The following is a 144,179-nucleotide window of genomic DNA, read 5'->3' as shown; positions in this document are numbered from 1 at the left end:
ACAGTGGATGAATGGAAACGAGTGATTTGGAAATTACTCTAAACCCTGCGGCAAGCCAGTGGAAGGGTCTGGATTCGACGAAAGTCTGTAGAACGTTAACTGTCATCATGTGCAGCGCCAACAGTAAAGTACGGAGGAGGTGGCGTTACGGTATGAGTCCTTCTTCCGCGGTTACAGTGTGATCCACTTATTTCGATTAAGAAACACTAAATGCGGAAGGATACTAATACAGTCTACAACATTGTGTACTAACTACAGTAGAGCATGATTTCAGAAACGATCATTTTTTATATCGACTTGACTAAACACCCTATAATAAAGAATTATCCGTGGGACAATGGTTTATGGAAAATAACTTTCCTGAAATGGACTGGCTTAATCAGAGTCCTAACTTGAACCCAACTGAACACATTTGGGATAACTTGCGCATTGACTCCATTCCAGACCCCAGCTTCCAACATATCTACCTTCTCTGGTTTCCGCTCTTGAGAAAGAATGGGCCACTATTCCTCCATAGACATTCAGACATTTCACTGACAGTGTCCTCAGCAGAGTTCAAGACGTCGTGAAAGCGAAAGGTGGACACATAACGTATTAATGTCCAGTAATTGGTGTCCTGATTTTTTTCTCAGAACGTTTATTTATTTATGATTTTATGATTTTTCATTTTTACTCATGAAAGCCAGTAGTTCAAGAGGAACTCGCTGTGACGTTTTTGGAGAGAGAGTAGGAAGTATTTTTGAAGTTCGCCATTTCTTCTCTAAATTCTTTCTTCGTATATCTTTTTTGCTTTTCATTTGCGACCTTCATGTGTCCTCTTTTAGATCTTCCGTATTTTCGCCCGTACGTCTCTCTCTTCTTGCACCAATACAAGACGTTTTAGCTCTCTTTTTTTTTGTCTTCCCAAAAATGTGATGATGTACTTTCCAGTTCCATACTATCGTTTTTGCACTGTCTGACGTTTTTGCACCGCAACCAATATTCCATAACTGTACCTTTCACATGGTTCTCAAGTTTTACTCAATCATTGCACGGGCTATTTTCGTTGTAAAGAAATGAAGCAACAAAGACGGTTGGAGGTAATATATAGTCGACGACGAAGTCATTAGATGCGGAGTGCAATGTCGGATTGGTCAAGGGTGGGGAAGGAAATCTGCTGTATTCTTTCTTTACAAAGAATCTCTCTCGACATTCACCTTAAGCAATTTTGGTTAACAATACGAAACGTAAATTAATATGGCCAGAAGGGTATTTGCCGCCTGCTCCTTCTGAATGCGAATCCTGTGTCTCAGTCTTTGCGCCGTATGGGTCGTCACTCACGTCTTGGTGGCTGTCAAATGTAGTGTGTATACTCCTATTCTACTTCTGTATTTCTAATTGTTAAGTTTTAGGGGTACTCTTTCAGTGTCATCTCTTGACACATGTTCATTCCACTTCAAACTATTTTGGTTCGTTATTTCACTGAGAACGCATACGTGTAGTTTGTTTTTAGTGGCTGATAATCCTGTATGTACTCGTACAATCTTTTCCTCTTGTAAGAAATCCCTTTTGTTACCTGTGTATTCCACTTCCTTATTTATTCGTAAGGACTCAACATTAGCGTTCATATTTCGTATTGTGACAACCAAATTCTTATGGAATTTCATTACTGTCCCTGTCTTGTGCTTTGTTTTTAGAGGTTCTGATAATGGTTCCATAACAGAAATGAAATTAATTTTTTTTCACCACATTGCCTATGGTCCTTAGCTGTTGCACATGTCCTATACCGGAAAATTTTAGTTGATTTATTGTTTCATTTAACGGATAATCTTTGGTCCTTTTATTCAGGACTTCTAAAAGCAATTTTTTTGTTCCGGCGGTATTTTTTGATTATTATTTGCATTCTATCGTAAAGGTGCGAATATTTCAATAGCGACTGATTCCAGTGAGAAAGGCCATTCTGGTTTTCAAGACAAACTGCGGGCACGATTCTTGAAATTTTCTTGGCTTAAGGAGTTTCAGGATTGCAGCCGGATGACACCCATTCATCCATCTTCAGGTGAGTGTTTGCACTGGAGATCGCTAGTTCAAATCGCTAACTTCAAACAAAAAACTGGCCATGGAGACACATGCTCGAAGGCAGCTGCTACGTGAGTGACGTCTGTCGAGTTTCGCGCCCTCTATAATTCAGATGTTGAATTAATAATCTGAATTTTAGCTCCGCAGCCCTGATTTCGACAGAGAGCGCGTACGTAGTATCACTTTGCGCATGCACCTGCGTACAATTGAGGGAGCAATATTCGAAGAGGGCTCGAAACTCAAAAGAGGTCAGTCATGTACCGTCTGCCTTTGCGCACCATTTTTTTTGTAAAGTTAGCCATGTGAACTAACAATCTCCAATACAAAACACCCACCTGAAGATGGCTGAATGGTTATCAGTCGAAATATCGTAGCAATTCCGAAACGTCATGGAATAAACTGCGGGTAAATAGATATTTTAGCTAACTTTGGGGACGCTTGCTCTGCAGGGACCAGATCCAGCAGCACATCGGACGACCGCAGCCTCAGGCCGGGTCTCGACCGCAGACGCAGCGTCCTCAGACGCAGACGCAGCAGCCCGAGCAGCCGCAGGCGCAGACGCAGCCGCAGACGCAGACACAGCCGCAGACGCAGACGCAGCAGTCTGTGCAGACACAGACGCAGGAGCCTCAGCAGATACAACCTCAGAGACGCACTTTCCCCCAGGCAGCTTCCAGTCGACAGTAGCCTCTATTCTCACATATCATACACACTGCACATGTGATGTTACTAGACATCTGATACTCATAAACAGTTTTATAATAAAACTGTAAAATTGTTTACTTGCTTCCTCTAAGGTGCCAAAATATGTAATCACATTTTATTTTTTTACTAAAATAGCGATTCATTTCTCTTTAAGACTGACAGTAAAACAGTTTTGTGATTTCAGTAAAACAGTTTTGTGATTTACTTTGTGTTATTTTTATTTGTATGCAGATTATAAACAAAACAATGAAAATACTTTAACAAGACACGTACAAATTATTTCCATTAACGGCGGAACACTCTTAGGACAGATTTAGCAGATATGTGTAGCTACATTGGTATTTCTTAGAGTTCCCTACCCCAATCAGCAAAATCGGAACTCCAGAATGAGATTTTCACTCTGCAGCGTAGTGTGCTCTTATATGAAACTTCCTAGAAGATTAAAACTGTGTGCCGGACCGAGACTCGAACTCGGGACCTTTGCCTTGCCAGCGAAAGGCAAAGGTCCCGAGTTCGAGTCTCGGTCCGGCACACAGTTTTAATCTGTCAGGAAGTTTCAAAATCGGAACTCTCTTATGAACACTTCGTTGTCCATCTGATTAATACCCCTTTTTCTCAGGAATGGGTCAAAATATCTTGCTCAAATTCATGTCAAGTTACACCCTAGGCGGTGTAAAAAATTTAATTTTTGAGTAAATGACACCAAAAGATAGTGCCATTTACGTAACATATTTCAATATTCACAAACGCACTTATCAAAATCTGGAGATGAACTAACTGTATACACAATTAAGTCTGTGCGAAATTCTCAGAGCGCCAGACGTTGTTCGGTTTTCCTTAATTTTATTTTTACAATAACATCACGAATACTTCTAAGCCCTTTTATGGCGGTCTGAACCGCCTGTCAACTCCAATTGTAGCTCTTGCCATACAAAAGCACCTATCTATTACATATCGAATAAGAAAGAATGGCAGTTATAAGAGTCGAGGGACATGAAAGGAAAGCAGTAGCTGGGAAGGGAGTGAGACAGGGTTGTAGCCTCTCCCCGATGTTATTCAATCTGTATATTAAGCAAGCAGTGAAGGAAACAAAAGAAAAATTCGGAGTAGGTATTATAATCCATGGAGAAGAAATAAAAACATTGAGGTTCGCCGATGACATTGTAATTGTGTCAGAGATAGCAAAGGACTTGGAAGAGCAGTTGAACGGAATGGAAAGTGTCTTGAAAGGAGGGTATAAGATGAACATCAACAAAAGCAAAACGAGGATAATGGAATGTAGTCGAACTAAGTCGGGTGATGCTGAAGGAATTAGATTAGGAATTGAGACACTTACAGTAGTGAAGGAGTTTTGCTACTTGGGGAGCAAAATAACTGATGATGGTCGAAGTAGAGATGATATAAAATGTAGACTGGCAATGGCAAGAAAAGCGTTTCTGAAGAAGAGAAATTTGTTAACATCGAGTATAGATTTAAGTGTCAGGAAGTCGTTTCTGAAAGTATTTGCTTTCGAAAAGCGGTGCTACAGAAGAGTGCTGAAGATTAGATGGGTAGATCATATAACTACTGAGAAGGTACTGAATAGGGTTGGGGAGAAGAGAAGTTTGTGGCACAACTTAACTAGAAGAAGGTATCGGTTGGTAGGACATGTTCTGAGGCATCAAGGGATCGCCAATTTAATATTGGAGGGCAGCGTGGAGGGTAAAAGTCGTAGAGGGAGACCAAGAGATGAATACACTAAACAGATACAGAAGGATGTAGGTTGCAGTAGGTACTGGGAGATGAAGATGATTGCAGAAGATAGAATAGCATGGAGAGCTGCATCAAACTAGTCTCAGGACTGAAGACCACAACAACAACAAGAAATCGACTTTACCCTCTTCAGAGCCAAAAACAGATTTACACTATGTGGTCGAAAGCCGATGGCTGTCAAATATCATTCGTTCCATAGGTGCCAGACATGCAACTTATTGTGTGTGCCACTTACTGTTGTTACTAGTATTGTGTTTAATCTCCGGGATTTCACTAAGTTCAGGCATGATGAAGTCGGAATTGCAATGCGGTTGATCTCAGACACCACTGGGGATCAGAATGTAGCATTAAGCAGGCCATTTCAGAAATTCTACATGACTTTCTTCAACTTTCAATGTAAAGATAGTTGATTTGCGGTAGAACATTGACATCTTCATACAGGAATAATCTGATTCTAAAGGTTTTTCATAGTATGAGAACGGAAGCTGGGGTCGCATTTTTGACAATGTATTTATAAATACAGAATATCCTCAACACCATTGATCAAAAGTACCGATTGAAGCCCGAACGGGGAGACATGGCTGCAAGTTCTCTCTATTAACTGACTTGGATGACTATTCCTACGTACGCTATGCTTTAGAGTATGGCGGACACTGTCAATTACTTTCTTAGGCCAAGTAGAGCAATGACTGGAGTGAGTGCCTTTCTGGCGCTTCCGGTTGACAATAACGTCCTTCGCGAAGGGCGAGGACACATGTAAAATGTCTCTGATACAGCACTCAAACTTAAAGGTCTCTACAATTACACCTGGTTCAAATTACTGCAGTTTCTTGCACTGACCATATTTTGACAGAAATTACATCTATGATATTGATGAAATACAGCGGTGAAAATATGGAAAAAACAAAACCGTGCCTAATGCGGTGTAAGAAAGCCTCTGGCGTATAAAAGTTTCCAGCTCTCTCTGAATGCATAAATAAGGCTCCTGCATGGTTTCAAGATAATCTTATACCACTATTACCTGCGAAATAGTGACGAGATCAGGCACCGCCGATTTCGGTGGATAGCGATCACGGTTCCTTCTGTCCAAAGTAGACCACAAAAGGTAGATAATACTGAGATCTTGTTACTGTGGAGGCCAGGGGAGGGGCAACAATATACCCTTGAGTTCAAAAAGCTAGTCCTGAACGACGCGAGATGAGTGAACGAGGGCAATGTCGTCTTGCAACACAACAACACCTTTAGGGAACAAACATTCTGGATGGGATAGACCTGATCATCAAAAATGGTCACTTACTTCTTGGCTGTAATGCGACCCTGCAGAGTAACCATGGGGCCCGTGGAATACTACGATATGGAAGCCAAAAAAAATCAACGAACACCGCTATGTTTCAGTCTTGGGACGGCAACTGGGTGAGAAGTTGGAAACAGTGTGAAACAAGACTCATGTGACCAAATGACTTTCTTCAGTTGCTCCACAGTCCAGGTTTCATGACTTCGGAACAACGTTTTCTAATTACGGGCATTTGCATCACTGATGAATGGTTTTGGAATTCCAGCTCGCCCTGCAATCCCCTAATTGTGGATGGTGATGACGAGTTTCGTGAGTTTGACATTCAGTTCTGCAGCGATTTTTCCAGTTGTCGTCCTCTTATTTTTTCGCCACAACCTTCTCCAATGACCGTCTGTCACTGTTACTCAACACACACTTTCATCCGTTTTCTGACTTAGTGGATGATGTTTTCCCTCTTTCTCTGTACAGTATATAAATCTTCGAGAGTTTGCCCCTTGAAAGTATCCACTGTACTAGCACCAAGCATTTGCCCACGTTCGAATTTACTTATCTCCGACGTAACGCACTCACAACTACAGACAACACTGTTCTGATCTCGACTGACACTTTCAACGTATTGAGGACACTGCAAAAGGGTCATTCTTGGTCAAATACAACAGCTCAAACTGCAGTCTTAGTTCGCATCTACATTTATGTTCAGGCATTCTTTCCTCGCGGTGTTTTCCTGCCGGTGTGGCGGAGCGGTTCTAGGCGCTTCTGTCTGGAGCCGCGCGACCGCTACGATCGCAGGTTCGAATCCTGCCTCGGGCATGGTTGTGTGTGATCCTCTTAGGTTAGTTAGGTTTAAGTAGTTCTAAGTTATAGGGGATTGATGGCCTCAGATGTTAAGTCCCATAGTGTTCAGAGCCATTTGAACCATTTGAACCTCGCGGTGTTGCCGGCCGGAGTGGCCGTGTGGTTCTAGGCGCAACAGTCTGTAGCCGAGCGACCGCTACGGTCGCAGGTTCGAATCCTGCCTCGGGCATAGATGTCTGTGATGTCCTTAGGTTAGTTAGGTTTAAGTAGTTCTAAGTTCTAGGCGACTGATGACCTCAGAAGTTAAGTCGCATGGTGCTCAGAGCCATTTGAACCTCGCGGTGTTTCCATATTTTTGTCCAACCTCTGTATGTTTGCATTTATATACAAATCAAGTGAATAACCCTTTTTTCATACCTCACTCTCTAATGGCCTCTTTGTCAACGGGACGTTGAGTCCTTTCTTTCTTCTTTTCGTCACATCGACTGTGTCCAGGACGGTGTCCCAAGACTTTTGGCCACTAGTTTCCATGCTGCCAATCTCGCGCTAGAGAGAGGGTTGGGGTTGGGTTGTTTGGGGAAGGAGACCAGACAGCGAGGTCATCGATCTCATCGGATTAGGGAAGGATGCTGAAGGAAGTCGGCCGTGCCCTTTCAAAGGATCCATCCCGGCATTTGCGTGGAGCGATTTAGGGAAATCACGGAAAACCTAAATCAGGATGGCCGGACGCGGGATTGAACCGTCGTCCTCCCGAATGCGAGTGAAGTATGCACTAGAGAGAACAAGGTTCAATATTTTAGTTTCCTTGTAGTGCTCTCACGACTATGAACAAGTACCTGTTCAAGCTACACCAAGAGAATCGTACTGAAGGATAGAGTTAGTCATGACTGATTTCCTAAAGTAGCGTGCTCTTAAAAGTTAGTGGACTTTTCGAATGATTTAAAACTTGGACGTCGCTATCGACGTTTGTAGCTAATTTTCAAATATACCTATACAGGGTGTTTCAGTAAATGTGTGCAAAAATGTAACAAGACATAGAGAATGCTCCCTTGTACATTTTGAGGTAGAGAACCTGGGATCGGAGAAGTCAGCTTAAGGAGAGGTGGAAGTAAACTTGTCTACCGCTTTGCCTAGCATTACTGTTTTCCATATTATTTACAAGTAACATGCGTACAAGTTTGTACGTTCTGTGCTATTTATTTACATGTACATTATTTACTTCCTGCAAGGAAATGAGGAGGACAAGCCTGATTACAAAGAAGTCATGCTGCAGCTTTTGTTTACTTTACTTGTCCATAAGGTGGCTCTGTTATATCGTGTTTATATTGTTCCAAGATAGAACGTGCTATGAATCAACGGCATACCCACTCATTACTAAGTGGTATTCAGGGACGTAGAGTACAGTACGATGGAGTCGTAACGGTACAGTTTCACAGAACTCACTGACGCGCACCTTGTGAATGGGGAAGTACGTTGCAATGATCTCGTTGCTGAAAGACTGTAGATTTCCTAACAGGTATCATCAGCCACGAAAGGTGTTTATTTCTTTCGATCCACGAATGCGGGAGACCGGTTAATTGGAAAGAAGAAGTGAGGAACGTAGCAACATGAGGACCACTTGCACACCCGATTTTGCAGTGGAGGTCCTGGAACATGTTGCAGCGGATCCCACAGCAAGTATTCGTCATATTGCTCGTGAAAGTGGCGCTGCACATACTAGTGTGTGGCGAGTACTCCACGAACAACAATTACACCCGTATCACCCACGAGTCCATGCAATGCTTGTGACTTTGCACCAAGGGTCGCATTATGTGTGGTTGATCCAACAACAGATTGATCGACCAGATTTCCTCCAAATCATGCTGTTTACTGACAAGGCCTTATTTGATCGTGGTGATATTTCGAACAGCAGGAATAGCCATGTGTGGGATGAGAAAACGCTCAAGCTGTAGTAGAGTCAAACCATCAAGTACGTTTTGCTGTGAATATCTGGGCCGGCATTGTGGGTGACAGCCTCAATGGGTCATATTTTCTGCCTGGCCGTCTGAGTGGCCACTTGTACTTGAGGTTCGTGCAAAGAGTTGTATCTGGGTTGTTGGAGAACGTACCCTTGGCTGTTCGTGAGAGGATGTGGATACGGTGCACTTCAGTGTGGATGTCTGCAGCCATCTCAATGCTGCATTTCCTGGCCGCTAGGTTGGAAGGGGAGGTCATATTCCACGGCCTGCGAGGGCACCTGACCTGAATCTCCTTGATTATTTCCTATGGAGATATCTAAGGTCACTTGTGGATACTGAGCCGGCCGTTGTGGCCGAGCGGTTCTAGGCGCTACAGTCTGGAGCCGCGCGACCGCTACGGTCGCAGCTTCGAATCCTGCCTCGGGCATGGATGTGTGTGATGTCCTTAGGTTAGTTAGGTTTAAGTAGTTCTAAGTTCTAGGGGACTGATGACAACAGTAGTTAAGTCCCATAGTGCTCAGAGCCATTTCAATTTTTTGTGGATACGGAAATGGAATTGTTGGCAGAATTGTAGCTGCCTGTGATGTGAATCGAACCACATCAGGGATATTTGTCAGGGTGAATCGAAATCTTGTTCACCGATGTCATTCTTTATTGAGGTTGATGGCCATCAGTTTCAGAACATTTTGTGAGATACAGCTCAGATGGTACGTTCACTGTGTCAGTGGTGGTATTTGCAGTTAACTGTGATTAATGTAAGTAAAACAGTACACAGTATTATGATTTTATTCCTATTATCTACTTAAGATTGCTTCTTCACCCCAGGCCTCGCGAGATTAGCCGAGCGGTCTAGGGCGCTACAGTCATGGACTGTGCGGCTGGTCCCGTCGGAGGTTCGAGTCCTCCCTCGGGCATGGGTGTGTGTGTTTGTCCTTAGGATAATTTAGGTTAAGTAGTGTGTAAGTTTAGCGACTGATGACCTTAGCAGTTAAGTCCCATAAGATTTCACGCACATTTGAACATTCCACCCCAGATTCCCTACCTCAAAATGTTCAGTGGAGCATTCTCTATGTCCTGTTAAATTTTTGCACGCTCTTACGAAAGCACCCTGTAGATGAATTACGTTTTACGACTGTATGCCTTCCCCGTCTACATACAGCTCCAGCACAGTCACCTCCTGCTTCTGTAACACCGAGACTGCAGCTATGATTAAATGTTTGATTCAGTATTAGGTCCAATATAGAGGGAATAGGTGGATGCTATGATACCAATTAATGCGACATAGTTCAAACAAAATTCTCACTGTATTCGCATGAAGTCCCTTCTCACGCCTGAATTGTTCACATGCTGCTTTTACATATGAATCTTAGTCAGTTTCATGTCTGCTGATCGTCTATTTGCGAGCACAATTAGTATGTTACTGGTTTCGTCCACGTGGCGCGGCAGATGTACCTGGATGTGAGTTTATATCACGCACGATTTGGCTTAACTTCTGCATTGAACGCACCGTCGCCATCGTTACGCAACACACACGAGTAAATCCACCATCAAAAGTTAATTTTAACACCAAGTTCAACCTTTTTGGCATTGCAATGCGCTCCATGGCTTTGACCAGCGAGACAGCCAATTACAGTCTCTCACAGTGAAGCCCCACTCATCTTTACGCGCTAACCACCACAGCTTGAGCTCCAAAATAAATGTAACGCTAACAGCGCTAACACGACTGTCAATACCAACGATAAAATATATAGCTTGCAATATTTAGCGTACATTCATATACAGTTAGAATGAAATCTATATAAGCAGTTAAATGACTTGGCTACTTCATTCTTCATAGTGCATTCTTGCCAGAAAATTTCATGAATCACTTTGAAAAATCCACTGACTTTTAAAGGTAGGCTCCTTTAGAAACTCATTGGTGCCTAATTACGTCTTGTAGTTCGAGTCTCCCAGTTGTATCTCGCATAGATAAGTTGTGAGAGCATTAAAAGAAGCCTTAATGCAAGTATTATATACTTCTTCAAATATACAGATTATGTATTGTCTATTTGGATTAAAGTGACAAGACATTTAAACACATTGTTTGATCAGTTCAACAGTCAACAACGAAACATTGTTTTACACTATATGTTATGGCCTATTGTACAGCACATACAAATAAAAACATCAACCATGTGGACTGCGAGTAGTACCACTTTTCTTCAGGATACAGTTACTATAAGAAATAACTCTATCAAGCAACTGTATAGTCTAAATGGGTTACATAAAATATACCACTTAGCAAGTAACCAGTTAGTGAGTTACCAGAGGAAATGTCACCAGACTGATAACTCCGTCAATGGTACGTAATGGATCCCTAACACTGAGGCGTAGTCCAAGGCATGAGGGAAGAATTCGTCACATAGGTGCAGGTCGGTTCTGGTCAGGAGCTACTCCAAATGAGAGACCGCATAGTGATCAGCACAATTGCCCGGCGTAGCTCTTGACGATGACTAGCTTTTCGGAGTCCGTGCGCTGACATAATTACTGCCAAGGTGGAGGTATACAGAGCGGACTAATTTCAGACAAGTGACTTACGATAGTCTCGCACTGACTGTGCCTCCTGTCGTCGGTTGGAACAGCGCCATATGGCGAGATTAGCGCCTACAGCGCCTCTAGCTAACAACCTGGAATCTGTTGTGGTCATGACTGGCCTTCAAGCGCCAGTGCATGAAGTGGACGACGCCTGAGGCTAAGTCATTCATAGGACGCAGATGTGCATGCAGTAACTCTACGGTCGAAGGGCTGGTGTGAATATTAAAGCTATCTTGCTCGTAGTCGAAGGTACGACATCTCCTTTCCCCTTGAGAAAAGAGACAGTGAAGCCATCGAGTCACTGCTGTAGAGACTGTACTTCCTTCCCATGGGTAGACAAAGACGGCAGCATCCATCCAATGCCAGAAAGTGCAGCGGTGTCCGCGTGGGTGCTGTGCTTACCCCGGTAGAGGTAGCGTGTCCGTTTATTGCTAGGGAGCCTTAGGCGGCTGTAGCCCAGACCCTGGAATCGGTGTTCGAGGATGAGAGGCGTCGTGGTGTTCCTTTCGCGACGGCGAACGTCAAATTGGGCGAGAATTTGCACGACTGAATAAGAAAAAGATTAGGAATAGGACGTCATGGAAGAGCTAATGGTATAAAGCCAGAGAATGTGCAATAATGAAGGCACACAGAAGCAAAGGGCAGAGCACTGGAGGAGTACATTGAGTGAAAAACCATTGGAAGATCCGACACAGAGGAACACAGGAGGAAAAGAGTGGAGCACTGGAATGATTGGTTCATTTAGCACCCACTGCTAGTGTGTGTGTGTGGGGGGGGGGGGGGGGGGGGCATGGCCAAGAAGAAGGCGGACTGTCAGAAAAAGTGGTCCGCTGAGCATTTGTTACTGCACCGAACATTAAAGGACGTATCTCTGAAAGAATTGGTCCATTGAGAGGTCACCACCGCAGCTGACATAGGAAAACAGAATAAAAAAGGGAAGTAGGCCTTGGGTAAGGGATGATGAATGGAGGTTCAAATGGTTGAAATGGCTCTGAGCACTATAGAACTTAGTATCTGAGGTCATCAGTCCCCTAGAACTTAGAACTACTTAAACCTAACTAACCTAAGGACACCACACACATCCATGCCCGAGGCAGAATTCGAACCTGCGACCGTAGCGGTCGCGCAGTTCCAGACTGAAGAGCCAAGAACCGCTCGGCCACACCGGCCCGCTGATGAATGGAGGGCCTTGTAGAAAGCTGAGAAGGCTACTGCAGCCTGGGAGGCCAGCAGGAAGAAGGCAGTATTCCAGAGGAATCCATTGAGAGTGAAACTGCCACAGGCCTGTGGAGGCGGCGACCTGGAGGGTGGTGACCTTCTGAGTCCAAAAGATTGTTGAGACTTGTAGCCCTGGAGACTGCTGACTCTGGAGGCCATCCTCGTCACCGCCCTGGTGTGGCAGACAAGGCTTTGGGAGGTGGTCGAATCTCTATCTGCATCGAGAATCTGTTATGGAGTGGGATTCAATACATACAGATAAAACAGGAGTCAAGAACATTAGAAGTAACAACATGTTTATTCAGAATGCAATTAGGATAAGAGAAAACGCTATCAATCAACTGTATAGTCTAAGACATACCTCTTAGCAGGTAACCACCTACGGAGTTACTAGAGGACTTGGTAAGGAATTACTCGGAATGAGAAACGGCAAAGCGGTCGATGCCGTTGCCTGGTGTAACTCCCACCAATGACTGGTTTCTCTTAGGCCGTGCGCTGGTCTGAGTACTGCTGAAGTGGAGGTATACAGTGCAGACTATTTTCAGGCACGTGACTTGTGGAGAGAAATAATCTCGCACTGGCTGCGTTGTCACTAGACGGCGAGAGTAGCGCCTGCAGTGGTGGCGTGCTGAGTTCCCGGCGATAAAAAGCCAAATTGTTGTGCTAGCTTGCTCTCCGGAAACTGCTGTGGTGGTAGTTGGCCTGCAGACACCACTGTAGTAAGTGGACGACGACTGAGGCTAGATCATCCGCGGGACGTGGGTGTGCATGCAGCTGTTGTACAGTCGGAATGTCAGTGTGTACCCTGTGCTATGAATGCTGTTAAGAAATTAATAAACCTAACTCACATTGAAGTCAGTATAAATAGGCATTGTTTCAAAATATTCTAAAAAACTGCTTGAGACATAGTAGTACTTTATTGTCCTCCGCAATCAATGCTTAATAAACCTATTGCTTTAAACTACATAATGAATCATCTCTCATCTGTTTCCACACAATAAAGAGAGCTGAACACCACAAGATTTGTTGAATCATCTCTCATCTGTTTCCACACAATAAAGACAGCTGAACACCACAAGATTTGTTGAATCATCTCTCATCTGTTTCCACACAATAGAGAGAGCTGAACACCACAAGATTTGTTATCTCCAGAAACGGATATAACTCTGTACTAATTGACTGCATTAGAAATAACAGGCAGAAACTGAAGGTTGTCTTCCTATAGTGTACACCATCTGTAGTTATGTCCATTGGTTGTATGAAGTGATGCACTATCCAATACTTAGGACAAATTTCCCATTATATGACGAAAACGAGGACACACAACATTTATAAAACACTTGCAGTATATGTTTCCATTTTTTCACTATTCGTTTATTTGAGTGTATCTGTAGGATTTTTTCCTTTTTTAATGCAGGTGCCTTTGTGATGTTACTCTGTATCCTGATCGTCAGGCAACCAAATGATCCTGAGCATAGGATTATTGATCCGGAGCTACGAATGTTCGAATGTGTGTGAAATCTTATGGGACTTAACTGCTAAGGTCATCAGTCCCTAAGCTTACACACTACTTAACCTAAATTATCCTAACGACAAACACACACACCCTTGCCCGGGGGAGGACTTGAACCTCCGCCGGGACCAACCGCACAGTCCATGACTGCTGAGCCTTAGACCGGCCCGGAGCTACCTTAAAATATTAGATCTCATTTTCCTGAGTTTAATGAGTATCCACACCTGTGCGTGATTTGGAATTGTTTCACCGATACTGAATTTATCGAAGATTTACTATGTTATTGCCATCAGCCAACTACATAGTTCTCAATCCAAAATCATCCATGGCTACGTTAAAACGTGGGATCTCCTTCTACTGAGTTTAATATGTGCCCATAAACATGTGTAATTCTGAAATATTCCGCGTTTTCTGAATTTATCGAAGATAGACTACAGTTTGACAATCAAGCAACCACATGATCTGATTATGGACATTACCGTAGTGCAACATGAATAGTCCCTTCTACTTATTCCAGAGAATCTAAGAGGGTAACGTATATTTGTGGAAACTTCTTTCCAGGTTTAATGGTTTTTGTCTTTGGGCCCTTGTAGGAGTTGGTCATTGACTCCTCTATTCCATCTGAACTTAACCCCCCGCCCAATACTCACCAGTGCATTTAGGATTCTAGGTTTTGGTATTTACACATTTAGATGAGATCCTGTACGCAGAAATATATAAGTGATTCGAACGTGCAGCACCCCTTCTGGTTCGTACTTGATCCTCCGATCCCCACATAGTGGACTGTATTTGATTATTTCACATTATATATTTCGGTTTCTTAGATGAATCTTGTTCATGACGGATCGTTTCCAGTGGAACGTGTTACACGACTTTCACAATTCTTAGTGCGGAGTTGTACCCGGTAAGAATATTAATTTTGATTCATACGAATAAGCCAATTGCATGATCAGTAGATTTTAAGATGACTAATTATAGCCCAACAGTTTATAATCGCCTTCCCATCTAGTCACTCCCAACCCCCCCCCCCCCTCCCAACAATAATAAAATGAAAAAAAGATTTTTAGAAGGAAACTGGCCTCTGTGTAAATTAAATTACTGAAATCACAGAAAGGACTCAACTGCTCGCGACGTTATGTTCCCGATCTCCTCTATGAACACAGAGTAATCAGTAAGTCGTTGTAATCTATTGCACATCAGAAGTAAATCTGCCATAAATTTTTGTTAAAATAATTACTGAGTGTATTAGGTAATTCATATGATTCACACAGAAAGGCGAACATGAAGCACGCGAGCAAGACCTGTCCTCTCGAGACGGTTGTAAATCAAAATAAATTCAAAGAGCTCAGAGTCAGCTTCCACAATTTTATATGTAATTTGTGTAACATAACTGTTCATCAGTGAGTTATCGTCTTGGAGATTGAAGGTTGGTTGTTGTCTGACGTTGAACTTGTGAGCCGGAAATCGATTCACAAGATAAATAAATTCTGTATAATATTCACAGTTTACGATTACATTGGTAGACACTAAAAATGGTTAAATAACTAAGTAGAAACAAAAATATAGCTCTTTGGAGTGAGAGGGAGTGCAAGAGTTGGTCACAAGGTTCATCAGAAAGTGAGAAATAAATACGAAAATTCACAGCTGATGGTGTGTCCGAGCTTAGAATATGATATGAGTCTCATTTTTGCAGCTACTGATTGCACTGATGTACGCCTAATTGACCCTTTTTTGATATAGCTGATTTAGTATCGTTGCCATCTCTCCTGTCCTGAATCCTGAATCCCTCTTAGACCACTAAAACTAAAGCAGCGTGTTCTGTGATCTTCACGGTGCTTTATTTACAGTCCTGTTTTACCAAATCGCCCATTCCTTGAACTCCCAGGATGTTTCTTATCCACCGTCCCCTTCTTTTAGTTACGATGAGGTGACAAAAGTCATGGAATAGCGATATGTACATATACAGATGCGGTAGTATCGCGTACACAAGGTATAAAAAGGCAATGTATTGGCAGCGCTGCCATTTGTATTCAGATGATTCACGTAAAAAAAGTGATTAAGGCCGCACGACGGAGAATTCAATATTCCGAGATCCACAGTGTCAAGAGTGTGTTGAGAATACCAAATTGCAGGCATTATCTCTCACCACCGATATCGCAGTCACCGACGGCCTTCACTTAACGATCGAGAGCCGCGGCGTTAGTGTAGAGTTGTTAGTGCTAACAGACATGCAGCATTACGTGAAATAGCCGAAGAAAGCAATGCGGAACGTACGACGAACGTATCCGTTAGGACAGCGCGGCGAAATTTGGCGTCAGTGTGCGGTGGCAGCAGACGACCAACGCGATTGCCTTCGCTAACAGCACAACATCACCTGCAGCGCCTCTCCTGGGCTCGTGACCGTACCGATTTGACAATAGACGATTGGAAAATCATGGTCAGGTCAGATGAGTCCCGATTTCAATTACTAAAAGCTGATGGTAGGGTTCGAGTGTGGCGCAAATCCCAAGAAGCCATATACCCAAGTTGTCAACAAGGCACTGTGCAAGCTGGTGGTGACTCCATAATGGTGTGTGCTGTGTTTACATCGAATGGACTTGGTCCTCTGGTCCATCGGATACTTGGCTACCATTTATACCCATTCATGGACTTCATGTTCCTAAACAACGATGGAATTTTTATGGATTGCAATGCGCCAAGTCATGGGACCACAATAGTTCGTGATTGGTTTGAAGAACATTCTGGACAATTCGAGCGAATAATTTTGGCCACCCAGATCGCCTGATATGAATCCTATCGAACATTTATCGGACATAATCGAGACCTCAGTTCGTGCACAAAATGCGGCACTGGCAATACTTTGTCAGTTATGGACGGCTATAGAGACAGTGTGGCTCAGTATTTCTACAGGAGACTTCCAGGGACTTGCTGAGTCCATGTCATGTCACGTTGCTGCACTACACCGGGAAAAAGGAAGACCGACCCGATAGTGGAAGGTATCACATGACTTTTGTCATCTCAGTGCAAGTTGCGTCATAGATTTCTTTTATCCCCAAAATTCAATTCCGTATCCCCTTATTACTTACACTCTCTACACATTCAGCATTCTTCGGTAGTACCACATTCAAAAGGTGCTGTTCGCTTCATGTCTGAACCTTATATTGTCCACTTTTAGCTTCCATACAGGACTAAACTCCAGAAAAATACCTTCAAAAATACTTCCTAACTCTTAAATTTATATTCGATGTTAACAGATCTCTATTTTTGAAAAACATTTTTTTCTTAGTATTGCCAGTCTACATTTTCGATCCTTTCTACTTCGACCATCCTCTGTAATTTTGGTGACCAAACAACACACGTTATCTACCACTTTCAGTGTCCCATTTACTAATCTAAATTCCTCAGCATCGTTTGACTTAATTTGATTAGTTCCATTATCTTTGTTCTACTTTTGTTGATATTAATGTTATCATCTCGTTCCAAGACTCTATACAGTCCGTTAAACTGATATTCCGAGCCGTTTGCAATCTCTGACAGCATTGCAATGTCACTGATAAACATCAAAATTTTTATTTATTCTAGCTTAACTTTAATTCCTTTTCTACATTTTTCCTGTTTCTTTCACAGCTAACTCTGTAGAGGTTAAATAACGTTGGAGATATGCTACAACCCTCTGGACGCGGTGGTATAGTGGGTAAAGAACTGGACTCAGGCCATTGAGATCCTGTGTGGGTTCAATCCCGGATACCGCGGGAGATTTATCTTCATTTCAGTTCCTCCAGATGCCCCAAGATCCACTCAGCTTGCTATTAAATTAGTACCAGGTATCTGGCACCTAGTTCGCCACCTACCGCCTCCTAGTGCCGTGGTGAAGAAAGGCTGTACTTTACCTACAATCAGGCCAACAGCCCATTCACAGGCTTGCGCCACCTTTACCTTACGGGCTACCATCCTGTCTCATTTCCTTCTCATCTACTGCTCCCATTCCTTATCTTTTGTCTCATGATTGCGCTCTAGTTCCCGTAAAAGTTGTAGATGACGTTCAGTTCTTTTTATTTTATTCCTGCTACCTTCATAATTTCAAAGAGTGTGTTGAAGTTAACATTATCAGACTTGTAATTTCTTAGACTTTCCCGGCGATTAGATGACATCTCGTGGAAATCGGGTTTTCTGCCGGATATCAGCGTCTTCCAAACACGATATTTCAGAGCGGGCGCGAACGGAATAGAGAACACATAGAGCGGCAGGATAGCGCGACTAGCGGGCGCGGACCGACTAGGGAACGGCAAACAGAACACCAGGCACCGGGCAGGCATAAATAAGCGACCCGGTCCAGCAAGTTAATCATCCCAGAACAATTCGGATTCCGCGAAGAACACAGCACCATCCACCAGGTGACCAGACTCGTCGAGCACATATGTCAGGCCAGAAACATTAGACACAGTACTGGAGCAGTCCTGCTTGACATTGAAAAAGCATTCGATAAGGTATGGCATCAAGGCCTAATCTACAAGCTCCACCAGTACAACTGCCCCAACCACATCATCCACATTATTGCTTCTTTTCTCCGCAACAGAGCATTCTATGTCCATGTACCAGGAGCGGCAAGTAACACTAGATCCATAGAGGCTGGAGTCCCGCAAGGCTCAGTGCTGGGGCCCATCCTCTACTCAATATACACAAATGATATCCCCAAACAGCTGGGAGGACACTTGTCACTATTTGCAGACGACACTGCAGTCTACCGCAGCAGTTCAAACCTGCAATATATAGTCACAAAAATAGAGCAACACCTACAATCCATCCAGAAATGGGCTAACCAATGGAAAATAACAATAAACCCAAGCAATACTATTCACATTCAAAAGAATACCTCCTAACCTACATATACGCTTCAGAAATAACAATCTTCCATGGTCAGACACAATAAAGTATCTAGGCATCAAGCTAGACAAGAGGTTGACATTTAGAGACCATGTTACACACATTTGTAACAAGGCTGCAGGAGCAATATTCAGACTGTACCCAATCATCAAAGGAAACAGAATAAATATGCGCGCCAAAAAGAAAATCTTCAAAACCATCATAGAACCAGCCATCACTTACGGCTCTGAAATCTGGTCAATGGCCGCAGACACCAACATAACAAAAGTACAAAGGGTGCAGAACAAATACTTCAGAATTGCTGCTGATGCTAGCCGGTACCAGACAAACCGAGACATATACACAAATCATAACATACTCAAAATCCCGGAAATCATCCAAAGAAAATCCATAAAGTTTTTCCACCAAACCACGGATTCGAACCACCCACTCATCAGAAATCTGGGACAAAATCCACCCGACCCAAGAACGAGATTTCCCATCACGACAAACACCAGAAACTACAACATACCATGATAAACAGTATACAAAACAAAAATAAAATAAAATAAAAACACCATAACACTCACATAAACAACAAACATCTACACACACTCAAGACCCTATCATCCCATCATTTTGTTACCCAACATAATCAGACAGAAGGCAGGGATCAAGACAGATCCGGTCCTTCGAGCACAGGGGTTAAATACCCATCAGACCAGCTCTCTCTCTCTCAAGTAGCCAGTCTCAGGGAACACCTGATGAAGACGTCAAGTAATGACGTCGAAATATCGTGTTTGGAAGACGCTGATATCCGGCAGAAAACCCGATTTCCACGAGATGTCATCAAATCGCCGGGAAAGTCTAAGAAATTACATCACAAGACTCTACGGGGAGGAAATGTGCTGCAATATGAAGAAACTGGACAAGCTGCGACAACGCAAAGAGAGGATGGTGGGCTCACTCAGCTTCCTCCTCAGGTGCAGAGATGGAGATGTGGTGCCTGTATTTGCCAAAATCAAACATCATATTACGTCTAGGGCGGCCAACAGGATCAAGCACCGAGCCAGCATCGCTCTGGTGAGAGAAAGAGTCCGTGACATCCGCCATAAACTTGATGTCACGTCCAGGGAGCTGTTACATCTACATCTGTACATGGCTGCCAAACTAGCGCAAGAGGATTGGGACAGAATTGATGGAGTGTCTTGGGCACTAGCAGCATGCATTAAGAACAATGCTACAGCCCGACAATTGGCTAAATTTGAACGCCTGAACAGCAGAGTGCAACAAAATCATGACACTCGCAAGGTTTTAAATTTGAGTGACAGAACACTGGATGAAGCTACGCTGAAGGTTCTTGGCAGGGGCCTAAATTTCGCTGTCACTCCTATAGATCTACCGGTAGCCAATTTCATCAGCGCTGTGGAACAAGTCGTCAACACACTACCCTCAAGTACGGCTGAAGAGATTCGGAGAGAGACGTGCAGAGCCCTTACCAGAGCCAGGCCGCCTAAGTCTAACATCTCAAGAGACGAGAGGATGGTCCTCAGGAGATTACGAGAAGATGACGACATAGTGGTGTTACTAGCAGACAAAGGGAACTCCACAGTCATACTGCAGAAAGGTGACTATGACCTGAATATCCGGCGACTTCTGGAGGACCCGGCTTACAAACCACTAGAACAGGACCCAACTGACAGGGTTGACAGAAAAACCAAGTCTCTGCTGAAGGAAACTGGCTGGCCTGAGAAAGTTATCAAACAACTGAAATCCAAGGCACCAGTCCCACCCAGACTCTATGGACTACCTAAAATCCACAAAGAGGGTGCACCACTACGACCCATTGTGAGCAATATTGGGGCAGCCACCTACCCAGCTGCTACATATCTCAAGAAAATGTTGGCACCATATGTGGGGAAGTGTGCACACCACATTCGCAACTCACAAGACTTTGTGGAACGTCTTAAAAACCTACGTTTCTCAGATGCAGATTTAATGGTCAGTTTTGACGTGGTGTCCCTGTTCACCAGAGTGCCCCTTAAGGACACGCTTGACTTAATCAGTGAGAAGTTTTATGGAGCTGTGCCGGATCTGTTTAAGCATACTCTAACATCGACTTACTTCCTTTGTGGAGGTCAATTCTATGAACAGACTGAAGGCGTGGCGATGGGTAGCCCCTTGTCACCAGTAGTGGCCAACCTGTTTATGGACAAGTTTGAGGACGAGGCTCTTACAACTGCCATTTACCAGCCAACATGCTTCCTGAGATACGTTGATGACACATTTGTCATTTGGCCACACGGTCGCGAAAAACTGGAAGACTTCCTGGACCACCTGAACTCAAGGCATCCGAATATTAAATTCACCATGGAGCTAGAAAAGGATGGTCAGCTGCCGTTTCTGGATGTCCTAGTGAAGAAGAAGGCGGATGTCACCTTCAGCCACAGTGTGTACCGAAAGCCAACACACACAGATCTATACCTACATGCCGACAGCTGCCACCACCCAGCACAAAAGACCGGGGTGCTTAGAACACTCGTACACCGAGCCCTGACACTGTCTGACACTGACAGCCTGGCAGGGGAACTTGAACATCTTCAAAAAGTGTTTGCTAACAACGGATTCTCATCCAGCGACATCCGCAGAGCTCTACATCCCACCAGACGTCAGGATACACCGGAGAACGAGCAAGAAGAAGAAATCAAGAAACTGGCATTCTTACCGTATGCCGGGCCTGTCTCTGCCAAGATCAGCAGAATACTAATTAAACATAACATCAAGAGTGTCTTCTGCCCACCTAGCAAAATCAGGGCTTTACTTGGAACAGTCAAAGATGACCTGGTCTTAAGGAAGCCTGGCATTTACAATATTCCTTGTGAATGCGGTATGTCCTACATTGGCCAAACGACTAGAACGGTGGAAATCAGATGTAAGGAACACCAGCGACATACCAGGCTAAGGCAGGCCACAAAATCAGCAGTAGCAGAACGCTGCCTAGAATTGGAACATACCATGGATTATGAGAACACCAAGGTCATGGTCCAGACCCCCAGGTTCTGGGATAGTGTCGTCACTGAATCTATAGAGATAAAGATGGCACAAAACTTGATTAACCGGGAAGCAGGATACCAGCTAAGCACTGCATGGAACCCGGCATTTGAACTGCTGAAGCAATGCCGGAGAAAATATGTTTCCAACACCAACAACGAGCCTCAGACATCCGCACACTGCGGGCATGAACCAAGAAGGGAACACCAGGAAGCCTCAGCCGCAGTCGGAGACGGCCAGAGCGGGAGTGGACGGAATAGGGAACGTCCAGAGCGGCATTGGCGCGCCACTCGCGGGTGCGGACCGAGAAGGGAACACCAGGAGGCCTTGACCGCAGTTGGAGACGGCCAGAGCGGGCACGGACTGAATAGAGAAGACCTAGAGCGGCAGGATAGAGCAACTAGCGGGCGCGGACCGACTAGGGAACGGCAAACAGAACACCAGGCACCGGGCAGGCATAAATATGCGACCCGGTCCAGCAAGCAGCCACAGTCTGCGCTGAGATGTCGGAGCGAGAGGATGTCCGTACAGCGAAGGGTGTGGCGGATCGTCGTCCGGCAGAGCTTGCTTTGCCGGCGGCCCCATCCGGCCCCCCACCTAAGACGACCCAGGCATCGTCATTGGACACGACTATGGATTTCGAGTCGGCTGCACTGCAAGTACCGCTGCCCGAATCTGACGACGAGACGGCGGCACGACAAGAAGCGTCCACCTCCACCAGGACGAAGAAAAGGAGGGCGACCACCGCCACAGGAACTACTCGAGCCCCTCCTAAGGGAAAGAAGGCAAAACCGGCGGATGTCGTCGTCGATGAGGAAGGTTTTCAACTCGTCAAACGGCCGGCCAGGAAGGCTCAACTGTCGTCTGCACCGCCGGTTCCGACGACAAACAGTTATGATGAGCTCGCTGAGGGTGTGGAGTTACCTACTCAGAAGAGTGAACCAAGGCCGCCGCCTATTGTGGTGCAACATACTGAAGACTACGACGGCCTCTACAGGATGCTGCTTCGTCTTGTTGGCCAAGACAACGTTGTCATCAAGCCTGCTGGCACCAACCTGTACAAGGTCACGCTGAAAACAGCTGATGACTACAGAAAGGTTACGGCTGCGTTCGGAGAACAGGAAAAGCCGTTCTACACTTATCCGTCGGCAACGGACAAGACGCTAAAGATCGTCTTTCGAGGGCTCCCTCGAAACTACAGCCTGGATCACATCCGGCAGCAACTGGAGGATATGGGCTATGGATTTGGACTCAGGTCGATAACCCGCCTACCGTCTCGCCGAACCAGAAAGGAGACGCCGCTGGTCCTAGTGGTCACTTGTGATATCCCACACAACCGTGGGCTGTGGCAGGTCACGAAGATAGCGGCGACACCAGTCACTACAGAAAAACTCCGCTCGAAGAGGGGAGAACCTCAGTGCTACAACTGCCAAATGGTTGGGCATGTAGCACGGTTCTGCACGCTACCCCCACGCTGTGTTAAGTGTGCAGGGGAGCACGCTAGTCGCGACTGCACACGGCAGCGGACAGATGGACCGCCCAAATGCGCTGGATGTGGGGGAGAACATGTTGCCTCTTACCGCGGCTGTTCCAGCTTCCAACGGGCTGCGGCATGGAGCCGTGGCCAGCGCCCTGGCTCAATAAAGCGGCCTGCACCAGTCAGACCTGGAGTCAGTTTTGCTGCTGCTGTTTCCCCTGGCTCCTCTCCGCAGGCCCCCGTACCTGCGACGGCGCCAGCCACTGTTGCAACAGCTGCAGACAACAAGAAGGCCCGCCGTCCACGAGGCACAGCGCGACCACCAGCACTGCGTCCTGATCAGCAACAGAGTGAAGACCAGGGACAACACGACCGCTCCCAACAGGGACGCCAGGCTGCCGTCGTGGAAACCCCAGCTCAACACCCAAACGCTGCATCTGCACCCTCCCAGGCGGCCGATTCCAGCATGGAAGAAATGAAGCTCCTCCTGCAAGAACTTCGGGAGCTTCTCAGGGATATCCCGCGGCAACTCATCGCCGCTGTTAGTGCAGCCGTTCAGGCAATCACCACCGGACCACTGAAGACCCAGCATGGCCCGTAGTCAACGAGGAGTCACTGTATGCGTGTGGAATGCCCAGGGCATCCGCACCCAAGATGGCGAATTTCGTCAGCTGCTGCGAGATGAAGCCGTTGACATTTGCCTCGTCTCGGAGACTTTTCTCAAGCCTGGAGTTCACGTCCGAGCAGCGAACTACGTGTGCTATCGGACTGACAGACCAACTCATGGCGGTGGTACTGCGGTCTACGTCCGGACTTCACTGGCGCACCATCAGATTCAGCTTCCGCCACTACAAGCGATGGAGGCAACTGCTGTAGCTGTTGACACCTCACATGGGCGCATCACGTTTGTGGCTGTCTACCGTCCACCTGGCAGGCAGTTACTCCAACAGGACGTTGAAGCGCTGCTGACATTACCTGGAAAGGTCTTTGCCGGCGGTGATTTTAATGCAAAACATACTGAATGGCATTCTCGTCTTACCAACAACCACGGACGAAAACTTCTCCGAGTCGCACAGCGGTGGAACGCCATCATCCTCGGACCTCATGATCCCACCCACTTTCCTAACAATGGTGGACTTCCAGACGTGCTTGACATTGCGGTGGCCAAGGGGGTGCCCTATGTTATATCTGCCAGCACTCGCAACGCCTTATCCTCGGACCATGTTCCAGTTATCTTTGACATCGATGTCGATGCTCAGCCAGTGTCGCGGAGAGGAATCCAGACCAGGAACACCAACTGGATCCGATACCAGGAGCTGATCGCTGAGGGCCTCCGAGATGCACCAGATGCTGCTGAGGTTGGAGTTGATGGCTATGCCCGATTCCTTCAAGACTGTGCTATACAGGCGGTGCACCGGGCCACACCGCGGCCGCGATCTGAACCACCTGACTGATCACGGCAACTGCCACCACATCTAATGGAGGCGATAACCACCAAAAATCGCCTATTCCGTGAATGGCAGCTGACACGAAACGCAGCAACGAAGAGGGCACTAAACCGGATGAGGAGAGAGATAAAGGTTGCCGTTGCAAATCACCGCCATCAGGAATGGTCCAACCGCCTGGCCACTCTTCGGGTTGATGATGGTACTGCTTGGAAAGCCACGCAGTTCTTCCTCCGCCGACGACAGAGGATACCGCCGCTACAAGTCGGTCAAAACATCGCCAGCAGCCCAGCGGACAAAGCCAACGCCATCGCTGATGTTTTTGAACGAAATTTCCAGCCCATCGTGGACCCCATGGATCCGGATCACATTCGACTGGTTACACAACGTCTTCCGGTATTCCTCAATGCACCTGTGGGCGACGATCACATCGAAGTGGTGGATGCTGATGAAGTCTCCGTAGAACTTCGGCGACTCAACAAGCGCAAGGCGGGAGGCCCTGACCAGCTCACAAATGAAATGCTGCGACAGATGCCACCAGCAGCCATAGAACACCTGGCTCGACTTTTCAACAACATTCTCCGCACTGGACACTATCCTCAAGCATGGAAACATGCGGAGGTAGTGCCCATCCAGAAGCCTGGGAAGGACCCTCGTTTACCAAGTAGCTACAGGCCTATCAGCTTACTACCAGCAGTCAGCAAGGTCTTTGAAAGACTTTATCTCCGACGCTTACAACGTCACATTCAGGAAGAACGTCTACTGCCGGACGAACAATGTGGTTTTCGCCCTGGTCATGCAACAACGCACCAACTGCTTCGACTAGTCGAAGAGGCCCTTGATGCCATCGAACGACGGGAGTTTTTCGGGGCCATCTTCCTGGATGTCTCACGGGCGTTCGATTCTGTATGGCATGAGGGGCTCCTTTTCAAGCTTCTGGACCTCGGTGTGCCCATGCCGCATGTCCGCCTTCTACAATCTTACCTCGCCAACAGAAGCTTCCATGTCCGCACGGAGGACTTGTCGACGCGCCGTCTGGTCAGGGCTGGAGTTCCCCAAGGCTCCGTCCTCGGCCCCATACTCTACATCCTGTATACTGCAGACATGCCGCGGATGGACAGGGTCCATCTTGCCCTCTACGCAGATGATACAGCGATGTACGCAAGGAGCATGAATGCAGCTCTACTCCAACGACGCATGCAAGCAGCAGCTGACACACTTAGTCAGTGGGCCAGGAGGTGGCGCCTCAGCTTCAATGGGGCTAAGACGCAAGCCCTCCTCATCACGAAGAAACATATTCCAGCTGCTCTACCGCAGATCACCATTAGGGGAACCGCCGTACCTTGGGGCACTACAGCAAAGTACCTGGGTGTAACGCTGGATAGAGGGCTCACTTGGAGACATCACATCGATGATATAGTCAAAAAGGTCAGGGGTAGAATGACACAGCTCTACCCCTTTCTCAATCCATCAACTGCACTCCCACCTGACCTGGGTGTTGCGATGTATCTGACTCTAATCCGTCCACTCATCGACTACGCCGCTGTGGTTTGGGGCAACGCCGCAGCGAGCCATGTCGGAAGACTACAACGACTCCAAAACCGGATCCTACGGCTGGCGTTGCACCTCCCTCGGGACTTCCCGTCGGACGACCTTCACTTAGTCTCGAACATTCCAACTGTTAGAGAGAGGTTTCGCCAGGCTGCACGACTTTTCTACGAGAAGACCATGCAGTCAACAAATCCGCTCCTCCGAGCACTAGGCCACCGTGTGCAACGTCTCAACGCCACCAGATGGCCACATCTGCTTCGCGACCAATAAGTTGCAAGCACGCCAGGAACGCCGTCCCAGCAGACTGAAAGGACATAAACACAACGAAAGGACAACCCACACACACCGCCAGCTTGGAGGAATAGCCAACCAGCTTAGACTCCACCGAACAACAGAGACCAATCTGTCTCTGTCAGGCTGAAGCAAGCAAGCAGCCAGTCTCAGGGAACACCTGATGAAGACGTCAAGTAATGACGTCTAAATATCGTGTTTGGAAGACGCTGATATCCGGTAGAAAACCCGATTTCCACGAGATGTCATTATCAGACTTTCTAATACATCTACAAATGCAGTAAATGTACGTTTTGTCTTTCTTCAGTCCCTCTTCTATGATATGTCGTCGGGTATTGCCTCTCAAGTTCCTACATTTCTCAGTAATCCATATAGATGTTCACCAAGGCAGATTTGTACCAGTTTTCCAATGTTCTGTAAATAATTCGTCTCAGTATTTGCAATTATGACGCATTGAACTGATAATTCGGTAATATTCACACCTGTCAGTAATGATCATCTTTGAAACTGTCTTCTGGAGACTTAGGCCTTCCTGTGCTTCGTCAAATTCTGTCTCACAGTAGCATATTTCTCAACTATTCTTTAACTACATTCTCTTTCCTTTTGATGTAATTATCTAGTTCTGGTTCACTGCATGCGTCTTGTAGTGTCGTTAGTTCAGTAGCTACCTGGGTTGTCCAAGGCCATTACGGATCTTGGGGCTGTGCGGTGGTACGGGCGAAGTCGGCTCTACACCCAGAGGCGTCAGTAGCACAGTGATATGTGGAATGACATTTTATTGTTATGATGAGTATACAGAGTAATGCAGCAGCTTCGTAGGATCGTGCAGCTTGTGGGTCTCATGGGAACGCCGGGTAGAACTGCTGACACATCTCATGAGCGAGTCGTGATGCGCGTGCCGCAGGCCCGAGAGCGGCGGTTGTCTCAATGACGTTTGAGCTGCAGCGAGGGAGATGAGTAGGCGTTGACCATTACCGGACGTTTCGCACCACAGGCGGCTCTACACGTTAGGACTCTCATGGTCGGCTGATTGTGCACTTAGGTGAGTGCAGCCGACTGTGGGACGGTTGTTCTGAAGGACAGGCCCCGGTCTATCATCACGGGATGACCAAAACTGCAGCAGATGTTAACGGAATGGCCAGGGGGCTGCTTGAAAGTGCCACACCCAGACAGTGTGGGAATGACAACTTGCACATCATCCATAAACCGCCCTCAGTAGGTGGACGGCTTGCGCGATGACCAAGTAGGCTGCAATGGCAGACCGTGACTCGCATCCTAGTGGTTTCGTCTCGACGTCGAAGTCAACAAGCTTGTAGCAGGCAGACCAGTATCAATAGTAGACAGACCATCATCGACCAGCTTCTTGTGGTTTCACTGCAACTCATTAGACCGTCATTCTCTCTGGTACTGGTGACACGGACACAACAATGGAACGACTGAATGTGTCCGGGAGGTCCGGAAGGCTGGTTATGTAAACAGCACAGCTCGGGTCTATGATACTGTGGCTTTAGGTGGATGACAGAATCTGCCCCGGTTTATTGCACTCGTCAGTGTTCCTTGCCCCTATTCTTGGTTGTCGATGTTTGGTCATGCTGCAACGTTTGACTTTTACAGTGCCGCTCTGGTGTCCTGAGTTACAGAGCATTGCTTCATACTGCCCTGTCACGATGTCTATCGATGTTTGCTCATTTGCTTCCGTCGCTCGGAGGTTGTGTGGCAACTAGTGCCTTGCTGTCTCCTAGATTGGCGATACGTCATATTAACATACCGACTGACACACCGGTTCCGAACTAGCGTGCGATATGCGAAGATGTACCTATGATTAAAGAAATGTGGCTTCAGCTGTGGACGAATCATTTGCTCGGGTTGGAAGAGGATTAACGACCCACAATCTTGACAAGGCTCATGGAATAATGTTGTCTGACAAGTCTAATCACGAGCTGTATTACGCAGACATTTTCCGGCTATGAATAACGCACTGTGTTCGAAGTGCGTCATTACACTACTTTCTGAGTGGATGATCCGCTTAGCGCAGTCCTCCAGATTGATACGGTCGCAGGTTCGAATCCTGCTTCGGGCAGGGATGTGTGTGATGTCCTTAGGTTAGTTAGGTTTAAGTAGTTCTAAGTTCTAGGGAACTGATGACCTTAGATGTTAAGTCACATAGTGCTCAAAGCAGTCCTCCAAAAGTCGTCATACCAGCTATTACATACCGGTTTCACAGAAATATTATTTGAATTTTTTTTTTTATTGTGTCAGATCTTGGTCCATTGTAAGTACTCGTTACTCACTATGGATTAATGACGTCTTGCCCTATCCAGTGAAAGTATATGACTATTACAGAGCCTTGCTGAAGTCATGACAAGCTACTGATAACCACTTTACTCATTAGGTGCAAGTGGAAGCTTTTGACCCCTACACCATCTCGTATTAGCCCTAAATATCGTAATATTTTACGAGGATTACTTACACGGTTTTCAATGACCCTTTGTGTGAGACAGCTTTCGTATTTGCCTTGCAGCTCTCCTGTTGTAGCTCCTAAGCGGGTCACCTAATTGTGTGCAGTTGATAGGGTGATATGGTTAGTACGGTAAGTTATCCTATGTAAGGTATGGCTTATATGGTCGAAGATGACTGTAATACCGTAACGTGTTCTTATGTGAGTTCTAGGAGCTGGCGATAATAGCTCACGGCTGCATAGTAGCTGGTGTTTTTTCAGTCTTGTACTTCATCTAACATCTTGTCCATATCTCCCGTGAAACTTAATACTCTGCGCGTCCTTCTAGGATTTGGATTTTTATGTATGTGGATGTAGTGGGTTCCTTTTATGCCAGTTTACAGGTACTTGCAGAATGACATGCAGTGGCTGTAAATGTAGGTAAGACCACTTTTGTTTAAATATATTTATGGCTACTTGTACTATGGTCTGCGTTTATCCTAGACAGTTAGATTACAAATCCATCTAATCAACTAGAGGAAAACTATACAGGAATTAAGACACTGGACAAGCATTCAAGAGAAGCAGGGATGGAATCCCTTTCCAGCTAGTCAGCTATAGGTTTCCTGCGTTCCCCGTAAGTTACTTAAGGTGAATGCCCAAAACGTTCCTTTCAAAAGGATATGGTCGACATCCCTCGATATCGTTATCCAATCTGAACTTGCGCTGTATCTCTAATGATATCATTCTCAACGTTACGATGAATTCTAATCATCCTTCCACTATTTTACAGGTAGTTCAAATTCAAATGGCTCTGAGCACTATGGGACTTAACTTCTGAGGCCATCAGTCTCCTAGACTTAGAACTACGTAAACCTAACGAACCTAAGGACATCACACACATCCATGCGCGAGGCAGGATTCGAAACTGCGACCGTAGCAGCCGCGTGGTTCCGGACTGAAGCGCCTAGAACGACTCGGCCACAGCGGCCGGCGCCCCACACCAAACCCAGAGTTATTGTGCGGTTCGGCCCCCAGTGGACTCCCACCGCGAACCTCTCATATCAGACGAGTGTAACCCCAAATGTTTGCGTGGTAGAGTAATTACGGTGTACGCGTAGGTGGAGACAGTGTTTGCGCAGCAATCGGCGACATGGTGTAACTGAGGGGGAATAAAGGGAACCAGCCCGCATTCGGCGAGGCAGATGGAAAACCGCCTTAAAAACCATCCAAGTCTGGCTGGCACACCAGACCTCGACACTAACCCGCCGGGCGGATTCGTGCCGGGGACCGGCACGTCTTCCCGCTCAGGAGCAGCGCATAAGACCGCGTGGCTGGTCGGGCGGGCTTGCTATGCGGTAGTCCGCTGGCGGGTTGGTTTGCTCCTAATGCACCCTACTGATCATAAGAGTACTATGAGGATGTATCTGGCAGCTGCCTGCGTTAGGTTGGATTCTTTCTCGCAGTTGGCAGTAACAGTAACTTTTGTGTTGGGTTTACGAGATGTCGACATCACATCTTTGTTTATGCTCCACGAGCCATATTACGGGACATGGAGAAGGATGATATTCGCTCATGTAGTGTATATTATGGAGTGATGTGTTTACCATTGGTTATCTGACTTTAGAAATCTATCTTCACAGATATTTTTGTCATTTAGTAGAACTATTGTGCCAGACAGTGAAATTTTATGGTTCAAGACGCGGTCGTAAAAGCCTTCGTTCCAAATATCAAACTCTAATTGCGTTTTCGTCTGCGCTGATGCAACTGTTGCCATCGAGCCTTCAGCTCCAGAACATAAACTTCTCAGTTCTATCGTTGTATTTCTCGACGTTTAGTTTATAGTTTTGGTGTTATACGTTCGTTACCAATTTACCCATAAAATAACTCATAAGGAGGATGCTTTGTTGCACTTCGTGACTTGGTGTGCTATTTAAAAGTGGCCCCCAACAGTTCCTGATCCTTCTCGTCAAATGATCGTAACTACTCTGTTCAGGTGCTGTGTGTCTTTTCTAAGGAACCATTTGTCTGCAGCCAGTGAATACTGTACTGGATGTTGTCAACCTAGAGGAGTTTCTCCACCTTGTCGTGGTCAGCATACTAATTGCCGAGGCTATTAGTATGCATTCCATAGCACAGTATGATCCTTTCTACTAATATGAGACGATAGTCTGCATCTTTCTGTCGTATTTCATCAGAGCATCCTAGATTATAAGAATTTAGCGATTTAACCATTCACGATCGAGAAGGGTCTTACGATATCGATATTCCATCGTCAAAGATGTGTTTCGCTATCTTGGTGAGTTCGAGTAGCATCTTTACTTTATCTCAGATGGATTTATTGTACTAACGGCTTTAGCTACTGTGGTTATATACCTTATTCAGCACTACATAATTCACTGTTTATGCTAGTAGTTTGTTCAGTTGGTTTACTGGAAAAGGAAGGAACATTAGTGTGTAACGTCCAATCGACAATGGGGATATTAGAAATGAATTACAAGCTCGAATTAGGAAAGGATGGTGAAGGATATCGGCTGTGCCCTTTTCAAGGGCACCATCCCGGCATTTACCAAAAGCCTAAATTCGGATGGCCTGACGGGGATTTAAACCGTCGTCCGCCCTAGTGAGTGTCTAGTGTGTTAACCACTGTTATTCACTGGTGATGACCTATCTGGTCTCAAGATACATATTTTTAATGTCGATGTTTTTGTTGCTGAGTGAGCGATTTGTCTAAACGTTTACGACGACAAATCTAGATGACCAAGCTCCTTCGACACTGTTACTCTGTTGCGCTACTCAATTCCTGCAAAATGTGTCAGCTACTTTCAGTATGCAATTTGATACTTCTAGTTTTCCAGTTTAAATATGTTTCGTAAGCCAGAACGAATGTTTAATAACGTTATTGAGCCACTGAAGGGACTCTTGGTCAGTTCTCATCATGAACTTCCATACGAATACGAAAAATTCTAAGTGCTTAGTGACGCAATGAGTTGTAATTCTCGTTCTGTGCAATTACACGGTCCATTCACATTAACGTGACCACCACGAATGCTCGACGTCAACGTGCAGTAACCACCACAGACGGCAGGCAGCAGCACTAGCAGTGAAGGGTATATACAGCATGTCGGGAGGGGGGCAGGGAGGCTGAACATAATGCTCTCGTTGTTGTAATGCGAAAATGTAGCGACGATTTATCTGACTTCCAAAAGGGTATGATCATTGGCTTTCGGGCCAAGAGCGATTTCTGGAACGGCTAAGTTTATAAATTTCCGGTCTCGGGAAGTGACATACGGCCGGGAGAGCGGTGTGCTGACCACATGCCCCTCTATATCTGCATCCAGTGACGCCTGTAGTCTGAGGATGACATGGCGGCCGGTCGGTAGCGTTGGGCCTTCATGTCCTGTTTGGGAAGAGTTTTTTTAAGTTTATAAATTGTTTACGTGCTGTTGTGGTCGAAGTATACCGCGCATGGCGAAATGGCGCTATCCAAAACCGTCGCCGAGGCAAATGTGTTGCACCACGAGACATAGATGATGGGGGTGAAAGACATGACGGGGGTGAAAGGCGGTTGCGGGGATGTGTACAGATGAATAGACATGGAACTGTTGAGCAACTGACCACCCAGATGAGTCAAGGAACTACTAACAGTATCTGCTCAACTACCGTTCAGCGAACTTTGCTGCGTATGGGTCTCCGCAGGAGGTGTCTGGTTCATGCACCCACGCTGTTCATGGGCGATCTAGGCTGTAATTTGCACGCCAGTACCGTAACTAGACGTCCACTGACTGGCAACAGGTGGCCTTTTCAAATGACAGATGACCTTCGGCGTGTTCGGCGTGAAACGTCTCAAAGCAAACAATTGCCGGAAAGGTCCGGGCGAGAGGAAGGAGCGTTATGGTGTGGAAAATGATTTAGTGGTATTCCTTGGTTGATCTCGGCATTCTGGAAGCCACAGTGGATCAGCACCAGTATGTATCTATCCTTGGAAACCCGGTCCTACTCAATATGCAGTTTGTTTTTCTTTCGGCACCATAGCATCTACCAGCAGGACAATACAATGTGTCACACAGCTCACAGTGTACCTGGGTGTTTCAAAGAGCACTAGGATGAGTTTACTTTACTCGTCTCACTACTAAAATCTGCGGATTTAAACGCAATTGAGAATCTGTGGGACCACCTCGACAGGTTGTTAGCGCCATGGATTCTGAAACCGAGAAACCTAGAGCAGCTGGCCACGGCACTGGAGTCGGAATCGTTCCACATCCCTGTCGAGACCTTCCAGAACCTCACTGACCCTATTCTAGCACGTCCCGAAGCGTTACGCGCTGCAAAATGTGGTAATTCAGGCTTCTAATGGGTGATCACGTTAATATGACTGGACAGTGTACCTGTCACATACAACTGCAAGTCGAATAATTTACATACCCTGTGATGTGTACGTGCACGAAGTTAGTTGACATTTGACCATATCTGCTGGATACTTCACTTTTTTTGTCAAACAGTGTAACAGGGCTTCGCATTTACTTGGTTACTATTTTCCCGAAGATACTAATATATCAGTTACAGAGTGATCAAATGAAACACTTTTCAGTAGATGACAGTTAACATTAACGGTCATGATAGTGAAAAGCAACCTGTCTTGCATCAAAAAAGGATCGAAAATATGCATTGTCCTTTCAAATAATGGTGATTCGTAAATTAATAGAGCTAGACTGTTGGTATTATCAAATAAGACCGTCAGTGATACCAACAGTGACACTCACATTGTTATCCAATTTGCACGTACCTTCCCATGAATGATGAGGCAAGTGTAAAAGTGCTCAAGACACTGAAATCGTATTTGAGAGGAGCCAGGCTATTCTCCATTAGTGTCAACATGGTTCCCTCAAGAAGGCTACAATCGATTTTCTTTTCTAATTTAACTACCGCTGCGTCGCTAGTAACCTCACCGTCAATGGGACTTTAGATCACTATATTTCAAGTTTCCTCTACAATTTATTCTTTCTGTGCCTGAAGACGATCAATGAGGCATACTGTGGAATCCACCACAATATATTTTAATATTCTTGTGGCTATTTTATAGTTCTTCAGAAACAACGAAAGTATTGCAAATCTTATACCGTCGTCTATTTAGGGAAATCCTTGGCATTCGCCTGTCTGGACAGTACTTGGGAATGGTTTAAACTGAGAATATGTACCATGCACTCTTCACCATACGGTGCACTGTGACTTCAGATGCATAAATACAGATGAGGATGATATATAGGATGATTCAGATAAACTGTTAACCTCGGATATTTGCTGAACCTTTTAAGATATCGAAATTCTGTTTTCACCCAAACGAATTTGCAAAACAGTCCTCCATAAATGTACAGTCTCTTTTCGTAGCTATTTTAATTACAGAGATGTAGGACTAAACTTTGGTTTTTCCACTGCTAGTATTGTAGTTCTAAAGGAGACGAATTTAAAGGCATTTCACTCTTTTGAATCTGATTACTAGTTTCGGAGTAATTACAATATTTAGAACTTAGAATTTATCCGTTTTTAACTTGAAACCGATTGCTGCAGAAAGTTCGTGATTTCATATCCAAATATAAGGATAATAAATAAAGAGGAAACAGTGCATTGCACCGCCACGATACCGGTATAAATGAGTCGTGGTACAGAAGAATTGTAGCTTTAATCTAAAATTGTTTTCATTTCGAAATAAATTCGTTTTCTGGAATTTCCGCTTATCGCATTAACCACTTCGGCTATCGGAAAACGCCTCCACGACCGATCCAGACTTCCATATGTCATGCAATCACAACCGTTACATTCGCACAAACCGTGATTCCCGCACATTGAGACAAACATTATATTGTCATTTTAGCCTATCAAGGCGTGGATACATCGCTGAAGGTTACAGTGTCTATTGTGCAGATATAGACATTGTATAAATACAGACACTGCAATCATCAATAAACTGGTTATGTTGATAATAAACTTGTGAAAGTGGTGTTTCATTGGTATGATACTACCTACCTGTCGAGGAAGTGTAATACGAGCGCATGCTGAAACATGATGCCTCAGAATTTTTTATGTCAAAACTCTTAAATATTTTTAAATAAATCAAATGTTATTAACGTTGTACATCTTTATTCCTCATGTCTGCATGTTTGCAGCACTCTGCCGCTAGAGAACTACGAATTGTAGCACGTAACTGGACGGTGTGTAACGTAATGTCAGTGTGTCAGAGACAGCGTGCTCTAATCGTGTTTCGAATTGTTGGCCGCTCCTTCAACATGAGAATGCCACACCACAGACGAGCGCTGCGACATCTGCAACAATTCGACACCTTGGGTTCACTATCATCGATCATCCTACATACCTACGACATTGCCTCATCCGATACTCATATGTTTCCAGAACTTAAAAAACACCTTCGAGGACTTTACTCTGATAGTAATGATGCAGAGAAAGTGTAAGTGAAAGTGTGACTCCGTCAAAAAACTCAAAGATTCTGCGATGACGGCATCAACAAACTGGCCTCTCATTGGGAGAAATGTGTTCGTCGCCAGGGTGACTATGTTGAGAAACATGTAGACATGAGGAATAAGGATGTAGAATGTTAAGAGTTTTTACACAAAAATTCGGAGGCATTACTTTTCAGCACGCCCTCCTTGTTAAGGTACTTGGCTCGTAATCCGAAGAACGGTGTTCAAACCACAATACGACTCGGTCTCAAGTCTCCTGTAATCTCAGAGTCTACAGGACATTAAACTTAGACATCTTTTCAAGTTGAATGGTTCAAATGCCTCTGAGCACTATGGGACTTAACTTCTAAGGTCATCAGTCCCCTAGAACTTAGAACTACTTAAACCTAACTAACCTAAGGACATCACACACACCCATAACCGAGGCAGCATTCGAATCTGCGACCGTAGCGGTCTCGCGGTTCCAGACTGTAGCGCCTAGAACCGCTCGGCCACCCCGGCCGGCTTTCATGTTGAATACTAGTACGTCCTACAGATCGTGATCAGGACAGTAAACATTTTATATGAGAATTCCATTGTCCATTGTACATCCCTGTGAAACTATAGGCAGTAAATATAACAATGGAATCATAATAGAGTTAAGGGTTTGTAGGATTTCCACTTACGGTAAACGGAACCACATCCGGGAAATAAATTGATGATTTCACGACTCATCCGCCAGAGGGAGTAACATTATCGTGTGTGCGTTGTAAGCTATCTCGATTCTGCTGAACACGCCCGCAACAGTCCCGGGAAGAGTGGTCGTGACGTCAACCGCGTGCCGCTATATCTGCAGTGGGGATAGCCCTGTCTGCACAGTCTGCGTGTCGGCGTGCTACTGCCATGGTGAGTCGCTGCAACCGCAGCCTCTAACTTCCTTCGTCTGACTTTGGCTTATTCGCAAGACTGTATACTTTTGAATGCATTCTTTTAGAGTGTGGAGTTCTTTACTGATCTGTCGAAGGTGTATTCATTTAATTTTTACAATGGGACTTCGTAGAACTACATTCAACTTTGTGAGGAGTAATTGCCAAACTGTCCCATTAATAGGAAATGGATAGGAGACGTCAATTGTCTTTGAATTTAGGATACAATACCGTGTGTCATTTTATGTATTGCTTACATAAACAGCAAAATAATCGATTTTATTACTAATGGTGTCCATTAGTAGATTGAGATCTTGATGGAAAAGTGTGAAAGAATAGAAGACAAAGATTGGCAAGGCTACCTCCGTAAGCACTGGTATACAATCTTTTCCTTAGCTTTGTTGCTAGAGGTGTGGACGCTGCCTCAAATATATGTCAGTCTAAGCCGCTACGGTGACGTACTGAAATTGCTTATTTAAGCGTTATGCAGTGTCTGGAATGAACTTTCGTATCAACTAAAACTGTGTGGGGCTTACACATTACTAGTTATCAAGAACAGCTGTTTCGTTTTCGAAAGATAATTGTGTTTCAGTGCCAGTCCATCATGTCGGTGTAGCTTGTCATTGTTGTTGGATCCAGGAACTGAACCACTACCGTTTAATAAACAATTTTCTCGAAACATTCCCAAATTGTGGCTAAGTTATAATCTATGATTTCCGTCAGGGATAGACGGTTTGCATACCGAGCCACAGAATCTCTATGAACGATGAAGAAGATGAGAGGAGCTGAAATTTGAAGCTTGGATCATGGTTCAACTCGTAGCTTAATTTGTTGTTTCATATGCTAGGACATTTTCATAGTGACTCAGCACCAGTACCGATATAAAACACACGAAAGTAGTTCCCTTTCTGTATGAGTACAGTACGCAGTGCAAACCAAGGTATGCAAAAATATATACAAGGAGACATTTCTAAACTCCCAGGAGTGTATAGTTTGCTGCAGAAAGACAGAGCAAGCTGTGCCTTCTAATATTACAGTTCCACTATGATTATTGTTTTGGTCTGAAACACGGCAAGGCAGACTTAAACATTTGTTAACAAAAGATGCTTATTTTCAAGGCCATATTCTTTCTTTTTTTAGTGTCAGTGTTTCCTTTCTTCAGCTGTCTCATAACCTACTAAAACAGTACAGTATAAAATAACAATACCAAATTTAAAATGTCATTGGCAAATTCTGTTATGAGACGTTGTAGTGTTATCGCTGATCTCTGTGTGTCATAGGGGTATCTTATGCTGTGCCAATAGCACTTGCAGTTCGTCGTTTGAGCGTACCTTCGTTACCAATAGGATATTCTATCATTTACCTAGAGTGCTGTTTCTCGTAAAAATGAGTCAAACCTCTACATTGGTTTCTGAGAATGCTGAAAAGACGATGTTGTCCGCAGCTATTTATAAAATACTTATTGTAGTTTGATATCTGTTGATTTGAGCTAACATGCCATTTTGAAGTGAGTATGTCGTAGCATGTTACTGCGTCGTATAGGGCTATCTTAAATCTTATATTGTACAGGCTCTACCAGTCGACTGTCTCCAGTGAACCGTCCAAGGTCATAATAAAGTCAAACTGCACAGTCGCAAATGTTCATTTGCAGACAGTATTCTGCCACCTGTGAGACTGCTTGCAGGCACTTTACTGATATGGTTTATACTACGTATTGTCTGCCATACGCATGACCATAAACAATACGTCAACACATTACAAACTGCTCCGTTGAAAACTGCATGTTAATCGAAATCGGTTAATCGCACACTGTAATAAACATTTTACTGCCCTAAATCTTCTTTCAAACAATTATGAAGGAACTAAAACTTGGGAAATAGTTTTTATTTTTATGAGTTCCCAGTGAGAATTTAACTTCATGATGATAGCTTCCAAGTCAATGACCAGACACTGTACGTTCGTTTCTCATTTCGCCGTCAGATTTGTAAGTGGAGTCAGTTACTTCGTGATTGCCTTTCTTAGAAACTTCAATACCTCGAATATTACAAAAAAGATTAATAAATATTGCTAATAATTACCTGGGAACGTTGAATGACGCCATAAATGGATGAAGAAGAGTACTTGACGTTAAATTTAGTGGAGCTATACGATAAACATCGCAACACTGCTGTGGCGTGTAATTGAAGGCCAAGTAGGATGTGCTCTCAGGCGAGAAATGACGCAGCACCTTGCCCTTTGTGTGCGATAGCCAGAAGGGGACGTGCTTCCTGAAAGCGAGCCCGGTTCTCTGCAGCCAGTTTCAGTCTACAAAGCACTGCCAATGTATAGGTGCTAATGAAACCGTGGTACAAAACTCTAACGACAAAATACACAGCCTTGAATCATTCGTGAGTAACAAGTTGGTGGCAGAATTTATGTGATAATTATATGTTATATGTTTATGGTCTTATATCATCTGTAGAAATACTTTTACGTTATTATCTTGTTTATCGTTAATGGTCCGCCTCCGTAGCTGAGTGGTGTGCGTTGATGACAGCCATACGAAGGACCAAGGTTCGAATCCTTGTACTGCCGGAAGCTTCTCCTTGGTGGAAGGACTGGGAAGGGGTGCCATTTGTAGAATTACTTGACCGAGAAGTAGTTGGACCAGGTCTGCTAACTCGTCAACAACCGGGAGAGCGGTGTGTTGACTCCCATCCGTCCATACCGTATCCACATGACACCATTCATTGATGGATGGCACGGCAGTCGGTCGCGCCCTATTACCCTGCCTGTAGCCAGAACCACAGTGCTACTCTACTACTTAGTAGAAGATTATTTGTGCCAATGGCCTCGCCGAGGTCGTAACACCGGTTCCCGTCAGAAAACTGAAGTTAAGCGCTGTTCGGCGTGGCTAGCACATAGATGGGTGACCGTCCGGTCTGGCGAGCGCTGTTGGCAAGCGGAGTCGGCCCTTTTGAGGCAAATTGAGGAGCTTCTTGATGGAGAAGTGGCGAGTCCGGTCACGAAAACTGACAACGGCAGGGAGAGCGGTGTGCTGACCACACGCCCCTCCATATTATCGTCCAGGACGCCAGTGGTTGAGGATGGCACGGCGGTCGGTCAGTACCGTTGGGCTTTCCGAGGCCTATTCGAACGGAGTAGATTATTTGATTCTATTAACATCCTCAGTAAATAGAAATTACCGAAATGCACCATAGAAAGTGTGTTCATAACGGTACTACACCGGTCTAAAGGATATCTTGGAGATGATAGTTAAATGCCAGTCACTCTTATGAAATGTGGAGTATTTGGTGTAGATTGGGAGAATTTGCTGCTATTGGTCATGATATCCATTAGTGGAGATGTGCTCTGTGTGTGTGTGCGTGTGTGTGTGTGTGCGTGTGTGTGTGTGTGTGTGTGCGTGTGTGTATGACTTTGTGTGGTAGAGAAGGAGGGGAGAGGAGGCCCGTTGTTTTGCCTATACTATTATCCAAAAGTTTTTCTCAGTTGCCTTAGTCCTTATTTCATAATTCTACACCAAACAACTTTGAAACGACTCCACAAATTACGAAAGTTGTTTAATTTAAGGCTATAAGATCACGTATTATTTCAGACACAAAGCGGAACATAACCCTAAACACGTCGTTGGTTTGCAAGCAAAATCGTGACTGTCAGTGCCTTATTACAGAGAAATCTATTATTAATTATATTATGTACTCATTGAATGAAATTAGTCAACATCGTCGATATCAGAGTGTGTTTAAAAAAAAAAAAGGAAAATGGGGAAACCGATAAACAAGTCGACATGAACGCCCCAAACAGCGATACAGGATTGACATCGGATTCGGAAGATATGAACCAACTCTACTTATGTCTCTGTCCGTTGTTCTCAGAGAGAATACTGAAAGTCTTGTCGTGTCCAAGGAAGGGACATACGTCCGTCCAGGCGTGGACCGTTTGTCATGTGTGACACGGTTATGCGTGATCTTTTTGCCTTCTCGCATCTTAGAGTGGAGTAGTGTTCTGTATGTTACAAGTGATCTGTTTAGTCTGGCAGTGTTATCTCGAAAACTGATTCCTACAGTCGGTATTGTAGTAATCCTCAAACACGATTGTTTATGATTTCCTCTCTATGTCTGTTTGCAGTTACTGTATCACAGGTGAGTTTAATGCAGAGTCAGCACCTTGAACTACTAAATCTTTAACTTGATACCAGAAGCTTTCATTATTTTGGTTGGATTATAACGTGTCTAGGTCCTCATCTGGTCAGGCCGTGTTAAAAAACCACGCCATATGAAGAAAAGAAATGGCTTTCGTCTGTGAAGTGGATCGTTGTAAATCCCGCCTCATGTGATTCAGGTGACTAGCCTTTATCTACTGATGACCTGCAACATAAAGCGGTTCCAAAAAGTAAATTAAGAACCACATTTGCCTAAAGTGGTCATCAAAATAACAACCAAAACGGTTTTCAGAATTCTGTTTGCTAGACTACATCGATTGCTTTAAGACCAATTCACGAATGAGTCATCAAGAGTGCGTCTTATCGCGCTTATCCTCTTTTGCGAATTCTCGAATCGTCCCCCATCAACTGAAGCATCTTCTACAGGTTGTTACCGTAAGTGAACTATGTAACCATTAGGCACATATAGCAACAAAAATCATCGATCCAATATTGTCTATTACTAATTACGGCTGATTTCACTCACCTGCTCACTACAAAGTCTAACTAAAGCGTTGAGTAATTACGCTGTACTGTCTACAGATTCTTGCTTGCTTTCGTTAACCAATCTTAAACCTAGGTATTTGCGATCATAGAGGACTGTGTCGTTGATCGACACAACAGTGCAGTTGTGCTCTCTGCCGCAAAATTATGACGTTTCAAGGTGGGAAAATAAGATGATCTTCATTCTAATGGTCAGTGGTAATCATATGGTAGAGTAAAAGTGATTTTCCTAGCATACAATGTAAGACCTCTCCCTCACTATCCCCTCTACCCTCTCCCGTCTCTCTCGCCCTCCCTCTCACGCTCCCATCTCTCTCTCTCCCTCTCTTTCTCACTCTCTCTCCCTCTCTCTCTCTCTCTCTCTCTCTCTCTCTCTCTCTCTCTCTCTCTTCCCCCCGTATATGAAGACCCCTTCTAAAGCGGACCAGTTGAGAGAAAAATGTCACAAATTGTCAAGGTTGGATGGCATGTTTATTGATTTGTCTCCACTGTAAATGGAATGGTGACTTTTACACCAATGTGAGCGAACTGTTGCAGTCATGTACTGTGCGGCTGGTCCCGGCGGAGGTTCGAGTCCTCCCTCGGGCATGGGTGTGTGTGTTTGTCCATAGCATAATTTACGTTAAGTAGTGCGTAAGCTTAGGGACTGATGCCCTTAGCAGTTAAGTCTCATAAGATTTCACACACATTTGAACATTTTTTTGAGCCAACTGAACTGTTGAGTCTTGATAGACGTGTTTCATATGTCACTGATTTTTTGCAGTTGAACCTGAAAGCGGCGCTATTGCTGACGCTGGTGGGAGTGGCAATGTCGCAGTACCAGTCGTTCTACGCAGGGAATGGCTGGCCACCCCAGCCGGCTGCCTCTGACGACGGTATCGGCAACCGTGTTGGTGAAGCTCCCGGAAAAGCTCAATCACCCGACGATCTGATAGCGTCTCGCGTTGGCGCATGGCCAGAGGAGCGACAGCCATTTTGGAAACTTAACTGGTAAGCGTCACTTTCCGCATTCTACATTAGCATCACTTTGCTGCAACAGTTATCTAAATTTCTTCATTATTTTGGTTGGATTATAACGTGTCTAGGTCCTCATCTGGTATTCCGCTACTCAGATATAAAAGAATCATTTTCCTGTTGTTGTTGTTTTGACCTTCAGTCCTGAGACTGGTTTGATGCAGTTCTCCATGCAACTCTATCCTGTGCAAGCTTCTTCATCTCCCAGTACTTACGGCAACCTACATCCTTCTGAATCTGCTAAGTGTATTCATCTCTTGGTCTCCCTCTACGATTTTTACCCTCTACGCTGCCCTCCAATGCTAAATTTGTGATTCCTTGATGCCTCAGAACATGTCTTCCCAACCGATCCCTTCTTCTAGTCAAGTTGTGCCACATACTCTTCTTCTCCCCAATTCTATTCAATACCTCCTCGTTAGTTATCTCACCTAATCTTCAGCATTCTTCTGTAGTACCACATTTCGAAAGCTTCTGTTCTCTTCTTGTCCGAACTATTTATCGTCCATGTTTCACTTCCATACATGGCTACACTCCACACAAATACTCTCAGAAAAGACTTCCTGACACTTAAATCTATACACGATGCTAACAAATTTCTCTTCTACAGAAACGCTTTCCTTGCCATTGCCAGTCTACATTATATATCGTCTGTACTTCGACCATCATCAGTTATTTTGCTCCACAAATAGCAGAACTCCTTTACTACTTTAAGTGTCTCATTTGCTAATCTAATTCCCTCAGCATCACCCGACTTAATTCGACTACATTCCATTATCTTCGTTTTGCTTTTATTGATGTTCATCTTATATCCTCCTTTCAGGACACTCTCCATTCCGTTCAACTGCTCTTCCAAGTCCTTTGCTGTCTCTGACAGAATTACAACGTCATCGGCGAACCTGAAAGTTTTTATTTCTTCTCCATGGATTTTAATACCTACTCCAAATTTTTCTTTTGTTTCCTTTATTGCTTGCTCAATATACAGATTGAATAACATCAGGGAGAGGCTACAACCCTGTCTCACTCCCTTCCCAACCACTGCTTCCTTTTCATGTCCCTCGACTCTTATAACGGCCATCTGGTTTCTGTGCAAATTGTAAATAGCGTTTCGCTCCCTGTATTTTACCCCTGCCACCTTCAGAATTTGAAAGAGGGTATTCAAGTCAACATTGTCAAAAGCTTTCTCTAAGTCTACAAATGCTAGAAACGTAGGTTTGCCTTTTCTTAATCTAGATTATAAGATAAGTCGTAGGGGCTGTGTTACTAATTTACTCGATTGAATTTAGATGGCATAAGTGTGAACAGAGTTAAGCAGTACTGCATAATGATAGTTTATTGTTAATACAGAATACAGATTGTTTCTACGATGTTATTGTCTTACGTTAGGGTATACCTTTATTCATTGCACATCCCTGGAGCTTTCCCTTCTTAATGGAGTCTACGGATCACACTGAATGAATGAACAAATGAGATATACAAGCATTATTAACTCTTTGAGAATGATATTAATAGTTAACCTGTTTGAAAGTAAACGATATATGTGCCTGTTTAACTGTATTTGGGTTTCTTGTTCAGACTTTTGGCACTAGGTGAAGGGAAGAAGGTTTCACATATAAACGAAAACTGTTGTGAACGCCTATGTTTTAATTGCACTTTTTGCGTGTGTTGTCGCAGGGATCAGATCCAGAAGCACATCGGGCGACCGCAGCCAGAGCCGCAAGGCAAATCCGCGGCTCCGGCGCAGCAGCAGGTCGGCCGTCCCTGAGTCCTCGCTCGCCAGTAGCACTCAGCATTCCACAGCATACGCCCATTTCCCATGCCGAATAAACGGCGTCGGGCTCTAACAACCTTAATCATCCATACAGACTGTTTACCAAAGTTTAACTGAATCACTACATGAAAATGTCAGGTTCGCACCATTATATATGTCATGGCCAACATTCTTCAACTTTTTTTTTATCTAACTTACGTTGTCCTCCATCTCTAATGACTTCCCTGTCGACGAGACATTAAATTGTCATCTCTCCTCATTAACTCGTTCCCTATTATACGTTATTTACACGCAGTATTATATTTGCAATGTAGAGCTAGTTTGCTTTCCAGCAGGTTGTGCTTAAAATGTTTTGTTATTTCATGGAGAATGTCAATAAAAGTGGTGTCGTAATTTGTCTATTACTTCCATTGCACGATTACCTCGGTGTTGATATCCTGCAGCTGATGGCTGAATTGCGAGATAAAATGCGTTGTGTGAGGCTCATGCCTCGTCCTCTCGCAGTCCGCAAAATTAAGTACATGACGCTGTGAAACGGAGAAGAGAAGCAATGTACACACTTAGCCACATATTACATTCCAGTCTGTACATGAGAAACATTTACTTTAGAGATACATAAATTCTTTTAATTCATGACACTTTACGGATCTGTTACGACATTTCTACTGGCTGTCGTCAGAGATTACACATATTAATAATTTAAACAGTTTTAAAACTTTCTGTATTTGTCAACAAACAAAAGAGTGTAATGTACTCTTAGGTTCTGCACATTCTCTTAACGCTCTATTAAAACAATCATTATCCATTCCAATCGCACTACAGCCTTCCATATTCAGTGTAACTTCGAGGAAAGAGCTACGCTACGATGGGACATACACAGTGGCTCATGGAAGCGCTGAAACCATGCAACAAAAAGGGAAGGGAGGAAGAAACATTTACTCAGTTAAGACATCTATAAAAACGTATCGTAATAAAGCTCTTCTCAATAAAAAAAACTTTAGAGAAAAATATAGTTTTAATTAACTTTTGAATGTTGCTTTGCTACCTGTCAGACACTGGACACATATAAGCAGATAAAAATTTAAGTAGGAACATGGTTAATCAATTTTTTTTCTAAAAAGCTTTTGTGAAAAATATGAAAGTTTGTGTATTTATGAACTTTATTGTTTGCTTCAAGCTAATTTCAAGTACTGATAACGAAGTTATTGAATTCGTCAGTGCCTTGTTAAGGTGATGTAATGCGTAACTACCATACAGAGACTAATAATCCTGAATGGACCAATGTTAACAGATTATTCTATCGCTCCATAGTGAAGAAAATTAATACCCGACGCCGAAAATTAAAATTTGTTAATGTTCTGCTTGTATTTGTTTTATTCTGTGTACCGGTTTTCGGTTATCGAAATCTTTAGTTCTCTTGCTGTCTGTTACGCTGACATTTATGTGCGACTACATTCGTCAGAAATTTGCATGGTTCCCATTTCCCTACATTTGAATACATCCGAATGTATTTTGTCTGCTATTTAATATTTAGTTACCACGACAGTATTCATCCTTATGTTCTATCTACAAAGTCTGATACCATATAGAATATTGTGTGAATGCGTATTCAATTCCTTAATAGTTTATTGTGTTAAACATTTGTATGGCCACTTTATAGTTATTTACGTCCTTTTTGATAAAACATGTCATTCTATTTTCAGGAGCAATGCTATGAGGCTCCTGTCTACGAGTTTCGTTTGGTTCGGAAAAGTGGCGAGAAAGGAAAACATATAAGGAACACAAAAATCAATCAACACAAAAGCAGAGTATGTTGTTAAAATAGTAGTATTGTACAAAACACCATAAACTGTTCTATAGTCTTCTTGTCCCATCTTAATATAGGAAACTGAGCCGTAACTTATCTCTAAAACGATTAGTGTGTCGGATCTTTCTCGTGCCCGTGCTTTGCCGCGTCCAGTTGCCCGCGATCGCCTATTTAGGCGCGCGGAACGGTTCAAACAGGTCGGTTTCCAGCGGGACTGGAGAGAGTTACGAGCTCGTCCGGGAGAGGGCAATACTCTCCTGTACCGAGGTACTGTGGTTATCTAAAGAGACAATCCAAAATCTGGTTAGCCATAATCAATTTTCATCTCTTTGTCTGAAAGTTGTTCTATGTGGATCACGATACGAGCTGTGTGGTATTTACCGAAATAATTTATTCTTCTGATAGGTTAATTTGGTGTTTGTATCTTAAATTAGTGATGGGTAAAAGGCTCATGGCTTCACAAGAGTCAAAACGCTTGGCTGTAATTTTATTAGTTTTTCCATTCGTTGTAGGGTGCAACTTGTCTGTGTTCTGTTCGAGGCTGCCTTAGGTACTGCCGCAATCAGTGAGGCCTACTCTCCCTCAAGGGTGCTGTAGTACAATAACACACTATTGATGTGAAAATGTTCTCTTATTTGAAACTGAAGGTTAAATTCAGTTGAGATATAATTTTACCAGCTGTGCCTAGGATTGATTTTGTTTCACATTGAGGCATTCATAGACAAACATTATATTTTTTGTTACTAGTTTACGTTTTCTATTATGGTGTGCGTTATATTTCGGGCAATAATCGCCGATGGCTCCAATATATAAATTCAATATACTGTCAGTTTTATTTTTTCATCTTATTGTTACATTTTATCTAAATAAAGTTTCCCGTCAAAGAACCGGTTACTGTAGTCTGAATATCTATGCTGATACCAGTCTGCCGTGCTATTACGTTGTGGTAAATAAACTTTGTCGCTGAGAATCCTCTATAGGCATAGTACTTTCACTCTCCGTAGGCTTGCGACCTGCTAACAAAATATCAGAAACGTCTACTTCTTTGACAACGGAAAAGAACTTAATGTTGTGAAACATTTGGAATAACCAATGTGGTTACATGTCGTCGAAGCATCATTTACGGAACGAACGAACTGCGATTGAGAGTAATTGACAAACTGGAAGTAAACCATACTCATACAGATGTGGCCAGGTGATTGAATGTTTGTTCTTATGTTGTTCATTTACTGTGACAACAATTCCTCCGTCACGTTTCGCATTTAGAGCGCTCATCCAAAGACAACGAAGGGTTAAAACGCATGCTAATGACTGAAATTAGCTATAATGACTCCAAGGAAATGATCCGTGGCCCTTCCCCAGTGATGGCATTCCACTACCGCAGCCACTGAATCGCTAATGCGATCAAAGATTGCGGGAAAGATTCAAGTTCAAATGGCTCTGAGAACTATGGGACCTAACTTCTGAGGTCATCAGTCCCCTAGAACTTAGAACTACTTAAACCTAACTAACCTAAGGACATCACACACATCCATGCCCGAGGCAGGATTCGAACCTGCGACCGTGGCGATCGCGCGGTTCCAGACTGTAGCGCCTAGAACCGCTCGGCCATCCCGGCTCGCTGCGGGAGAGGCTTCTTGAAGATGGTATTTCGACCAACTACGGGCTAATGGTCGTGAGAAGACGCATTGTTTGGAGCGAACACTCCATCATGTACACTGAACTGCGAATTAATGGAAGAGCGTTGTCTTAATTGACGGGTACCAGATTCACTTGTCAAATAACATCAATGGTTCTGAGCTTTGCGTGGAAGTTTTAACGAGATACTGCCTATCACAATTCGGTGAGAGGAAAGTCTTCGAAGGAGACAATATCTCTGTGTTAGCTGATATATCGTTTAAAAGGTGCGCCGACGGCAGGGCTTGAACAAAAACACGGTAACACCGTGAGAAATGATGCATGAACACACATGCAGATGTTTGCATAAGCCTTCAGGTGGCGCTGTGTTTGAACACCAACGGCACCTGTGCAATGCCCTCAATACGTTACAGGCGTCAGTCGTGGTGGCAACAGTGTTCTGTGTAGCGGTGAGTGCATTATGTCGGAGCTAAGTGAATTCGAACGTGGGCAAATTGTTGGTGCTTCAGTAACCACGGTAGCCGAAATGTCTGGTATTCCAAGAGGCATTCGATGGCAGAGTTACACTGCATACAGGGAAATCGGAAAAAGGTCATCCGCTAGGTCACAACACCGATGAAAGTGTGTATTTAGCAGTCGTGACAGACGGTCACTGAGAGTATGTTGACGAAAAGTAAGAGGACGACAGCTGCAAAATTGATTGCAGAACTGAAACCCGCACTCACGAACCCTGTCAACACCAAAACAAGGGAGCTTCACAAGCAGAGAATTGCAGGGCGACCTGGAATTCCAAAATCAGTCCGCAGTGATGCAAATTCCCGAAACAGAAAAATGTGGTGAAGAAGCCATAAAACCTGGACTACGAAGCGATGGAAGAGTCATGTGGTCGGGTGAGTCTTGTTTCACATTGGTTCCAACTTCTAGCTGAGCTACGATGGTGTTCGATAACATGGGCTCCATAGTTACTATGCAAGGCCTCTTTACTGCCAACTCTTGTCTGATCATTTTGGCTGATGAGATCCATCCCATGGTGCAATGTGTGCTCCCCACTGGTGAAGCTGTATTCCAAGACGACAAGGACCCTGTTCACACAGCTCATATCGTGAAAGAATAGTGTTGTGAGTACGAGGAAAAATTGTCGCATCTGCCTTGGTCATCACAGTCACCAAATCTCAATATTATTGAGTCCTTGTCGTCTCCTTTGGAGAGAAGGGTGCGTGATCGCTATCCACCTCCTTAGTTGTTATCTGAAAATGCCACTGTTTTGTAGAAATAATGATGTAAGATTTCCATTCAGAACCTGTATTTATCCTTTCCGAGACGAGTGGAAGCTGTCTTGATTGCCAACGGTTTTAGTATTTTGGCTCAAACGGCTCTGAGCACTAAGCGACTTAACTTCTGAGGTCATCAATCGCCTAGAACTTGGAACTAATTAAACCTAACTAACCTAAGGAAATCACACACATCCATGCCCGAGGCAGGATTCGAAACTGCGACCGTAGTGGTCGCTCGGCGCCAGACTGCAGCGCCTAGAACCGCGCGGCCACTCCGGCCGGCCTCGGATAGCACCAAGAGGGTCCCCAAGACTAGTGTTCCATACGTCGGAAGAATCATCATCATTAGAATCGCATGCTCTCACTTTAATAGATACCTGAGAGAGGTTTGAAAGTCAATGCAGGGCGCTGATGCGAAGTCTGGAGATCAGGAAGCTAACGCCAGCATGTCTCCTCCTCTTATTGGACAACTGATAGCGGCGAAAGTTTCTCCTTCCTCCCAGAATTCGAAGTGGGTGTCTCGTAGTCGAGCGCTATCGAACAAAGGCGCGTTGGCAACCTCGCTTTCGAAAGCCCATGTGGTGCCCAGATACTAATGAATGATGTCATCCCATTAGTATAACAAATATATCCTAAGAGAATACTGTATTTCCAGCGAACCGGCCTCCAGTGGATACGTCAGCGACGGTGTAGGATGTTTCGCAGAACAGAACGAGACAGCTCTCCTCGATTGGCTTTCTGCGCTACACCACAGTCGCCTCGAAAGCGTACCGGCAGAAATAAAACGAATGAGTGGAGAAAACTAATCTAACCCCGAGGCACGAACCTGAGATTAGCTGTTGAACTTCAATCTAGCTGTTTGGCGAGAAACAAGAAAAAGAGAGATATACTACAGCCCCTCTCATACATCTCCTTCCTCACAGGATGTAGATGATCATTGAAGTCGAAGACTTCTGGGCGCTGTATTAAATGGCGAAGAAACCATATGCTTTTCCGTTATCAGGGTGCAGCAGGCTTTCAGAAGAACAATAATATCCTCGTTCCGTTAATTTTCGCATTATCTACAGACGCAGCTTATTAAAACAGTAACTAAAAATTCAGTCAAGATGTGATTCGAATCATACATAATACAATACACTCACGTTCCAACATTATGACGAGCCCATGAGCCCCTTACACGTTACTTGGTTTGCAAATACCGAACTTTTTCATAACACTGTATCGTCTTGAATACACGGTACGGTGACTTGCGGAGTACATCCGTATAAATTGAAAAATATGTAGTGCACTCCGACATTCAGACTAAAACGGTACGGATGGTTAGAGGCGACCATACCTAAGAAATTTTGAGTCACTGTCGTTGGGAACAGTATTGAGCTCCGACAGGGAAAGACAATGGGTCATCACTGAATATTCTCTACAGTATGGCGTTTGGTGCGAATAAAATTCTCTCTTGAGTGTAAACCTTGTTTTTTTGGTATAAGTACGTTACACACGTTATGAACACACAATCCCAGAGTTTTGACGGTTGTCATCGACACCAGAGACTGTTGGCCAATGATAGAATTAAAAATACAATACCGATTTGGAATCAAAAATAGTCACAGTGTGTGTTGGCCTCCTTTGTAAATGACGTCACGATCCAAGCTGGCATGAAGCCGCGCCCGCTTCTTAAGCCACGCCAGCCTACCCCTTCCACCCTCCATCAAATCACAGCCTAGAAAATTACCTACAATTAAAATGAAACATTTAGTCACACTCTAGTACTTTAGCGGGCATTAAAATAAAATAGGAAATCATGATGTTCAAAATTATGTTAATTTTTTGTGTCAGGCTAAAAAAAAAAGTGACAATACAGTATTTCGGCTCTGCATTATTTAAGAAGAAAACATTATGTCAAGTGCTGTACATATCATTCCACAAGTTTTCACTTATCGTGTAAACCTCACTTGAATTATGTAAAATGACGCCGTGTTCATAACAGATATTGCCTGTAGTACAGTATTTAAAAACATACGTAAGCTTCACCCCCGTTGGGTAAACGCGCTATTCGAAACACACACACACACACACACACACACACACACACACACACACACACACACACACACACGCACGCACGCAACACAAAATCAGTCATATTTCAGTTGGTAGTAACATCAGTTACGAATCAAATTCAACGTTTTTTACATTTTCACACATGAGCAATAAAATCGAGCACTTCCATAGCCGAATGGTGTGCTTCGATGTCTATGGTTCGTTTCCTGATATGTTCTCAGATTTTTCTGGGGTACAGAGGTCGTTAATGGGGTAGTGGCCCCAAGCTGTCTTTATAAACATGTGCTGATAAACCTAACTTGTGTTGTTTAACATACGTGTGCATACATCATGTCAGAAAGTGTTTTAATGGAATGAAAAGACAATGTATCATGTAAATTTGTTTTTATGTTACTGTAGGCTACTGCTAAATCAACTGTTACACTCACATCAATGACCCCACGCAACAGTGCTCTCTTTATCATTTAATATGACGTGATTATCATCTATAGCCAAACGAACTTACATACATTGTTATATAGTCAACAGCTTGTGCAACTTAGATCGAACTGTAAGTTCCACAACAATTTTTTCAGTAATGTTTAACACACATTACAGGTAAATACCGGTTCTTAGTCTTTTTTGCTGATGACCGTTTCACACTTTTCGCTCTACGCCTTATGCGTTGTGTGTTTGTTTCAAAGGCTTATGTTTTTGCTCTAAGTCTTATGAATTCTGTAATTATCTCTCCCGATAATTCATCTTCCATTGAACCCACATTCTTTTTATTGACTCATGTGACATTATAAATATTATTATCAGGATAAGCTGATCTCAAATTATGTATGCATATCACATTTAATATAAATATTTGAGGTGGTTACATGATATATTAGGCTACCTGTGCCTGTGTAACACATTTTAACATTTTTTGTCTCAGATTTCTTCAATGTATGGCTATAATGATAATCCATAATCAGAATCTTAGAAATATGTAAAAGAGACGTTCTTACAGCTACAGATTAATCTGAAACTATCTTAAGTATGCTCGACTCAATTGAAACAAAATTTTCATTAAATACCATACTGTGATTGAAATTCGGTCTTGCAATGAGAGCAACAGATCTATATCTCTCTTCCCAACTCATTACTACTTTCACATCACCTACACTATTCAAAATCGTTTTATGCATTCATTTTTCTCAGCATTGATATTAAAACACCGTTTTATCCAGAACGCCTGATGAAATGACGATATCCGGCGAAATTTTCTTAGAATAAGATTTAAAAAATTCCTTAGTGAGTGTTTTAATCTCTAAGGTGAACCACATGTTTCTTATCGTATAATGTAGAAATCAGTTCCTTTATACTTCTGGCTTTTTGATCCTAGGTGGTGTACAATTTTCTCTCGACGGAAAGGTAGATCACACTGATGTTCAAGAAAAGTTTATGGATATTCAAGATCCATATTTAAAATGTAGACTATGTCTGAATTTTCAGGTATATTTATTAGATCAAAACCATACACAGACCTCAATGCAAAACCAGGTAGTGTTAGGTGCTGCAACACTGTCCAGTTTGTTGACACTGTAGAATATATACACTCCTGGAAATGGAAAAAAGAACACATTGACACCGGTGTGTCAGACCCACCATACTTGCTCCGGACACTGCGAGAGGGCTGTACAAGCAATGATCACACGCACGGCACAGCGGACACACCAGGAACCGCGGTGTTGGCCGTCGAATGGCGCTAGCTGCGCAGCATTTGTGCACCGCCGCCGTCAGTGTCAGCCAGTTTGCCGTGGCATACGGAGCTCCATCGCAGTCTTTAACACTGGTAGCATGCTGCGACAGCGTGGACGTGAACCGTATGTGCAGTTGACGGACTTTGAGCGAGGGCGGATAGTGGGCATGCGGGAGGCCGGGTGGACGTACCGCAGAATTGCTCAACACGTGGGGCGTGAGGTCTCCACAGTACATCGATGTTGTCGCCAGTGGTCGGCGGAAGGTGCACGTGCCCGTCGACCTGGGACCGGACCGCAGCGACGCACGGATGCACGCCAAGACCGTAGGATCCTACGCAGTGCCGTAGGGGACCGCACCGCCACTTCCCAGCAAATTAGGGACACTGTTGCTCCTGGGGTATCGGCGAGGACCATTTGCAACCGTCTCCATGAAGCTGGGCTACGGTCCCGCACACCGTTAAGCCGTCTTACGCTGACGCCCCAACATCGTGCAGCCCGCCTCCAGTGGTGTCGCGACAGGCGTGAATGGAGGGACGAATGGAGACGTGTCGTCTTCAGCGATGAGAGTCGCTTCTGCCTTGGTGCCAATGATGGTCGTATGCGTGTTTGGCGCCGTGCAGGTGAGCGCCACAATCAGGACTGCATACGACCGAAGCACACAGGGCCAACACCCGGCATCATGGTGTGGGGAGCGATCTCCTACACTGGCTGTACACCTCTGGTGATCGTCGAGGGGACACTGAATAGTGCACGGTACATCCAAACCGTCATCGAACCCATCGTTCTACCATTCCTAGACCGGCAAGGGAACTTGCTGTTCCAACAGGATAATGCTCGTCCGCATGTATCCCGTGCCATCCAACGTGCTCTAGAAGGTGTAAGTCAACTACCCTGGCCAGCAAGATCTCCGGATTTGTCCCCCATTGAGCATGTTTGGGACTGGATGAAGCGTCATCTCACGCGGTCTGCACGTCCAGCACGAACGCTGGTCCAACTGAGGCGCCAGTTGGAAATGGCATGGCAAGCCGTTCCACAGGACTACATCCAGCATCTCTACGATCGTCTCCATTGGAGAATAGCAGCCTGCATTGCTGCGAAAGGTGGATATACACTGTACTAGTGCCGACATTGTGCATGCTCTCTTGCCTGTGTCTATGTGCCTGTGGTTCTGTCAGTGTGATCATGTGATGTATCTGACCCCAGGAATGTGTCAATAAAGTTTCCCCTTCCTGGGACAATGAATTCACGGTGTTCTTATTTCAATTTCCAGGTGTGTATATATAAAATTCATCCCGATTTTCATTATAATCAGTCATGAACTTATTGTTTGTAACTACATGTCTATGTGGAAACAAATTGTAATTGTTCTATGTCTGTAATAAGTAGCAGTTTTAGATTAGTAGTTTTCAGCAGTGCATCTCGCGCCAAGCCAGTTGAAGCTACATAAGAGGATGTATATTTTTCGTATGTTTGAAGACAGAGTGGGTGGAAGTTTTGAAAAACGTCAGCCAAGAGCAAAACATTTCTTTTAAAATTTTTGTTGGAACAGTCTCCTTACATCTTGCATTCATATAAACTCTACACTTCGTACACTATTTGATAATCCAATTCTTTGATTGTTGTTTCACCAGTTAGCAAGCTTTTCAACGCTTCTGTCAGAGGCAACTGTTCTTCCAACAGAACTGATTTGTCAGTTACATGCTCATACAGGAACATACATATCTTATTGATCAAATCAAACTGCTCACTGTCAAGGATATACCCCAGTTATTTGCAACTCATCAGGTTTCAAATTTGAGGCATATGTTTCTAGAGTGCATGCGAGAAAGTTGAAGAAATCTATAAAACGAAATTATGTGTTAGCTACGATAGCCCACTGCAATAGATTTCGTGGACATTTCAAATTTTTCCATGTTTGCCGAAATTACACATACATGGCCTGTATTTATTTTAGTCGTTTCTACCACTCATTTGCATAGGTTCATAATTATAAAATGTGCATTGTGTATAACTGTGAAACACAAGACGCAGATTAAAATTACGCCCATAATTTAAATTACACCTTTCGTATGCAGCACCACGAAATCTGCCTGTAAAATGACGGTGATTTCTGCGTTTCACATAAGTCCGCTTGAAGTGCTCATTGCAAATGTGGCGAATTTCTGCTGTTCAAAACACTTCTTCTTCTTCTCACTAATAACACCTGTTTTGCAACAGGCAGATTTTCATGCGCTGTGCTATCCATGCACTCAGCATATCCGCAAAGTTGAAACTATGAATACTCGTCATTATAATTGCACAGTGCATATAAGGAAATACTATGTGGTTTGTGTACAAGAATTTTGTTACAATGGCTCAGTTGCAACGAACATTCGATATCTGTATAAATGACAAACGGTATCTTTAATTGAAACTTCCTGGTAGATTAAAACTGTGTGCCCGACCGAGACTCGAACTCGGGACCTTTGCCTTTCGCGGGCAAGTGCTCTACCATCTGAGCTACCGAAGCACGACTCACGCCCGGTACTCACAGCTTTACTTCTGCCAGTATCCGTCTCCCACCTTCCAAACTTTACAGAAGCTCTCCTGCGAACCTTGCAGAACTAGCACTCCTAAAAGAAAGGATATTGCGGAGACATGGCTTAGCCACAGCCGGGGATGTTTCCAGAATGAGATTTTCACTCTGCAGCGGAGTATGCGCTGATATGAAACTTCCTGGCAGATTAAAACTGTGTGCCCGACCGAGACTCGAACTCGGGACCTTTGCCTTTCGCGGGCAAGTGCTCTACCATCTGAGCTACCGAAGCACGACTCAGGCCTGGTACTCACAGCTTTACTTCTGCCAGTATCCGTCTCCCACCTTCCAAACTCTACAGAAGCTCTCCTGCGAACCTTGCAGAACTAGCACTCCTGAAAGTTCTGCAAGGTTCGCAGGAGAGCTTCTGTAAAGTTTGGAAGGTGGGAGACGGATACTGGCAGAAGTAAAGCTGTGAGTACCGGGCGTGAGTTGTGCTTCGGTAGCTCAGATGGTAGAGCACTTGCCTCAGGAGTGCTAGTTCTGCAAGGTTCGCAGGAGAGCTTCTGTAAAGTTTGGAAGGTGGGAGACGGATACTGGCAGAAGTAAAGCTGTGTGTACCGTGCGTGAGTCGTGCTTCGGTAGCTCAGATGGTAGAGCACTTGCCCGCGGAAGGCAAAGGTCCCGAGTTCGAGTCTCGGTCGGGCACACAGTTTTAATCTGCCAGGAAGTTTCATATCAACGCACTCTCCGCTGCAGAGTGAAAATCTCATTCTGGAAACATCCCCGGCTGTGGCTAAGCCATGTCTCCGCAATATCCTTTCTTTCAGGAGTGCTAGTTCTGCAAGGTTCGCAGGAGAGCTTCTGTAAAGTTTGGAAGGTGGGAGACGGATACCGGCAGAAGTAAAGCTGTGAGTACCGCGCGTGAGTCGTGCTTCGGTAGCTCAGATGGTAGAGCACTTGCCCGCGAAAGGCAAAGGTCCCGAGTTCGAGTCTCGGTCGGGCACACAGTTTTAATCTGCCAGGAAGTTTCATATCAGCGCACACTCCGCTGCAGAGTGAAAATCTCATTCTCGGGTATCTTTAATTGTTTGTTATAGTAATTAAATGTGTTCAACTGTATCTCTACTTTGGATAGGATACTAGCGACTGGTTTGTAGTGCAAACAATCTACTAAATGTGCAGCCATGTTCTCTTAAAACGAAAGCAGTATAAATAGCGTTCAATACTTCATTTAAAGTTGATCAGCATTAATGCAATTACTTGCTAGACTCAGAATGTTTTTATGTAACAGAGATGAAAATTTTCTGTTTACATGACAGGTAGTATTAACAGATTCGCATATTTTTCACGATTATGATGTTTTGAGGCATATAATGGAACCACCTGAAACTTAACTATCTCCTGTCTCTTCTACAATCATCCACTGACACTCAAAGTACTGAATACCATTCGCATTAACAGACATTTTTAAACAGTTTGTCTAAAATATTTCCATATTCCAGATTGAGATTTTCACTCTGCAGCGGAGTGTGCGCTGATATGAAACTTCCTGGCAGATTAAAACTTTGTGCCGGGCCGAGACTCAAACTCGAGACCTTTGCCTTTCGCGGGCAAGTGCTCTACCAACTGAACTACCCAAGTACGACTTACTGGCAGAAGTAAAGCTGTGAGGACGGGGCGTGAGTCGTGCTTGGGTAGCTCAGTTATTACAGCACTTGCCCGCGAAAGGCAAAGGTCCCGAGTTCGAGCCTCGGCCCGGCACACAGTTTTAATCTGCCAGGAAGTTTTATTTGCATATTGTTCACTTAGTTCAATGCATTTGATAAAGGAGGATAACTTGACATATGGTTCACACAGTTGCTAGATGCAAACCATCTATAACTGACCACATGAAGCAATAACTGTCATTTTTTGAATCAACATCTATCACACCATTTTTGTTTATAATAATTTTTGGAATTTTTCTGTGCATTTCCACATAAAATCCTTTGTTTATATTAATGTTAATCGAATGTTTCATAATTTCTTTTAATGTCCAACTAAAAACATGACTTGGGAAGTTTCAGGTCATTTTAAATGTGGACGTGTAATATTGGCTGAATACCATTCATGACGTCTTCAAACAGTAGCACATACACTTGGTATCACATACACTTCATTAACCTCACTTGGGCAACAGCAATTTGCAGACAAGTGAGACATAGATGTTAACTGGCGGATTCAGCTTCCGCACTTTGTTACTGAAATCCGGGAGACATAGAGCAAGGAATTATTTGGGATCTTGAAAGCCATCACGACTGGCTATTTCACTTACATAATCGATTTTTAAAAGCCGCATCCACAGAAACCAACTCTAGACAACCGTCACTGATTATAACACTCTTTGTAGATGACTCACCCATTCTTCATAATCATATGAAGCACTATTTTGTTAGTCTCAAAGTCGACAACGTTCATAATCTTCAGCCTACCGGGGGACTCTGAAGAGGCGTTAGATGACACTGGCATAGAACGACAGCTGGTGCACTTTGTACAACACTGAAAGAGAAAAGAATCACTGGGCTTCAGCAAGTAATGAATAGGTGAAAGATGTAAGATTGTTTCCTGTTTTCTATCTTACACACACAGTTGCTGTAGGAGAAAATTAAGGAGCAGATCTCCTCCATTGTCATCGAATATGTCAGTATACGAAATTAAGATCCGAAAAGTTAGTAATATATCAAATAAATTTACATGAACCTTATGCAGATTACAAGCTGCTCAGTATATATCACATTCATCAACAACATAACATAGGAATCTGCTTAAATTATTCGCAGAAATCCCCCAACAGAATAGAAAGAGTGAGCCATGAGGAAATTCTTTACTTTAGACTTGAATGTGCGAGGATTACTGCTAAGATTTTTTAATTCTTATCATAGCTTACTGAAGATGGATGCAGCAGAATGCTGCACTCCTTTTTGCGCAATAGTCAAGGTGCTGGGACCCGAGTCTAGACGGATTTCCGCCTAGTATTAAGTGAGAGATAGCTGCAACTTCTTGTGAATAAGCTAATATTGTTAGCAAAAAATGACATTAAAGAACCTTTATACTGAGATGCCAATATCAGAAGTCCCACACACCAGAACGGGAGTCGACAAGAGATTCACTAACTTACACCACATTTTGCTGGAACTGCCCATTTCTGAGTCACAAATACTCTTTGCGAATGGGAAGATTTGCTCCAGAAAAGTATGTCTTAGGCTATAAGGCAAGCAAATGAAAATGAGCAAAGTAGAATAATTTTAGAGTTGGACTATTACTTATTGCAGATACTATTCTAATGGTAAATGTGGGGGCATTCAGTTTTCCAACAAGATCCTGCACGTGGGCTTTTCAAAGCAGTTTACCATTATCTAGTCATCTAGGAATTTTGACTGATCAGGCTTATTTGTACGACAAGTTTCACGACGTATTTCCTCGGCTGATTCTGGAACATCTGAGAACTGTATTTCGAAAAAATGGGTACTCAGAGTGGCAGATTCAACGTACTCTCCGCCCAACCACTGCAACACAACCTGTTGAGATGGATGAAGTCACGAGGGAGGAGGTAGGCACTGCATTTATTCCATACACAGGCGCACTCTCGGGGAAAATCGCCCGCATTCTGAAGAAACACCGGGTCGGAACTGTGTTTAATTCTCCGAATAAAACTCGGGCATTGGTAGGGAGCGCCAAAGATGACCTCGGTTTGAGGAAGGCCGGCGTGTACCAGATTCCGTGTCAATGTGGCAAGTCGTATAGTGGTCAGACGATGCGTACCGTCGAGGATCGATGCCGTGAACACCAGAGGCACATTCGACTGATGTATCCGAGCAAGTCGGCGGTCGCTGAACATTGTTTGTCGGAAAATTACGCTATGGAGTATGACCGCACGAGGATTCTGGTACAGACATCGAGATACTGGGACAGCGTTGTTAGAGAGGCCATCGAAATTCGCACCAATGAAGACCTCATAAACCGTGACTGTGGCTATAATCTTAGCAAGGCTTGGGAACCAGCGATTGGGTTAATCAAGAGTAAATCGAGCAAACCTTTAGTTGTGACGACCACGGCGGACAGAGCCATCACACCGACGTCATCTGAGACGCCGTCGCAATCTGTTCCACCGCGCGACCGTGGCGCGGGGCGCGGACGGCGGAGGGAGCGCGCCGCGGGCGGAGGGTATTTAAATCGGCCGCCGCCGCGACCGAACCCAGTTCCCTCTGAACAGCCATAGCGTACGGATCTCCGTGCCGGCACGTTCACAGGAGCTCAGTCCGTCAGTTCACCTGATGATGGCAACATGTTTGATCGCCGAAATATTGTGCCCGTTGGACACTATAGACCGGCAGTACACCCGTGGATATTTTGATTATTCAATGACCTGTTCAGTGCAGTACTTTGATACATCAATAGATTCGAGTGGAATTTTGTGTTTCACGTACATGGCCACTCCCACTCCGCAAAGAGGGCCTTGAAAAATAGCCAACCAATACCCATCAAGGTATAGGAAGCCTGCGAATTGTCACTTTGGTTACGCACTGCTCTGATACACCAATAATATGAGAATCAACATCTATAAGCAGTTCACTAACTCTAATACCTATTATGTTTTTATGAACTCTGAAATATAGTAAATCCATCATTATCCAATATTTTTCAATATTTTTTTAAAGAAATGAAGCCTAAATGTAGTAGAAACTACTTTGCGTCCCACAGATCACAATTTCCTCCTTAGAAATGACAATGTCGGTTGCCCGGCGGAAGCAGCTGAAGGCAGCTGTTACCATATCTGGTGGACCTCTAATGGTCATGTCAAAGTCTACACAACACATTTGCACCAGATCTGCTTTGAGTACGTGGTTCCCAACTCGCCGTCAAGCGAATTCGTAGCTCAGCATATCTCCTATGCCTGGGAATGCTGTAGGAAATATTTTGTGCAGAGAGTGGCCCATTCCAGCAAGGAAGAAGTATCAACACTCAGCTCTGCCACGCCAAACCCATACCGGCGACAACTGTCGTTATAATGTATTAATGTATATCAGAAAAGGCAAAGAACCTTTTCTCGCGGCCAGACACAAAGGAAGACGAGCACACTTCGGATGGTTACGCGATGCTCCCGTAAATCTGTCATGCGGGCTTGGCCGATTGTCCCCACCACATGAGAAAGAGAAGAACACAGATCCTAGCCGATAAAATCCCAATGCTTTTTTGAACACAGTTTACATGGCGTCAGTCACTCAGGCACCGAACCAGTGATGGTCGATCTCCGGCCAGTGACGTAGATCTTTGCATTTCCGTGTCTCGCCTCTCTTCAGTTCGACATGATACGTTTCGGAAGACTTTAATCTTTTCGATCAGTCCCTCTGTGCATCTTATATAGTTGCTCAAGGATAGAAAATACACAATTACTTAACTTCATTGTTGGTGTCTTGGAATTTCCTTTCTCTGAAAGCTCCTGTGATAGCCGTGTCCAGTACGGGTGTAACTACCATAAGTCACGTAACTGCCCCAGTTTTCAGGGTTAATTTTACAGCAAATAGGTACTGACCATCGCAAGGTTTAAAGGGGACGCACAAACTGCCTGGTCACAACAGAATAACCTAAGAAAAGTTGTGACGGATGTGAGGCAGTTCTGCTGTTGAGCCGTTCACAGTAGCTCCTTTATGGAACTTTCATATCCAATGGGCCTGAAGTTAGACTACAACTGATGGCTTGAAATTCTGTTATCCTTAAACGGCACTTCTCCTACCGAGAGGTCCACAAATGAGACATGAATGCGCGAGAAGAGAAAAGCCGATTACCTGGGCCAAAACACCGGAGTCAGTGACCAGCTGCTACGTGGAGCCTGACAGCACCAGTAGAATCTAACCCTTGTAGCTCCTTTCTCATTCTAGTACCAACACCACTGCCACCCGTTACCACCGAAACTCGTTTCCGTCCCGCCCACACTGCTGCACTGTCGCCGCCACCTCCGCTGCTCTTCCTGCCACCGTCGCCACTGCTGCCACCACTGCAGATCTCTGCAATAGATCACCATGAACAAAACAAAATGTCACAAATGAAGCAGGGGAACCAAAATAGTATACCGATATTAGAGAAGCCCTTAAGCTAAATTACGAATCTGTCGGTGGTAGTAAGGAAAATCAAATGAGCTCCTGGAAAATTGTAATACAGCATTCAAATTAGTTTTAGAATCAGCGCTCGATGTCCTGAAATATATTAAGATTAACATAGTTCGCTGAGCCCAAAGTGAATTACTTGTTAGGGACTTAACACCAACTCGGCGTGATATCAGAAGCACATTACTGGAAAATCGCTCCAGCAAAAGAACTTTGGATTAATTGGCAAGTAAGATGTTTTCAAGCAGGCGAGAGAAAAATGAATATATGCCAGTTAGGGGCTCTCATGTAGATGCATTGGAACATTTGTTCAGAAAGGCAAATCTCTTGGTGATGCAACCGTCAGAGCTTGAAGAAAGCTTAGAGCTCGACTGGAAGTTGAGTCGAGCAGTTTCGATTGAACGGGTATACGAAGAGAGAATCAAGACTACAATGTGAGGTGAGGACGAACACATTACGCTAAGCGATGCAATGTAGTTAGAACTCTCTGAAGGATCGGCAAATGTATTAAAAAATGGTTCAAATGGATCTGAGCACTATGGGACTTAACATCTGAGGTCATCAGTCCCCTAGGACTTATAACTACTTAAACCTAACTAACCTAAGGACATCACACACATCCATGCCCGAGGCAGGATTCGAACCTGCGACTGAAGAGAACCGCTCGGCCACTTCAGCCGGCGGCAAATGTATAACAAAGGGAAAAGAATTCTGGCTATAAAAGCGAGATTCGCAGAGTCAATACCACCTCACAAGCGGTTTCAGAGACAATAAAAAGAAATGTTCAAGTGAACAGTCGTCTTACTGGCAAGCGTATTTTCAAAACATTGTGAGAATAAAAATAAATTTATTGAGTTAGAGTGTCCACAAAGTAATACAAAAAGATTGCGTTTTCTCAGAGACAGTGGACCACAAAATAGCCTTATACACAAGTAATGCTTGAAGGATCCTTCGTGACACAAACCAAAAGGGACCACCTAAGTTGAAAGCATAGCACGTCAAGTGATGGCCACTTACGGAACAGTGCATTTAAAGTTAAAAATTGGTGGTGCTCCATTACTGACTCACGAATTTCACGTCGTGATGGAATAGCTACATCTCCCGCGCTGTGGGTTAATAGGTAGAAATTTCTTTAAGAAACACAAGGTAGTCATTAACTACGCATAGTTTGTGGACCAAAAACAGATGCGTCAAGTTATATACTAAAGTACAGCCGAAACTGGAAAGCCAGCGAGAAAAGATAAACAGTTTGCCGAGAGGAGAACAGTTAACGAGCAAAATAATCAAGGGTTTGATTCAAGTGGAAACAATACGTTTTAGCAACGGAACCTCTGTGGCGCAGCGGAGAGAGGCAAAGAAGTTATGGACAAGAAACTGGTGAGTTTCAGAACAATGACAGGAGGACGTATTTCTTCCAGAAGCACTTGTGACCACAGTAAACGGTACATCTGTAACCACAGTATTAGACACGAGCTCTCAGTAGGTCGTAATAAAATGTTACACAATTGGGGTGGAAACAGCAGCAAGGGAAATTGTGCACAAGAAGTGGTGTATCAGAAGATAAAGAAAATGTCCTAAGGGTGGAAACCACACGTTGCCATACTAAAGAAAATAAGTGAAGGTTCAATGTCTGACGTCTAAGGAAAAACAGTCGGTCATAGAATTGAGCGCCGCTTACAGCGACGCATTTCGTTCAATGGGATATCATTTAAGCCTTACAAATATCGTCAACCACGAGATACAGTTATTCCGAACTCCGACTGACGTGTAATCTATTCTCGGCCGCACAGAATACCGCAAGCGCAGAAGCAAGCGTTACAGCAAGAGACAGAAAAAAATTTCGAAGGCGATATAATAGTTCCAAGTACTAGCGAATGGAACTTCCCTCATATAATGATCCCTATGAAAATGGACGAGAGTGGTAAGAGGAAACGACAGATAGCAGCTCATTATCGCCACTTAAATGATTGCTGTGTCAACACCGTTTTCCTTCTTCGACTCACTGATGAAATTCTAGATAGCTTGAGGAAGATAAAGTATTTCTCGACATTAGATTTGGCGAAATAAGACAACCAAATCTTACTCGACGAGGAGGACCGACAAAAAACAGCTTTCAGTACACCTTACAAGCATTATGAGTACAACCACATGCTCAAGAAACTAAAGACTACACCCAGTACGTTTAAAAAATGGATGAATCCGGTCACGATGGTTTGCAAAGGTGATAAATTGTTTAGACGCTGAAGTCTTTTCGGATCTTACCTTGAGGAGCATAATTCCACGCTGATGCAAGTATTTGAAAGATAAGGGTTCCTTGTTTGAAATTACAGATTGAAGAATGCGATTTTTACGCAAGGAAGTCACTTACTTGTAACATGTGTGTCTGTAGATGGTTTAATACCCGACCTGATAAAGATTAGTGCTGTAAAAGAGTACCAATACTCACGTGGCCCAAAATGGTTGAAATTCTTTCCTGAGTTAATGATGTATTAAACAAATATTCATAACTGTTTATAAATGATTTCATCAGGAGAGTAAGACAGCTGCATGAACCCTTAAAGGATGAAGAAAAATTTAAGTGGGGCAACAAACACGAAAAAACATTACGGTCGTTAAAAGAGACGATAACAAATCCATACATATTGCAGTATCCGGATCTTACGGAACGGTTCATTACAACCACCAACGCAAGCCAACTCACAGCGAAACTGTCATCTTACAACCTAACCTAGACCTGGAGCTAAGGTACAGAGCAGTTAGTCAGCACAACCATTTTTTTTTTTTGCTTTCACATTCGTTCTCTTTGACAACTAACAGCAAAACTGTGAATATTCACACCAACAGGTGACGTCACAGAGCCATTAAAATTATGTCAGCGGTCAAAGAAGACCACTTGGTTCCGATATTCTTCTTGATACAAATTGTGTAGCTGTCTGCACATATGGATGTCGCAGTACGACTGGCTGTTGCGCAGGATTGCAAGCTCTGACATGTAAAGAGACTTCTCATGCCGTCTGCACACACTCCTTCATGGTAGTAAGACCAAAATTCTGTAACTGTTAGACGAAATTTCAGCCTTCAGAAAGAAACTGCTATTGCGGAAGAAAACTTTGGCTGCTAAAGATATACGAGGGCTATGATTCTTTCAAAGTCAGATCGCTGAAGAAATGCAAACCACGATGAAAATGAAAAATGTGTTACTTGCAACATTTAGCTACATCTTCCAGCTATTTCTCTACATAGTCGTTGCTCAGTCTTTGAAATTTGTCGTAATATTGCACCAACTTTCCAATACCCTCGTCACAAAAAGCAGCCATCTGCGATTTCCGCCTATTCTCTATGCTTCCTTGCAGCTCGTTGCTTGTGCCAAAATGCTGCCTCATAGACCTTCATAGCCTTTCATGAAAGCAAAGAGATGAAAATCAGAGGATTCCAAACGTGGACTGCATGGCGGGGGATCAAAAGCTTCCCATCGAAAACGCTGCTGGAGCGTCTTTGCTGCAGCTCCATTGTTTCCGAGCATTACCATGAAGGTGCAAAATGAGTCATGACAACATCGGCATTTGTAGATGCTTCCTGTACCCGCAGAACCAAGTGACGTGACGTGGTCGACCGATATACTAGAGACACTGCGCAACACAACTGCACAAAGCGTGATTGGATTTTCGTTGTGGTTTTACACTGATGAGCCAAAACATTACGACCACCTACTTAATAGCTTGTTTCTCCGTCTTTGGAGCGAAATATATCACTGATTCTGCGTATCAGGGATCCGAAAGTTTGTTGATAGGTTTATGGAGGTGCGTGGCATTAAATGTCTACGCACAGGTCATGCAGTTTGCGTAAATGACGTGCCACTGATTTGAGTGCGCTGTGATGGTGCCAGATAACGGACCCAGATGGGTTCAATAGAATTTATACCAGGTGAATGTGAGTACGCTATAATGCCCCTCAAACCACTGTATCACGTTTCTGGCTCTGAACACGGACCATTACACACTGAGAGATGACATCACCGGCGAGGAAGATATGAAGCATGAAGGGATGCAGGTGATTCGCAGCTGTCAACGTGTTTTCCATTACTACCACAGGCCCCATGCAAGCGCACGAGATTGTATTCCATGACATAATACTGCCCCCATCAGTATGCGTTCATGGCGCGTTCCACGTTTAGCAACCGCCGTTCGCCTCGATGATGGCGTTCGTGAAGACGAACCTCGATCTGGTGTAGCAAACATGTGATTCACTCGAAGAGCCAACACGTTTCCATTGATCGACGCTCGAATCCCAACGGTACCGAGCACACTGCAGTCGTAACTGATTATGTCGTTGGGTCAACATGTGAACAAGTAGGGGTTGTCTGTTGCGAAGCGCCATGTTCAGCAATGAACGGTGTGCTCCGAAATTCTTGTTCGTGCACCAGCATTGTGCTCTTTAGGTGGAGATGGCACTTTACGGAGCAGACAAGCCTTCAAACCCCACGGCCTGTGAATGGTCTACATCTACATGGATACTCTGCAAATCACATTTAAGTGCCGAGCAGAGGGTTCATCGAACCACCTTCACAATTCTCCATTATTCCAATCTCTCATAGCGCGCGGAAAGAATGAACACCTCTATCTTTCCGTATGAGCTCCGATTTCCCTTATTTTATCTTTGTAATCGTTCCTCCCTATGTAAGTCGGAGTCAACAAAATATTTTCGCATTCGGAGGAGAAAGTTGGTGATTGGAATTTCTTGAGAATATTCCGTTGCAACGAAAAACGTCTTTCTTTTAATGATGTCCATCCCAAATCCTGTATCATTTCTGTGACACTCTCTCCCATATTTCGCGGTAATACAGAACGTGCTGCCTTTCTTTGAACTTTTTCGATGTACTCAGTCAGTCCTGTCTGGTAAGGATCCCACACCGCGCAACAGTATTCTAAAAGCGGACGGACAAGCGTAGTGTAGGCAATCTCCTTAGTAGGTCTTTTACATTTTCTAAGTGTCCTGCCAATGAAACGCAGTCTTTGGTTAGCCTTCCCCATAACATTTCCTATGTGTTCCTTTCAATTGAATTTGTTCATAATTGTAATACCTAGGTATTTAGTTGAATTTACGGCTTTTAGATTAGACTGATTTATCGTGTAACTGAAGTTTAATGAGTTCCTTTTATCACTCATGTGGATGACCTCGCACTTTTCGTTATTTAAGGTCAACTGCCACTTTTCGCACCATTCCGATATTTCTTCTAAATCGTTTTGCAGTTTGTTTTGATCTTCTGATGACTTTATTAGTCGATAAACGACAGCGTCATCTGCAAACAACCGAAGACGGCTGCTCAAATTGTCTCCCAAGTCGTTTATATAGATAAGCCTATAACACTACCTTGGGGAACGCCGGAAACCACTTCTGTTTTACTCGATGACTTTCCGTCAGTTACAACGAACTGGCACCTCTCTGACAGGATATCACAGATCCAGTCACATAACTGAGACGATATTCCCTAAGCACGCAACTTCACCACGAGCCGCTTGTGTGGTACAGTGTTAAAAGCCTTCCCGAAATCCAGAAATACGGAATCGATCTGAAATCCCTTGTCAATAGCACTCAGCACTTCATGTGAATAAAGAGCTAGTTGTGTTTCACAGGAAAGATGTTTTCTAAACCCATGTTGACTGTGTGTCAATAGACCGTTTTCTTCGAGGTAATTCATTACGTTCGAACACAATATATGTTCTAAAATCCTGCTGCATATCTACGTTAACGATATGGGCCTGTAATTTAGAGGATTTTTTCTTGAATGTTGGTGTGACCTGTACAACTTTCCAGTCTTTGGGTACGGATCTTTCGTCGAGCGAAAGGTTGTATTTGCTTGTTATGTATGGAGCTAATGCATCAGCATACTCCGAAAGGAACTTAATTGGTATACAGTCTGGACCAGAAGACGTACTTTTATTAAGTGATTTAAGTTGCTTCACTACTCCGAGGATATTTACTTCGACGTTACTCATGTTGGCAGCTGTTCTCGATTCGAATTCTGGAACATTTACTTCATCTTCTTTTGTGAAGGCATTTCGGAAGGCTGTGTTCAGTAACTCGGCTTTGGCAGCACTGTCTTCGATAGTATCTCCATTGCCATCGCGCAGAGAAGGCATTGATTGTTTCTTGCCGCTAACATACTTCACATACGACCAGAATCGCTTTGGATTTTCTGCCAGGTTTCGAGACAAAGTTTCGTTGTGGAAACTGTTATAAGCATCTCGCATTGAAGTCCGCGCTAAATTTCGAGTTTCTGTAAAATATCGCCAATCTTGGGGATTTTGCGTCTGTTTAAATTTGGCATGTTTGTTTCGTTTTTTCTGCAACAGTGTTCTAACCCGTTTTGTGTTCGAAGCAGGATCAGGTCCGTCGTTTGTTAATTTATTTGGTATAAATCTCTCAACTGCTGCCGATACTATTTCTCTGAATTTAAGGCACATCTGGTCTACACTTATGTTATTAATTTGGAATGAGTGGAGACTGTCTCTTAAGAAGGCGTCAAGTGAATTGTTATCTACTTTTTTGAATAGGTGTATTTTTCGAGGATTTGGGGATTACAGTATTCAATCTTGCAACGACAGCCCTGTGTTCACTAATCTCTGAATCGGTTTTGATGCTCGTTATTAACTCAGGATTATTTGTTGCTAAGAGGTCAAGTGTGTTTTCACAACCGTTTACTATTCGCGTGGGCTCATGAACTAATTGCTCAATATAATTTTCAGATAATGCGTTTAGCATAATTACGGATGATATTTTATGCGTACCTCCAGAATTAAACATTTATTTTCGCCAACATATCGAGGGTAAATTAAAGTCACTACCAACTATTATCGTATGATTCGGGTACTCAAGTTTTCTTTGAACCTTTCAGCAACTGTATCATCTGAATTGGGAGGTCGGTAAAAGGATCCAATTATTATTTTATTCCGGTTGCCAACAATGAGCTCCGCCCATACTAACTCACAGGAAGTATCTACTTCAATTTCGCGACAAGTTAAACTACTTCTGACAGCAACAAACACGCCTCCGCCAACCGTGTTTAGCCTATACTTTCGGAACACCGTTAGATTCTTCGCAAAAATTTTGGCTGAACTTATATCCGCTTTATCCAGCTTTCAGTGCCTATAACGATTTGAGCATCAGTGGTTTCTATTAGCGCTTGGAGCCCTGGTACTTTTCCCAACACAGCTACGACAATTTACACATGTTATACCAATGGTTCCTGCATCTACGTCCTTCCTGTGTTCAGCCTGCACCCTTTGTGACTGAAGCCCTTCTTGGGTTTTACCGAGACCCTCTAACGTAAGAAACTGCCCAGTCGACTCCACACAGCCCCTGCTACCTGTGTAGCCGCCTCCTGCGTATAGTGGACACCTAACCTATTCAGCGGAACCCGAAACCAAACCACCCTTTGGCGCAAGTCGAGGAATCTGCAGCCTACACGGTCGCAAAACTGTCTGAGCCTCTGATTCATACACTCCACTCGGCTCTGTACCAGAGGTCCGCAATCGGTCCTGTCGACTATGCTGCAAATGGTCAGCTCTGATTTCATCTTGCAAGCAAGACTGGCAGCCTTTACCACTTCTGTTAGCCGCTCAAAACCAGAGAGAATCTCTTTTGATCCAAAGCGACACACATCATTTGTACCGACGTGAGCCACCACCTGCAGTTGACTGCACCCTGTGCTCTCCATGGCATCTGGAATGACTCCACCCGGTATTCACACGGAGTGCACATTGGATTTCTTACCCTTCATGTCAGCCATGTCACTAAGGGGCCCCATAACGCTCCTAACGTTGGAGCTCCCAACTATCAATAATCCCACCCTCTGCGACTGCCCGGATCTTGCAGGCTAAGTGGTTTCCTCTGAAACAGGACAGGCGACAGCATCTGGCTCAGCGACAGTGTCAACCACAGACAGCACCTGGAACCTGTTTGTCAGACAAACCGAGGAGGCCTTACGTGCGGCCGCTTGGGACGTCTTTCGCCACCTGCTTCGCCCCGGGGCGACCTCCCACTCGACCACAGGAAAGGGGTCAGCCACAGTGCGAGCAGCAACTGGGTTGGCCACCGGTGAAGACCGATATCGGAAGTTCACTGAGGCTTTTTTGCAGATGATGCTGTGGTGTATCGAGAGGTTGCAACAATGGAAAATTGTACTGAAATGCAGGAGGATCTGCAGCGAATTGACGCATGGTGCACGGAATGGCAATTGAATCTCAATGTAGACAAGTGTAATGTGATGCGAATGCATAGAAAGATAGGTCCCTTATCATGTAGCTACAAAATAGCAGGTCAGCAACTGGAAGCAGTTAATTCCATAAATTATCTGGGAGTACGCATTAGGAGTGATTCAAAATGGAATGATCATATAAAGTTGATCGTCGGTGAAGCAGATGCCAGACTGAGATTCATTGGAAGAATCCTAAGGAAATGCAATCCGACAACAAAGGAAGTAGGTTACAGTACGCTTGTTCGCCCACTGCTTGAATACTGCTCAGCAGTGTGCGATCCGCACCAGATAGAGAAGATCCAACGGAGAGCAGCGCGCTTCGTTACAGGATCATTTAGTAATCGCGAAAGCGTTACGGAGATGATAGATAAACTCCAGTGGAAGACTCTGCAGGAGAGACGCTCAGAAGCCCGGTTCGGGCTTTTGTTAAAGTTTCGAGAACATACCTTCACCGAAGAGTCAAGCAGTATATTGCTCCCTCCTACGTATATCTCGCGAAGAGACCATGAGGATAAAATCAGAGAGATTAGAGCCCACACAGAAGCATACCGACAATCCTTCTTTCCACGTACAATACGAGACTTGAATAGAGGGGAGAACCGATAGAGGTACTCAGGGTACCCTCCGCCACACACCGTCAGGTGGATTGCGGAGTATGGATGTAGATGTAGATGTAGATCGCAGGACTCTGACGCGCTGGACGTCCGTTGGATCCCCACGGCCGGCCCACAACAGTGGTGCCCATCCACTGCAGCCTCAACCTGTGTTACCGAAGCCACCACAACCTGAAGTTGAGAGTGAAATGTCGCCAACTGGGCTCGTATCCGCACACGACAGTCGCAGTCCCTGTCCATACTAAAAACCGTGGAAAACTAAACTATGCCGATAAACGGACTATCAGCACGTGCTGCGCAACTCTACTGTAGAACCTGACGAAAACGCACGAACTGTGTCTAGTAATACGCAGATATTCAAAAACCTAACTACCGAAGCACTCAGGTGAAACTAAATAATTTGACCCTGATTTGGAACTTGAAATATGTCACAAAATCGGTTTACTTTCTGAGGCAAACGAAAACGCTAGAACTGTGGTTATTGGATGTTAAATTTACACGCTGAAACTCAAGAAACTAAACTATTAAGGCACACAGATGATATAATAAAATTCGCTCCTGGTTAGGATTTCGTATATGACAAACGCGGTTACTTATCTGTTGCTGCGTCTGTCGCGGTCGGCTACTTCTTCCTGACATGGACGTCCAACTATTTAGCGCCTAGTGGTAGTTTTACTGTCTTCTATTTCTTTTCGTAGATGCTCTCGACAGTAGGACGTGAACATTCGACAAGTTTCGCCGTTTTAGAGATACTCGTTTACAGGCTCTGTGGAATAATAATCTGCTCTTTGTCAAAGTCGGTTATCTCAGTGGATTACCGAGTTAGGTGGCGCAGTGGCCAGCACATTGGACTCGCTTTCGGGAGGACGACGGTTCAATCCTGGGTCCGGCCATCCTGATTTAGGTTTTCCGTGATTTCCCTAAATCGCTCCAGGCAAATGCCAGGATGGTTCCTTTGAAAGGGCACGGCTAGTTCCTTCCCCGTCCTTCCTTAATCCGATGAAACCGATGACCTCGCTGTCTGATCTCCTCCCCCTCACAATGCATTTCCCGATTTGCATCCCATATATTCGCTAGGTTGATCAGTCGTCCGTGTCTGCTCCGCTTACATACTTTTGTTACCGCCTCACGTGCCCGAAACGCCACCAGGGGCAGCCAACGACGCGGTGGGTAGTGCTCATAATGTTTCGGTTTGTCAGTGTAAATTTACGATTTTCTCTGCTCTTCACACGGCTTTAGAAGACAGTTTAAGGGTCTCCATATTAGCCTCTTCATAATGTTTCAATAAAATTTAACGTAATTTCAAATGTCCTTTAGCACATTCTTTCCGTGCAGTCAATAAACATGCCACGAGAAAGAATCAACAGCTGAGCGTGCTACAGTCAGCCACATAACTGCATACATTCACTGAATTCATACTTGTTTTTTGTATTTTATATCAATGTATTGTTTTATTACGTATCTGTACTTCATATACCTTCCCACACTTAATTATGTATTTCTATTGTACCTTCTTTCCCATTTCTTCCATCTTAGAATGACAGACTGAGGTATGTATATTTAGTATGTATATTTAATTTCCATAATTTCTGGTCACGGGTAAACTTCTTGCTGCTACTGTGCCTGTCATATTAGGAAAATTATTCAGTATCTCCCATGCGTTTTCTACTTCCACCTGAAGGACACAGATCTTATGCTCCTGCTCCTCTAACAACTTATTTCTGCAATATATGCGCCCTAGGATGCCCGCTGGCACCTCTTCTCCCCCTCCCAACCCCACCCCCCCTCCCAAGGGGAAATCTATTCATAAAACTGTGGCAAAGCCCACACTTCTCACTCATGGTAAAGGTTTTACAATTACCTAAAAAACTATATGTCTAGTACCTAAGTTAGACTGCTGCAATAAATTAGTTTCATTAACTAACTACAATGATTTCAAATTTTCCCTTTAGAAAGAATATAAGCACTACTATTAAGAATAATACTCCATTAAAACCGCTCAAAAGAGGAAAGGCCGCTGGACCTGATGGGATACCAGTTCGATTTTACACAGAGTACGCGAAGGAACTTGCCCCCCTTCTTGCAGCGGTGTACCGTAGGTCTCTAGAAGAGCGTAGCGTTCCAAAGGATTGGAAAAGGGCACAGGTCATCCCCGTTTTCAAGAAGGGACGTCGAACAGATGTGCAGAACTGTAGACCTATATCTCTAACGTCACTCTCAATGGAGAGAAGTCTTCCGAAGTAAGAATGATTTCAGGTGTGCCGCAGGGGAATGTCGTAGGACCGTTGCTATTCACAATATACATAAATGACCTTGTGGATGACATCGGAAGTTCACTGAGGCTTTTTGCGGATGATGCTGTAGTATATCGAGACGTTGTAACAATGGAAAACTGTATTGAAATGCAGGAGGATCTGTAGCGAATTGAAGCATGGTGCGGGGAATGGCAATTGAATCTCAATGTCGACAAGTGTAATGTGCTGCGAATACATAGAAAGAAAAATCCCTTATCATTTAGCTACAATATAGCAGGTCAGGAAATGGAAACAGTTAATTCCATAAATTATGTGGGAGTAAGCATTAGGAGTGATCTAAAATGGGATGATCATATAAAGTTCAAATGGCTCTGAGCACTATGGGACTTAACTACTGTGGTCATCAGTCCCCTAGAAATTAGAACTACTTAAACCTAACTAACCTAAGGACATCACACACATCCATGCCCGAGGCAGGATTCGAACCTGCGACCGTAGCAGTCGCGCGGTTCCAGACTGCGCGCCTAGAACCGATAGACCACCGCGGCCGGCCATATAAAGTTGATCGTCGGTAAAGCAGATTCCAAACTGAGATTCATTCGAAGAATCCTAAGGAAATGCAATCCGAAAACAAAGGAAGTAGGTTACAGTACGCTTGTTCGCCCACTGCTTGAATACTGCTCAGCAGTGTGCGATCCGTACCAGATAGGGTTGATAGAAGAGATAGAGAAGATCCAACGGAGAGCAGCGCCTCGTTACAGGATCATTTAGTAATTGCGAAAGCGTTACGGAGATGATAGATAAACTCCAGTGGAAGACTCTGCAGGAGAGACGCTCGGTAGCTCGGTACGGGCTTTTGTTGAAGTTTCGAGAACATAGCTTCACCGAGGAGTCAAGCAGTACATTGCTCCCTCCTACGTATATCTCGCGAAGAGACCATGAGGATAAAATCAGAGAGATTAGAGCACACACAGAGGCATACCGACAATCCTTCTTTCCACGAACAAAACGAGACTGGAATAGAAGGGAGAACTCAGGGTACCCTCCGCCACACACCGTCAGGTGGATTGCGGAGTATGGATGTAGATGTAGATGAGGTCATCAGTCCCCTAGAACTCAGTACTACTTAAACCTAGCTAACCTAAGGACATCACACACATCCATGCCCGAGGCAGGATGTAGATGTAGATGCAGACGTATCTGTATTAATACTACGATCACTAATACTTCACGTGATTACTTGACAGAAAAGAAAAATTTCACGTGTCCACCGGTACACCAGAAAACTGATATAATTTATATAACTGACTACAATATTAGTAATCTTGCATTATTTTTGAGGGGTGGCGCATGTCCGAAGACTCCGAATTTCGTCACAGGTGTTAGACAACTGCTGCTGCTGTTGCTATAGCTCTCTATCTCTCTGTCTGTCTCTCTCTCTCTCTCTCTCTCTCTCTCTCTCTCTCTCTCTCTCCTAACTGCTTGCAGATTCTGCAACACTGAAGGAGAAGAAAAACAAAGTGCCTCAATGGTAGCAAATGAGTTGCACCCAGTACATCGGCATATAAATCTACATGATGAATCTACCCTCGACAATTAAGGGCCTGGCAGTGGGTTCATCGAAGTACCTTCAAGCTATTTCTCTATCGTTCCATTCTCTAAACGCGCGCAAAAATACGAACACTTCAGTATTTCCGTGCGAACTCTGATTTCCATTACCTTGTTATGATGATCATTTCTCCGTCTGTAGGTGTGCGCCAAAAAAAATTTTCACACTCTGAGGAGAAAGTTGGTGATAGTGATTTCATGAGAAGGTACTGCTGCAACGAAAAAGTCTTTGTTTTAATGATTGCCACTCCAATTCGTAGCCGGCCGCTGTGGCCGAGCGGTTCTAGCCGCTTCAGTCCGGAACCGCGCTGCTGCACCGGTCGCAGGTTCCAATCCTGCCTCGGTCATGGATGTGTGTGATGTCCTTAGGTTAGTTAGGTTTAAGTAGTTATAAGTCTAGAGGTCTGATGACCTCAGATGTTAAGTCCCATAGTATTTCGAGCCATTTGATCCATCTGAACTCCAATTCGTGCATCATATCCGTGGCACAATCTGCCCTATTTCGCGATAGTACAAGACGAACTGCCGTTTTTTAAAATTTTTCGATGTCGTCCGTCAGTCGTATCTGATGTGGATCCCACACCGCACAGCACTACTCCAGAAGAGGGCGAACAAGCGTAGTGTAAGCAGTCTCTTTAACAGACCTTTTGCATTTTCTACGTTTTCTGCCAATAAATCACAGTTTTTGGTTTGGTTTCCCCACACCATTATGTGGTCTATCCAATTTAATTTATTCGTAACCGTAATGCCTAAGTATTTAGTTGAATAAACAACCTTTAGATTTGTGTGATTTATCTTGTAACCGAAATTTAGCGGATTCCTTTTATTGCTTTTCATTCCATTTCTGATCTGTGTGAATGAAATGCATTATCGAACTTTCTGACATAACAATATATTATGTTTCTTGAAGGTCTATGGGAATGGGTACATTGCGTAATTTTTTGACGTTGCACTTCACCCCGTTTCTTTTCTCATGATCTGTGTGAATGAAATTCTATTACATTCATTTTTTTGACAGACCAATGACCATCATTGCCCCACGAGTAATGGTGTGACCCTGTAAATTGATCATCATTGCCCTATAGTTAATCGCAATCACCTTATAAGGTGCCCATCATTGGACACAAGGATAATGGTGACCACCCTGTAAACTGACCATCTTTGTCCGCAGGGGTACTGGTGGTCACCCTGTGGCTAATGATAGTCACTATATTAATTGGGTAGCATTGCCCACAGCAGATAACTGCAATCACTCTGTTAGTTGACAGTCATTGCCCAACGGGTAGTGGCAGTCAACGCATAAATTGACCATCATTGCCGCAGAAGTAATGGTAGTCACCCAGTAAATTCAGTATCGTTGTTCCGCAGGGGTAATTCAAAATGGCTCTGAGCACTATGGGACTTAACAGCTATGGTCATCAGTCCTCTAGAACTTAGAACTACTTAAACCAAACTAACCTAAGGACATCACACAACACCCAGTCATCACGAGGCAAAGAAAATCCCTGACCCCGCCGGGAATCGAACCAGGGAACCCGGGCGCAGGAAGCGAGAACGCTACCGCACGACCGCACTGGTAATTGTGGTCACCCTGTGGGTAATGTTGGCCATACTGCAAAAGTATATTAATTGTCCCAAGGGTAATGGTAAGTCACTCCCTAAATTGACCATCATTGCCCCAGAGGTAATAACAAGCACCCTGTAAATTGACCATCATTGCTCTGGGATTAATGGTGATCACCTTATAAACTGACCATCTTTCTCACACATTTTCTCAATTGTGTTTCTCGAAAGCAACGTCGCCTTCCCTCCAGGGATTCCCATTTGAATTCCCAAAGCATCTCCATAACACTAACGTGTTGCCCGAACCTACCGGTGACAAGTCTAGCAGCTCGCCTCTCAATTGCTTCGATGTCTTCCTTCAATCCGACATGGTACGGATCCCAAACACTCGAGCAGTTCAAATGGTTCAAATGGCTCTGAGCACTATGGGACTCAACTGCTGTGGTCATAAGTCCCCTAGAACTTAGAACTACTTAAACGTAACCAACCTAAGGACATCACACACATCCATGCCCGAGGCAGGATTCGAACCTGCGACCGTAGCAGTCGCACGGTTCCGGACTGCGCGCCTAGAACCGCGAGACCACCGCGGCCGGCACTCGAGCAGTACTCAAGAATAGTTCGCACCAGCGCCCTATATGCTGTCTCCTTTACAGGTGAACCACTCATTCCTAAAATTCTCCCAATAAACCGAAGTCGTCCATTTGCCTTCCCTATCACAGTTCTCTCATCACACCGACTGGAAATTTTGTCTAAATCGTCTTGCATCTTTCTATAATCACTCAGTTTCGACTCCTTTCTGTAGACCACGGCATCATTAACAAACAACCGCTGATTGCTGCCCATCTTGTCTGCCAAATTATTTATGTATATAGGGAACAACAGCGGTCCTATCACACCTCCCTGTGGCACTCCTGACTATACCCATGTATCTGATGAACACTCGCCGTCGAGGACAAAATACTGGGTTCTACTATTTAAGATGTCTTCGAGCCACTGAACTTACTCCATACATATACTCATACCTTCGTCAACGGACTGCCACGGGGCACCGTATATATAATCAATGCTATAACACCTATCTTGGGCATTCGAAAAGCTGAATTTCCATCTTACTGCCTCCTCTGTTGAGAATTATGTCCAAAGTTTTACTTGCTAGTAAGTCTTGTATTCAAGCACAAAGCTGGTCTGATATACAGTAAGCTTGTACTTTTTGCACTAGGCGACAGTATGCCACTGTATGTAAAGCATTCCCTAAATCAAATAATACAGCATCCACCTGGGTACCACAAACAAGTTACTGTGACACAAGTGCCTTCTACACTTGGTCGTTCTTTCATCAAGCCTAATACTTGAGGGGTATTGGCTCTAATGAGAGTCATACTCTTTTCCATGCTGTAAGACCTGATTTTGACTATATAAATACTCACGTGACTATTAATTGATATTATTTTTAATTTATTAGTTACTTACATTTTATCGTTGGGGGACAAGCAGACAGTAGCCATTTTGCCGGTGGCCCTACCTGAACCCAATGGAATACCTTTGGGATGAGTCGACTTTGCTCCATACCCAAGCATCCAACATCACTAGCTTCTCCAGTTTTGGTTCTTGAGGAAGAATGGGCTGCTGTTCTTCCACAGACAGGTGATGTGGTCTCCAAGTAAGTGTTATATCACGAAACGTATTATGTACAAAAAAAACAAGCCGCATGCAGATTGGGAGATGATGGACGAAATCTTATCGTGTGAAGAAAAAGCTGCTTCTCTTGCATCACCGTTACTAAAAATGGCCCTCATACTTGGTTATTTTTTTCGCTGCCGAACTGCAGAAAAATCACAGCAAAAAAAGTAACAAGAAAAGTTCCACCGTTCCGGTCTCAGACCGCCCAGTCTTGACCGACCAACAGACCGCCGTATCATCTTCATCCAGTGGTGTCATTTGAAAACGGAATGGAGGGGCACGCCACCCTCCCGTGGTATAGGTAGCAGGAATGACGTGAGGCAGTCGTAAGCCTCACAACTAAGAAGAAACACAGCTTAATGTAAGAAAAACAGTGTAAGGCTATTAGCCCTTGGAATCATGAAACATGCAAACCAAACCTGCATCATGGTTCTCAAGCCTAATGCGAACGACAATGACGACGACGGCGACAACCGTCTGTTGTCGGCTTTGTAGACCTAGGAGCCGCTATCTCTCATTGAGGTAGCTCATCAGTTGGCATCACGAAGCTGAGTGGATCCATTTCCATTCCTCTCACTAAGGAAAAATCCCTGTTGGTATCGGTAACTGAGAACGGTTCCTCTACATCGTAATCAGCAACAGTGACCGCTCAGTTACGGAGGCGGACCTAACCAGTGTAGCTTGTAAACTATGTGATCGGTCTCACTGAAAGCATTCTCGGTGTACTGCCGTGTCATCTTAAAAAATACTTAAAATAATGAAGTACCACAAATAGTCAACCATATAACCATTCCTCCTCTCTTTATACCCACCGATGTTACTTTAGGGCCAATAGAATCTAATAACTGTTACGTAAGTGGTCTAGTAACAGAGTCAGGAAAGCGATATATTAATGCAACCACACCTCAGATAACATCTCTTTGCACTGAGGGAGGCAGCTGATGCTCGGCCAAAACGTCGCTACATTTTAATATTTAAATTTTTATCTTAGATGTCACGTCAACATAACCAGAATGCCTTTGATGATATTCACACCGGCCGCGGAAGCCTACGCATTTGTATAACTGATCGATTTCAGTCCATGACGTGTAGTTTAATGCGTATAGTATAGACGATGATCCCATGATGGGCTTACAAACTTTCAAGGATGAAGGGTAAGTGTATCGATTTGAGCTAAGGGATCCTGGTTCGGAAACGACTGAGTCGAAAGTTATAATCGGATATCGTTCTCATACCTCTGACGGTGGATTACGTGTACTGGTACTGCTTTTGCTAATACAGCTTTCAGAGGTGGTAGTGAGGAAGTAAACAAGGAAAAAGATTCCTACTAAACATGAGCTCTAAAATACTAAACGTAAGAGCTCGATTACTTGTTCATCTTCAATTCTGTGAGAGACATCTCTCCAATTGCAAGTTCTTTCAGTTATATATTTTTTGAGGAGGTAGTATCAACCACAACAAGAAAAATACGTCCAGTAGAAATGGGCTCTAAAATGCATGCTTTAAGAACTATGAGCACTTGTTCACCTTCGCCTCAGTGAAAAACATTTCTTCTACTGGACAAGTGCCCACATCTCTTAAGGTACGCATTTTGGACCCCATATTTACTGGATACATTTTCTTGTTTTGGTCGATATTATTTCCTGCAAAAATGTGAAAACCAAAGAACTTCCAGCTGAAGAGATGGGTCTTACGGTACTGAAGATGAACAAGTGCTCACAGCTCTTAAGACAAGCATTTTAGAGTCCATATTTATTAGAAATATTTTTTCTTGCTTACGTCCACACTACCACCTCTGAAAGCTGCCTACTCTACAGTCTTGACAACAACAGTACCGGTACATGTATTCCACTGTCAGGGGTATCAGAACGGTTTTCGATTATAACTTTTTACTCGGTCGCTTCCGGATCGGGATCCTTTATCTCAAATTGATACATTTACTCTTCTCCATCGTCGCTGAAAGTCTTCAACATCACCACGGGGTCACCCTGCATTGTTTTAGGAGGGTGACAGCAGAAATGTATCACATCGAAAGGTACAATATCTGCTGGTGTGTAAGTCTACCTACGGACTGACAACAGCGTTATTTTTTATATCTCCAGTTACTCACTCTATTAAAGATCAGGTCGTTGGTCTGGCAATGACAACTGCTTTTCGCGTTGCATAACCAGGAAAAACTGTTCGCGGCAGAGGTCACCCGGCGGAGGCAACCAGCGCAGTAGAAGATCAGGATTTTCGGGCGCCGTCCCTTTCTCCGCAGGAAGCCGCAACCGCTGATTCGCCGGGAAGTACCGCTATGACGTCAGTAGGCTGTGCTGGAAGCTATATGCGCGGAACCAGTGCTCCTGTATTCAGTTCAGTCTGTGACGCCGCTGTCGAAATGGTAAGCTGCCCAGCCCTGCTTATTATATTTGGTATGGACTTACTTCGTGTTTATGCATTGACAGAGATTCTTCCAACGTCTAACTCCACAATCTCCAAGCCTGGCTACTACGAATATCGTATTAAAAATTGATCACATTGACTTCCAGCCGCGTCATTTCAGACTTCATAGCAGATCAGTCTTAATACACTCCTTAGACGTCATGAGTTGACTTTTTCTTAAGAAGTGTGGGAATGGAAGGGGCAAACGACTTTTCACAATCCAAAATAAACAAGAGAATGATCATCTGAAATTCAAATTGAACAGGCTGTCGCAGGGAGGGAGGGATGGTATGAGGCACGGCCTACTTGTAAATAGGTGCCATTATTAGTCAGAGTCAAGAGGGTGGGACTGGGGACATACACGTTTAGATTCCCCTTGAGTTGGGGAGGACAATTAGATATTTATATCAGTGAACTTTACTAAGAAGTATCTGCTTATGTCAAGTGAACTTAATCAAAAAATCACGCAGTGGTTAAAAATAAGTACCTTACAGAATACTGCAGATATTTTAGCAAAATAAATGTCGACATCATTTTCAGAGCGAAAGAAATAGTGTGACTCTCCTTGTAGGATGCACTGTATCCAATTACCTATCCGTCTGTTCTGTATGGTTGGAAGGTCCTGCCATTTATGCCGAAGATAACCTTCTATTCGCATAGGTTGCTGGGTAGCAATGTTTCGATTTACTGGTACACATTTCAAAAATTTAGTTATTTGCAGATTGTCCAGTGCCAAGGTTGCTTATACCCGTGGGCAACTGTGGTCGCCCCTCTCCCCCCCCCCCCCCCCCCTTTCACACTAGTTCGCATGCAGTGAGAAAAAATGTAGTGTAATCAGGGGCTTTTCTTTCAAGAAAATGATTAAAAGTCATTATTACACAAGTCTGTAACAGTGCCGTAAAAGGATATTTCTTATGGCTGCTTACAAGTCATCTCTGTCTTTCAAAATATAAAACATTAAAAATTCACCATACCCTAATTCGAGATCTCCTCGCCTCCTCCCACTCCTCCATGTACAAATTATCGCATGAAAGCCCTTTTCCAGTGCTAACTTAATGATTTTTCTAAGCAAACTGGAGACTGTTTTAACTTTTATACAATGTAAACACTATTTTCATACTACATAAGAACTTCAGTGCTGAACTTATAGACAATATGGAAGTAGAATGTCTCGTACTATACTTTCGACTCTGACTTTTGCAGTAAGAACACAGGAAAACTGATATACAGCAGTATATAGCATTTTAATTAATGTCACAATATTAAATAGTTCAAGTGTGTAAATGTTTAGTAATGGGATGTCAGGCAATGAAGCTGTATTACGAAACAACTGAGGAGCACACAGATATGCAAGAAATTTAGAGCCATTAACATACTTGCCGTACAATAGCTTATTCAGTTGTTGAAGCACTGTCGGTGGCAGGAAGTGTATAATGTAAACACTTAGAATAATAGACACAATGCATTCATATAGACTCTTCTTAAATTTTACGAAAGCTACTTCACACTGAAGTACAAAATACAAAACCTCAGTTGTGGCAAGTAGTGGCAGGCAGACAGTTTGGAAAATACAGGCCATCAGTATCTCTTGTATAAATAAGCAGTAAGTCTATCAGAGTTAGTGCCACAATTAATATCTACTTGCAGTAGCTGGTTACATGAAATCCTACAAGATCTCAAGAAATTTTGCAAGAGAGCCTATGATTATGTGTTTCACAAGAAAGATACGTAAATCTCAGCATAAAATTAAAAAAGAAACATATGGAGTGTGGTGATGTCAGCGCCAAAGACGCACGCGAATGTTTCAATTGTCAGTTTGGTGAAATGGGAGAATAAAGACGTTACTGGCATTACTGAGTTCTTTAAGGATCATTTATTATCTATTTTGGGTAAACTGATTCAAAACTTTTTGCTCAACACAAGTCACATAGATATGCTACAGATTGCTTTTTCGGGAGAACAACAAGAGATGAGGCAGCTAGACCTTAATACAAGGCGAACTGAGTCAATAATTAATGAAGTGTTATATTCAAGTGGGTACAGTTATATACCAAGTAGGATATTGAAGATTTGTGCACTACGCTTTGGCCATGTCCTTAGTCACTCATGCATCACGTCTTTCCATGTTAGTATTTTCCCAGAGGGGTTTCTACATAGTAAAAGGGAAAGGATACTGTTGACAACTATATGCCTATATCATTGTCACATGTACCGTCACAAACTGAGTGAAAAGTATTTGCAATAGAGCAGTCGCATATTTCTCGGGGCACATGTAGACAGATACACCGTTCGATCTGTGTTGGCTGCTTGGTTTGCAGGCAGCTACATTCCTTCTTGCAGTACACAGAGAACCGTATTGAATAAAAACTGTCGTCATTGGATATATGCTTTTACTCCACAATAACACTGAATGTCCCAATAATGATAATAACAACTTTATTGACACTGTAAACCAAAACTGCGAAACTACGGTATTTACAAGGCTTGAAACTCAGTATAAGCAACAGGGAGCAGAAGTTTGCATTACTGATTTTCTTCTGTTGTACAGATAACTGTCAATTTTTTTTCTTTTTCTTTTTTTTGCGACTAATATAAACATAATTGTTACAGATGCGATGAAGAACTCATTAATAAAACAAAATCATTACATAAAGAGACACAAATTTCGTTTCACACTCTTAACTGCAATAAAATACAGTTTATTCAATTTTTAACATACAATCCTGTTCGTGCTGATTTTCCACTCTTCCATGGGAAAGAGAGGCACCAGTTTTCGAAGTTTGAGCATATTATAAGGTTTCGTGGAAGACACCAATGCAGGATCTTCCATAGAAGCTACATGCAACTACCTTTACTTTATGGTCTTTAGTCCACTACCAGTACCACTGATTCAGTGAGACTCGTTTACTTCACACATTTCCATTCCTTGAGTTCACATGTGATAATATTTTGGGGACAGTCCGTTCAGGCAGAGTGAATACGTTGTAGCCAAAAAGCGAGCGACCTGGATCATATATTGAAATAATCAACGGCGTTTAAGTAGGTCTCTATGTGATAAGCTGAGGATTATTACGCAATTGAACTTGTTTAAAAGTGATAGCAGCATTCGTCCGGTGAATTCCAGACACAATAATGATCTTTATGTGCGAGTAAATCCTTGACTACTGTTCGGACACAGGTGTTGCACTTTTCAATAGACTTCCACAAAAACTGAAGACCATGATTGACACACCACACGTTTTCACAATCAAGCTCAAGGATTTTCTCCGTCGAACGTTTCCTTTTTCTTGAAGTATTAACCTAAGTCCATTTCTTTTCAAGAAATGTAATTTGGCTTGATTAATGGGTTATTACAATTGTAAGTCATTGAAACGCAGTAGAAAGTTCGAACACAGGTCACTTAATGAAGATAAACTTTTTAGATCCGACACAGCCATCCTTATTTGGACTTTCCTTGATTTTGACAAGTCCATACAAGAGAGAGTATCATGCCTAGTTGAACAAAAAGTAAATTAATTAATTGCATAGATACACAAAATTCAGTCACTTCGCTACCTTAGCCACATAATCGGAGTAGCTCTACCGTCTGGGAATGCAGATTTAGACTTTCTAAATTTTTCCAGGGCAGTGCTGGGATGGTTTCTTTGAAAAGAGCACGCTCGATTTCCTTTCCCATCCCTTCATAACAGAAGCCAGTTTTCCGTCTCTAAGGCGCCTTGCCACGGTCCTTGCGGCTCCACCCGTCGGAGGTTCGAGTCCTCCGTGGGGCATGGGTGTGTGTGTTGTCCTTAGCGTAAATTAGCTTAAGGTAGATTAAGTAGTGTGTAAGCTTACGGACCGATGACCTCAGCAGTTTGGTCCCATAAAACCTTAGCACAAATTTCCAATTTTTTTCCGTCTGTAATGACCTTGCTGTCGACGGGACGTTAAACTCTGATCTTCCTTCCTTCCTTCCTTCATTCCTTCACTCCTTCCTTTTGAGTAGCCGAAGACGCTTTAGCCAACAAAACGTATGTATTTCCAACACGTTCCTTTCTCCGTGGAATTTTCAGTGGCAATGTTCTCGCTGGAAGTATCTTAATTATTATATTCCACTTACAATAATAACACCACGAGTTCTTTGTTTTATAATTTCTGAGGAGATCATATCCTGAAACAGAGGTTTGGGCAGGATATGTTTCTCACGAAGAAGAAAAACCATCGTCACGTTCCAATACTGCAGTACCACATTAGTTCATAAAACCGTTTGTAATGCAACTGATTAGATCAAAAGGAGTTATAAGAATGTTAAGTACTTAACTCCTTATTCACTACAAATATTACATGCTGTGTCATCATAACCACTGTTTATGTAGTTTAAAGTAAGTCAGTTACTAGTTTTTAAAAGGCGTCAAACTTAAATCCTCAAGAAAAAATTTCTAAGTTGAAGAAATCCATTTTGTATCTACTTTGGTATACGAGGGGGAGAGCGGTGTGCTGACCACATGCTCCTCCATATCCGCATCCAGTGGCGCCTATGGGTTAAGGATGACACGGCGAGCTGTCGGTACCGTTGGGCTTTCGTGGCCTGTTCGGGAGGAGTTTAGTTTTATTTGCCTTTGGGACCCATATATGAGTGTATACTGCTGCACTGAGATACCAACGGAACCAAATGCTTGCGAGAAAGGTTACATGTAATTTCACAGCTTTAGATCTGCCAACACTCTGACAGCGGGTAGTGACCCGTGTTAGAATAGCTCAGTCGGCAGCACATTTGCCCACGAAAGGCACAAGTTCCAGATTCGAGTCCCCGTCCGGTACACAGATTTATTCTGCTAGGAAGTTGCAAATCAGCGTACACTCCAATGCAGAGTGGAAACCCATTCTGGGAAGATTACATGTAGTTGTGACGCGGCCATCAGAGGGCAGTGCCCAGACACGTCATCTCGAACGCAATGTAGCAATGAAATTACTGAGACTAGGTTCAAATACTTCCACTTTATCGTTGGTCACTGGTGAATAAAAAATCTGATTTCGTCCATCACTAGTTTCATAAGTCGATATTTGCACTTTTGCATAGTATTATTATCACATGAAAAAAATATTTTCCGATACTGATATTATTTTTAGTTCATAAGTGCTAAAACATACAACGACCAAGTGCCTAATATCTGCGCCTGACACAGGAAATATTCACAGACAAAATTGACAAAGGTCTTCAAATATCTGAAACTACCTTTCTACTTTTGTCTCGAAAAGTAATTGTATCGTTTAAAAAGATACCTTGCTTTGAGTCTCCTACCCATATCTTATACGGAATTGAAAAAAACCTAACAGCGGTTAGGAAAATCATTTCACCGACGACAAAGAACATATAAGATAGGCGAAGAGAATTTCCAACACTAACAGTGAAACGCTAAAACTAGCTCAGACAGAAATTTCAAGACTGATATGTACTATCTTTCGCCTCTTTCAATTAACAGAATAGCGGGAAAAGTGAACTAGACGACGAAAATAATTTAGGGTAGAGAAGTAAAGGTAACAGATTGTGATCATTATCTAGGCTAGGCTCAAAACTTATGGTACTCCAGCTGTAGTTGCTTGTGACAGTCTTTGCTGCACTTCCACTTCTATTTGTAACAAATATACGTTTAATTTGAAAGCAATAAATGATTCGAACACATGCTGCTATGAAATACTTTTTTTAACTTATTGCATTTTAAGGAGAACTCGCTGTTAATCAGAAGTAATAATGAAATTCAGCTTATAACAGGAGCTACAACACGACTGTCTATTTTTAAAGCGCGAACATTACTTATATTTAGTTATCATTTTTTAGCGAATACATCTGTTATTACGTTAAATTTTGAACTAACAGTGGAGCTAATTGTGTATATACACGTCGGGGTCATTAGAGATGAACCGCTACAGCATTTGAAAAATGAATCCGATATGCCCAAACTAATAAATCATACCAAATTCCCACTAGCTAAGGTCCAAGTAGCCCAAATAGGACAATATATTGGATATTTGAGCATAACTCCTCTCGAATACCACACCAGTGTTTAAATTACTACGCTATCTCTCGCTGATCTTTCAAGAATACTACGCTGAATTCACAGCTGGCACTGTTGCTGAATTTCCATGGTAGAATTAAGCAGCTTCTAAGAAGCACTTATGCAACTTCCTCTAGTATGAAATAAGGGCTGTCGAACCAGCTCACCTCGTCCTTTAGGAAGGACCTCAGCGGAAGAAATTGTCCCCCGTGAGGGCAATGCCTTTCAGTACCCGTGTTTCTAGAAACTAAGATGGTGATTAAAATAATGAATGGGTGTTATGCCACATCTGTGTCGTACATAAAAGTTTGTGTCAATACGTTGAGGCGAACGTACCGTACCAATATTTACATCTGGCAGGAATTAAGATTTTCTTTGTTTAATTCTTCCCAAGTGACACAAATTAAGGAGGAACAGGAAATACAGGGAGAATCTGAAGACCATAGAAAAAATTTAGGAGCTCGTTTCTAGATAGTTTATGACTATTTTCTTGTAATTGACCTATCGTCTCCAGTGTCTCGATATAGATTAGTTGCATGTCATCTGATGTTTTATTTCTTACCCCCATTTATATTTTTATCTGGATTGCACTGAAAAATCTGAACAACAGTGCAAGTGCCCTGTGTGTCGTGCTCGGAAACGAACTTGTTCCATTCACCGACAGCACTTCTTGTTGACAACTGTAATGCCCACTTATTCTTCGCCGTCAACCTTGCCCTGATTACAGCTCGGTTCTGTCTCAGATTTTTTTCCCGGCGGTGTTAGTAGTAGGTTAAAAGTGATATACAGCATTATCATTTGAACCACTGAATAGCTGGTCGATATGTACGTGTGCATTGGGTCACTGAATGCATTCGAGAAGCGACTTATCGATCCTATTCTCAACTGTTCGGCTACGACGGCAGTCACATCACAGTACATTCGAATCTCTAAGGAGTTGTTGGATTACTCTGTCTTTTACGTTCTGGTGATTGCATACTACAGGCTTTTTCAGTGTTGTTATGGTGTTTTCACAGAAACAAAAGTAAATTGGGTAACAAACCGAATAAATCATAATTTCATTATTACGCATTAAAGGGCCATTGCAGGCCACGTGTTCCTTGTACCAAAATATTCTTCAGCATCCTCCGAGACTTTGTCCTTAGAATTCAGGTCCACCCTGTATATCAGGAGGTGAAGGTGACAAAAATTTCGAATAAAAACTTTCACACTGTAACATGTTCTATTTTCTGTTACGGCTCTCGTGTAAACGCATGAAGCAAACCATACAGGATAGTCAAGGGGAAAGGTACATGCTTTAAGAGGTGTTAATATTAGTGATTCTGACAAAAAAGTTATACGAACGTATGTCCTGCTTTAAGAGTTTCGAGGAAACTAATAAAAAAATGGGGAACAGTACAAATCCAGATAATAGTAAGTGAAATATTGTGATCTAATGTTTTGTTTAATTGTGTACATTTCTTGAAAAAGGTGTTTAAAACGTCCGCCGTCAACTGCAATGCATTTTGCAGCTCTTGTAGACAGCTGCTGTGTTCCTGATCTGATCTCACTCCTACGATCCTTTACTTGAGAACAAGCATGTAAAATACGAGATGGAAGTTCCTCCTTTGTGTCCTCTCTGTGCGTCTAGACTTCGCTCTTACGCCAACCACACAAACAGTAATCTAGTGGAGGAAGACAGGGTGCCCTCGACGGCTAAGAAATGACTACACGTCCACTGACCGAACGCCCAGCATATATTTTAGTGAGGTTCTGTGTCACAGTACGCAGAGTGAAGACGGAGGAGAAGAAAGAAAAAGGAAGGGAACAGTGCTGCTAGCTCCAGCGGGACGTTATGCGGAATCATTGGCGACAAGCGGAAATGTGTACCAGACCGGTATTCGAACCTGGGCCCTCCTAGTTACTAGGCAGATTCGTTAACCACTGAACTACCTCGAACACATTTTCAAGGAAATCAAGACAATGTACCCCATTAACACGGTTATCTAAAACTACCGGACAGATGAGCTGGTGGTCAATAATGCTGTACTACACTTTCACTGGATAACGTCGTTGAAAATTTGTTTCAACAGTGACGTCCATATTTTCATCTGCCCACACGTGAGAGTTGCGTGTGTTATTGATGCCATTGCTGGTAGATGTTGACTCGTTAGTGAACAGAATTAGTGGAATACAGCGTTCATTGACAATGATCCATTGTCACAATTCCTTTTGTTTGGCATAATCTCCTGCACGCAGATGTTGCACACTGCCGACGATACGGATTCAGGTAGCCGGTAGTTGGACTGCGTTCTACCACTTCAAGAATGTTCTCAAATTTAGTGATATCTATTGTTGGACGGAACGTTCAGATACATGGACGCTGGGACGCGTACCAAGCTCAGGCAATCTGTCAAACACCCTGTTAAATATCCGTATCCAGAACTCCGTGATTAGGAAATGGCCGTTCGTATTCGCGAACAGATGCTCTGGAATTACTATTGCAAAACCCGTAGACAATGATCATGTGACCATACTCTGCCTCTGTGAAGACCTGTGGCATTTTCACTACAGTGACTCGTACTGCTTTGATTGTACTAGTGTAGTACCCTGGTGTAACCACTGTAGTGCAGAGATATGAGGTAAACAACGTGTAAACTCACAGGACTCGTCACCCCACCATGTGCAAGTGAAGTGTGTATTAGAGTGGTCAGTAAAGACTACACTATGTAGCGTAATGTCGCTTTGGTTGTATCCGCGTGCGAGTGCTGGTGAAGACGGACATGCGACTGACGCCTGTTATTTCCAAACAGCTGTATGTTGGAAACAGTTAAGAAATTGCTAATTTTCATTTGAAGTTTTTGTTCAAAGTCACCAATACTATCACCCCTCAAAGCATGTGCCTTAACTCCTGACTCGCCCTGTATAAACATGTTTTAAGATTCATGGATTGATTAGTGATACAGTAAATGATTACGAACAACAGAATAATTTCGAGAATTTAAATACTAAAACTTAAATCAGCGGTACGAATGCACGCTAAGGCATTTTTCACAAGAGTAAGTGTAAATATTTTGGTGTTTTCTTGACATTCCTTTGGAAAGCAGCACAATATGAAGGAACATTTCGTCGCCGGCCGCTTTGACCGAGCGTCTCTAGGCGCTTCAGTCTGGAACCTCGCGACCGCTACTGTAGCAGGTTCGAATCCTGCCTCGGGCATGGATGTGTGTGCTGTCCTAAAGTTAGTTAGGTTTAAGTAGTTCTAAGAGTAGGGGACTGATGACCTCAGATGTTAGGTCCAATAGTGCTTAGAGCCATTTGAACATTTCGTCTCCCATTTTTATTCCTGTGATGCTCATTTTTAAACTCTACACAGAGTTATCGGAAATCTCTTTCTCTAAATTCTTCTGATAACCAGTAATTACTGTTAGAGCCTGCATTCGGGAGAACGACGGTTAAATCCCCCGCCCAGCCATTCTGATTTCGGTTGCCCGTGATTTCCCTAAAACGCTCCAGGCAAATATCGGGATGGCTCCTTTGAAAGAGTACGGCCAACTTCCTTCCCCGTCCTTCGCTAATCCGATGAGACCGATGACCTCGCTGTTTGGTCTCCTCCTCCAAAAACAACCCAACAGCTGTTAGAGCCATCTGAGTGGCTGAGGTAAAAGTAAGCCTTTATTCTCAGTGTAGTCCAGGGTAGATTCAGTACACTTTTCCGTCTGTCAACATCTCTCCAAAGGATCAAATCAAGGTCAGACTGCGAGCGCACTGTTACTTCACGACAAGAATTAGAGGTCAGCATAAGCCTGCCGAACTGGCACATGCCATTCAAGCATTCGACCACTATCGTGAAAAAAAGAACGGAAGATCAGCCTCCTTGAGGTCACTTGCCTGGCAGCACCATCTGATGTTCGCTACCTAACTCTCATTTCTCGTAGTCATCCCAAGTAGAGTGCTACAACACTGTGCGCTGCTGTTTTGGAGGGAATTGGGAGGGCTGTGTCAAACCAGACAGACCCAACCGTCTCCACACGATACATTTGGCCCCTAGGCCTCCATTAAGAACAACAGTACGAACCCCTTGCTCCTCCGTGGGCGGAAACAGTGGACAAGGAAACATCTGAAGTGAAATCTGGATATAAGTCGTTGTATTCTCTTCATCGTCGAGTGTAGGATTTGCCTGACACCTGGTGAGCGTAGTGTGAAGGCGGACATGTACTAAATTAGGTTTCAGCTAGACTTAATTCAGATGAAGTTTTACCCCAGAATAAGACTGATAGGCACGTAACAAGACCGGTGCGTGACGCATTACGTTATCACCGTTCTGCGTCAGATAATTTGATGATCTGTGATACCACGTAAAGACATACCATTCCACCCGCAATCACTCCGTTTGAAAGGAATTACTTCCACAATTAAGAGTTGGATGATGTCGTATTTCGGCTTCTGGACAACGTAAAGCACGTATTCTCTAGCCGAACTTGAGTAAAAATTTTGGGTACTAAAATTATGGTTCGAAATTAATGGTGTGCTTACGATGAAATCAGCAATTCGACTGGAACCCGAAAGCACATCATTAATAAATCACACCGAGGCAATTGAGCCACTGATTTATATGCTGCTTCTTTGTGCAGTACTACTGTTAAAATAACATATATGTTTCGTATTGGCTGCTTCATGTTTTTCAGAGTTATTGTTCTCTCTGTAATTTTTTGTTAATTCATGGCATAAACTTGAGTATAACACACTAAAAAACATGCACATCCACTGATGAACAAAACATTATGGCCACCTGTTTAATTGCTTGTTTGTCCTTCTTTGGAACGAAATACATCACTGATTACTGCTGGAAATTAACATCACCGTTGGAGAAGACATTAAGCATGAAGAGATCCAGATGATTCGCAGCTGTCAGTGTGTTTTCAATTACGCCCACAGGTCCCATGCAAGCGCAGGGAAACGTCTTCCATAGCATTATACTGCTCCCACCAGCCTGCGTCCGTGGCGCGCTGGACGTTTCGAGCCGCCGTTCACCTCGATTACGGCGTTTGTGGAGACGACCATCGACCTAGTGTAACAGAAATGTGGTTCAACCGAAGAACCGACACATTTCCATTGATCGACGATCGAATACCTACGGTCCCTCGCCCATTGCAATCGTAATTGACCATGTCGTTGGGTCAATATGTGAACACATAGGAGTGGTCTGTTGCGGATTTCCATTTTCAAATATTTGTACGATGAATGCTGTGCTCCGCAACACTTGTGCGTGCTCCAGCATTGAGCTCTTTCGGCAGATACGCCACTGATCACCATCTGCTCTACTTTACAGAGCAAACAAGCCTCCGAACCTCATGTTCTGTGAAAAGCCTTTAACGTCCAACCATTTAGCACCTAGTGGTAATTTCACTGTTTTTCTACCTCTTTCCGTAGATGCTCACAACAGTAACATGTGAAATTCGACTAGTTTCGCCGTTTTCTTGATACTTATTCATACGTTGTGTGTAGTAAGAATCTCCCCACTGTCAAAGTCGCTTATCTTAATGGATTTCACCCTTTGCAGCTCATATTTTCGTTAGGGTGATCCCACGCCCGTGTCTGCTCCTCTTACATCCTTTTGTTACAACGTCGCGTGCCCGCGTAGTCACCAGGTGGCATCCAACGTCGCGGTGGGTAGTGGTCATAATATTTTGGTTTATCGGTGTATACTGCTCAGGTTGTCAAATGGAGTCTTCGAAAATCAGAATTACGGTTTAACGCCCAGTCGACAACAAGGTCTTTATGGATGGCGTACAAGCTGAAATTGGGGAAAGATGGGAAAAGGAATCTGCTGTGTCCTTTTTCAAGGAAACTTCTAGGTATCTACCTTAAGAGAATCAGGGAAACCATAGTAAATCTAAACCTGGGTGGCCAGACCGGGATTAGCACCGTCATTCTCCCGAATGCTGTGTCCTTACACAGCGCCTCCTCTCTCAGTGAAAATGTCCAGCTTAACGTCAGGAAGTTTCACATATATTACTTTTTCACGGAGAGGAAATAGTAAGCAAGATAGTTCCTTTTGTAAACTATACGGCGTGTCAAAAAAAGTGAAAAACTCACAAGGGGAAGAGGAAACGAAATTAAAGTTCACAACTTAAGAAGGCATATGATGTGATGTTGTTTCGGAGATTACAAACTTGAGCCAAATTTACAAAGAATTCGACAATATGCCCCCACTTATAATTATGACGTTGCACGCCTTCTCGCCTCTATGTACACATTGATTCAATTGGGAGTGTTGTCATAAAGTCATTGTATCCTCTCCTAACGCAAGTTGACGTACAACTGTTGTAACTGATCGTTGAAACCCAGGATGCTGGATGGAGATAACGTGGAGCTGCTCTCTCACGTTTTCTATCGGAAATGATTTGGGGATCTTGTTAGCCACCGGAGTACCTCAACATCACGTAGACAGTTCGCAGACACGCACGTGCCATGAGTGAACGGGTATTGTTCTGTTGAAAAATGGCACTGCTGTACTGTCGCATGACGGAGAACGCATGAGGACACAGGATGTCCATGAGGTACCGTTGTGCTTTCAGAGTTCCATCCATCTCCACCAACCATAACGTGAAGCCATACCCGATGGCTCTCCGCCTCATGACGTCAGGAGCAGTCGCGCTCTGCCTCTCCAAAAGTCTCTCCCCAAGTTCCAATCATAGTCGTCGACGACGGTCATGCAGGAAACCACGATTCATCGCTGAACGCAGTGCGGTGTCATTCATCAGCAATCCATACTCCACGGTCGAGTCACCACTCCAAACACAGCCTTTGGAGGTGTTAACGGCAATCTGCATGTGGTACTGTACTTATTCTAGAGTTCGGCTGCCGCTGGGCATGGTCGACCGGAACTGTGACGACGAGTATGCCTGCCTTCACGCTCCCATGCAGTCCGATTCGACCCACTGTCGCGTCTGAATGCTCCATAATGCTGGATATTGCACGATTCGACCAGTCATCCTTATGAAAACCCGCAATGAGGCTCCTTTCAAACTCCGTTAGGTGCTGATAACGCTGTCTCCGTGTCCGCAGTGATCACTCAACATCTGATGTTGTTCACCCCCGTTATTTAACCTACCAAGCACTCTGGTGGCCGTTCTATCTGTCACAGAAAACCGCACCTCTGATCATTTACATATGCGACGATGGTGTGTACATGTACGTAATTACACTGACATTAGACCATGTCTCTTGGGTGCTTCATGTTTTTGTGAGGCAATGTATACAAGATGGCGCCAACTGCACTAATGCCTCAGCAACATGTATTGATCGGGTGGGCCTCAGAAATATTTATTAGCCGCAAAAACCTCGGCCTCACAAATTATAAGTTTCCGGAAATTCCATTCACAGATTCCGTGTAGAGACTGCAGGAACGACAGAAATTTTAATTGATACCCAAGTCCGGAGGTCTATTGTACCTACGATACAGCATCAAACACATGGAACAGACTGTTTCTCTTTCCTCGTCTACAGTGGGAAAAAGAGAAAAATAATTTACAGTGAATCTGCTAATTACCACATAGGCAACTGACTAGCAAACCGCTATCGCATTCATGTAAGAGAATGAGGACTAGGATAAAAAAGGTAACGAGTGAATAATATGAAACCTGAACGCTGTACACTTTGTTGCACTCCATTGCAATGAGCATTGTAACCGCTTTATCTTGTCGCTTTTTTAAACTTCAGACTCATTTCCGAATCACGACGTCTCTGGATATGGATTCATGTGTAAACAAGTACCCATTCAGTTTTCTCTGCATGCCCTGACAGACTCTAAGCGGATTTTCCAAATATCCTGTACACATCATACTGTATGTGCCTGGCAGGTTTTGTAGTGGCAGTTTCAGATCAATTAAAATAACCAAGTGATTGATAGTAGCAGGAAGCGGGTAATGGGGAACAGCTATCATGTTACTTCTGAAAATTTCCCGGCGTATTTGTTCTTCTAATAATTCCCGGGTATGCAGCCGGATCCCGTCGACATTCTGCCACGATATTTCGGCCCGAGACGCCATCATCAGGTGAGTACACAACTACTGAAGAGCTCAGGTGCATGCGCTGTAGGATGCCAGTACATTTCGCATGCGCGAGATTCGGCATAAATACCGCGACTGCACCTGGGCTCTTCAGTAGTTGTGTACTCACCTGATGATGGCCGGACGTCTCTGGGCCGAAATATCGTGGCAGAATGTCGTCGGGATCCGGCTGCATACCCGGAAATTACTAAAAGAGCTATCATGTTATTCATCATTCATCTTAAATACGACTGGTTTGCTGTATTTCCTAATCCACAGAAACATGCGTGACCTTCAGATCGTGACAGCTTTTTCTCCTTCACACAGCTGCACAGTCCGAATACCCATTTTTTAAATAAATTTATGAAATATGCAACAACAGAAACAAATACTCAACTTCTCGACGAATTTCGGTGCAACACAGTCGGCTCCTCGCCCCGGTTCCCGGGTTCGATTCCCGGCGGGGTCAGGGATTTTCTCTGCCTCTTGATGACCGGGTGTTGTGTGATGTCCTTAGGTTAGTTAGGTTTAAGTAGTTCTAAGTTCTAGGGGACTGATGACCATAGCTGTTAAGTCCCATAGTGCTCAGAGCCATTTGAACCATTTTTGAACAGTCGGCTCCCGCGTTAAAGGCAGGGATCAACAATAATCCCGTCTACAAGCAGAGTAGCAGATATGACCCACAAAACTATTGTGCAAACTCATTCACATCCATCTATTGCAGAATCTTAGAATATATTCTGAGATCAAATTTCATGAGCTATCTTGAACACAATGACCTCCTCCTTGCGTGAAAGCACGGATTCAGAAAACAGCGGTCATGCGAAATCCAACGCGCACTGAAAGCCAAGGCCGTCAGGTCTGACTCAGTACCACACACTTGTTAACGGAAGTATGATCATATAAGATATCAAATGAAATTTGCGACTAGATTGGTGATTTCTTGGTACGGATTTACTTGATAGCATTGATTGAGAGTGACTGGATAATGGAGAGTCATCAACAGGTGTAGAAGTAACTTCTGGTAAGCCCAAGGGACGTGTGTTGTAACCCCTGCTGCTCATGTTACATGTCAATAACATGATAGTTACAGTTAATAGTGACCTCAGAATTCAGAAATTTCACCGGTGATACAGTTATCTGTAATGAAGTATTATCTGTAAAACATCTGCACAAATATGATTAGGGCCATTGGTAGGATATTGAGGAAATGCTTTTAGTCTACAGAGAAGGCTACTTACAAATCATCAGTGCGACTCACCCCATAACATTGTTAAGATGTGTGGGGCCAGTATCAAACAAATATAACGGGGAATATTGAACGTATACTAAGAGGGCGATACGATTAGTCACAGGGCTGTATGACACCCCGGAAAGTGCCACAAATATGTTGACAAATCTGAACTGACAGACTCTTTAAGAGAGATACCAGCTCTCCTGCGAGAGGCTATTTAAAATACTCTAACAACCAACATTAAATGCGAAATCTATGAATACATTAAAACCCCACGCGCATCGCTTCTACTGGGTCAAAATAAGATTAGACTATCTTGAATAATCGGGTCTTCTGCCGGTTTTTCGAGTCGTTCTAGAACGATATTTCGACGTCGTGTCTCACTGTCTTCTCCAGGTGCCTAGTGGACCACCTGAAGAATACAGCGAATCACGCTGTAAAAATATAGTTCAATAACGACGCCAACATCCGGCAGAAGATCTGATTATTCAGCATGTCAACATATCGCCTGGAAAAACCGAAGAATTGCATAAGATAGACTAATTAGCGCACGCGAAGGCATTTAAGTAGTCACAACTATTGTTTTATAAGCGTGAATGGATAAGAAAGAAACTTAATGCGTGGTATTATGGGGAGTATCCTCTATCGTACACGCCGAGCGAGGTGACGCCGTGGTTAGCACACTGAACTCGCATTCAGGGAACCGACATTTCAGATCTGACCAGCCATACAGATTTAGGTTTTATTTATATTTCCCGTGATTTCCCTGAGTCGTCCCAGATATGCCTTCCCCATCCCTCAAAAAGTCCGAGCTTGTCCTCCATCTCTAATGACCTCGATGTCGACGGGACGTTTTCCTGATGTAGAACTCATCATAGTTTGAACTCGGCATTAGAAGTGGACGACACATCTTACGTGGGGATTTGCAGTAATTTTTTGTCTAACAGCTGGAGATGAAAGCGGCGTTGGTGGCGGTGCTGACGCTCCTGGGAACGGCGATGTCGCAGTACCAATCGTTCTACGCAGGCGGTGGCTGGTCGTATCCGGGCCCGCTGCCGCAGTTCGCCGCGGCCAACGCTGAAGAAGGCCTTGAGAACCGTGTTGGTGCGACGACCACTACCACGCAGTCACCTGAACAGTTCATCTCTTCGCAAGTCAGTGCCTGGCCAGAGGACCGTCAACCATTCTGGTTCGTCAACAGGTACGCAGATACTGCCACAGCACCACTAATGTTTGTTCGCAATGTGTCCTTGTGTCACTGTGGAGCTATTGATACTTCTTAATTAATGATTCCAGCTTTGAGCGAAGTCTGCTCGAGTTTTATCTTCCTACAGTACAATTTCTCGTAGGAAGGAACATCCATTGGCAAACTAGAGTCACTGGACGTTTAAGACAATGTGATACTGCCTTATTACTAGCGAAACTTTGAGATTTTCCCCGCTTATAAATTTTCCAACAAATTTAGGGAATGAAGTCGGCTGGCGTCTTCGACAACCGCCGACATTACGGCAGGTGCACATCCCACCATTTTCAAGGGGCAAATGCAATGAGAGAGCGCTATGTAAGAAAATTTAGAACTTATGTATGGAGGGCATGTGCCGAAAGACAACACATACACACAGTAAACACAGGTGTCACCACACAAGCAAAGATTCTCTACATCAGATGTTATCAATGCACACACACACAAACACACACATACACCTTCCGAACAGGCCTTGAAGGCCCAACGGTACTGACCGGCCACTGTGTCATCCTCAGCCCTTAAGCGTCACTGGATGTGAATACAGAGGGGCGTGTGGTCAGTACACCGCTCTCCTGGCTGTTGTCAGTTTGCGTGGCGGTTGCCCCTCAATTGGCCTCAAGGCCTGAATGCACCCCGATTGCCAACAGCATTCGCAGATCCGGACGGTGAACGATCTAAGTGCTAGACAAGCCTGGCAGCCGTTAACATCGGTGATCTGACGGGAACCGGTGTTACCACTGCGGCAAGGCCGTTGGTGCCAGATGCTATCAGTAGTGAATATTAAGTACCAGCAACTGAGGTAGAGTTGCGTCTGGCTCTCTACTGTTTGGCTAGGGAGAGAGCAAGATTCCAAACAGAATTTAAAAAAACCATCAACTCTTATTTGTAAGAACGCTTGCTAATTTAATTTCAGCTGCTTTCTTAATAACACCATCCCAATAGCTAGGAGTGCGTGCCAAGATCCCCGTGTGGTTATATTCCATAGGATCAACGGTACCGAGGTAATATTATCCAACAGTTGAATTTCTTGGGTGTTTTAAGCGCGTGGGCCACTTACAAATGGTTCAAATGGGTCTGAGCACTATGGGACTTAACTGCTGTGGTCATCGGTCCCCTAGAACTTAGAACTACTTAAACCTAACTAACCTAAGGACATCACACACATCCATGCCCGAGGCAGGATTCGAACCTGCGACCGTAGGGGTCGCGCCGTTCCAGACTGTAGCGCCTAGAACCGCTCGGCCACCCCAGCCGGCGGGCCACTTACACTCAGTATTATCTACAGTCCAGATGGTCTGACAAGTGTAACATGCCACAACTGCAAGAGATTTGGTAGACATCCGCCTTACGCAAACAAAGATCATTCTTAACAGGCCCTCCAGGTCCCTAATCTTAGATCAGGGCCGGCCATGGTGTGCCAGTGTTCATGCGTACAGCGTGTCCTTTGCTTGCTCCTTCACGGAAGAACCTGGAACAGCGCCACATTTCATTTGGCGTTGCGGTGCAGCATTTTGCGATAGGCACAATTCTCTGAGTTCGGCGGAGTCGTGGTGTCAGCGCTGTTTACCTTCGCTATTTGTCCGTGGTATGAAGGACGTATGGAAGTGAAACATGGACGATAAATAGTTTAGACAAGAAGAGAATAGAAGCTTTCGAAATGTGGTGCTACAGAAGAATGCTGAAGATTAGATGGGTAGATCACATAACTAATGAGGAGGTGTTGAAAAGGATTGGGGAGAAGAGAAGTTTGTGGCACAACTTGACTTGAAGAAGGGGTCGGTTGGTAGGACATGTTTTGAGGCATCAAGGGATCACCAATTTCGTATTGGAGGGCAGCGTGGAGGGTAAAAATCGTAGAAGGAGACCAAGAGTTGAATACAGTAAACAGATTCAGAAGGATGTAGGCTGCAGTAGGTACTGGGAGATGAAGAAGCTTGCACAGGATAGAGTAGCATGGAGAGCTGCATCAAACCAGTCTCAGGACTGAAGACCACAACAACAATGAAGGACGTTCACAGGTCCAATGGCTGATTGCACAAAAGAGGCAGTCTAGCAATCTATCGTCAGAATCCTTTAAAATGAAAGGTAATTACAGATCAGACGGATGAGAATTCTCAATTCACATAAGCGACGGGTCTTCCTTATTTGCTATGAAACGACATTATAGTACCATTCCAAAAGAATTTAGACTTTTGCATGACAATGAAAGAGAACAAAATTTCAAAGATCTGCACTCATTATTCCATTTCAGTTGCAACAGTTTTCAATGGAAATGAACGAAGAGTATGGAAACTTCATGTATTACTTTGGTTAAGTCACGGGGCATGATTAGAACGATTTTTCGATTAAAATATCTCTATTGTTGAATTTATGAATGAAAACGGAGTGCAGGAATGAAATTTAGATCATCCAGAATGGACAGCAAACTTCACATTTTAAGTTGACTTGACTGCTCGCTCCTCAAAGTAAGACATTGCAAGGTACCTTCTTAGTGGTTTATGGGGATTCATTTAAAAAGGAAATCGCGTTGTAGACGGGACGACGGGACACGTTCTGACGAAGACAATCCAGTTTCCTAAGCTCACTGGCGTTAAAGAAAGCCCGAGGTTTGAAGAATTCATTGTGGCCTTGCAAGAGCTACAACGGTAGTTTTATTAAGGTTTTTAGGACACTGTTAATTTTACATCTGTTTTCGAGCCTGTTTGACGTTTCTGTTGAATGCGCCCCTGTGCATGTGCAGATGTAACTGATTAACCTGCAAGATAATTCCAGTTTTAATTACAAATCTTTTAACGTGAAAACCAAGTCTCCATAATGAGGTCGCAAAAGTGCTATAATATTTCGATCGATGTACTTGTGTGAAAGACCTTTTTCCGAATATGAAACTAAATAAGTCACGTTTACGTGCCAACTTGAGAGCTAAACTCTCCGAAATTGTCAGCGTCTGTCCGTATGCCGACAGTTTGTACCTGATAGAAATTACATTATGTTTTCAGCACGACAAAAATAATTAATTAATACTGAAAACTTGTTTCGTTTGTGATGTGTGTTGCTGAGAAATGTGAAATATAAAACCAGGTCATATGCGGTACGACTGCACTGCCATTTAAATTCGGCGTGTTCGCTGTTTCCTCCCTCCGCGCGCTCAGACAGCGCGGCGTGCTGGAGGCGGAAATACGAAGCGAGGCGGAGCACTTCAGCACTCGGTCCCGGGCATGGCCCGCGTGCCGAAATCTTGGCCATCCCTGTCTTAGCTGACGGTCGAAAAAAATTTCACATCTCGTTTTCGCAGAAAATGACCAAACCTGTTAGTGCCACCACTTTATTATCATCACTCACTCGGTCCACGACTGGTCGATAATGCGATGTGTGTCTCATCTGTATTTCACTAGAAGCATTCTGGTTAAAGGTGACTGCGAAATGGACTAACTCAGCGTACAGGCTATCGTAGTCTGAGGTGAAGCAGAACCTATGGACCAAGGTACGAATTACCCCTTCATCCTGAGCCCAATGGTGACGACGACCAGTCTGAAGATACAAGGGTTTCCTGTTTGCGTATTGTCAGTAACACTGGTACTCCGACATACCGTGTAGCGAAACCTCATGTTACTCTGTTGATCCCTCCAGTAGAGCGGTGTGTGCATTACATTAAGAGCTCGAATGAATTCTTATATCGGTTAGAGGGATTAAGTTTGAATGCCACTGCTATTTTAGTAAGTTTCGATGTGGTTTCTTTCTTCACTCGCATTCCACTGTCTCGTCCGTTATGTTTAGCTGAGGTTAGCTTTGTTGTCGAATTAACAAACCTGTTTTGAATGTGTGTCTACTTTTTATTCGATGACCAGTTTTAAGCACAGACAGAAAGAGTAGTGATGGGGATCTTTTTGTCACCTGTTCTTGCCAGTCAAAAAGTTTTCGATTATGTTGAGTCACAGTAATGCAGTACTGTTTAAAAAAGTAAATCATCATTTGACTATGTATTACTATATTTATCTTTTGTACTATCTAGATTTCGGCTTTTATGCCCTTCTAAAATAAAATGCTTAAAGTTATTGGACCATTATTATGTCATATCTATTAAGGCAGTCCAGAGTAGTCTTGTTTATCTGCTTTGGACTGCTTTAACAGGTATAATATAATAATGGTCCGACATCTTTTAGCACTGTACTTGAGAATGGCATAAAAGCCGAAATCTAGATAGTACAAAAGATGAAAATAGTAATGCACAGTCAAATAGCGGTTTACTCTTCTAAACAGTATTGTCAGTCTGTTTATGGAAGATTTCCAGAAAAGTGCCTTAGAGTCGGCGCCACTGAAGCCTGCGTCTTTTTCAGATATGTAGGCGATAATTTTGTTGTTGGGCCTCATACAACTAAAAATTTAAATGACTTTTTGGAATACCTGAATTCAATTCACCCGTATATTCGCTTCATGATGGAGGTAGGAAAGGATGGCTGCCTTCCCTTTCTTGGTATATTGGTGGGGAGGAAGGTTAATGGTACGTTCGGACATGCCGTTTATTGGAAGCCACCTCACACTGATTTATATTTTCAAACTAATTATTGTCACCACCCGGCTCAGCATGACGTGGAATTGACTATCTTGGGTTCTAGTGGCCACGCCATCTCAGAACCTGAAAGTTTGTCAGCTGAGTTATCTCACTTCACAGTCTCATTTTGTCTGAATGGTTACAGTCAAAGGCAGATGAGACACACGTGAATTGGCTGAGTGTTAAAAATGACAAGGTGGCATGAAAGTCTATGGTATTTTTACGTTACGCAGGTGGCATTTCCAACAGGTTTGATCGTATTTTGCGAAAACATGAAGCGAAACGTGTTCATCGACCACCATTTAAGATTGGGATTCTTTTAGTATCCGTAAACTATAATCTCGGTTTGCGTAAGGCTGAGCCGACCGTTGTAGCGGAGCGGCTCTAAGCGCTTCAGTCCTGAACCGCTCTGATGCTACGGTCCCAGGTTCGAATCCTGCCTCTGGCATGGATGTGTGTGACGTCCTTTTTGGTTAGTTAGGCTAAAGAAGTTCTAAGCCTAGGGGATTTATGATGTCAGATGTTAAGTCCCATAGTGCTCAGAGGCTGGCGTGTGCCACATAAATTGCATTTGTGGCACGTTGTACATTGGTCAGTCCGTCAGGACCGTGAAGGACTGGTATATTGAGCATGATTTGAAACATGTACACTTGTAATAACGATTGATTGAAATTACGTAACTGACAGTAGCCAGCAACAGATGTGTTAGAATGGGAATGGCATGCGAACGTGTATTTTATCCCTCCGCTTATGAGCTTTGCCCTGTACTGAAAATTTCTGACTGCGAGAATGTTAATTGTCCATAACTTTAAACCTAGCCAAAACTGCATGAATTTACGTAGCACAAAAACTGAATCTGATGCAACACTATTGATTGGGTACGGCCCCGGTAGTAAAGCAAAACTTGATCAATTTGAAAATAATGTCCCCTGTGCTTAATGAATGCTATACGTGAAATAATAAAATTTCTTACCTTAATCTGCGCAATGGCAACGCTCTTCGCACTGTTCTCTGTTAGTGTGTTAAACTGTGTATTTTGCATACAGCTATTGTGTAAGGCTGTTGCTTATCATAATTAAAACGAATATGGCTGAGATAATAACTTCTTCAGCAAAATAGTTTATCATAAATGACATGGATATGGGAACTGATATTGACTTGTGGTAAGTAACAACATGGCAATAACTTTAAAGCTTGTATTTTGACTCTGAAAATTAATAACGCTCACAATTAACACACAATAAACTGATTATACATTAACAATTAGCTTTACAGAATCATTGGATGTGAGTGCCATACATTGTATGCATTTGAGTATTGCTCATCGGTGTTGGATCCGTACCAGATCGGGTTGACGGAGGAGATAGAGAAGATCCAAAGAAGAGCGGCGCGTTTCGTCACAGGGTTATTTGGTAACCGTGTTAGCGTAACGGAGATGTTTAGCAAACTCAAGTGGCAGACTCTGCAAGAGAGGCGCACTGCATCGCGGTGTAGCTTGCTCGCCAGGTTTCGAGCGGGTGCGTTTCTTGATGAGGTATCGAATATATTGCTTCCCCCTACTTATACCTCCCGAGGAGATCACGAATGTAAAATTAGAGAGATTAGAGCGCGCACGGAGGCTTTCAGACAGTCGTTCTTCCCGCGAACCATACGCGACGGGAACAGGAAAGGGAGGTAATGACAGTGGCACGTAAAGTGCCCTCCGCCACACACCGTTTGGTGGCTTGCGGAGTTTAGATGTAGATGTAGATGTAGATGCAGATGTCTCAGTAATCACTTACGATTACGTGCATTGCATTGGTAACAAAACATCTTTCTTTATCTTAATTATTTCCAGTATGGTATCTTGGAAATAAAACATCATTACTGCCCATAGAGAGTACCTATATATCCAACACACATCAGCTACAACACGTCTTTACCCTTGAGAGTCCTTCATACATTTCGCTATCTGAAGTTACTCTATACCTTGCCCGTAACACCTTGAATCAGCGATCGCTGTAGAACAGCGACGCTATTATACAATCGATACTACATTTGACCATCTCTGATTCAATATAAAGTTTTCTTATAAAATTTTATCCTGTGTATACACCTTTCAAAGTGTCACGCACGATTATAACAGCTCAGCAAATCTACTGCTGCAAAACATTGTCTTGGTACCGGACATCCTATGGAAAATGGCAACGCAGAGAATCTGGCATGCACTTCCAGCTATTGGTACAATGTAATTAAAGATTTGAATTCTGCTTGGAATCTTGCTTTCTTCCTGTTCAAATAACAGAGGGACACAGTTAACGCTACCTCACCCGTTGGTAGTTAATATTCACTTTCGATAACATCTGCCGTTGGTCATCTTTGGTTGTGCTACGGCACAAGTGTTTACGGTTTGTGTGTGTGTGTGTGTGTGTGTGTGTGTGTGTGTGTGTGTGTGTTTTCTCTTTCGGCATATGCCCCGTGTACTGAGATTTTAAATTTGCTTGCACACGGCTCTCACATTGCATTTGTGCCTTGAAAATGACGGGTTGTGCAACTGTCAAAATGTTCGATGGTTGTCGAAGTTACTATCCTAGGATAAATCCTCGTGAAGGAGGTTTATCGCTGCATTCCTCAGACCTGTTATGAAGTGGAGTGGCAAGTGCGTATCTGTATCGTGTAGATGACTATAGCGAGTACTTGTGTAATGTAATATTGCTTGAGTGTGGAGTGAAAGGAAGGGAGAGAATGTAACTCGAAGCAGGGATATGCTACAGAAGAGATGATACATGTCTCGAATAATACGAAGTATACCGATGAAGTCATCGTCTCATTTCGACAAATGGATCAAACACTCAGCCACATAACCCAACTCACAGGAGACTGCGAACGCGTTTTTAAGTACTTTGGCGCACTGACGCAGATTTAAACGCTGACCCTCTCCTCATCTTCCCAAAAAAAAAGTCCGATAATGGACATTTATTCTGTCACACCAGCTAATTTTGGGTCGTCCATCGCCACTCTAGAATGTGTTTGCCATATCGACACTACAATCAGCTTCTACACAACAATAAAAAAAATAATTGCTTTGTAGACTGCTCTGTATTTGAAATATAAAACTCTCATCTACATTAGGGTTCCAGATGCCCCAATGATCGTCAAATGACTGTTCTTCATAGTGGAGATTAGAATCAAACACCGCTTTCTGTCACAATTATATTTTTCGAAGTTTCTATGTACAATGAATCGTCATGCCATTAATTGCAACTCCAGGTACTACACCAGGTACGTGCTGGCGATTGCCCTGATTAGACGTTAACGATTAATGCCGAGTACGTTGACTGTATTCTCAATTTTGCCAATTAACATTTGAAACTGGCACTGTTTCAACTGTGATCTTTCATGAGCACAAGGGATGCGTAAAACTTGAAGTTGGTTTGAACACAACATTGTTATGGAATACATGTAAGTATAGTATAGGCGCCCTCAATCCGGAGGTTGTTGGGAGCATTATAGTGCTGTACCAGATGTATCTCTGTTGGTGGTGGTATGATTCGCCTCCCTGCGATCTTCGAAGAGACTTGTCTAGCCAGTCGAACGAACACCTAAAGTTTAACGCGAGTATCAAAGTACGGTGCAACTCAGTGTTTCTCACATACAAAAATCACTTCCAGAGATGACAGAAGGATAAACGACCAAAAAAAATCCTAGGACTGGCAAGTTACTGAATAGGAGACTTTTTAATAGATAGTCGAAATAGGTAGGCACACGGAACACGTTATCTACTAGAAATAGCATGTATTTCTTACCCAGAGAATCAGCCATTAATGAGACACCAACAATAATTTAAGGTGAATATGAACACCGGCTTATTCACATTCGTAGAGCATTATCGGAGGTGAAACCCGTATTTAAATCCAGCTGGAACATGAACTGAAACTTTAATCTGTGAGTTTTACATGTGGATTCTAAGTACAAGTAGGAACAGCCAGACCTTGTTTATTAAAATGACACCGTTACTGTATACAAAGTGTTAGGTCCATCTTCAGACGGTTGTTAATATTTAACTCGATCCATTTCAGTAGTTCTGACCATATAACGTCTATTTTCAGTTGTGGTGAAATTGTGTTAGGTTAGTGATGCCCTACAGCAACACGATATTGTAAGAGGACTATTTTATTTTCATTTCCACAAAACAACATAATTAGCTTTGTAACTGCTAAGTGCGGCCGGCCTTTGTGGCCGGGCGGTTCTAGGCGCTTCAGTCTGGAACCGCGCGATCACTACGGTCGCAAGTTCGAACCCTGCCTCGAGCATGGATGTGTGTGATGTCCTTAGGTTGGTTAGATTTATGTAGTTCTAAGTGCTAGGGGACTGATGACCTCAGATGTTAAGTCCCATAGTGCTTAGAGCCACTTTTTTTTTGCTACGTGCATAAAAAATCCTGCTTTGTTTTTGTGGACCCTATGTTTGCTGTTGGTGAGCTTCACATAACGCGGAAACATAAGCTCATTTCATATTTAAGACTTCCATTCACTGTAAAGCACACCTCAGTTCTGATGAAATTTGACAGACAGAAAATAGTGCCATAGAATACGTATATTGGAGATGTTACAACATCGACATAATTTTTATAGAAATTTGTTGTCCGTGACAGGATTTACAATAAAATAAAATAAGAATTCCTGGATCGCTGAAGAAACTTACTGCGACTATGCTGCAACTCGTGAATTGACATAAGTATCGCCACAAGGAATTGTTGTTATATAAACCTTCTTTAAGCAACTTGCGTTGAAGTAACTTTTCTTGATAATATAAATATTTGACAGTGTTTGGTTGTTGGTATTACTAACAGTAAGAATTAACCTGTATTTTCCACAGCTATGGCTCCATTATGTCAGTTTTGGACAAAATAATCTTTGAAGTCCTAATCTGGTACAACCACTTCACTACAGAGCCTCACGTTCCGTACGATATCTGATCAAGTTATATGTATACAATGCTAGAAGGACGTTGCAGGCGCGATGATGTTGAGCGCATAGCGCTGTCTCTCGCAAGCTAGCAGGAGAGAAAAGCTCAGGGGTCTGCAACACGATCAGTTAAGGTATAGTATGCATAAAAAGTCAACCTGGAGGACTACAGATCACCAAAGCGTCACTGGTTAATTTCTGGGATCTAATGGTGTAGTAGAGGCGCTCACAACCAATAAGTGAAAACTGAACATGTTAAGTTTCAAAAACCGTAGGGAGAAGGGTAGAGTGGAGGGAATCGATCCGCGAAGCCAGCAGCCATCAGACTGTACTCTCACCGTGATTTCCTTATTGTGGCAATAACTCCACTGAAGACCTTGACGGTCCGGTGCGAAGTACGGTAAACTGGTTTTCGTACTGTCAGTCACACATCACACAGACATTGTAATCGTCAAATTACATCTTTTTCCAGATCATGTTCCTTGTCACTTCCATACTACTGTAATCCAAAACTTCTGAAAACTGTATGTGAGCCATACATTTTTGGAAATACAGTGTCGAAAACAAAATGAAACACACTTAAAGACAAGGTCATTTTATTGACAAGTTATGTGACCGAAAGCTCATCATTGTAGGAGTAGTATATGATAACAAACTCAGACCGAATGAAACACTCATGTCACAGTAAGGGGAGATCGAACTGTCGCATCAGTACACAGATATCCCACTCAGGCGGCAACGCAGACGTATATTCTCACAATGACAAAGGTGTCGAACAGCATCTTGCGATAGATTGTCCTAAGTTTTTTTCACCTTTAGTTCCATTTATGCAGTGGTTCCTGTAGGCTATGGTGAACGAATAAGTTCCAGCTTCACCTATACGTGTTCAATAGTAGAGAGATCTGCTTATCTTGCTGGCTAGGCAGTAGTTGTGTAGTACGAAAAGCATATAGCGTCTCAGCATCCGTATTTGGACGTGCGTTGTCCAGCTGATAAAGCGCAGCACCATCACGTCGAAGAAATGGCAGGAGCAAGGTGATAACCTGTGCAGTGTAATGGTCCTGCGAAACATCAAATGTTACTAGACGTTCTAAATGATAGCCCCCATAACATGAAGCCCAGGGCGAGACCTGTCTGTCATGGGTGAATGCATTCTGAAATAGACCGCTCACTTGGTTTACGTCGTACTCGTGTACGTCCATCATCCACATACAGACAGAACTTACGCTCATCACTCTAGTCGACAGAGCGCCATTCCACACTCTAGTGGACTCTTTGACGACACCAGAGTAGGTATGCTTGGCAGTGTCGTGATATCAGTTGTTGCCTGGCCAGAAGCAAGCGTGCCAGCCGGAGTGGCCGAGCGGTTCTAGGTGCTACAGTCTGGAACCGCGCGACCGCTGCGGTCGCAGGTTCGAATCCTGCCTCGGGCGTGGATGTTTGTGATGCCCTTAGGTTAGTTAGGTTTAAGTACTTCCAAGTTCTAGGGGACTGATGACCACAGCAGTTAAGTTCCATAGTGCTCAGAGCCATTTGAACCATTTGAACCAGAAGCACGCGTGATTTTAGTCTTGGTGCCAGCACACCATCTCTGATGGTGAGATCGGAGATCGTGTGCTGGCACCAAGACTAAGATCACGCGTGCTTCTGACCAGGCAACAACTGACATCACGACCCTGCCAAGCATGACACAGCAGGTACAACATGTGCCCAGATTCCACCACGTGACGTTAAACTGTACCATACGGTATCATAACTTACTTGTCACAACTACTACCTGTGAAAAAATGTATTATATATGTGAAAAAAAGTTCCACTGTCGCTTTCACTGTGAACAATACCGGCGTTATTTACACTACTGGCGATTAAAATTGCCACACCACGAAGATGACGTGCTACAGACGCGAAATTTAACAGACAGGGAGAAGATGCTGTGATATGCAAATGATTAGGTTTTCAGAGCATTCACACAAGGTTGGCGCCGGTGGCGACACCTACAACGTGCTGACATGAGGAAAGTTTCCAACCGATTTCTCATACACGAACGGCAGTTGACCGATGTTGCGTGGTGAAACATTGTTGTGATGCCTCGTGTAAGGAGCAGAAATGCGTACGATCACGTTTCCGCCTTTGATAAAGGTCGGATTTTAGCCTGTCGCGATTACGGTTTATCGTATCGCGACATTGCTGCTCGCGTTGGTCGAAATCCGGTGACTGTTAGCAGAATACGGAATCGGTGGGTTCAGGAGGGTAAAACGGAACGCTGTGCTGGTTCTCAACAGCCTCGTATCATTAGCAGTCGAGATGACAGGCGTCTTATCCGCATGGCTGTAACGGATCGTGCAGCCACGTCTCGATCCCTGTGTCAACAGATGGGGACGTTTGCAAGACAACAACCATGTGCACGAACAGTTAGACGACGATTGCAGCAGCACGGACTATCAGCTCGGAGACCGTGATTGCGGTTACCTTTGACGCTGCATCACAGACAGGACCGCCTGCGATTGTGTACTCGACGACGAACCTGGGTGCAAGAATGGCAAACGTCATTTTTTCGGATGAATCCAGGTTCTGTTTACAGCATCATGATGGTCGCATCCGTGTTTGGCGACATCGTGGTGAACGCACATTGGAAGCGTGTATTCGTCGTCGCCATACTGGCGTATCACCGGGCGTAATGGTATGGGGTGGCATTGGTTACACGTCTCAGTCACCTCTTGTTCGCACTGATGGCACTTTGAGCAGTGGACGTTACATTTCAGATGTCTTACGACCCGTGGCTCCACCCTTCATTCGGTTCTTGCGATACCCTACATTTCAGCAGGACAATGCACGACCGCATGTTGCAGGTCCTCTACGGGCGTTTCTGGATACAGAAAATGTTCGACTGTTGCCTTGGCCAGCACATTCTCCAGATCTCTCACCAATTACAAACGTCTGGTCAATGGTGGCCGAGCAACTGGCTCATCACAATACGCCAGTCACTACTCTTGATGAACTGTGGTATTGTGTTGGACCTGCATGGGCAGATGTACCTGTACACGCCATCCAAACTCTGTTTGACTCAATGCTCAGGCGTATCAAGGCCGTTATTACGGCCTGAGGTGGTTGTTCTGGGTACTGGTTTCTCAGGATCTATGCACCCAAATTGCGTGAAAATATAGTCGCATGTCAGTTCTAGTATAATATATTTGTCCAATGAATACCCATTTATCATCTGCATTTCTTCTTGGTGTAGTAATTTTAATGACCAGTAGTGTAGTTTGTTATAATGCTTCATTCAAAATTAAAAAACCTCATTGAATGACTTGAAGTTATTGCATTTCCAGTCCTCGATGTACTGTCGGAGGAATGATTTAATACAGAAATAAAACGGACATGAATAAAGAGCAATTCACGATGAGAAAATGCATGGAAACAAATGTGGGTAAAAATCAAGGGGTCTGGTGTGTAATAAAAGCGATCGGCCATATTTTGTTATATAATATTAACTCCATAAAAACACCCATTACTTTCTTTCAGGGAGCACATTCAGCAGCACCTCGGACGTCCACAGCCTCAAGGATTTTCACAGGGGCAAGGGACACAGCGGCAGCCACAGAATCAGCCGGATACGCTGACACAAAGGCCAGATACTCAGCGTCAACGACAGAACCAGCCGGATTCACAAACGCAGCCTCAGTCTCAACCTCAACCTCAAGATCTGCCGAACGCACGTTCGCGGACACCAGTCACCCAGACCGAAATCCGAAAACAACCTGAAATAGGGTCACAGGCAGAAGACAATCAGTCGCAAGTGCAGAACCAGCTGGAAGCTGATCGGCAGTACCAGGTGTGGCTACAGAACCAGTTCTTCGCTCGACGTCCGCAGCAGTGGTCGGCACAGAATCAGCCCGGCATACAGACACAAATTGCTCAGGAGCCACTCCGGTGGCGGGATCGCCCTGGTACCAAGACCATTTACAGGCGACAGTAGCGACTGGTACTGTCCACTTTCCTCATTTTATTCCACATTATTGAAACACAAGTCCTACCGGAACGAGTAAGAATCTTGACAGCAATATAAGATACTTTATTTACTTTCTGTACCAAAATAGTTAGAAACGTGCCATTATTGTGAAAATGTTGACAATTCACCTTAATATAGTTGTTAATAAAGATACTAATAGAATTAGGTTGGTGTTTACAGTTTCCCTAAATTGCTTGATGTGAACTTGAGGATGGTTACTTAAGTATGACATCCCCACCCTTGGCCAATGTGAGTTTGTACTGTAACACGTGTAATAAATATGTCAACGGTATATGAAACTCCACTCTTTCTTCTCACTCTTACACTGACTTCGTCAGTAAGCTTATGATGGACAGATCATTAAACAGTCACCATAACTGTACACGATTGAATCTGCGAGAGTGTTACAGACCTGATTTTTATACCTCTAAAGTATCTTGGCCTTTCTTCTTTGGTCGTCCTCCTGTGACTGTTGGATTTGCTGGACAGCTGTTAAATAACACACACAAATCTACACACATTGTCTATCTCCTCATATTATTTGTCAGCTGGCAAAATTTCGATGTTCAGTTTGTATTCAGGAATTTTGACAGTAAGTGTATCACAGGTCACTACTTCACACCATCTAAAAACGGATTAAAAGAGTTTTTTTGCACTTTAACTACCGACAACTGACTGATAACACAGTGGGTATGCTTAACGTATGGTCTGCACTGATTGAATGTTTATTTGTCACTGACTGACTTAGTACCTTTACATTATGATAGCTGAATACCATTTGACTAATGACATAATGACTATACTGTCTGAGTAGCAAATTGCATCATGTTCACTCCCGGGCACTGACTGATTATGGCTTGGCAACACTTATTTACAGGCGCACGTACTACAGAAAATTATGGACTGTCAAAATACTGGACTATTACGTTTTAGTTATTAACATAAAACACGTATAACTAGCAAATAACAAAATTATCAGTACCATTTTATGGTACAGCCATTTAATGTGGAGGGCGCCTCCCAAAATTCACAAGTCCTACGCAAACCCTAGAATTCCGCACAGAAACTCTGGTTTTGGAGTAAGCTTTGAATATGTTTGATGAAACCACAATCTTTTGTTATACTGTAGATCGTCTGTGACAGTCCACAGTGACTGACAAATTCAAAAGCAGCCGTCAGGCCTATAAAAGCTACTCCTCTAATTTTTCGTCTTTCAAAGTCATCCTCAATAAGTTATGTGAGATTGAGGACCTGAGACATACTGCATTTTCCCGGTCTGAAACATGTTTGTTCTTGTATTGAACTGGCTCTACAAAATGAATCAAGCGATTTAGCAGCATTCACTTGTGGGGCGGCGGGTGGAATAATTGTTAATATTCCTATTATTTATTTAATGCTGTTGTTTGCCATTCTCAACACTGGCTCTCTAACTACAACATTGACAATCAGAAAGTGATTAGCAAACCGTATGCCTGTAATTAGAATTCCTAGTGCCCACTTCATCTGAGAAATACATTTATAGCTACAGCTTATAGCTCTGAGGAATTAGGAAATTGTCTGGGATTCATAATCAAAAACCATTCTCTCTAAAATGTTCACTATATTCTGAAATTTGCAGACCGAAAAGAATCCACACAATCCAACTACCAGAGCAGTTCAGAGTCTAATGCGCTGATGGAACTATAACTGTTCAAATTAAATGTTTAAGTGAGTGCTCGCCATAATTTGATGATAATGTTCATCAAACGCCACGCTAATAATGGTAGAATGACTGTCCTGCGGCGGCACGTGACAATACGACATACGCAAACTAAAGATAGATCATTAACGTCATCCCAAAATTAACACTTTACTCGAAAACGATTTCATGGTTACGCGTATCCCGAGTAACTTATTACTGCATCCGAGGCTCTTTATATCAATGATACCGACGCAACGCGACTCCCGGCACAGGTGGTGCGCTAATCAGCGTCTGCAGAGAACTGGGGCCTTCTTTCTTTTCACGCAGCTTTCTTACATATAAAGCCTCGGTGCGGACGGCTAAGGGAAAGCCTGATTAAATCTGCTCTCCCGACTAGCCGCTGGGCTAGTAATGCACCACTTTAAGTTATCGAATAAATCATTGCTTCCTTTGCTGATGGCCGATGAAGCTCTCAATTTAAATGTGCAATCATCACATAGGTAAGTAATCATAATAAAAGTCTGACGTGACTAAGTCAAATATTTTGGGCGAGATAATTAACTTAATTACACTACACGCAGTAGACGAGCTCTGAACGTGCCTTTTGGATATACGCTGTCGCTATAGTTTTATAGTTATTCAGTTGAAACTTCTCACATTTTTATGATTATAGCGGATCTCTCTTCTACTTAAACATCCTAGCTTTATTTATTCGCCTTCTTAATCCATCTCGCTTCCTTAATTTCTAAGACAAAAACCAGAAAATCATGAATTTCAACTAAAATTTTAATTTGTGAGATCCAGAATACTGTTTCTACTAAATTATTATGCAAAAGGAATCTAAATATAATTTTTTAAGTTTCTAGCTCTTTTCTGTTGCGCCAATGATTTTTACAGAAAAACATCCAAATTTCGAAAATGGTTAAAGTTATTGAACTGATATCCAACACATATTGATTTCGTATTACTCCTGACATGCTAGAAACGTTTCAGGTTATTTACTTCATTTTAAAGTATTGCGCAATATTTATGACGTCAGAGCTAGTTACAGCGGACTAGGCTGACACACAATGGAAAGACTGATGTGAATTTTATAAGGCGTGAGTATGCTGCTTCCCTACACACTCAAAGATACTGAGCAGATGGCACAAGAAGGATATTGGCCTGTAGGTTTATGGCTCAGATGACAGTTTTCCGAGATTTAAGATACGGATTACACAAGATTCTCTCCATATTATGGGAAATTATAGGCTTTTATACAGTTGCTGAAAAGTGCTAAAATCCACTGTCTCGCTTGACCACCAAATTGTTTGATCTGCTCCATTCTGATGCCATATACCTCTGCTGATTTGCCGGCTTTACAGCTGTTTCTGGCTGCATTCAATTCTACTCTGCAAAAAGGCTGTAAAAGTTTGCTAGTCTACTTCTTCTGCCGGTACAAGTTTGCAATCTGACTTATGTATTCGATACTCCATTTTACCGCTGTTTGCAGATTGGCGAGCAATTTGTTTAGCTGTTACATTTTCATGTTCCTTTGTAGTTGTTGTGTCACAGCTCAGACCTTTAAGAAGCCTCCAGGCTTTGTTACTACTATTGCTCAGATATATGTCCTCCATCCATGTATATCAAGCATTTTCTTTGTTCTTGGACATCGCTGTTAATAACTCTCCTACGGCCTGCAAGGTGTCATCTCTAAAAGGACCATTACTGAAGAGATCAAGATAGTTTTCCAAACTTTGCTGTGTTTCTGAAGGAGTGAAGCTGATTGCTGCACATGATACCGCTACATAGGTTCCTAGTTTTAGTAATTCAGTTACTGACCCGAACATCAGCACTCCAGAAGAAAGTCTATTATATAGCAGTTAAGCTACCCTTTAAGTCAGCAAATACTGAAATCTGTAGCAGGTCGCTTCAGCTCTTTTAGAAAAAAAATCCACTCGTAGGGGTCACTCAGACAGAATTTGGCAACGTAAATAAAGAGACCGTCAGTCATATAGTCTCCTGGTTGAAAATCTCGAGAAACTTAGGTACACTGCTACTTTCACTGTAAAAATTATGATTCCAAACATTACATCAAAATCATCAAATCGTCACGTCATAATGCGCTTAATAAAACTGTGTGTGTGAATTCCTAAGGGACCAAACTGCTAAGGTTATCGGTCCCTAGTCTTGCACTCTACTTAAACTAAATTATGCTAAGAACAACACACACACCCAGGCCCGGGGGAGGACCCGAACCTCCGGCAGGAGGGGCCACGCAGTTCGTGATATGGCGCCTCAAACCGCGCGGCTGCTCTTAATCCCAAATCATAAGTACACATGCAAACTAAAAAATTGCCAAATATTTCTTTGGTTGGAGCGCGAGCGTTTCGGAACAATACGAGAATTGATAAGAACCTCATAAGTCATCTTGCGAAGAATTTGAGGTATCACGAGGCAGCACGTCGACTGCTCTTTAAAAGTGATGGATGAACTGAAATTGGCTGTGAACAAGCAACAGGTTACTACTATGTGTTTTTTATACTTCAGCAAAGCTTTCGACTTTGTCAGCTTTGGCATTCTACTTGCGAAACTCACAAGTTAAAAATTTTATTCAGATGCACTACAATGTTTCTGCTCGTACCTTACATCCCACCATCAAAGTGTAATAATCGGAGGAACAGGGCGACAATGGAAGGATGAAGTATGAGGGGTCCAGCATGGGTCAGTGCAGGGTCCATTACTTTTCTCATAGTGTGTTGCTGATGTAGCAACTCCTCTCTCCCACTGAAAATATCACTTCTATGCTGATGACCTCCTGTCACAGCATGTGCAAGTCCAAGAAACCTGTAGGCAGCCACTGACTTGATTTATCACAGTGGGAATAGATTATAGGTTTGAAACTTAATCCACCTAATACGTGAGCAACTTTAGTCGCTCACAAAAGGCTTACTACCTTTCAGTTCAGAGAATTACTTCCACACCTAGTCCTAAACGGTACAGAAATAACATTTCTTCCTCTTCAAAGAGCTTGCAGATAATACTGCACTATAAAATTCTCTTTGTACCACGAAGTCAGTCATGTCGTGAAAATAATTTTCTGTAATAGGATCACAACTTTGGAAAGATTTTCACCAAAATCTCAGAGAAACTGCAATCATTTCCAGCATCAAAAGATGGTTAACGTCTTCTATTACAATAGCCATCTCTTCCACATACTGGTCAGCAGCTCACTTCAGATCAGCAACCCACCCTCACCTGCCCTCCCCCTCGTGAGCATTTGCTGCAGCCTTGGTCGATCCATGGTGGTTGACCTTGGTCTAGTCTTCACGACAACCAGTATCCTGAATCATAGTCGGCTGTGTCGTAGTACACGACGGCGTATCTTCGAGAGTGCTGTGGTGCTAGCCGTATTCGGTCGTTGCAAAACGTCTTGGCACTCAATGCCGTCCTCGGCTTGCCTCCGTCGGCAGCACAGCACGTGGCTGTGGCAGTAATCTGCTGCAGCATCACAACTCGCTGACGTGCTGCAGCGACGTCTCAACTCTCTGGCGAGGCGTCAGCAGTCCGTGGCACGTGCGTCCACAGCCTGCTGCTGACCGCAGCTCTGACGACATTTACATCTTTATAAACTTTGCTCAAGCAATAAATGTCATTACGTATAACGCTGTATCACTGACGCATACATGCTTGCACTGGTCCACATGCCTTCACTCTACACTCGACGTCCTGATCACAACGCGACCTCAGCGCTCTGACGACGCAACGTTGGTGCCAGGGAGTGGCTGGGTCCCAGCAGCAAAGTGACTGGCGCCACTGAGGTTGGAATGTACGCAACATATAAACGAAGAGAGTAAACAAATATTAAAATCTGCTCTGTAGTGTTCTCACTATATATAAACTTAAGTGTTTCAAGTAAAGAACACACAGAAAATGAACATTTGTGGCTTTCTATTGGAGTCTCTGCCAACTCACATATGGGATGATGCCCATCGTTGTGCTACTGCAGGGACGCAAGCTACCATCCAACTGAAGGATCTGCCAACTGTAGCTCGCTCTTCAAATAAAAACAAACGCTTGTCATGATACAAACAACGGCACTATAGTAGCGGAAATCAGTATAAAGGCAGGGTTCCTACGAAAGGAATATACAATGCCTGAAGCATACACGTATCTAATTTATTATGAAAGTAGTGGGTACATATAAAACATAAAGAAACATGACGGAATAACATAGTTTTTTCATAACACGAGTAACAAAATATGGCTTTTGGATTTCCTTGATGGAGGCACTCACTGTCCTGTTGTGTTATTGTAATGTCAGTACTTTGACCAACCTCCTTTCTTTCTAATTACCTCAATATCCTCCTCAGCATTGATTTTGTTAGGACTTGTACCTCTTGCAGTGAATTTGTCACCCGCTCTTCTCGTGTCACTCTTTTCACCTCATATACGGCCTCAGATTGCCTTCCATTGCGATAAACACGCCTTGCAGTTATTCAAATGGATCTAAGCACTATGGGACTTAACATCTAAGGTCATTAGTCCCATAGGCTTAGAGCTACTTAAACCTAACTAACCTAAGGACATCGCATACATCCATGCCCGAGGCAGGATTCGAACCTGCGACCGTAGCAGCAGCGCGGTTCCAGACTGGAGCGCCTAGAACCACTCGGTCACAGCGGACGGCATTGCAGGTATTCCCCAAAAGGTTTCCCACACTCTTCAAATCCGGGTTATTTGTAGTCCAGAGAAAGACATCGATATCTTCATCTTCAGACCACTATTTGGTTGCAGCAGAAACATGCACAGATGCATCACAATATTGAAACATTAGACGTTCGTCACATAGTTCCTCATACATTGTAATCAATTCTGTCTCTAGCATCTCAGTGTACATGTTAGAGTTCACTTTATTGTTCGGCTAAACAGTGCGTGATTTATCTTTAGCGTAGAAAATTGCCTAAATCGTAATACTTCCACCGTAGAAATTTCTACTCCTTCTGACCTGTGCTCTGTTCTCAGATCATGCCAAGATTGTTGAAATCTGTCTGACGCTTCTAAGTTAAAATTCTTCTCATCGCTGAAGATCACTTTATGCCATTCTGAAGTCCATGATATAGGTTTTTCAGTAAATTCTAATCTAGTCTGTTTACGTTTGGGTGTTAGGGCAGATCTCTGCAGCCGTTTCTTGCGTGCAACAAGTTTGTCCTTTGAAAAATCCGTCGCACACGTCTGACATTTACTGGCAACCGTAAATCAGCAATAAGTTGAGAAGAATTGCGGTTTGTGGCGTTTGCTTTACGCAAAATAAACCATTTCATTGCTTCAGATAATGTTCACATATTTTCCATACTGTCCATATTTTGTCTCCAAACCAACTAAATTATCAATCACTGCACTTGAACAGTTTAATTTCTTGGCGATTTGACGTCTGGAGAGTCCAATTTCCTTGTACGCACCTATTTATGCTGTTTCATCATATGATGCCGCGTGGCATTGGCACAATCGTGCTTTATGTACGAGTACACAACACGCACTGTCACTAATGATGCCTGTTTCCTATCTGCCTATCTGCAACAAAGGCACTTACATACACACTAACGCCCCACAGAGTCGACTATCCTCATACCGAGTTCCACCCTCTACCACCTTAATCGTTGATGTCATGTTATATACTTTACTACCGACATCGAAACGATACCGTTTGACTGAATCTGTTGATATACTGCAACTCATAGTATTGCATATACACTGTGCAGAACTATTCCAACCGACAATGTCAATTTTCCTACAAATACCCATGCCTTTATATTTATTTCCACTACTGTATGCACTACACGGGTATTAAATCGGGCAGCTGTCCTGGCAAATGCTCATACACGCTAGAAATGTAAAGCATTTAACCTAAAGAGCACCCAGGATGTTAAAATTAGTCGTTTCCTGTTAGAAACTGTCTCAACACACAAACGAAACAGTAGGCTTCGATGCACTGCTGCACGGAAGGAAGCTACCACTCAACTATCTCCAGCGATGGTAATCACGTCACACTATATTTTCGTCTGAATGTAGATTCTTATGAGAAATTTGTTTCGTGTTAAAAGTTTTGATGATTGCATATTAAGGCATTTTTCGCTCTTGTGACGACATTTCCACAGAAAAAAGATAACTAGAGTAACAAACTAAACAAATAATAATTACATTATTATTCTGCAAGATACACCGGATACCATGGATCTCTTTTGCCAAAATACTAAGAAAATATCCCTCAAAGACCTCCGAATATTAATGGTGGAGTTCAGTTCCAACAACTGTAACAGAATCATACATTGAACTTCTGGGTGGTTTTAATTAAAGAACAGTTTCTCACAAAGGTGCAGTGTGGGTAGTAATTATTGTATGGCAGCGAAATGCGTTAATGCCGAACCGATATACGCTGAAACAAAAATTAGTTCCGATTTTGACCAGCTGGTGCAAATCTGACGCTGTGAATCTACATCCACATCTACATATATACTCCGCTAGCCACCAAGCGGTGTGTGGCGGAGGGCGCCAAGACGACTGTCTGAACGCCTCAGTAAGAGCTCTAATTTCCCTTATCTTTGAATGGTGATCATTGCGCGATGTGAAAGTTGGTAGTAATAATATATGCTCTACATCCTCGGTGAAGATCGGATTTCGGAATTTAGTGAGCAGCCCTTTCCGTTTGGCGCTCCGTCTATCTTCAGGTGTGTCCCACTTCAAACTTTCTATCAGATTTGTAACACTCTCGCAATGGCTCGTGGCAGAAAGGGTCAAACAAGCGAGAAAGGCATAATGTTGACTTTATTATTAACCGCCGCTTACACAGTTTGTTCAGTAAGAGCACCGTAGACGTCGACGAGATGTGGCATCCGTAAAACGACGTGATCAACAGTTGCTTGCAGCAGTTCCCATGGAATCTGAGCTACGCGTTCCTGGCCTTCAGATGAGGTAGATATGGAACGTGTCTTTTAGACATCCCCAAAGCCAAAAGACACATGGATTCAGATCAGGTGATCTTGCAGGCCATGCATCTGGATACCTTCTGGAGATAACAATTTTCTGAAAGGTTGCATTGAATTGATCTTTCATTGGGCGAGCGACATGACGTGTTGCCCCATCTTGCAAGAAAACAGTGGTATCCATACACTTATGTTCTTGTCTAGGTGTATTCTCTTCAATGACGAACAGACCGAAAATAAAGGTGCTTGTGAACCCACACCGCCGGTCTCTGTGTCCGAGCGGTTCTAGGCGCTACAGTCCGGAACCATGCGGCTGCTACGGTCGCAGGTTCGATCCTGTCTCGGGCATTGATGTGTGTGATTGTGATGTCCTTAGGTTAGTTAGGTTTAAGTAGTTAAGTCTAGGGGACTGATGACCTCACATGTTAAGTCGCATAATGCTTAGAGCCATTTGAACCATTTTTTTGAATCCACACCACACAGACACATACGCCGAGTGCAGTGGCTCCTCGTGCACAACACGTAGTGCAACAGTACTCCAAATTCGGCTATTCTGTATATTCACTGCACACTGTAGTGTAAAATGTACCTCGTCATTCCACAGAATACTTCCCGGCCACATGTCATCAGCTTCGATTCATACCAGAAACCAAGGAGTAAATTCAGAACGTTGCTGAGGATCATGTGGTTCCAGTTGCTGCACCGACTGGATCTTTTAGGGGTACGAGAGTAAAATAGAACACAAATCTTTCCGTACTGTTGACCATGGGATGCACAACTGTCGTGACACTGCACGAGGACTAGCACTACCCAAGGCACGTGATGAACCGTCAGTCACAGCAACAGCAGACTCGTCAATAGCTTCCACCGGTATAGGACACCTTCTTCTTCCGGATGCCACATCAAGCTCACCCGTGTTTTCGAATTTCATTGTTACCTTATTTAAACCATTTAATGACACCGGGCCTCTCCTCAGACCTTTCAGATGGCGATACTTTCTCAATGCAGCGATATAATTGCTAACGTTCGCAGGAAACAGTTTCACTAACAACGCATGGTCTCTCTTCTCGAGCACACTGGACTCGCATTCGGGAGGACGACGGATCAATCCCGCGTCGGCCATCCTGATTTCGGTTTTCCGTGTTTTCCCTAAATCGCTCTACGCAAATGCCCCGATGGTTCCTTTGAAAGGGCACGGCCGACTTCCTTCCCCGTCCTTCCCTAATCCGATGAGGCCGATGACCTAGTAGTTTGGTCTCTTCCTCCAAACAACCCAACCCAACTATCTCTTCTCGATAGCCATAGTGTTCACATGCGTCATGTAAAATGACAGCGTGGGTATCATCCTGTCATACAAACAGTGTACAGCAACAGGTTTACACCTGGTGGCCAAAACTGGAACTATTTTTTCCAGCGTAAATCAGTTTCACATTAATCCAAGTTTCGCTGCCATACGATAATTACAGCCGACACTGTACCTCCGTGAGCTGTTGCACTTTAATTATAACCATCCAGTATTAAGTGGTTCGTCATGGATTAGCAGGTCGTGCGTCACATGCCTGCGCATTTGCACATGCTGTCCTGTTGGTAATCCTACGAGCAGCATCTACGGTGTGGGTAGTGGGCTCACCCCATTCCTACTCAGTGTGGTTGTCTGCATTCACTGTTCCTGTTAACACTCAATGTGTTGTAAACACGAAGAAAAACAAATAGTAACTAAGTGTCCACTTCCAGATAACATTTTGGGCATTCACAAAGTAATTTACACTTGTAAAGGTTTACATAATTACAAATATGTGCTGGCTACCACTACAGTACAAGGTTCGCAGTTAATTTTTTTTCTTCCTTTCTTTCTCAAACCATCAAATAACTTCCATTTCTTCTTCCATGGCAAACATGTGGTGTTTCTGAAATAGTTTTAAGTCTTTTCCTTGTTTTAGCCTCCCAATCGCGTCTACACTTCCTTTTTCTTTCTTGACCATGCATTTTCACCTTTACTTTTCCTTTTCTGGTATTTTGGTTTTCTTTTATTGGTTTTGGCATCATTTTCTTTGATTTTCTGGGCAATTTACTCTTCTTCAATGGGGCTTTCTCCTCTAATAGATGCCGTTTCAAATTGCTATATCTAATATGATCTATATTTTATTCCCTCATCCCATGGCTTTCTTTTTTACCATAGCGCAATATGTCTTTCTAAAAGCAGCAATGTTCTAGGCGCTCTAGTCTGGAACCGCGCGACCGCTACGGTCGCAGGTTCGAACCCTGCCTCGGGCATGGATGTGTGTGGTGTCCTTAGGTTAGTTAGGTTTAAGTAGTTCTAAGTTCCAGGGGACTGATGACCTCAGATGTTAAGTCCCATAGTACTCAGAGCTATTTGAACCATTTTTTTAAAAGCCGCAGTATCCTCTACACCCTACTGCTGTTTAGACATAACCATTTGCTCTCTTTCACCGTTCCCTATCATCACAGCGTTTACGGAAAAATTAACCTCTACTTTATGTTCTGTGGTCTTGTCTGCTCCTAGTATGCCATGCACACACAAATTATTACTAAAGTATCCCTGGTACAAACGTATTCCACTACTTTGGTTACACTTCTGTAACAGTTTTTCCTTTTGCACGATCATTCTGTTCTAAATCTGTAGTCATACAGATTTTTTTCATTCATATCTTGAACTGCCCATTTGTTTTTGAAGCTATGTGTCCAGTTCGGAAGGTCGTACTTGATTTTCAGTTTCTTAACCTTCAACTCCAGCTTTTTATTTTCTGGCTTGTGTAAAATTTGCTCAAAAATTTTAAATGTTTCCCACCATTGTACTTTATTTCTCCTATTTTTCTCACGTCGGATTCACATTTATTACAATACACTTCTACAAAGTGTAAACAGTCGTTTTAAAACAGTCGATCCATGTATACGGATATTCAAGGTCGACGAACGTCACATATAATTTCAAGAGAGCCTACCAAATGCTTGTAGTGAAATATTTATGGTATGTTAAGACGATGACCGTAATCAACGAACTTACAACAAAACAGACTGTGTGATAGTACACACGGCATCTATGATAGAAGTGTTGTTGATTAATTAATCAGCAATACTCTGTCTATAGTGTTTCACATTCTCGGCAACGCATATATAAGACAAGTATCTTGCGCAGTTGTTAGATCGGTTACCACTGCTAAATGGCAGGTTATCAAGATTTAAGTGAGTTTGCACATGACGTGATAGTCGGCGCAAGAACAATGGGACACAGCATCTCCGAGGAAGCGATGAATTGGGGATTTTGCCGTACGACCACTTCTCGAGTGTACAGTTAATATCAGGAATCCGTTAAAACACCAAATCTCCGACATCGCTGTGGTCGGGAAAAGATCCAGCACGAACGGGACCATCGACAACTCAGGAAAAACATTCAACGTGACAGAAACGAAGGCCTTCCGAAAATTGCTGCAGATTTCAACGCTGGGCCATCAACAAGTGTCAGCGTGGGAACTATTCAACGAAACATCATCCATATGGGCTTTCGAAGCCGAAGACCCACTCGTGTACCCTTGATGACTGCATGACACAAAACCTTACGCCTCGCCAGAGCCCGTCAAACACCGACATTGGACTGTTGATGTCTGGAAACATGTTGCCTGGTTGGACGAGTCTCGTTTCAAATTGTATCGATGGACGTGTACGGCTATGGAGACAACCTCATGAATCTATGGACCCTACATGTCAGCAGAGGGCTCTTCAAACCGGTGGAGGCTCTGTAATGATTTGGGGCGTGTACAGTTGGAGTGATATGGGACCCCTGAAACCTCTAGATACGACTCCGACAGGTGACACGTACGTAAGCATCCTGTCTGATCACCTGCATCCATTCATATCCATTATGCACTCCGACGGACTTGGACAATTCCAGCAGGACAATGTGACACCCCACACGTCCAGAATTGCTACATAGTGGCTCCAGTAACACTCTTCTGAGTTTAAACTCTTCCACTGGTCACCAAACTCCCCAGACATGAACATTATTGAGCATACCTGTGATGCTTTGGAACGTCCTGTTCAGAAGAGATCTCCACCCCTTCGTACTCTCACGGATTTATGGACAGTTCTGCAGGATTATCGGTGCCAATTCCCTCCAGCACTACTTCAGAAATCAGTCGAGTCCATGCCATGTCGTGTTGCCTCACTTCTGCGTGCGCGCGGGGGCCCTACACGATATTAGGCAGGTGTACCAATTTCTTTGGCTCTTCAATGTACCGGTATATGATCTCAAGAGGCAGAAAGCTTAAGCAAGGCAGTAATCGAGCATAGCATTTCCGAATTTTTTTGCTGAAAAATTTTGCATGCTGAGCTTAAGAGGTCTCCCAGCACATAAGTACTCACGCATTAAGAAGGAATGAGGTAAACTTTTTGTAAAACAGAAGACAATGATGAAAGATTATGTTTTTCCACTTTCTTAGGTGAATGCCACAACACGGAGAATAACACCACTCTTTGTTTCCTACCTTCTCTGCAGTGAGTGCTGTGTGCTCAGGCAATGGTGCATAGAATCACAAAAAACAACGAATATGAGAAAAATGAGAAGGAACTGCTAAATGAAGATAAATGGTATAATCACATTAAGGAAGTTCAACTTGACGAGTGATGCATATAAACTATCAAAAAAAGGTTTGCGGTGAAACATTTCTTCATCTCGTCCTTGGAGAGGTTGTGCCGTTGCGACAAATCTTATTTGCAAGCAACTCGGTAATCTACGCGGTTTTAGCGCTCAAGACAAATTACTCAACACATTGCTCCGAATATTAACTACGAAACGTTCACTGTCGGACCACTATCAATTTCTGCACTGCTAAACTTCCAGAAAGTTTTAATAAACGTAGTCAGCCTCCTTTTAACTCGCAAGACAGGATCAACCTTGTCTGTGCTCCGAAACTAATTACTGATGCACGGTAGCTATCTGCATTCAGGAAGAATCTGAGATACGACCACTTAAATGGAAAAAGTACAACACTAAACAGTCAATACTCCGCCTTCAGCTGGTTCCTGGCAACCTGTACCGATTCCCTCCTCAAAGACAAAATATATTGAGATGACAAAAGTATGTGGCTACCGCCCAATGTCGTGTCGGACCTCCTTCTGCCCGGTGCAGTGCAGCAAGTCGACGTGGCATGAACTCAACAAGTCGTTGGAAGTCGCCTGCAGATTGAGCCATGCTGCCTCTATACCCGTTTATAACTTCGAAAATGTTGCCGGTGCAAGATTTTGCCGGCCACTGTGACCGAGCGGTTCTAGGCGGCGCTTCAGTCTGGAACCGCGCTGCTGCTACGGTCGCAGGTTCGAATCTTGCCTCGGTCATGGATGTGTGTGATGTCCTTAGGTTAGTTAGGTTTAAGTACTTCTAAGTAAAGGGGATTGCTGACCTCAGATGTTAAGTCCCATAGTACTTAGAGCCATTTGAACCATTTTTGCAAGGTTTTGTGCATGAACTGACATCTCGATTATGTCCCATAAGTACTCCATGGGATTCATGTCGGTCGATCTCGGTTGCCAAATCAACGCCCAAATTGTCCAGAATGTTCTTGAAACCAATTGCAAACAACTGTGGCCCTGTGAAATGACACATTGTCGTCCATCGTTATTTGGTAACATAAAGCCCATGAATGGCAGCATACGGTCTCCAAGTAGCTGAACATATCCATTTGCAGTCAGTGATCCATTCAGTTGGACCAGAGTACCTAGTCCATTTTATTCAAACACAGAACACATCATTATGAAGCCCCTACAAACTTACACAGTAACTTGTTAACAACTTGCTTCCATGGCTCCGTGGGGTCTGTGCCACACTCCAGCCCTATAATCATCTCTTACCAACCTAAATCTGGACTCATCTGAAACTCATCTGAACAGACTACATTTTATCACTAGTCTAGGGTCCAATTGATATGGTCATGAGCCCAGGAGAGGCGCTGCAAGCGTGTCGTGCTGTTAGGAAAGGGACTCTCGTCGTTCGTCTGCTGCCCTAGCCTATTAACGGTGAGCTTCACCGGACTGTCCCAACGGAAACGTTCGTCGTACGTCCCACATTGATCTCTGCGGTAATTTCACGCAGTATTGCTTGTCTGTTAGCACTAACAACTCTACACAAACGCCGCTGCTCTCCGTCGTTTAAGTGAACGCCGTAGGCCACTGCGTTGTCCGTGGTGAGAGATAATTCCAGAAATTAGGTATTCTCGACACACTCTTGACACTGTGGAGCTCGGAATAGTTAATTCCCTAACGGTTTCCGAAATGGAAAGCCCCATGCATCTACCTCCAACAACCATTCCACGTTGTAAATCTGTTAATCACCGTCGTGCGGTCATAAACACGTTGGAAACCTTTTCCATGAATGACCTGAAAAAAAATGACAGCACACCTAATGCACTGCCCTTTTATAGCTTGTGTACGCTATGCTACCGCCATCTGCACATCACTATCCCGTGACTTACGTCACCTCATTGTAGAGTAATAGTCCAATGTTAGCAGTTCAAAGTCACACAAAAACACCATACTACATTTTCCATCGGAATATTTGTACTTTATTGACTTCAGATAGACCTCGCTAAGCCCGTCTCTTTCAATGAAGACCACCTCCAACTAGCAGATGGTTCCACGCTCTGTTACAGCACCACTGCCTACCAGGCACGTCTGCATTCCCTGAACTGCAACTCTACGCAAATAAACTGGAAAATCATATTATATTATAGCTGATTTTTAGGTTACAACCGTCTGTATGCAACAGAATAAAGGCAATATTTATCTCCCACAAGCGCTTCGCCTCGTTTCGTTACGGCATCATCAGTGGATGTGGGTGCTGATAATGGTCTACATATGTTCTTACTATACTGCTTGTGAAGCTGTTTTCTGCTTGCAGCACTAAAAACAGTTTTCAGCACAGGATACAATGTGCATGCACACTCTTCCATCATGTTAATTCCATAGCCGTGCACGGATATACACTTTCGAATTTTTGCATGCTTTCCATCTTGGAAAAATAACTTTAGTGGCCTCAAAAAGGATCACTATCCACTGACCTCAGAAATATTTAACACTTTCAAAGATCACCTCCGTCCCAAACGGCACTTATCTTGCGTTTTTGACGCTGGAGGGCTGTCAGCAATTTATAGATACTGCAAGCTCCCAGCACAACATTGTTTGTAACATTCAGGCCTTTGTTCCAGTCATCCTCAAAATACAGGCATTTCCATTGGTCATTACATGCTCCAGCTAATAGCTCTTCTCTGGAAAGTGCTGCTCCCTTACAGGAACGTTTGCAGTTTGATTTCACCGGCCAGATTAGCCGAGCACATAGAACATGCTGGTTCGTTATGTGTTTTTGTCACGTTTCTTCAGCGTTGGTAAATGTTCAGACTTTAGTGATCACCCAGGTGATGGACTGCGTGACGCAATATTCTGTAAAAATAAAAACAAAAAAACAAGGGGGGGGGGGCGGGATGCGTGGTTAACCAAGATCGAATGCGCTTCGGGAATTAACGACGAGGGCTGGTGAGCTGCCAAGCCTGGATGTCAGTTTTAGACGGTTTCCCACATCCCACTAGGTGAATATCAGGCTGGTATCCGCGTCCCGCCTTAAACACACGTTGCAGAAAAGATGTAGGAAACGTTCTCACACTTGCACACCTGAGATTAACTCTAGACGCAAATGGATGAGGTACACTGACTGAGGATAGGAGGGTTGGAATGGGAGGAGACTGATGCCAATATGTGTTTAGTCTTCTTGGAACCATAATCAGCAGCAACGCCTGCGTCAATTGTATTTCAAAAAGGAGCTGGAAAAACTCTTGCTTTCATGAGGAAGTTACTAGCTTTTAGTCTTGTTTAGTGAGCTCTGATTGCAAATCACTTTAAGCAGATTATGGAAGGACCAGTTGTAGTGTTCACCAGTTCACCAAAGGCACTTGAAGTCAAACACAGGAAAAGTGGAAATACAAAACGTTCTAAGTGCCAAATCTGCCATTTGTCTGGAGAATGAAGAAACAATGTAACTAACTCGTATCCAAAAACTGAGAATGATTCCGATATCACAGAATTATGCTGCTCACCGTATTACGGCAAAAAATAACGAGACAAATTAGAAAACAAATACAGGCAGAAGTAAAGCTGTGAGTACCGGGCGTAAGTCGTGCTTCGGTAGCTCAAATGGTAGTTCACTTGCCCGCGAAAGGCAAAGGTCCCGAGTTCGAGTCTCGGTCGGGCACACAGTTTTAATCTGCCAGGAAGTTTCATATCAGCGCACACTCCGCTGCAGAGTGAAAATCTCATTCTGGAAACATCCCCCAGGCTGTGGCTAAGCCATGTCTCCGCAATATCCTTTCTTTCAGGAGTGCTAGTTCTGCAAGGTTCGCAGGAGAGCTTCTGTAAAGTTTGGAAGGTAGGAGACGGATACTGGCAGAAGTAAAGTTGTGAGTACCGGGCGTGAGTCGTGCTTCGGTAGCTCAGATGGTAGAGCACTTGCCTGGGAAAGGCAAAGGGTTCGAGTCTCGGTCGGGCACACAGTTTTAATCTGCCAGGAAGTTTCATATCAGCGCACACTCCGCTGCAGAGTGAAAATCTCATTCTAGAAAAGAAATACTTTATTATGAACGTCTTAAGTGCCATGCTAGGAAACTGACTGGTTCTATGTGCCAATAAGGAAGTTTCATAAGCTGATTCTTGCAGAGAGGAAAACAGCAACCAGACACTGTTAATAATGATATTTAGTAACCCAAATAGCGCCGTTAATGGTTCCGAACCGACAGGTTTAAGTTTATATTACATTTGCTAGTTGTTGGCTGTTTTTCTAACAACAGATGTAAACAAAAAAAAATGTGATATGAAGGTGAACAGCCGTCTGTAGATGAACCTTTCGAATGGAGACCGGTAACGGCAATTTATGTGTAAATAATTAGCGTTATTGGCAGTGGTTAGTTTATGTTTCCATCTTTGCCAAAATCACCTTGTATTTTGTCACAGGCGCTGTCTCAGAAATGCCATTTCTTAACCAAAAAATCAGGAATAAACTTTTTGTTCCAAGTGCCATTATCATTGAGCCTACGTTTTATTTCTGGTAATACGAATACAGCATTAGGTTTTTAACTGTTAGAACTGTAGTCAGCAAAACCACTTATTGCATCATTTAATATTTGGAACTCCAGAGGGAAGCACAGCTTGAGACCTGCATACAATTTACAATGTTATATTAATAGAATTTTTTGTAATACTTAACTGGAGTACAATGATTGTGTGTTGTAATACACGAGGATTGTCCAGAAAGTAAATTCCTATCGGTCGCAAAATGGAAACGGCAATGAAAATCAGAAATGTTTTATTTCCAACAGTTGGCTACGCAGTCATCGCTTCGACTTAGACATTCTTCTTTGTGTTGTACCAGATTTCCAATACCGTCGTCATAGACGGTAGCCGCCGGTGCTTGCCGCCAATTCTCTACGCTGATCTGCAGTTCGTTGTCTGTGCCAAAATGTTGTCTTCATAGACAGCGGTTCATATGAGAAGAGACGACAATCAGAGGGAGCCACGTCTCGGCTGTATGGTGGGTAATCATACATTTCCCATCGAAAACGCTGCAGGATCGTCTTCATTGCCCCTGTAGTTTGCGGCGGAGAACTGGTATACGAATAAGGAAATGCATGACAGTTGTGTGGTATTCCATGATATTAAGCTAAATCTCTCGGTAGGTACCCATGCCTCGCGGGACGCACTATTTTCTAGGTTTCTTTAAGTGCTCAGCGTGCGCTCAGAACTGCAAAGTGCAACGTGACACGATTGGCGGACATACTAGAGTCACTGCCCAGTACATTTGTGCAAAGCTTCTTCGGATTTTCACTACGGTTTCCATTTCGCGACCGATCGGAACTTACTTTCTGGACCCCCCTCGTAGACCATTGTTCACTTGTACTGATCTGTGTTTAAGCACTGTTATAGTCCTAGATTCAGTGAACGACGACTAACATCACTTGTATAAGTCCAGTTTGAGTCTTCTTGGCGTCGACTGTACATTAGTGCTGACATTCCCAGAAAGCAGGTCCTGTGGTGACGTAATATCCTGTGGTACTGCGTAACTCTTGAGTGAAGAAGTGGCCTGTCTTTTATCAACATCTGGCGGATGGATGTCCACTTTGGAACTATCTGTGTTACAGATGGAGGATGCCTAAGGTTGTTCATGTCACATGCAGTGGAAAGGAAGGGAGCCCTGACCGGAGGAACTGGGGTGGGTTCTGTTTAGATATATTAGGACAGATATATATCAGGGAGGATTTCATGGTCGGGTAAGAAAAGCGATTAAAATTTCGTTGGGAGAGGATGTGGAGATTGTGGAGGTGTAGCGTTGGGTGAATGTGGTGGTAAAGGGGTGGCGGACTGCCAAGATCTGTGAACAGAGGGGAAACTAGAGGGTGGGTAGTCTCGAGTTTATGGGTAATGTAGAATATTTAGAGGAGTTCAAGAGGAAAGAGGCAAGATGAGAATTTTATAAGCTAGTGGAGGATGTGTCTGGCGAAGGGCAGGCGGATTCGAAAGGCTAGGCAGAGTGCATGGCATTTGAGGATCTGTAGGCGCGATAAAAGGAGGGAGGAGCTGAAGTCCATGCCATAATGGCATAGGATAGGATGGGTCTGACAGAGATTTATAGGTGTGGAGGGCTGTGCAAGGGTACAGTCCCCGTGTTTGACCGGTTATCTTATAATTTTAGTCTAATGTGGGCTTTCTGTTGAGTATTTAGTAGATGGGACTTCCATGTTAGTCGCCAATCAAGTGTTAGTCCGAGGTACTTTAGTGTGCTAATTAACTTTATAGGACGGTCGTAAATGGTAAGGCATAAGTCGTGGGGACATAAGCTGCAGGAGGTTAGGCCTATAATTACTGGTGGGTTTTTATAGATTTTGAGGAGCCAGTGGTTGCAACAGGAGGTGAACTGATTGAGATGGAGCTGGATTGATCGTTGGGGTTTATGAATGGTAGGGTAGAGGGCAAGGAACACGGTGTCATCAGCATACTGGAGGAGATGAATAGGGGGAGGGTACTTTGGCATATCAGTAGTGTACCTCTACGACATACAGGAGAGGAGAGAGGGCGGGATCTTGGAGAACACCTGCGGTGAGACGGAAGATATGGGAGTTGGTATTGTTGACGGTGACAGATGACAGGTGATTAGAGAGAAAGTATGAAATAAGAAGGATATAATTTACGAGAAGTACATAGGTCTGCAGCTTAAAGAGACATAGTTTGCCATATGCTTTTTCGATATCGAGGGAGACAAAAATGGTAGATTTTCGACTGTCGATTTGGGAGGAGGAGGCGCCAGTGGTAGGTTTATTGGGTTTGAGGAAGAGGAGGATTCGAGAGGTTTTCCACGGCTCAGGACAGAAACACTTGTGAAGGATTATATTAAAAAGGGTGGCTCGGATTTCTAGGAAGGAGAGGTGGCATTCTTTCAGGTGTCTGTAGGTTATGAAGTCGTGACTGGGAACTGTGTTGCATTTGTTATAGAGTACCTGTTGAATGTCTTGTGTTGTTACTGGAGTACTGAGTTCTGTCTGTAGGATGTTTTAGAGGTACTGGAAGCTAGAAGCGAGTGGTGGGAGAGAGGTATTGGTATGTTCATGGACTGCCAGCCTCCCCCCATGAACCATGGACCTTGCCGTTGGTGGGGAGGCTTGCGTGCCTCAGCGATACAGATGGCCGTACCGTAGGTGCAACCACAACGGAGGGGTATCTGTTGAGAGGCCAGACAAACACGTGGTTCCTGAAGAGGGGCAGCAGCCTTTTCAGTAGTTGCAGGGGCAACAGTCTGGATGATTGACTGATCTGGCCTTGCAACATTAACCAAAACGGCCTTGCTGTGCTGGTACTGCGAACGGCTGAAAGCAAGGGGAAACTACAGCCGTAATTTTTCCCGAGGACATGCAGCTTTACTGTATGATTAAATGATGATGGCATCCTCTTGGGTAAAATATTCCGGAGGTAAAATAGTCCCCCATTCGGATCTCCGGGCGGGGACTACTCAGGAGGATGTCGTTATCAGGAGAAAGAAAACTGGCGTTCTACGGATCGGAGCGTGGAATGTCAGATCCCTTAATCGGGCAGGTAGGTTAGAAAATTTAAAAAAGGAAATGGATAGGTTAAAGTTAGATATAGTGGGAATTAGTGAAGTTCGGTGGCAGGAGGAACAAGACTTCTGGTCAGGTGACTACAGGGTTATAAACACAAAATCAAATAGGGGTAATGCAGGAGTAGGTTTAATAATGAATAGGAAAATAGGAATGCGGGTAAGCTACTACAAACAGCATAGTGAACGCATTATTGTGGCCAAGATAGATACGAAGCCCACACCTACTACAGTAGTACAAGTTTATATGCCAACTAGCTCTGCAGATGATGAAGAAATTGAAGAAATGTACGATGAAATAAAAGAAATTATTCAGATAGTGAAGGGAGACGAAAATTTAATAGTAATGGGTGACTGGAATTCGAGTGTAGGAAAAGGGAGAGAAGGAAACATAGTAGGTGAATATGGATTGGGGCTAAGAAATGAAAGAGGAAGCCGCCTAGTAGAATTTTGCACAGAGCACAACTTAATCATAGCTAACACTTGGTTTAAGAATCATGAAAGAAGGTTGTATACGTGGAAGAACCCTGGAGATACTAAAAGGTATCAGATAGATTATATAATGGTAAGACAGAGATTTAGGAACCAGGTTTTAAGTTGTAAGACATTTCCAGGGGCAGATGTGGACTCTGACCACAATCTATTGGTTATGACCTGTAGATTAAAACTGAAGAAACTGCAAAAATGTGGGAAATTAAGGAGATGGGACCTGGATAAACTGAAAGAACCAGAGCTTGTACAGAGTTTCAGAGAGAGCATAAGGGAACAATTGACAGGAATAGGGGAAAGAAATACAGTAGAAGAAGAATGGGTAGCTCTGAGGGATGTAGTAGTGAAGGCAGCAGAGGATAAAGTAGGTACAAAGACGAGGGCTGCTAGAAATCCTTGGGTAACAGAAGAAATATTGAATTTAATTGATGAAAGGAGAAAATATAAAAATGCAGTAAATGAAGCAGGTAAAAAGGAATACAAACGTCTCAAAAATGAGATCGACAGGAAGTGCAAAATGGCTAAACAGGGATGGCTAGAGGACAAATGTAAGGATGTAGAAGCTTATCTCACTAGGGGTAAGATAGATACTGCCTACAGGAAAATTAAAGAGACCTTTGGAGAGAAGAGAACCACGTGTATGAATATCAAGAGCTCAGATGGCAGCCCAGTTCTAAGCAAAGAAGGGAAGGCAGAAAGGTGGAAGGAGTATATAGAAGGTTTATACAAGGGTGATGTACTTGAGGACAATATTATGGAAATGGAAGAGGATGTAGATGAAGACGAAATGGGAGATACGATACTGCGTGAAGAGTTTGACAGAGCACTGAAAGACCTGAGTCGAAACAAGGCCCCCGGAGTAGACAACATTCCATTAGAACTACTGACGGCCTTGGGAGAGCCAGTCATGACAAAACTCTACCAGCTGGTGAGCAAGATGTATGAGACAGGCGAAATACCCTCAGCCTTCAAGAAGAATATAATAATTCCCATACCAAAGAAAGCAGGTGCTGATAGATGTGAAAATTACCGAACTATCAGTTTAATAAGCCACGGCTGCAAAATACTAACGCGAATTCTTTACAGACGAATGGAAAAACTGGTAGATGCGGACCTCGGGGAGGATCAGTTTGGATTCCGTCGAAATGTTGGAACACGTGAGGCAATACTGACCTTACGACTTATCTTAGAAGAAAGATTAAGAAAAAGCATACCTACGTTTCTAGCATTTGTAGACTTAGAGAAAGCTTTTGACAATGTTGACTGGAATACTCTTTTTCAAATTCTAAAGGTGGCAGGGGTAAAATACAGGGAGCGAAAGGCTATTTATAATTTGTACAGAAACCAGATGGCAGTAATAAGAGTCGAGGGGCATGAAAGGGAAGCAGTGGTTGGGAAAGGAGTGAGACAGGGTTGTAGCCTCTCCCCGATGTTATTCAATCTGTGTATTGAGCAAGCAGTAAAGGAAACAAAAGAAAAATTTGGAGTAGGTATTAAAATTCATGGAGACGAAGTAAAAACTTTGAGGTTCGCCGATGACATTGTAATTCTGTCAGAGACAGCAAAGGACTTGGAAGAGCAGTTGAACGGAATGGACAGTGTCTTGAAAGGAGGATATAAGATGAACATTAACAAAAGCAAAACGAGGATAATGGAATGTAGTCAAATTAAATCGGGTGATGCTGAGGGAATTAGATTAGGAAATGAGACACTTAAAGTAGTAAAGGAGTTTTGCTATTTAGGAAGTAAAATAACTGATGATGGTCGAAGTAGAGAGGATATAAAATGTAGACTGGCAATGGCAAGGAAAGCGTTTCTGAAGAAGAGAAATTTGTTAACATCGAATATAGATTTATGTATCAGGAAGTCGTTTCTGAAAGTATTTGTTTGGAGTGTAGCCATGTATGGAAGTGAAACATGGACGATTACTAGTTTGGATAAGAAGAGAATAGAAGCTTTCGAAATGTGGTGCTACAGAAGAATACTGAAGATAAGGTGGATAGATCACGTAACTAATGAGGAGGTATTGAATGGGATTGGGGAGAAGAGAAGTTTGTGGCACAACTTGACTAGAAGAAGGGATCGGTTGGTAGGACATGTTTTGAGGCATCAAGGGATCACAAATTTAGCATTGGAGGGCAGCGTGGAGGGTAAAAATCGTAGAGGGAGACCGAGAGATGAGTACACTAAGCAGATTCAGAAGGATGTAGGTTGCAGTAGGTACTGGGAGATGAAGCAGTTTGCACAGGATAGAGTAGCATGGAGAGCTGCATCAAACCAGTCTCAGGACTGAAGACAACAACAACAACATGGACGGCCAGCAATAAATAGTAATCGAAGTAGATTGGTCTGGGATGGTGAAGGTGCCCAAGAGGTACGATTCAAAATGGTTGGCTTTGTTTAGGTTGCAGAGAGAGAATTATTAACATGTAGGAAAGAACAGGGTTGTTGCCAGTAAGACGTGAAATGCCTGCCAGTACCTGGAAGAGTTTATGGGCATTGTGATGTTGAGGTCCTTGTACGTTTGGCGCCAAACGCAGTGTTTTCTTGGCATTCATCAGATTTCGAATGTGTCAATGTCGTTGCCGAGGGCGTGTAAGTGTGCACAGGTTTGCAGAAAAGATCGGTAAAGACGAACGGATTCATGAAGGAACAGGAGAGTACGTTGAGGGAGTGTGTAACAGTGTGGATAGGTAGGTTTCGTTGGAATGTGGTGAGTTATGGCATCTGACAAGGCCTGCTGTAGGAAGTTGGCAGCATGGTGGACGTTAATGGCATGTTGAAAGGTAAGGGATAGCTTCCGAGTTGGGTGGCAACGTATTCCCTGTAGATATTCTAGGTAGTACAGGAGTAGTCCTGGATGTGTTTGGGAGAGGCAGGAGGAGTGGGTGGATGGGCAGGGTGTGTGGTGTAGGAGGTGGGGAGATGGTCGCTTCCAGTGGCGTCAAGGACAGCTGCAGTAATGCGCCAAAAGGGGTTAGGAAAGGTGAGGATAACATCAAGAGTGGAATTGGTTTCAGAGCGAGTATGTCCACTGGTGTCTAAAATTAAAGCAACAAACGTAAATAGTTCAAGGTGGTGTTTATTTCGCCACGAAACAGTATAAACAGGTGATAGTAAAGTAGAAACGATGTAACAAATACAGAACATAAATAACTATTATATGCACAACTCTAGACAAAAATGTTCTTCCTTTTTTCCAACATAGCTGATTTACAGACACACACTGATGAATGTGCCCAGTATGGGGTGGAATCACCTCTGGCTGCAGTACAGGCCCGACGGCGATGGGGCATGCTGTGAATGATGACATCAATCTCATGTTGACTGAATAACTCCTATTCTTCCAGTAGAGCTGCTCGCAAGTGTTGGAGAGCGGTTGGTGGATGCCGACGTGATGCAGCCTGTCTCCGTAGTGCATCCCATACATGGTCTATGGGATTGAAATCGGGAGAGCGAGCAGGCCACGCCATGCTTGAATTATTTTATGTTTTCCGAGAAAACACCAACCACTCGTTCTCTTTGAGGTCGAGAATTTTCGTACGTCAGTACGAAGTATGGGTTCAGACCACCTCGCAACGACTGCACACGAGATCCCAAGATCTCGTTACAACACCTGAGGGCAGTTAAACTTTGCTGATTCACCTATACAATTTCATGAAGGGGTGTTCGAGGCTCCATATAATCCCAGGCCTCACCATTAGGAATTCTCCTCGATATGTCTCTTCCAACAATGCTTGGGACCCGAAATCGTGCTCCACGTTCCTTCCAGATGCGAATGTTTGGAGAATCACTCTCGAGACCAAATTGGGTCTCATATGTGAAAAGAACATTCGCCCACTGTTCGACGCCACGGTTGATGACTCCACCCTAGACGTTCCCGTCTGTGAAGACGCATCAGAAGTATGCAGACAGCAGGTCTCCGACAATAAATGCCACTCTGCCGAAGCCTTCTGTCACCGTTTGTCTCGATACAATACGTCCAGCGGATAATGCGAGGTCAAATGCCAGTTGCCGTGCAGCACCAAGGCGGTACCGTCGGCCCTTAATCCAAATAACACTCCTCTCTTTCTGATATCACACATGGTCAGCCCTGCTCTGGTCTTCAGAATACTGTTTCGTTCTCCATAAATTGTCGCCACATCCGAGAAACAACAGAATGATTCACAATAAGCCATCAGGTCACATCGATTTGCGACTGTTCTGCTTCCATTCTCTTATGGACTTACATCGCACAGAGTATGGTAGGCGTCTTCTTTGTGCCATACCACCTCGTTTGTGACTGTGTACACAACAGTTGTGGATGTGGGACTACCCGGCACACACTATCCCATTTGATAGGTGTCAGTGTTGGTGTAGTTGTCCATTGACCAGAATGCCAATTTCCGTGCAGAGCATGATTGTACGGACATCTGTTGACGGTTTATATGATTATACCGTGAATTAGACAGACGATGGGGAAATAGCAATTTGTTCCTTTAATTTTTTACACCAGTGTAGTAGGAGAGGGACTATGTCGCCATGGATGGTGTCAGTAAATGGATGCCACCGATGGAGCTCAGAATGGGAGCGACTATGGATGTTAAGGTCAGTAGCAAATTACACAGGTGAAAAGATATGGTTTATGTGGATGAGGAATCCGTATGAAATGGGATGTTGTGGTCAGATATAGATACTGGCACAGGTAACAGTTATGGTTTTGAGGAAGAGAGTGAGAATAAGGTGTTTGGTAGGGGTGTTGTAGAGGGTTTGTGGTTGAAGAGGGAGGTTCGTGTGATGGCCAATAGCAAATCCATCTCGGGCTGTGGGTAGCGGGTTGTCTGTTCGGCGGAGGATGTGTGGTGAAAGCAGATAGTATGAAGAGGAATGCTGGACGAAGGTCCCATTCAGGACGAAAGCATCAATGTGGCGTTGCGAGATGGTGCTCATGAAGAGGTGTTTGTTGGCTGAAAAGGACGGGACATTATGGAAGAGGAGATTATATTGCTGTCGTACCATGATTTAGGGGGCGAAGGGTTGGTGGAGATGGATGACTGGGGTGGATGTTAACAGATAGTGAAGACGATTGAAAAGAAAGTGGACCTAGTTGCGGGAATAGGTGGCTTATATGTTGAGGTAGAAGGCCGACCAGGCAGTAAGGGAAAATTGGTGTAGGGAGTGTGGCCTTTGGAAACGGTGGATGTTTTGAAGAGTTATGGCTATTTTGATGGCTCAATGGTGTGTCGTCGTTTGTAGATCAGGTCCCGGTGATGGAGAAGATAGTCGATTGTGGAAAGGGGTTCAGTGAAGATTTGGACTTTGAAGGTTGGGCCAGAATCATCGAAGCTATGGAGTGCTTTCCGAACTGCAAGGACAAGATGAGACTTAATCTCAGACTCCACCACCCCTGTTGTGGTTTCAGGGTCGATCCCTTTGATCATGGCAGTGATGGTGGGGAGACCGACGAGTATGTTGTGGTTGCTTGGTCCTAGTGGTTGTGGGAATGAGTGCAAGGTTTGCGTAGGGCCCGAAAGTGACATGGGGGATCTTATGGAGGAGTTTGGTGTAGAAATCTGGATCAGGGGATTTGATGACGATGGAGTCTTTGCTAGCAATTATCTGAGTGACGGAGAAGGAAGATATATATTTTTTGGTCTCGAGGAAGAGGGTTGTGGATTTGAGGAAGCTGGAGTCAGGACAGGCAAGGAGGAAGGCATGCAGGTCTGTAGTGGTAGTTGCAGAAGGGATGGCCTGGCAGTCCTTGAAGTCTGGGCTTTCCGTTTGTTTGAATGTTTTTTGGGAATCGGGGGCGGGAGGGGGGGGGGGGGGCAGCGTCAGTGCTGAGGCGTTTGGCGGTCTTCCTGATTGGTGAAGGTAAGAAGGGGGTGGTGAGTACAACTGGAGGTAACAAGTGACAGGATTCGTTGGAAGAAAATTTGGCTGAAGAGGGTCCCACAGTCCAGGCACCCATTGGAGTGTATGTGTATTAGTGTAATTAAAGAGGCCGTAAAAATAAAAGTGCGCCAGAAGAACTTCAACTGTAACAATGGATGTACGAATATCCTTAAATTGTGGTTGTCAGACGGCACGAGATTCTTACAATGAACACCTTGAGTGCCAGGTCGCAAAAGGCCAATGATGTTCACGGCATTCGACGCCCCACATATTGTCTGCCATGCAATCACAACATTGGGTGCTTATGGCAACATGGGGCGGGACTGGAGGTATCCAATGACAAGCACAGCATGAGGCTACGGAAAGTAGTTGAACTGCTTAGTCGACGAGTAAATCACAACAATGCTACAGAGAAAATGGTGTTGATACAAACCAGAAAGATGGCAACGACAAACAGAGAATATTGCATTACATCTACAACAACAACTGCCGAAGTTGACATCTCGTCTGTATGGACCTATGGAAATTTCACAGAAATGAAATATTAGCGTTTCCGTAAGGTGCGTCAGTGGAATGTGTGGTGTCGTACATGCTCGACTGAGTGGACAACTTACATGAGGAGTACAATAATGACAATATATGCTAAACAAGTGAAAGTGGTGTTGAAACACGTGTCGAGCCATGTAGTTCATCATCCTTGTCGGACAGGGAGTCACAAATCCCGTCTCCAGTGAAACGTAGCAAAGGACAATTGTTGTCCAAGGAGCATAATTTCTAGATTTGTATATGGAAGATGATTCGCAGCATACTAAGGAACGATTATGATGAAATTTCGAATAAGTCCTCAGTGATACGCCTGTTCAGTGCATAAGAAAAACTACGGATATTCAAGGGCGGACAAGACACACTTGTTACAAGAACTGTTTGCACGTTTCAAGGATATCCGGTGCAGTTTTCAGACTGTGCATCATAGTGACCTATTACATTATGCACATCAAATTGAGTGTGATGGTCCGCAGCTCGTGGTCGTGCGGTAGCGTTCTCGCTTGCCGCGCCCGGTTTCCCGGGTTCGATTCCCGGCGGGGTCTGGGGATTTCTCTGCCTCGTGATGACTGGGTGTTGTGTGATGTCCTTAGTTTAGTTAGGTTGAAGTAGTTCTAAGTTCTAGGGGACTGATGACCATAGATGTTAAGTCCCATAATGCTCAGAACTATTTGAACCATTTTTTTTTCTTAGCGTGATATAGGTTTTAGTGATTTCAAGGGAATCTGCGGATGTTTGCATAACGTCAAATAGTTCTGCAGAATTGGAAGAAGTAAGATAACTAAATTTCAAACAAAGCGTCACCTTGACGTTGTAGAACAAAGTACGGAGTCAGCAGCAAAATTTTTAGACGATATGAACAAACTTATCCCGGCGATCAGTAAGGAATTTGTTTTCATCTCTGACCAATCGGAATTTCAAGAGGAAATGCAGATGGAAGGAACCCTAGTAAATTAGAGGTACCAAAATTGCTTTTGCTTGTTTTCTGGTCTGCGTATAAAAATCATACTCCTTTAAAGCAAACTATCGCTCCTGATAAGTGTATGACATTGCAGTTCATATTACCTGGAACCACTGGTCACATCCACCTTCGGGATATTTGTTTTTTTTTCGTGCGTATAAAACATATTAGTATACTACCTGCAGCTACACATTGAAGAGTAGCCAGTTTCACGATAGGCTCCGTAATAGATTATTTCGCATTCGGTTGCATGCCATCATGGTAATTTGTCAACACTTCACACATTGACCCATAAAGTTCATGACAATATTACTCACAGAAACTTCCCACATGCACTCCATTGCTTTAGCCCCACATCATATAGGTAGTTCACTACGTGTGCTGTATCATCTGACACAGTAGGCATGCAGTAGCGGAGAAAATATCTAACGAGACGTCTACCTAGAAGCTATGCGGTTAGACCGTAATAAAAATCAAAACATTATGACCAGAAGACATCCATAATAGAAACGAGGAGAGTATAATAAAATAAAGCAAATATAATCTTTGACAGAAAATTTCGCATATTCTGTTGATCTAATATAGCGTGACGTGTGGAGCATGATCTTTTGAGATGGGAAGATCAACAACAGCAGCCTTGATCATGCGTGCGTGGTCTAGTACATGAGCGGTTTTGGGTTTTATTGTTAGGTGATTTTCCAAATCCGTTAGGTGATTGACAGGCTGTTTCCCCATCTTAATTTCAGAAATGAACAATATGAACAGTTAACCAAGAGATTACAAGAGAGTTTCCACGCTTCGCATACGGCCGCTGCATACAGCCTTCCTTCGGTTCGAGTAACCCTTCTGTTAGATAAAGATAACATTGTAGCACCAGGAAAGGAGCTCAGCCGTAGAAATAGTGACAGATCTGTGATCAGCAAAGACTCGCCGACTGCGAACACTGTTAAACATGATAGAGTTGGGAAGAAACTAATGATTTAATACAAGAACACAGACAGTGATGTCACCACTGCTGCATCACAATTGTTCCGAAAACAAACACAACCATTGTGAGGTGCGGCAACGCACGGTTAAGCATCTATGGGATTAACAATAATTTTTACAGTTGATCGTTTTCGAGCGCGCTCCAGAACGGTGGCAGTGACTAATGTGGAGCCATACTTGACCGGAGGAAGTTTTCGAAAGATAGCCAAGTAGGTATTCAGTTTTACGGTAGCGTGTCGGAAGAATATAGAACAGTAATTCATAATTAGAGAGTGTCGTCCACAATTGAAGTACTCATGAAAGTTGAAGTTTTATTCGAATCTCGTGGCATAATTTCGTTACTGTAATTCAATAATAACTTTTGACAGAGGATTAATAAACTAATCGTCGTGTCTCAATCAGTTTTGCTTAATGAACTCTACTCAACCGATTACCAATTGCAGCTGATGATGAAATAATCCATCATCGACAAGGAGAGGAGTTATTATCAATGAAGTGAGCCAACGAGAAGGAACCTCGCAACTGACGACGCGTGTGTCGAACGGTGACTTCATCGCCAATGCAGCGAGTGAGAGCACGATATTCCAGAATAGCAGCTTCTCGTTTTGTTAAAAACAACGTCGGAAAGAGGTGATAATTTATGATCTATAAACTGTGAATAGGTGTGACTTTTAGAAAGGATAGGCCACTTACTGACCTTAACAACGAATGTCAACAGTGAAGATACTACTGCACGTGTAGGAGGTATTAGTACGCACGACAATTAAACCATAAACGTTGATTCTGAAAACGATTTAACAATTTTGTTAAAATTGTAGTAGTACCGAACTTGAGGAATCGGCATTCAGCGCACCAACGGTTAGCCATGAACCAGTAACTATTGGTTCAAGGAAAAACAGGATGAATTACATAGTGAAGGTATGACGGAACAACCCAAACTCAAATCAGAAGCTGAAGCATTAAAATCTAAGCAAGACGAAGATCGCGTGCACAATAAAGCCACACTCAATCAGGTGGAAGAAAAAAATCAATGAATACAGCGTAGAGATCGAGATAGTAAAGAGCGATTGTTCACGGCACACAGTCACTTAGCAATAGGCCTATTCGAAGGAAAGTCAAGTAGCGCACCGACTTTTACGTTCACATGTAGGGAGAAAATTAAAAAGTAACTCTCAAATAGGGAATGTCGTCCAAGATTCAAGCATTGACGAAGGTCAAAGTTTTATTCGAATCCTGTGGCATGATTTCGTTACTATAGTTCAATAATACTTTTCGACAAAGAATATAACAAACTAATAATGACCCCTCAATCCATTGTTCTTAATGAACTCGACCCTTCGGATTCCATATAATGCTAAAGACAAAACAATCCATCATTAACAAGGAGAGAGGTGATTACCAACGAAGTGAACCACTAAGGAAGAACCACACAAGGCTTTACTCCACAATTGCGTTTGTCAAACTAGCTGGACTCTTTATGCTGTCACAGTCCTAGATGCAATAGCTCTAGACACCTTTGGTAGAACTGTGAATAATGACGTTGATGATGACTACGTTTATAAGCAGCTAAAATGCTTGACCACAGTATCCTAGTAGATTTGGGATAATACTAACGGATTTACTAAACGGATACAGTCACTTTTCCCTCATTGGAAGTCAGAAAGATCCACCATGACAGTAGATCCACATAACTCGCGCAGAAAAACTAACAACTCAAAGCTCGTGTGTATATGTGTGTGTGTGTGTGTGTGTGTGTGTGTGTGTGCGTGACGTGTGCCCGCGGGTGCATGTGTGTATTTAGTGCACTCAACATCGTGCTTATTTGCGCACCAGAACACATTCTGTGACGTTGTAGTAACAGAGGAAAACAAATAAAACATCATTGAACTACTGACGGGTGAGTACTCAAGCTCTGGAATTGGGGTGTTTCCATCTAGCTATTCATACTATCTTATGCAGGAACTATAAGTGGTCCAGCATTCTTATAATGCCGATATCTACATCTACATGGATACTCTGCAAATCACGTTTAAGTGCCTGACAGAGGGTTCATCGAACCACGTTCACAATTCTCTATTATTCCAATCTCGTACAGCGCGCGGAAAGAATGAACACCTATATCTTTCCGTACGAGCTCTCATTTCCCTTATTTTATCGTGGTGATCATTCCTCCCTATGTAAGTCGATATCAACAAAATATTTTCTCATTCGGAGGAGAAAGTTGGTGATTGGAATTTCTTGAGAAGATTCCGTCGCAACAAAAAACGCCTTTCTTTTAATGATGCCCATCCCAAATCCTGTATCATTTCTGTGACACTCTCTCCCATATTTCGCGATAATACAAAACGTGCTGCCTTTCTTTGAACATTTTCGATGTACTCCGTCAGTCCTACCTGGTAACGATCCCACACCGCGCAACAGTATTCTAAAAGAGGACGGACAAGCGTAGTGTAGGCAGTCTCCTTAGTAGGTCTGTTACATTTTCTAAGTGTCCTGCCAATGAAACGCAGTCTTTGGTTAGCCTTCCCCACAACATTTTCTATGTGTACCTCCCAATTTAAATTGTTCGTAATTGTAATACCTAGGTATTTAGTTGAATTTACGGCATTTAGATTAGACTGATTTATCGTGTAACCGAAGTTTAACGCGTTCTTTTTAGCACTCATGTCGCTGACCTCACCCTTTTCGTTATTTAGGGTCAATATCCACTTTTCGCACCATTCCGATATTTGAGGCAAAGATCCGGTACGCATGAACCAGAAATTTGAAACGTGCCTATTTATCGAGCTGACAGGACTTACATGTTTGCACTTGACGGGAAGGAACCTGTAATCTGGATGGTGCTAATGTTTTAAACTTACATCGATAGTCTAAAATCTCTGTTAGAAACAACCTTCCGTGACCTTGTCTAAAGAGATTTTTCCACAGGTGCACTGTACACCGATGTCGCAATGTGTTGGGTATGAGAACGAACAGGAAAAGAAAAGCAAGACCTTGGCCACTGCGGCGAGTTACGGTGTGTATGAAAGCACGCCGGGGCTTCCCGGAGCCGTGACCGCAAACCTTATTACTCCACGCCGCTCTGCTGTGGTCAACGATACGCAGAAGTGTTCGTTGGTGGGCTCTCATCGGTTCTTCATCAATCCCGCATCTTTTAGCGGCGCAGATGGCACTGTTGTTTGCGAAAATTCCAACACCTTGAAGTAATGGTGACACAAGGAAAGGAAATAAACGAATTATTAATGACAGTGTATTTTTAATTTTATTTCATCACTAGTCAGCAAATTTGCATTAAAAAAGTTAATACCGCGTAATTCTGCTGTCAGCAGAACTGCTGTACAGCCCAGCATCAGTGAGATCCGACAACTGCACTCCACCCGCTGGCATTAATTATCTGTGCTATTCAGTAAGTTAATTAGTTATGTCATGTTCCATAGATCACATCCAAGATATGTATTGTAACGATGAGGAAAGAGTCAGTTTACAGGCTAAGAATAGATTATTCATTTGTATACATGCCTACAGGTTGGCAACTTACAGGGTGACAATTACTGAACTATGTGAAATAAAATCGTCATAACTTCTGAACGGATAGGGTTAGGGCATTCAAACTGTACTGTTGGCGGCGGGGCATGGTGGGAATTAGTATGCGGTATGTGGTTTGGTTTAGCGACGAAGCCCACTTTCATTTGGATGGGTTCGTCAATAAGAAATAAACTGGTGCATTTTGGGGACTGAGAATCCGCACTTCCCGATAGAAAAGTCTCTTCACTCTCAACGGGTGACTGTGTGGCGAGCAATGTCCAGTCACGGAGTAATCGGTGCGATTTTCCTTGTCTACCGAACGGTACGTTCAGGTTTTGGAAGATGACTTCGTCCCCATTATCCAAAGTGACTCTGGTTTCGACAAGATGTGGTTCATGCAAGATGGGGCTCGAACCCATAGAAGCAGGAGATTGTTTGATATCCTGGAGGAGCGCTTTGGGGATCGCATTCTGGCTCTGGGGTATCCAGAGGTCACTGGCATGGGCCTCGATTGACTGCCATATTCTCCAGATCTGAACACGTGCAACTCCTTTTTGTAGGGCTATATTAAAGACAAAGTACAGCAACAACCCCAAAACTACTGCTGAGTTGAAAACAGCCATTCAGGAAATCATCGACAGCATCGATTTTCCGACGCTTCAGTGGGTCATGCAGAATTTTGCTATTCGTCTGCGCCACATCCCCACTAATGATGGCAGTCATATCGAACAGGTCATAACCCAAATCCGAATATCTGTAGTGACCTTTACATGTTGAATAAAGTATGTGCACGCCGTAGTTCGTAACTAATTTACGTTTTTTTCATGTAGTTCAATAATTGTCACCCTGTATATCTACGTACAGGGATAAAAATACGGAAACACTAAAAACACAACATATTAGCATGTTAATGTAGGAAAGCCGTTGACGTCTTCCAGTCGTCTTGAAATGAATAAATACATGTTGTCTATGATTTTCAAGGGAATCTTGTACCATTCTTCCTGCAAAAAATGGCAAGTGCAGGTAAAATTGATAGAGATGGGCACCCATTACGCACCCTTCTCTCCAAAGCAGTTCACAAAGGCTCGTTAATATTGAGATCTGGTGACTATGGTGGCCAGGGGAGAAGCAACAATCCATCCTCGTGCTCGCGCAGCAGTCCTGGACGATGCAAGACGTGTGAAGAGGGGTTGAGTCGTCTTGGAACGCAGCATCACCGTTGTACATCTATATCATATCGACATGATTACTCACCAGTTCACAATTAAGTGCCTGACGCTGGATTCATCGAATCACCTTCCTGCCACCACTTCACTCTCGAACAGAGCGCCGGACAAACGAACGCTTAAATTATCCCGTGCGAGCTCTGAATTCTCTTATCTCATTATGATGACCATTTCTTCCTGTAGGCGGACACCAACAAAATATTTTCGCATTCGGAGGAGAAAGTTTCTTATTGAAATTTCATGAGGAGATCCTGCACCAACGAAAAACGCTTTTATTTTAATGATGACCACCCAAATGTC

General features: G+C 43.6%; 3 protein-coding genes across 3 annotated transcripts in view; all 3 read left to right on the top strand.

Annotated features, from left to right (window-relative positions):
- Positions 1-2,967, top strand: part of LOC126299374 (uncharacterized) — a 9,529-nt gene extending 6,562 nt beyond the window's left edge. Inside the window, exon 3 of the mRNA XM_049991236.1 lies at positions 2,508-2,967. Coding sequence (XP_049847193.1) covers positions 2,508-2,745 — 238 coding nt within the window. The 3' untranslated portion in view covers positions 2,746-2,967. The remainder of the gene's footprint in view (positions 1-2,507) is intronic.
- Positions 2,968-36,258: 33,291 nt separating this feature from the next.
- LOC126299221 (uncharacterized) lies at positions 36,259-44,243 on the top strand. Its single transcript, XM_049991003.1, has 3 exons — positions 36,259-36,343; positions 41,832-42,058; positions 43,754-44,243. The coding sequence occupies exons 1-3, from the start codon at positions 36,341-36,343 to the stop codon at positions 43,842-43,844; spliced, it is 321 nt and encodes a 106-aa protein (XP_049846960.1). The 5' UTR covers positions 36,259-36,340; the 3' UTR covers positions 43,845-44,243.
- Positions 44,244-79,276: 35,033 nt separating this feature from the next.
- On the top strand, positions 79,277-109,770 carry LOC126298043 (uncharacterized). Its single transcript, XM_049989363.1, has 3 exons — positions 79,277-79,378; positions 95,669-95,922; positions 108,985-109,770. The coding sequence occupies exons 1-3, from the start codon at positions 79,292-79,294 to the stop codon at positions 109,436-109,438; spliced, it is 795 nt and encodes a 264-aa protein (XP_049845320.1). The 5' UTR covers positions 79,277-79,291; the 3' UTR covers positions 109,439-109,770.
- Positions 109,771-144,179: the final 34,409 nt, after the last annotated feature.

The sequence above is a fragment of the Schistocerca gregaria genome, chromosome X, assembly GCF_023897955.1.
Source record: "Schistocerca gregaria isolate iqSchGreg1 chromosome X, iqSchGreg1.2, whole genome shotgun sequence".
NCBI classification, from domain to species: Eukaryota; Metazoa; Arthropoda; class Insecta; order Orthoptera; family Acrididae; genus Schistocerca; species Schistocerca gregaria.
This window is presented reverse-complemented; position numbering and strand designations above follow the sequence as displayed.

What these genes read in the sequence shown, in the direction of transcription:
- LOC126299221 (XM_049991003.1), top strand. An exon ending in CCATTTTGGAAACTTAACTG is followed by an intron (nt 42,059 to 43,753) that starts GTAAGCGTCACT and finishes GTGTTGTCGCAG; the next exon opens with GGATCAGATCCAGAAGCACA.
- LOC126298043 (XM_049989363.1), top strand. Translation starts at nt 79,292, where the DNA reads ATGACGTCAGTAGGCTGTGCTGGAAGCTATATGCGCGGAACCAGTGCT. An exon ending in GTGACGCCGCTGTCGAAATG is followed by an intron (nt 79,379 to 95,668) that starts GTAAGCTGCCCA and finishes TTTGTCTAACAG; the next exon opens with CTGGAGATGAAAGCGGCGTT. An exon ending in CCATTCTGGTTCGTCAACAG is followed by an intron (nt 95,923 to 108,984) that starts GTACGCAGATAC and finishes ACTTTCTTTCAG; the next exon opens with GGAGCACATTCAGCAGCACC.